At 40.6% G+C, this 144,179-nt stretch overlaps 2 protein-coding genes across 5 annotated transcripts; both read right to left on the reverse strand.

The window, feature by feature from the left end:
• Window positions 1–27,938: 27,938 nt before the first annotated feature.
• LOC127231293 (zinc finger protein 426) lies at window positions 27,939–48,448 on the reverse strand. Its single transcript, XM_051196817.1, has 7 exons — window positions 48,434–48,448; window positions 48,172–48,241; window positions 35,830–35,912; window positions 34,225–34,351; window positions 33,561–33,641; window positions 32,041–32,123; window positions 27,939–30,670 (listed from the first exon to the last, which is right to left on the reverse strand). Exons 1-7 carry the CDS (start codon window positions 48,446–48,448, stop codon window positions 29,408–29,410), a joined length of 1,722 nt encoding a protein of 573 aa, XP_051052774.1. The 3' UTR covers window positions 27,939–29,407.
• Window positions 48,449–51,013: 2,565 nt separating this feature from the next.
• On the reverse strand, window positions 51,014–78,536 carry LOC127231247 (zinc finger protein OZF). 4 transcript variants are annotated; one of them, XM_051196732.1, is made up of 9 exons: window positions 78,485–78,536; window positions 78,140–78,235; window positions 63,856–64,015; window positions 62,404–62,561; window positions 61,669–61,757; window positions 60,724–60,850; window positions 57,499–57,579; window positions 56,125–56,204; window positions 51,014–55,710 (listed from the first exon to the last, which is right to left on the reverse strand). In XM_051196732.1, exons 4-9 carry the CDS (start codon window positions 62,426–62,428, stop codon window positions 54,298–54,300), a joined length of 1,815 nt encoding a protein of 604 aa, XP_051052689.1. In that variant the 5' UTR covers window positions 62,429–62,561; window positions 63,856–64,015; window positions 78,140–78,235; window positions 78,485–78,536; the 3' UTR covers window positions 51,014–54,297. The 4 variants fall into 4 exon arrangements, with proteins under 4 accessions (XP_051052689.1, XP_051052691.1, XP_051052690.1 ...); XM_051196734.1 differs by having other exon boundaries at window positions 78,136–78,235; window positions 78,485–78,533; XM_051196733.1 differs by having other exon boundaries at window positions 78,140–78,230; window positions 78,485–78,506.
• Between the last annotated feature and the right edge of the window lie 65,643 nt (window positions 78,537–144,179).

A 144,179-nucleotide genomic window follows, 5' to 3' on the forward strand; every position in this document is an offset into this window, starting at 1 on the left:
AGTTTAAGAAAAAAAATAATAAACCTTTTCCTCCCCAAGCTGTTTTTGGTCATGGTGTTTTATCATAGTAATAGATACCTAACTAAGACAAAATGGGAATAGTTCTGCTCACTATCCCCCTAGAGATCCAGTAAGAAAATATGTTCTATGATTAAAGACAATGGGAAACTAACCACCCCAATTCAGGCTGGGGAACAAAGGGTCATCTTCAGAGATGAAGCTATGGGTCACTCTTCCAGGACAAAAACAAGACCTGCTGAGGTGCTTGCTAAGCATGGAGGCAAGTAGAAAGGAGTTTTAAATACAAGTTAAGGCCAACTACAGAAGACAACAGTAACTGACATAAGTGTTTCTGTCCTGCATTGTTAAAAACAAGTTTATATATATTAAGGCAATATTTGCATCTTCTACCCTCTATTCTTTATCAGGTACTGTAACATCGAGATAATATCAGTGGTTAAGTATTGTAAATCTATATTATCCTACTTAAAAGATTAAGCATTCTTCAAGGGACCTTGCCACCTATCCAAAATTACATAATGCATCTGTGACTGAAATTATAACTTGTTTTGTTTCTATTTGAAAATTAAGCATAATTTAAGGAGATGTAATTAGGTAAAAGGTAGACTTGTGATGCCTAATTTTTGGTTGTCAGCTTGACTACAAAAAAATCAACTAAAACCCAAGAAGTTCTGCACTCCTGTGATAGCTTACCCACCCTAAATCTATGCCACATCTTCTGGTGGATATAAGAAAGAAAATGCTTTTTGTCTGCTTGCCCTCACTCACACTGGCAAGTTCATCTATCTGTTGCTGTGGCCAGTACTGAATTCAGTTCTTCAGGATCCCAACATAGACTGACAACCAGTAATTTTCCAGGAATTCTCATGGGCTCTAGCACCAGATTGGGACTGACCAGATACATGTATAGCCTTGTAGACTGGCTGAACTACTGGATTCTCAGTCTTTCTATCACAAGACAGACATTGGTGGAATACCAAGACTACATCCTATATGCCAGCCTGTGAGTCTGCGTGTGCGCACACATGTCCATATGTGTATTCATTCTATTAGTAATATTTCTTTAGATAACCAAAACATACATGAGAACCCTGAAAAAGACAGAAAGATGTTAAGACTTATATATCATTAAAAGTAACCACTGAATGTCCCTGGTAAACAATGCTTTCAATACTATATCACATCTGTATTTTTTGAAGAAAGGAGGATAGTTAGGATGTTACAAAGGCTATGCATGGTTTAAAAAAAAAAAAAAAAAGAAGGCATTGAGGGACCCCAGAGGTAAACTGGACCCTTTTTGAGTTTCAGCCACATATTTCTGAGAAGTTCTTGAAGCAGGCAATGAATACACTGTTAGTCAATATCTATGAGCAAAGTATCTTCTAGCTGTTGACTTCATAGAATTAGTTATTCTAATGTTAACTGCTGGATATGGGGAATCTCAATGAACAGCATGAAAGCTATCACAATTCATTATAAAAATTGTTTGAGATTTAGAACAGACAACAAAGATTGGTCAAAGTGGACAACAATGAATAGTTACTATTATGCTACATTTTATGTAAAAGATTTAATTTTTAAAGGACCTGTATGGCCTCTGAATCATATTAATTTTTCTCAGTGCTGGGACAAAAACCAGGGTTTCATGGATGCTAGACAGCACTGAACAACATAACCAGCCTCATTAGTAACTACTCTGATTATGATCCAGAGTTCCATGTGCAAAGTCAAATTTAAGTAATAGGAACAAATTTTAATGTATTATTTTCTGTATTATAGCACATGTGGGGAATACGTTAAGACAATGAGTACTGATATTACAAGAAGCTCAGGAGGGGCTTACTTAAAACCTTTTCCCCTTCACGTTTTATTATATAGCCACTTGTTCTTCATCTTATTACAGAAAACACAACATACACTACATCTCCTAATCACTATTAAACCCAAAGGCCAATGGTGCACTGTAGTGGGATATTCACTTTGTCTCCTTCTATGGCACTGACCACGCCACAGGGGCGGAAGTGACCTGGGGAAGTACGTCGGAGGAGGCACAGGAGAATGCTCTCTTGGGAGAATGCTCTCTTGCAAGCCACACAGGAACAGGAGGACTTCTGGAGAAATTCTTGGAAGCAGGAACCTGCTGGTGTTCATCTGTCTATGTTGTGAGTTATTTCTCCCTGAATAAACATCTATTCGGCCTAATTGTTTATCCTGATCCTTATTAAACTGCAATAGTGCACACCTGTAAACTAGGTGTGGGGTAGGATCTTAAAGAGTTCAAGGTCAGGGCTGAAAAGATGACTGAGTGGTTAGGAGCATTTGCTCTTGCAGAAGAACCTAGGTTTGCTTCCCATCATACACATGGTAGATTACATGTCTGTCAACTTCAATTCTAGGACACTGATTCAACACCCTCTTCAGGTCTCCTAGGGCAACAGGCTTACATATACATGCAGACAAAATACTCATAAAATAATTTTTTTAAGAGTTTAAGGCAGTCTGGTGTATATAAGACCCTATCTTAAGAAGAATAAAAGAAAAATGAACAAAAATTAAAGCAATCCTAATTCTCAATCCACAACCCCAGCAAAAAAGCTTGGAAGTCAAAATGCCCATGGACCTTAATAAAAACCCAGTCTCAAAAGTTCCTTTGCTGTTGAACAGATCTTCCCATGAGCCCTTAAAGGCAAACTTACCCACTTCAAGGATCTCTAATATATAAAAATGTTCTAGCCATCTCACATATGTTGTTGTACCTCACTTGACCAGATTATCAGATTAATTTTCCAGTCTCTGGTAGGGCTAGAATTCACAGCTTTCAGAATTCAGACAGCCTACTCATCACAATAGAGGAATATACAACCTGATGCCAGGACCCTGTATGGATCCCACGAAGCACAACAAATGTATCTAGACTGTTCTTGGCTTCCCAAATGTTCCTTCTACAAGGTTAACACCAGGTGATTCTATGTCTTCCTGGATTACATCTGAGCCATGCTGCTATACACTGCTGCCTGTACTCAACTGAATGACTTGGATCAGTAAAGGACCAGGAGGTGATCTCTTTTTTTGTTGTTGTTTTGTTCAGTTGGTTGGGTTTTTTGGTTTTTCAAGACAATGTTTCTCTGTGTAACTCAGGCTGTCCTGGAACTCACTTTGTAGACCAGAGTGGCCTTGAACTCAGAGACCTGCTTTCCTCTGCCTCCAGAATAAGTGGACTAAAAGCATGCACCACCACATCTGGCCAACATGGTCATTTTTAAAATTATTCCGGGCTGACACAATTCTGGTTCTTAGGGCCTATAGCAGGTGTGACCACTCCCACTGTGACTCAGTGAATCTAGGCTTTCTCAGCTGTTCATTACCGTGTCTGTTTCTAGTAATCATACTTTGACAATTTTTCTTGTTGGGAGGATCTCATTCTCTTATAACAGCTAGACCAGATCTCACAGGCTATCTTCTTCCTCAGTCTCAGTACGTAGGACTAACCCATCAACTCTCATCAGCTGTGACTTTAATAGGATAAATCCAAAGAAAGTAGACCTTAAAGTTCAAATAGTTTAACATCTGGTTTTCTGCATAGTGGTTCATGCATGGCTAGTAATCCAACCACTAGGGAGGCTGAAGCAGGATTGCACTGGATTACACAGTGAATGCGAGGCTAGCCTGAACTACAGACCTTGTCTCAAAATATGAAAATTAAAATAATAATAATGGAGCTGGAGAAATGGCTCAGAAATTAAGAACACTGGCTGCTCTTTCAAAGGACCAGCACCAACATAGAAGCTCATGACAATCTGTAACTCCAGTTACAGAGGATGTGATACCCTCCCAATCAAATGGACCCAAGAAGCAAACAGGTATGGCTATCCTAATATCTAATATAAGTTAGACTTCAAAGCAAAATTAATCAAAAAAAATGAAGAAAGTCATTTTGTATTCAACACATGAAAAATCCATCACCGCAAAGTCTCAATTCTGAACATCTATGCCCCAAATACAAAGGCACCTGCATTCGTAAAAGAAATGCTACTAAAACTCAAAGCTCACATAAAACCTCACACACTTATAGTGGGAGACTTCAACACCCCACTCTCACCGCTAGACAGGACCACCAGTCAGAAACTTAACAAAGAAACAAAAGAACTAACAGAAGTTATGTCTCAATTGGGTTTAACAGACATCTATAGAACATTCCAACCTAATACAAAAGAATATACCTTCTCTGCTCCACATGGAACCATCTGTAAAAATTGACCACATACTCAGCAACATAACAAACCTCAACAGATACAAAAAAAATTGGAATTAGTCCCCTGTATTTTATCAGACCACCATGCTTTAAAGTTGGAATTCAACAATAACACAAATCGCAGAAACCCCACAAACTCATGGAAACTGAACAATGCACAATTGCACCATACCTGGGTCAAAGAAGAAAAAAAGAAAGAAATTAAGGACTTCCTAGAATTCAATGACAATGAGGACACAACATACCCAAACTTATGGCACACCTTGAAAGCAGTGCTACAAGGGAAGTACATTGCACTAAGTGCCCATATGAAGAAAACTGAAAAGATTAGAACAAAAAGAAGCAAACTCACCCTGGAGGAGTAGACACCAGGAAATAATTTGAGGGCTGAAATCAATGAAGTAGAAACCAGGAAAACAATTAAAAAAATAAAAAATAAAAAAAAAAATCAACAAAACAGAAAAACCTCTATCCAAACTAACCAAAAAGCAGAGAGAGAACATGCAAATTAACAAAATCAGAAATTAAAAAGAAGACATAACAACAAACACTGAGGAAATCCAGACAATTTTCAGGTTATACTTTGAAAACCTATATTCCACAAAATTTGAAACTTCAAAGGAAATGAACAAATATCTGGATAACTATCACTTACCACAATTAAATCAAGAACAGATAAGCACCTTAAATAGACCTATAGCCCCTAATTAAATAGAAGCAGTCATCAAAAGCCTCCCGACCAAAAAACGCCCAGGGCTAGATGGCTTCAGTGCAGAATTCTACCAGGAATTCAAAGAACACCTAATACCAATAATCCTCAAATTGTTCCACACAATACAAGCAGAAGGTTCATTACCAAACTCTTTTTACAAGGCCGCAATTACCTTGGTACCCAAGCCACACAAAGACACAACTAAGAAAGAAAACTACAGACCAGTATCATTCATGAACATTGATGCAAAAATACTCAATAAAATACTGGCAAATCGAATCCAAGAATGCATCCGAGAAATCATCCACCATAGCGAGTAGGCTTCATCCCTGGATTGTAAGGATGGTTGAACATATGAAAAATCTATCAATATGATCCACCATATAAACAAACTGAAACAGAAAAACCACCCTAGATGTTGAAAAAGCCTTAGACAAAATTCAATAACCTTTCATGATAAAGGTCTTGCAGAGATCAGGGATAACAAGAACATACCTAAACATAATAAAAGTAACACACAGTAAACCAACAGCCAACATCAAACTGAATGGAGAGAAGCTTAAGGTGATTCCTCTAAAATCAGGAACAAGACAAGGCTGTCCTCTCTCTCAATATCTCTTCAATATTGTACTTGAAGTTCTAGCTAAAGCTATAAGACAATAAAAGGAGATCAAGGAGATACAAATTGGAAAGGAAGAAATCAAACTGTCACCATTTGCAGATGATATGATAGTTTACATAAGTGACCCAAAAAACACTACTATGGAACTCCTACAGCCGATAAACACCTTCAGCAAACTGGCAGGATACAAGATATACACACACACACACACACACACACACACACACACAAAAATCAGTCCTACTATATACAGAGGACAAAGGGACTGAGAAAGAAATCAGAGAAACATCACCCTTTACCTTTGCCATAAATAGCATAAGGTATCTTGGGTTAACGCTTACCAAACAAGTAAAAGACCTATTTAGCAAGAACTTTGTGTCTTTAAAGAAAATTAAAGATAGTAGAAAGATCTCCCATGTTCTTGGATAGGTAGGATAAACATAGTAAAAATGGCAATCTTGCCAAAAGCAATCTACAGATTCAATGAAATCCCCATCAAAATCCCAGCATAATTCTTCACTGACCTTGAAAGGATAATAATCAACTTTATATGGAAAAACAAAAGATCCAGAATAGCCAAAACAACCCTGTACAATAAAAGAAGTTCAGTAGGCATCACCTTCCCCGACGTCAAGCTCTACTATAAAGCTATAGTCCTGAAATAGCTTGTGTTGGCACAAAAATAGACAGGTAGACCAATGGAATCGATTGAAAATCCTGATATTAACCCACACACCTACAAACACCTGATTTTTGACAAAACAGGTAAAATTATACAATGGGAGGAGGAAAGCATCTTCAACAAATGGCGCTAGCGCAATTGGATGATAGTGTATAGAAGACTGCAGATAGACCCATGTCTGTCGCCATGCACAAAACTCAAGTCCAAATGGATCAAAGACCTCAACATAAATCCAGCCACACTGAACCTCTTAGAAGAGAAAATGGAAGGTACCCTTGAACAAATTGGTATAGGAGACCACTTCCTGAACATAACTCCAGTGGCACAGACACTGAGATTAACAATTAATAAATGGGACCTCCTCAAACTGAGAAGCTTCTGTAAGGCAAAGGAAACAGTTGACAAGACCAAACAGCAGCCCACAGGCTTGGAAAAGATCTTCACCAACCCTATACCTGACAGAGGGCTGATCTCAAAAATATACAAAGAACTCAAGAAACCAGTCAAAAAAACACCAAATAACCCTATTAAAAAATGGGGTACTGAACAGAATAGAGAATTCTCAATACAAAATAGCTGAAAGACAATTAAGAAAGTGTTCAACATCCTTTAGCTATCAGGGAAATGGAAATCAAAACAACTCTGAGATACCATCTTACTCCTGCCAGAATGGCAAATTAGGAACAATGACAACTTATGCTGAAGAGGATGTGGAGAAAGAGGAACACTCCTACACTGCTGGTGGGAGTGCAAACTTGTACAGCCATTTTGGAGATCAATATTTTCCTCAGGAAAATGGGAATCAGTCTACCACAGGACCCAGCAATACCCCTCTTAGCCTTATACCGAAATGACCCACATCCACACAACAAAGACATATGTTCAACTTTGTTTGTAGCAGCAATATTTGTAATAGCAAGAACCTGGAAGCAACCTAGATGCCCCTCAAATGGATAATGGATAATGAAGATGTGGCACATCTACACAATGGAATACTAGTCTGTGGAAAAAAAAAAAAAAAAAAAAAACAATGGAATCTTGAAATTTGCAGGCAAATGGATGGAACTTGAAGAAACCATCCTTAGAATATAAGGTATATTCTAAGAGATTCATATAAAGTCCCTCACAGAACCGGGAAGGGACAAGTCACCCAGAGCATAGGGGAAGTGGGGGGGGGGGGCAGCGAATGGAGAGAGAAGTAGAAGAAAACTAGGGGGAGGAAAGGAAAACACGTGTGACCAGGAAGATTGAGCCCGGTTAGGAATTGAAGACAGGAGAGAGAGAGAGAGAGAGAGAGAGACAGAGAGAGACAGAGACAGAGACAGAGCATAAAAGAGGGAGCCAATATTGGTTTGAAGATAAAATTGAACACAAAGAAAGGTCTAGAGAACTACAAGACTGCCGCCAACTAACAATTTGAGCTTCTGTGGAAAGACTACCATAAATGCCCTTCCCGGATAGTGAGATCAACAACTCACTTATCCATGGAGCCCTCATCTAATGCCTGTTGGAAACAGGCGCAAACACCCATACATAAACACTGAGTCGAACTAGAACCCAGATGCAGATGGAGCAGACAAGACCAGGCGGCAGAAACACATAGAGACAGCTTACCTGAGCAAGGAGGAGCTAACAGGCCACCAGACTGATAGCTGGGAAGCCAGCATGGGACTGACTCAGGCCCCCCTGAATATGGGTCTCAGCCAGAAGGACTGAGCAATCTAAGGGACCTCAGACAGTGAAGCCAGGAAGTATCCCTGGTGCACAAAAGGACTTTGCGAACACATCCCCCATGGAGGGATAACTGCCTTAACCCAGAGACAGGAGAGAAGCCCTAGTCCCTACTTCACATGACCTGTCAGATCTACATGACCCCAACTGGATGGCATTCCCCTACATATGGAATTGGGATGGGGGGATGGGAGGAGAGGGTGGTTAGGGTGCATGTGGGAGGGCAGAGAGGGTAAAAGAGATGGAGGGAGGGAGAGGTAACTGAGATAGACATGTAAAATAATAAATTTAAAAAAAAATGCTCTGACTCAAAAATTTAAGTTCAAGGACAAGTTACTGGGGAAAAGGATTTCTATTTTTGTTTCCACAGAAATTGAAAAGCTGTGGATTCATTCCAGACTAATGTGGTTTGATCAATCCAGACCTCCTGAAACAGAGTACCAGGTGATCCTACATTCAAAACAGCTGGACAAAGCAGCCTTACAGACTACAGCCAGGATTTCTGCATCTTCTTAGAATCCCCCATGACAGCGCCCCTTACCAGCAGGAAGTAGTTTGGAAAGAACGACGCCCAAATTCCCAAATATTGTCTATAAATGTTTGTTTTCATTTAAATGGACTTGGTTATAAATAAATAAATAGAGTCAATAAAAAAAAGATGTGGCACATTTACACAATGGAATACTAGTCTATGGAAAAAAACAATGGAATCTTGAAATTTGCAGGCAAATGGATGGAGCTTGAAGAAACCATCCTGAATGAGGTATCTTAGTCACAAAAAGAGGAACATGGTATGTACTCACTCATATATGGATTTTAGACCTAGAGCAAAGAAAGGGTCACACCGTCAGAGAAACTAGAATACAAGGAGTCTGAGAGATTCATAAAAGGTCCCTCACAGAAGGGTAAAGGAACAAGATCTCCTGAGCATTTTGGAAGTGGGGAGGTGGGGGGAGGCAGTGAGTGGAGTTGGAGCTAGAAGAGAAGGGGAGGAGAGCAAAGCATGTGGAACTAGGAAGATTAAGTCAGGGGAGGACTAGATGAGAGAAAAAAGAGAGAGAGAGAGAGACCATAAAAGTGGGAGCCATTATAGGATTGAAGAGAAAACTGACTCCAGAGACCTACAAGACTGACCCCAACTAACAATTTGAGCACAGTGGAAAGGCTACTATAAATGTCCTTGCCTAATAATGAGATCAACTTTTCCACCATCATGGAGCCCCCTGTTGGAAATAGAAGCAAACACCCACAACTAAACACTGATCTGAACTGGAATCCAGATGCAGAGAGGAAGGATAAGAAACACATACAGAAACACATAAAGATAGCGGACCTGAACAAGGAGGAGCTAATGGGCCCCCAGACTGACATCTGGGAATCGAGCATGGGACTGACTCAGCCTCCCCTGAATATGGGTCTCAGCTAGAAGGCCTGGGCAGTCTAAGGGACCTAGGACAGTGGAACTAGGATGTATTCCTGGTGCACAAAAGGACTTTGGGAACATATCCTCCATGGAGAGATACTCCCTTAACCTAGAGACAGGAGAGAAGACCTAATAGCTACTCTAAATGGCTTGACAAATTTAGATGACCCCTCCTGGAAAGCATCACCCTACATGTGGAGGGGGTTCATGAAAGGATGGGAGCAAGGGAGGGAGGGAAGGAGGAAGGGAGTGAGGAATAGATGGAGGGAGACAGGAAAAGGGAACTGGAATCAATATGTAAAATAAGAACAAAAATAAATTTAAAAAATGGAAAAAGAACAAAATACACACTGCCTGTATGAACACATAATGAAACCCATTTTTCCCTGCAATTTAACACAACATAATCCTTTTAAGTTTTCCTGAAACATATCCCCACAGAGAAAATAAAGTTCAAATATGCTATTTTAGAGAAATAAAGCCTCATCCACTCCTTAATAGAGTTCCAGTTATTTATTCAATTATGTGTATATGTTAATGTGCACATAAGTGAAAGTGCTTGATCTTCCCATTCCCTCACAGCTGAACTTAGTGTTATGAGCTACTAACATGGGTGCTGGGAATCAAATTCAAAGCCTCTGGAAGTGCCCACATGTGAGCTGTTAACCAATTAGCCATCTCTCCCTCCCCAAATCGAAGTTTTCTATAGGCCATCCCTTCAGTGCCAAGTTCCCTGTTTTTCACTTGTGAACACTTGCTTGTTAGGATGAAGAGAAAGGTAAGAGATGATTTGTGTTCTACACAACACACGAATATGCACACCCTGAACACTTAAATTTTCCTCCTTTTTCCTAAATGTAACATGCCAAAATGATGCATGATAGGTAAAAATATAACAAAACTGAACTCATGGAATGGATGGCTCCAAAAAATTATGACGCTAAAAGCTAATCATCGATAGTGCACCGGGCTAGAGCGTCAGGGGAAAGGGGACATGAAAAACAAGCTCCTCACCCCTAGACTTTTCCACCCACTACTCACCAGTAAGCTCCAGGATCGCCAGCCAGGTCAGTGGGGCGATGGATCGCCAAGCCGGACTCCAATGGTGTGAATCCTTTTGCTTCTGGAAAATCATAAGATAACCTTAAAGGCGTTCGAGGCAGCAAGGACTGCATTCGAAGACATGGGGAGAGCAAAGCACACACATCTAAGCGAAATGGCCCCCGGCCGGGACTGGAGGACCGTTGGGCCCGTGTCTGAGAAGCGACCGGGCGAGACGCGCGCCGGGGGGACGAGCAGGATCCACACCAAGGGCACGCCCGGGCCTCAGTCCACACCACCGCCACCGCCCACCCCCTCACCCGGCCTCACCAGCCCGTCCGGACAGCCCGCCACCAGGGAGAAAAGAGGATGGGCCGCGCGAAGCCACACCGGAAAAGACCGGGAAGAGCTGCGGTTCACTTCCGCTCGCTGAGTCGGAATACTTCCTAAGTAAGAATTTCGTTTCCCTGGACCTGAGGGCGGCCAGAATCCGAAGCGGAGGTTAAAAGCCGGGTCAAAAAACGAGAATGAAGTTTGAGCAAGATTACCTGGACGAGGACGGCCTTTCCCAATGACCAAGCCCACAGCGAGGTTAAAAACAGACCAGGAAGTACGGGGTCTCAGGAGGCTCATAAACCATTCCTTTCTGCCTCCAGATCTGTGAACCGATCTACTGCCTCCACTCAATCACAACAGTCCTTAGGCTTTTATTTCTACTGTCTGGACACCATGATAAATTCTAACTATTGATGGTGAGACGGGCTAGAAAGACAGTGAAAATGAAGAGGGCATGAAAAAAGGAAAGAAACCCCTCCCCCTGGGGGATTTTCCTGATGAAAATTTTAAAGTGTGAACACAAGTGATACTACCAAAAATTGCTTATAGAGAAACTAATATGTTAAAAACAAATTTAGAAGTGAAGTATCAGAGCCAAGCATGACGGTGCACCCCTGCACAGTACTCAGAGTCAAAGGCAGGAAATCTTCCTGAGTTCAAGGCCAGCATGATCTATATACAAGTTCCAGGCTACTCAGGGCTACATAATGATAACCTGTCTCAAACGAAAATGAAAATAATATGGCAATAAAGAAATTGTGTTTAGGGTCAAAACGTCTATAATCTTGAATTTTACCATATTAGCACTCCTCTCAACCTAAATTTAGACAACCAACATCATAAAACCATCATACAATTTCATTTGCAAACAGAAATTCATTAAGAGTAAATAAACCAACTCAAATATTGTACTTAATTTTTAAATGTTAAATTTTAAGCTTTGCTTAATCTTTAAACCTCATTATAAATCACATCCTTTGCAAAATATAACTTAGTCACAAGATCATTCATATATGCACTGATCTATCTATATCCACTGAAGATGCACTTAAATGACATGCTCTGAATAAGCCCACACCTGTGTCTTGGGATTGTGTGCTATCTTCTTTTCCCTATATAACTTTCTGTCAAATATCAACTGTGAAGGACACATCTAAATTGCTACTCTCAGCTGCCTGTGATGTTTTCCATATTTTTGTTTGTTTTTTTTTTTTTTTTTTTTTTTTTTTTGTTTTTTTTTTTTTTTGCTTTCCGAACAGGGTTTCTCTGGAGTTTTGGAGACTGTCCTAGAACTCACTTAGTAGACTACACTGGCCTTGAACTCACAGAAATCCACCTGTCTTTGCCTCCAGAGTGCTGAGATTAAAGGTGTGTGCCTTTAAGCCACTGCCAGGCTGTTTCCATATTTTTTTTAATTTTAATAAATGCTACATCATTTAATCCCTTCCCTCTCCCCCCACCCCAACCCCTCCGATGCCCTTTGGTTTGGTTGGTTGGTTTTTTTGTTTTGTTTTGTTTTGTTTTTTTGAATGGGGATCTCACTATGTAGTCCTGGTTGCCCTGGAATTCTATATGCACACAGGGTAGGACTGGAACACCCCTAGAGTTCCCTGCACTGACCATACTCAGTCACATGTCCCAGTCCTCTTCTCTCAGTTTTTGTTGTTGTGTTTGTTTTCTGCCTTCTGGGGTCATGGAAATGGGGGGCCCACAGGAGACTATGGGCTATATTGCTAAGTGATAAGGTCAATGCAATTTATATCAGAATGAGAAGGTAACACCAAATCTCCACAGCCTCTACTGTAGGTTTGGTTTTGTTTTAATTTTGACACATCGTTTTACATGATATATTTCCTGATTTCTAAGGAAAAGGACTTAAATGTTTTCACAGCCATGTGCTTCCAATATATCAGAGGGAGCTGACATTGAAATGGCTGACTTGGAAATTTCATGTGACTGTGCAGCAGCACAGGGGAAATGTGGAAAAGTACCCAAAGTATCTCAAACAGCACCCAAATAATAGATTGTCTGATGCTAGACAGGCTGTTGATAGCCGGCAACTGCAACAACAAAGTAAAATCAGCCTTCTTGGGTGGGAGACTGGAGATGTGGGCTACGTTGGGTCTTAATGGCCACTCTTTCTGCCTGACATCTCCAACCCTGTTTTTTTCTGAGGTAAAGTATGCTTTACCTTCTCAACAGTCTTGTGTTCTGTTGTATGCTTCTGTTTTTCCCCCACTGAGTACTTGCGTTAGGTTTTCTTTCCAGTCACACTTAACATGGAAAGGGTAAGATAAGGGAACAGGCTGATGCCATTTCTTCCTAAATTCTGTCAGCTCTAGCACCATAGTTTTTAATAATGTATTTACTTTTATTTTATTGTATAAGTGTCTGCCTGCATGTATGTCTGTGTGAGGGTGTCAGACCTTAAAATTACAGACAATTGTAATTGTGTGCTGTCATGTGGGTGCTGGGAATTGAACCTGGGTCCTCTGGAAGAGCCACTGAGCCATCTCTCCAGCTCCAGTTTGTAAAGACTCATATTTTTGTGTATGTGTGTGTACATGTATTTTATGTGTATCATGCCTAGTGTCCTGGGAGACCAAAACAGGATGGTATTAGATTTCCTGGAACTAGAGCTATAAATGTTTCTGAGCAACCATGTGGGTGCTGGGAACTGACCCCAGGTGCTCTGCAAAAGCAGCAAGTACTCCTAACCACTGAGCAAGCTCTCCAATCCCTAACAGCATAACAGCTCCTTGCCCTTCAAGACACACTAGGTGCCAGGGAACTATGGGACATCTCTCCAAATGTCCAGTAACTATGGAGAGTCATCTGTTTACTTGCTCAGAGAGGCTATAGGAGCCCCACCTAGTGAACTCTAACCAGTATCCAGTCTAAAAGGAGCTCAACAACACAGAGGAAAATGTTCTCCACACTTCTAAGCAAAGCCATGGTCAAACAAGATCTTTGAGTTATTCTCACATTGTTGGGACAACTGGTAAAAGGCCAGAGAATGGTTCCTCTTAAGAGCAAGTGACCCCTAAGGGGGACTACATTCTCAGCTGGTCTTAACAATAAAAAAGAACATAATTAATTTTAACCACCAGCATGGTTTTAAACACCCAGCAGAAAAGTGTAAACAAAGACTAAAATTATCATTATGTTTTCTCATGATCTAAGGCAATGGCTCTCAACCTTCCTAATGTTTTGACCCTTTTGATACAGTTCCTCATGTATGGTGACCCCAAACATGAAATTATTTTCCATGCTACTTCATAACTGTAATTCTACTACCACTATGATAATAATGTAATTGTCTGATGGTCTTAGGCAACCCTTATGAAAAGGTCATTTGACAACCACCCCACAGGTAGAAAACCTCTGATATAAGGGCTCATACTCTCTAGACATTAGCCTCAAGTCCATATGAGACATCACTATCACTAATAATTTTCTTCTTAATAAGAAAAATGCTGCCCAAACACAAGACTATATATATCACTATAGTCAAGAGGGGCTAAAAATTAAATGATGGCTTTCTCTTATCTCCCTCTCTAGAAGCTGGGAGGGAACTCACACTACTTCTCACCACCCTACAGTTATTAAAGAACATAAAATCAGACTCATATTGAGAGGATGTGGAGAAATGGGAACACTCCTTCACTGCTGGTGGGAGTGCAAACTCATACGGCCATTTTGGAGATCAGTATGGCGGTTCCTCTGGAAAATGGGAATTAGTTTACCAAAGGACCCGGCAATCCCCCTCTTAGGCATATACCCAAAGGATTCACATCCATGCAACAAAGACATCTGTTCAACTATGTTCATAGCAGCACTATTTGTAATAGCAAGAACCTGGAAGCAACCTAGATGCCCCTCAACTGAAGAATGGATAATGAAGATGTGGCACATCTACACAATGGAATACTACTCTGCAGGAAAAAAAATAATGGTATCATGAAATTCGCAGGCAAGTGGATGGCACTTGAAGAAACCATCCTGAATGAGGTAACCCAGTCACTAAAAGAGGAACATAGTATGTACTCACTCATATATGGATTTTAGGCCTACATCAATGGATCACCAGCTTATAATTCACACCACCAGAGGAACTAGGATACAAGGTGTATTCTAAGAGATTCATATAAAGTCCCTCATAGAACCAGGAAGGGACAAGTCCCCCAGAGCACAGGGGAAGTGGGGGGGGGCAGCGAATGGAGAGAAGTAGGAGAAAACTAGGGGGAGGAAAGGAAAACATGTGCGACCAGGAAGATTGAGCCCGGTTAGGAATAGAAGACTGAGAGAGAGAGAGAGAGAGAGAGAGAGAGAGAGAGAGAGAGAGAGAGAGAGAACATAAAAGAGGGAGCCAATATTGGTTTGAAGATAAAATTGAACACAAAGAAACTAATTATTTGAGCTTCCGTGGAAAGACTACCATAAATGCCCTTCCCGGATAGTGAGATCAACAACTAACTTATCCATGAAGCCCTCATCTAATGCCTGTTGGAAACAGGCGCAAACACCCATACATAAACACTGAGTCGAACTAGAACCCAGATGCAGATGGAGCAGACAAGACTGATAGCTGGGAAGCCAGCATGGGACTGACTCAGGCCCCCCTGAATATGGGTCTCAGCCAGAAAGACTGAGCAGTCTAAGGGATGTCAGACAGTAGAGCCAGGATGTATCCCTGGTGCACAAAAGGACCTTGCTAACACATCCCCCATGGAGGGATAGCTGCCTTAATCTAGAGACAGGAGAGAAGCCCTAGTCCCTATTTCACATGACCTGTCAGATCTACATGACCCCAACTGGATGGCATTCCCCTACATGTGGAATTGGGGTGGGGGGATGGGAGGAGAGGGTGGTTAGGGTGCATGTGGGAGGGCAGAGAGGGTAAAAGGAAAGGAGGGAGGGAGGGAAGGAAGAAGGGAGGGAGGGAAAGGGAACTGGGATAGACATGTAAAATAATAAATTTTAAAAAAAATGCTCTGACTCAAAAATTTAAGTTCAAGGACAAGTTACTGGGGAAAAGGATTTCTATTTTTGTTTCCACAGAAATTGAAAAGCTGTGGATTCATTCCAGACTAATGTGGTTTGATCAATCCAGACCTCCTGAAACAGAGTACCAGGTGATCCTACATTCAAAACAGCTGGACAAAGCAGCCTTACAGACTACAGCCAGGATTTCTGCATCTTCTTAGAATCCCCCATGACAACACCCATTATCAGCAGGAAGTAGTTTGGAAAGAATGATGCCCAAATTCCCAAATATTGTCTATAAATATTTGTTTTCATTTGTAAGGATTTGGTTATATAAAATAAAAAAAGAACATAAAATCAGATCCTGGATTCATCACTCTGGAAACAGCCTTAGACGCCAAAGAAAAGTAAGGAGGAGTCTGATTCTCTGTGAGCCCATCTATATTTCAGTGGACTTTGATTTACATATCCCCTGTGCCTTCTCTGGGTTCCATGCCTAGGACTTGTAACACTATCCCTCCTGCTTCATTCCTCATTCACATCTCTTTCTAAGCACTAGTCAAGAGCCTCATTATCTTCATACACCTGGGTATTATACAAATGAAACTACAGATGCACTTTTGGGGTCTTTTAGATAGGCTTACTGGAGGGGCACACTGCCATACCTGGTGACCCTATCCAGCTTGAAAAAGCCAGGTAAGATTTTGCCTCCAATCTGTAACAGCAATTAGGGCTACATCTTCTTGGGAGGGCAGGGCTGATTCTTTTAACATTGTATAACAAAAGATGGGAACTATAAGAAACATTTTTTTCTTGTATAATAGTTAGTTAGCCCAGTAGCATACATTTCCTCAACCTCCCCCATCCTCTTTGCACTGATTAACCAATTATATCATGTTATGAAGTCCAACTCCCAGAAATATAATGAGATGCAGTCCATGTCAGAAATAAAAACAGGCCATTTCACCCAAATGTGCACACTAGCCTAATTTGGGTTCTGGCACACCATTTTTGCAAAAAGAAGCCATCTTGCTAAATTACTTTCACTTCATTCATGTTCCTTTGTATAACATTGACATTATTCTTTTTTCATCATTAGGAGGTTACCATAAGTTCACACTATTCACAATGTAATTATAAAATGGTCCCCTTGTTCTTCTAACTTGCTTGCCCTTGTTCTTCCTCCTTTTTTTTTTTAACTTTTATGTTTATGTTTGTAGCATGTATATGCCACAACATGTTTTCATGCATGTGGAGGTCAGAAGACAGCTTGCAGGAGCCAGTTTTCTCCTACCCAGTGCCTTTACCCACTTAGTCATCTTGTAAGCCCTCCTCCTCCTCCTCTTCTTTCCTTTTTGAAAGCACATTCACTTTTTTGTGTTTATGTATGTGGGGCTGCATTACACATATACACGTGTATGTACATATGGGTACAGGTGTCTGGAAAAAGGTATTGGATGCCTCTAAAATCAGTTGCAGGCATCTGTGAGCTACCAAACATGAGTGCTGGGAATCAAACTCACATTCTCTGTAAGAGCAGTACTCTTAAATAATGAGCCACCTTCTCAGGGAATATTGTTGAAGAGGGAGCAGAAAGATTGTAAGAGCTAGAGAACCAGGGAGTTTGGTTTGAGACTGTGCTTCCCGGTAACATCAGAGGCTACATCCATAAAAATCTCACCAACATGACTACCCGAAGGTGAGCTGAATAAGGATGACACAAATGGACATGCCAGGTTGGACAGGGAAAAGTCCACGAGGCCTCAACCCTATATAAAGAAACTTACAGGCAACTGGGCAAAGCTGGGAGTAGGAGAGGTGGCCCTCCCCAGGGAAGAACACACCAATTGGGTTGTTCAATGTGAGCTGTGAAAGCTTACATACAAGTAAAAGTGTATGGACTGAACAGGTTATATTTAGGAATATATGTGTATATACATATATGCATGGAATAACAGCAAAAAAGGAGATCATAACTTTGAGGGAGAATGAGGGGAGTGCATATGGGAGGGTTTTGAGGGAGAAATGGGAAGGAAGAAATGTTGTAATTATATTGTAATTTCAAAATTATTTTAATTGCCAAAAAGGCTGTCTTTCTAGTCCCTGATTCTTTATTGTGTTCTATAAATATGCCTGCCACACCCAATGACCCCATGCAGCTTGAGGAAGCCAGATAGGTCATTGTCTCCTCTCCATGACAACAGTTAGAGCCACCTCTTGTATAATAAAGAGTGGGGAATTGTGCATACAGACTGTACAGAGAACTCCAGGGCTGCTTTTATGAGTTGTCACCAATGTTATATGGCTTTTTCATTGTTTCAGCTGTTTCAGTCATCCTGGTCCTTGTAAGTAGCCCTCACCCACACTCTTGTAACCTCAATGATAACTCATTGGTTCAGCAAACTGGACATTGGTGCAATTGTTACTTTGCTCTGTATGGGTTCCCTTTCTGTAGTGAATAGACTTGTATGTTACATCTCCTCTGGAAAAAATCTCACTCACCAGCCATCTGTGCTACCTCCTTAAATGGATATTGTTCATTTGTGACCTGAACCTCCCTTTGGTTTCAGTCCTTAGTTTATTGGTTTATTCTGAGCTGGTTGTCAAGATGGCCTCTAATTTGTTTCAGACCATTGGTTTGCTACAGTTAAGCTCCTTTCTCCTGTCACCACTACAGTATCTGTGTCTTTTTTCTGTTTCTCATGCCCTGCTTATTGCAGTTGTACAGCCCTTTAAATTTTTATTACACTTTATTAATTTATTATACATGTGCGTATGTTGCACATGTGTGTTTTCACATGTACATGAAAGTCAGAGGTCCATTTGTGGAAGTTGATCCTCTCCTTACATCATATGGGTTTCAGGGAATGGAACTCAAGTCATCAGGCTTGGTGGCAAGTGTCCTTACCACTGAGCCATCTTAATGGCTCAGTTGTGTGATACTATTCCTGGAACAATGCAAACAAACATCTATTCACCCAGATAGGGAACCAAAAATAGGCCAAAGTAAAGATCTTACCAAAGTCCAACCTGGTGAACCCTGAATTTTATTGGGTTACTTACAGGAATATGGCTGAGGGGTTACTTACAACAGCAGAAATAGCTCTAAGACAATTGCGTCATTAAAGGCCCACCCCAGCATGATGACTCATGAAACTAGAAACCTAGAGCACACTGCGCACCTTGCAGGCAGCTCAATAGATTAGAGCAGTGGTTCTCAACCTTCCTAATGCTGTGACCCATTAATACAGTTCCTCATGTTGTAGTAACCCCCAACCACTAAATTATTTTCATTGCTAATTCATAACTGTAATTTTGCTACTGTTATGAATTGTAAATATGTGATTTGTGGGATAGTCGTATGCAACACCTGTGAAAGGGTCCTTTGATCCCCAAAGGGGTCGTGACCCACAGGTTAAGGGCCACTAGATTAGAGGGTGTCTCTTTTAGGCAGCCTGCCTGGTCTTTACTTCTTTCCCAGTATTTGTATTTGTTTTAAATTTGTCTCTCAGCATATTATATATGCTTAGAGAGGGAGGAGGGCCTAGTCAGTCTGCTCAATTTCAGGGACTTCCTGAAGCCTTCTAATTGTTTTCTTCCAGAGCTTAACAGGTTTCCCTCTAGGATGGAATTATTTTACCTCCTTTAAGAACATCTCTTAAACAACTCTTAACCTCCAAGATGGAAGGTTTTTATCCCAGAGGAAAGTGTTGCCTTTATTTAGCTTTCTTTTTAATTAAAAAAAATATTCTTTATGTATATGGGTTGTAACACGAAAAATAAAAGACACAAAGATTGATACTGGGGTTCAAACTTCAAGCTGAATACCAGAAAAGCAAAGCAGCTGGCCACTAGCTTCTTACCTGTACCTTAGGCTGAATGGGCAGATTTCACCAAGCCTCAGACTGTAAGCTTTCTTCACTGTGGCTAGAGAATTAATGCCTCTCTGAGACCATGCTTCTGTCTTGTATACTTCCCTAATGTTGGGATTAAAGGTGTGAGCTATAATTTTCTTTTAGACCGATTCACTCTGTGTAGACCTGGGTGGCCTTGAACTCTCAGAGATCTGACTGTCTGTTAATCCTGAGTCCTAGGATTAAAGGTGTGTGCCACCACCTCATAGATTCTGGCTGCTAGGATTAACGGTGTGTGCCTGGCTTCTATGGCCTGTGGCTGACTTTGCTTTCTCAATCCTTAGTCAAGCTTTAATAAATCATAAACACTTTATCACCAAATGTGTATTTTACCTGTGGGTATGTCTGTGTACTATGTGCATGCTTGAAGCCCATGAAAGTCTCCTGGAATTGGAGTTACAAAAGGCTGTGTGGGTGCTGGGAATTAAACCTGAGTCCTGTGGGAAAGCAGCCAGTGCTTTTAACAGATGAGCCATCTCTTCAGCTCTTTTGAGACAGGACATTATGATATAGCTCTAGCTGGCCATAAACCTCTTCTTTAGTTAAACAGTGCTGCCTTGAATGAGAGTCATCAGGGTTGACAGCAAGTGTCCTTACTTGCTGAGCCACTCACTGGCTCCAGGATGGCCCCTTGTCCCTTTTAAATTAGAAACTGTGTGAGCACCTGTATCATAAAGTGACAGGCATATTCTCTACAGCCAACAAGGTGGAGGTGTGGAGGAGAGGTCCCCAAGTGTGAGGGAAAACACCTCAGGGAAAAACTCCAGAGAACATACCTCATTCCTGGGATTGAGGAAACCTGATTTGCTCATCTTGGAAGGCATACTTAAAAGGTGGTCACCCAGTTCTTCACCCCCACATAATCCTGAAAACATTCAAATTTGGAGACAGTGAGAGGAACTGACCTTGGGATGAAACTCTGGGGATATAAATCTTACCCAACTACAAGTCCCACAGTCAAGCCTAAAAGGTTGGAATTTTCAGGAAAGGAGAAAAAACACTAAAATGGGAAACAACAATTCAAGGAAAAGAAAGCCTGGAGAAACGGCTCAGTGTTTAGGAAAGAACACATACTGTTTCTGAAGATGACTTAAGTGTGGTTCCCAGTACCCACCTATGGCGGCTCACAATTGCCAGTAACTGAAGATCTAGGGAATCAAATGTCCTCTTCTGGCTGCTGCAGGCACTTGCACTCATGGGGCACACACATACACACAAAATAAAAATAAAATCAATCACTTTTATTAAATAATTATTCTTATTTTTATGTGAATAAATGTTTTGCCAGTATGTACATATGTGCACCACATGCATGCCTAGTATACACAGAGGCCAGAAGAGGTGTCAGATCTCATGGAACTGGAATTACAGATGTTTTTGAGCTACCATTTTATGTGTTGGAAACAACCTGAATTCTTTGCAAGAGCAGCCAGTACTCTTAACTGCTGAGCCAAGGCACAGATTTGAGCCTTTTCATTCATACAGTTTTGTGGGGCTTGGATGGGCGGAGCAGTAAACCCTTCTCACATCTTCATGAGTGACCTCAGTCCAATTAGAACAAAAGGAAGCTCAGGCCATCTCATCAAGTAAAGGTGGCTTGCCACCAACCCTGATGACCTGAGTTCAATCCCTAAGACTCATATGATGGAAGGAAAACTAACTCCCAAAAACTATTCTCTGACCACCATGCATGGGCTGTGGCACTCAAGACAGGCCCAGCCCATAAATTAATAACTGTAAATTTTTTTAAATTAAAAAATAAATTATGCTGGAGAGACAGCTTGGTAATTAGGAATACTGAGTGCTCTTCCAGAGGACCTAATTTCAATTTGTAACTCCTACATGTGACTCCCAACTATCTGTAACCCCAACACTGTCTTCTGCCCTCTGAAGGCATTATGTGTACAAGTGCTGCTCAGCTATACATTCAGGCAAAACAACCATATATGTAAGGAGTATGGTTTTTCCTCCCGCCGCTGGTCTTGTCCCGCCGCCTTGGCAGCCCCAATTAACACACAGAGACTCTGTATTAGATATAATGCTGTTGGCCAGGTACTAGTCTCTTATCGGCTACCTCTGTTAATTATTAACCCATTTCTATTACTCTAAGTACTTCCACGTGGTCTTATCTTATCAGAGAGAAGCCGCTGGTGTTCTGCTCTCTCCGTCTTCCATCTTGACTCCTCCTTCCTACTTCCTCGAATCCTCCTTGTCTCCTAGTCCCACCTATCTTGCTTTCCTATTGGCCAACAGTGCTTTATTCATTAACCAGTATGAGAAACATATTTACAGAATGACATCTCCCATCATCTCCTCTTTTCTGTCTAAAATAAAAAGGGTTTTAACCTTAACAAAGAAAAATATATAACACAACACTTATCAAGTAAGAATCACAGTTAACAATATTTAGTCCATTAACATTTAACAAGATTTGAAGAAAATATCCCATCATCTATCCTGTCTTTGTGTGTCTAAAGTCTATGTAACTTATCTTTAATCCTAACTAAGGAAAACTATAACCATAACTATTTGTCTTCAACTCCTTCAAAGACCACAGAAGGATAGTATATAAACTCCAGAAATGACAGAGACAACTCACTACCTGGTCAGTCACACTAAGTTCTTCTGTAATCTTCCATCTTCAGCCCATAGGCCATAGTGTGTCTGGCAGAATCCTCAGCAAAGCAGGAAACTTTAAACTGTCCACTTGTATTGCAAGTTTGTCAGTCACTTTTCTCTGTGTCCTGCAGAATGTCTGGCAGACTCTTCCATGAAGCAGGAACTCTGTAGCAGTGTCCATTTTGAATCAGCAGACACTTTTCTGTGGGTCCTGCATGTCCAGTTTATACAGCATAAAGTCAACCAGTCCAGACAAGAGCAGTATCTTGTCCAAATGGCTAGTATTGCCATATTGGAAGTAAACTTCATAACGTGTTTCTTCAATGTCCATCTTCCTTTCTGATGCAGGTGGTGTTGCCAGGAGCATTTATGTCTCACTGTCAAGAAAAACCCTAAACCATTTTAAATGCCATATTCTGTAGGTCTTTGAAAGGTTTGAAGAATGCCTATCTATCTTGAAAACCTAACTAACTTAACTCTAAGCTTTGACTATCATAGGCAATTATCTATAATCTGTACTACATTATACATTACATTTCTAAATGAGCTATATAAACACAATACCTAAACAAAAGGAGAAATATACATATCACAAAACTGACCTTACATTGTATCAATAAATGAAAATCCATTCCAAAACAAATTATTCATATCTATACCATAATCTCCTTTTTACCTTTAACAAGATTGGTTGTGGTCATTAACCATTTATAACCTACCCCATTTAAATGAAAACAAGCATTTATAAATATCATTTGGGAATTTGGGTGTTGTTCTTTCCAAACTGCTTCCTGCTGGTAGGGGGCGCTGTCATGGGAGTCCTTAGAAGATGAAGAAATCCTGGCTGTAGTCTGCAAGGCTTGTTTAAGCTGTTTTGAATGTAGGATCACCTGGTACTCTGTTTCAGGCGGTCTGGCTTGATCAAACCACATTAGTCTGGAATGAATCCACAGCTTTTCATTTTCTGTGGAAACAAAAATAGAAATCCTTTTCCCCCAGTAACTTGTCCTTAGACTTAAATTTTGGAGTCAAAGTTTAAAATATATAAATTGAATTAATCCTGCAGTATTGTTTTTATCAGTTGTTATTTCCTCAGCAGTCAATCAATTTAAAGACAACAGAATAGCATATAGTATCCACAGTTTTTCTGTGCTTTCTACCTTGTGGCTTTTTTTATTACTCAGTTTCTTTTAGTTTTTATTGTTTCATTTTTTGAGACAGGGTTTCTTTGTGTAACTTTTATCTGTCCTGGAATTTATTCTGTATACCAGATTTACTTTACAATCACAGAGATCTGCTTGCCTCTGTCTCCCAAGTGCTGGGATTAAAGGCGTGTGCCACCACACCAAGCTCCTTGCTGTATTTTTTAAACCATTTTATTCCTTTTCTCTCCCAAGCCTACATATATTTTAAAACATACTGTAAACCTTAGGCGCTTTTTCTCAATGTGAATCTGTCTTTACTATAAATTTTTATCTTTTTTGGCTACAAGTCTTTATCTAGTAAACAACAACATTGCTAAAATGAAAGTCATAGCTGTGTTAGCCGTGGTCTTATCCAAGATGGCGGCGGGTACTTTTACCACCAGAACTGAGAGCTGTGTTCACTGCCTCGGTCTACGCTGCCATCCAGCAGCATGCTGCTGGCTTGGAGATGTGGTTACTGCCATTGCCAGCCCTCGTACACACCAATGAATTGTTAGCAGCACTTCTTAAAAGCCGTGCAGTTTTTTTTTTGCCGCTTATGCTGAGTCAGGAAACCTCCCTTAAAAGAGTCACACAAATATCTGCTTGTCTCTCGCAAAACAGAGTCCAACCGAGAAAAATGCTGCTACCAAGAAACCTTGCTTGTCTCTGTTCTTTTGTTTCTAAAACCCTTTTTTAAGCTTTTGTGTAATTTAAGTGTAATTTTAAGTGTAAATTCTTATTAGACACGCGGGTGTCATATGTAAGGAGTAGTTTTTTTCTGCCGCCGGCCCCACCGCCATGCCAGCCCCAATTAACACACAGAGACTCTGTATTTGATATAATGCTGTTGGCCAGGTACTAGTTTCTTATCGGCTAGCTCTGTCTTAATTATTAACCCATTTCTATTACTCTAAGTATTTCCACGTGGTTTCATCTTACCAGGGAGTGTGGCCATCATCTCATCTCCCCAGTCTCTCCATGTTGACTCCTCCTTACTACTTCCTTTTTCCTCCTAGTCTCCTAGTCCCACCTATCTTGCTTTCCTATTGGCCAACAGTGCTTTATTCATTAGCCAGTATGAGAAACATATTTACAGATTTACAGAATGACATCTCCCATCACATATACATCTTTTTTTTTTTTTTTTTTTGGTTTTTCAAGACAGGATTTATCTGTATTCTTTTGAACCTGTCCTGGAACTTGCTCTGTAGACCAGACTGACCTCAACTTCACAGAATCCGCCAGCCTCTTCCTCCCAAGTGCTGGGATTAAAGGCGTGCACTACTAAAATTTTAAAACAACAGAAAGGAAGCTCAAAATAAAGCAGTATAATAATGGCAATCCAAGCACCTGTTTCAAATATTTTTTTATTTAAAGTGTGTGTGTGTGTGTGTGTGTGTGTGTGTGTAGAAGAGCTTTACATCTTCATATTGTTTGCTCCTGGAATAAGAGTAGCCATGCAGTTCTGGCGTGTGCCGTGACTTAAGCCTGCCTGACACCACCTTTAATTTTTGGCAACCAGATATCATGAGATTAGTTTTGAATGTCTTGTCTGAGTTGTGGTTATGAGCTGGCCTTGAATGCTGTCCTGATGGTCTGAAATAAGGTCTGTGAGTCCTTGCAGAATTTGCCCAAATTGGAACATTTGTGAGTCACAGCTGGAATCTGTATCATTCACAAGTAACACCCCATTATCACAGTCCAGAGGTTGCTCACCCCAGCAGCTGATTTCAGGTAGTAAATATGCAAAAATGTAACTGATCTTGTTCAATGAATTATACTAGAAACCTTGTTAAACACTTTTTCACTTCTATTGCATTTCTGTTTTGTGTATGCATGCATTCATTTGCTTTGGTGTGCTATGGGGGGTCAGAGGACAACTTACAGGCATGATTATCTCCTTTCACTAGGTCGGGCTCAAGAATCCAAATCAGATCATTAAGCTTGGCAGCAAGCATCCTAGCCTATTGATCTATCTCACTGGCCCCATTACTAAACATACTTAAAAGTGTTAGGATTTTATGTATTCTTTTTCAGGGGCAGTGTTGAGACAAGGTCTCTGTATTATGTAGCTCTGTCTGTCCTGGAACTCACTGTGGAAACAAAGCTGACCTCAAACTCACAGAAATTCACCTTTCTCTGCCTCCCCAGTTTGTTTTTTTGGTTGGTTGTTTTTGACATAAGGTGTCTATGTAGAACAGGCTGACCTTTGGAACACACAGAGATCTGCCTCCCTTTATCTCCTTAATGCTAGGAAACTAAAGCATGGGCTTCCCAGTGGTATGGCCAACCAGTTTCCACATGACACTACCCACATAGGGGAATGGGTGTCAGAGCTCAGGTTTTACTTATGCTTCTGTAGGATCTTAGACCCAGCACACTATGTTTATCTCTGGTTACCAGTCTACATTAATTATTGAGTTGGGAAATACTCATGTATAAACCCCTAAAAACACATTAAGAACTGTGATGGTTCATAAAAGTGAACCCATGTTTAAAGCCAGGTCTCACATGACTACAGAAAAGCTAACACATAACTCCCATATCTAAGGAAAGATGTGGACAGCCACACACAAGAGACTTATATAACCCTGAGAGAGATGAGCAGGAAGTCTTTCCTCAGGCTGGCCAAGATGGCTCAGCTTTAGAGAAGCTTTCTACCAAGTCTAGCAACCTGAGTTCAATCTCTGGGACACCCATGATAGGAAGAGAGAACCGACTTACAGTTTGTCCTCTGACTGCGACATGCACACTACAATAGGCTGTTTGGAAAACAGCTCAGTAGTTAAGACAGCATAATACTTTTGCAGAGGATCTAAATTTAGTTCCCAGCAACCATTATCTGGCAACTCACAACCACCTGTAACTACAACACCAGGGGACTAAACACCATCTTCTGGCCTTCACAGTCAACCAAACTCATGTGTACATGCCCACACAGAAACAAAAATCATTCTTAAAAAACAGTTGGGCATGGTGGTGTATACTTTTTATCCCAGTGCTCGGCAAGCAGAGACACACAAATCAAAAGTAAGTTCCAGGACAGCCAGAGCAACCTACAGAGACCTTATCTCAAAACAAATGAAAAAAAAAAAAAAAAAAAAAAAAAAAAAAAAAAAACAGTATCAAGGGAAAATGTGACTTGAATCATTTATTATTCTCCTTAAATTCATGGGGCTTCCTACAACTTGAATATCTTCATGTAGTTGAATTGAAATAAGTGAAAGGCTTTTCCACATAGGTTAGATGTTTTTCTCAACTGTTTCACATGTAAACATTAAGGCTTTAGAGTATATAAATCTTTCCTCCATTCCATATATGACTTACACATATAAAAATATATGTATATGTCATAAAGTTTATTTGTGGGCTACAGAAATGGCTTAGCAGTTATGCAGTTTCCCATTACCACAAATTAAACAGTCAAGTTTCCCATATTTTGGGGAAATGCAGGGGTCAAAACATTTTAGAGTACAACAAATAGGCCATGCCCTGTGAAAACCACTTTTATGATTTTCTGTCAGATACTACGTTTTTGAGACAGTATCTTAGTTACTATTCTATTGCTGTGACATCATGACCAAGGCAACTCTTATTTTATAGTTTTGGTTGTGAGCCTAGCCTTTAATGGCTGAGCCATCTCTCCAGCCTGGCAACTCTTATTTTTAAAAGCAGCAGCAGCATTTATTGGAGGCCTCCTTACAGTTTTAGAGGGTCAGACCATTATTTATTTTTGGTAGATAGGTATGATGCTGGTGCAGTAGCTAAGAGCTTATCTGCAGGCAGTGGACAGCAAGATATATTGGGCCTGGTATGGACTTTTGAAACCTCAAAATCCACCTCCAGTGACACCTCCTCCAATAAGGCCACACCTCCTAATCCTTCTCAAATAGTTACACTAATTAGGAACCAAGCACTCAAATATTAGCCTTTCTCATTCAAACCATCACAAATGGGATCTCAACCCAGACTCAAATTTACCACGTCAAGAGTAACTTTGAACTCCTAGTCCCCCTGAGTACTAGGATGCGAGGCATGTACAACAGTTTTGTTTCTTTTTGGAGATGGGTTCTCATGGCACCCAAGATGACCTCAAACTCACTATGTAAGCAAAACTGGCCTTGAATTCCTGATCATTCTGGCTCATATCCTCAAGCGTTAGGACTAGGTTAGTGTGACACTGTTTTCACACTATTTGTCTTTTTCAAATTGATTCAGCAGGGTGGTGGTGGCGCATGCCTCTAATCCCAGCACTGGGAGGCAGAGACAGGTAGATCTCTTAGAGTTCATGGCCAGCTTGGCCAGCCTGATCTATAGATCAAGTTCCAGGACAGTCAGGGCTACAGGGCTACATGGAGAAACTTTTGTTAAAAAAGGAAAAAAAAAAAAAAAAAAGGAAGGAAGGAAGACAAACAAAAGAGATTTATAGATTTATTCATTATTTTAGGGCATGAGTGTTTTACCTACATGTATGTGTAACTATCATTTTAGTCTCACCCCTTGATTTGATGTTTAAAGATTGGATATTGAAGAAAAATGTCTAACAAAAAGAAACAAAAGCAAGCACAGGTTTTAAACTCAATCATATTTCCGCCTCCCAAATTTTAGGGTTGTACAAATGGGCCACTGCACTCAGACCTGCATGTAAGTAAAGCTTTTGGATAGTCTAAAGGTTTACTTTATTTATTTTTATATATATGAGCTTATGAAACTAAGTAACAGACCAGGTACCTTGGAGACTGGAAATCAAAGATCAGCATAACTCAGCTAGTTTCCTCTGGAGGCCATAGTATTTCTTCTTGTGGTAGCCATTTTTCTCTATTTGTAGGCCATTTGAAGACTTCCTATGGTCTTCTCTGTATGCATCCTGCTGCACCTTAACCTTCTGAGGACATCAGTCACTCTTCCCTAATGGACTTACTGCAACTTCCTTTCCCCTTTCCTTGTTACCATCTTTATGTGTGTAAGTATTTTTGCCTATACATGTGCACTCTATGTACACTGAGTGCTCAGAAACCAAAAGAGGGTATCAGATTCCCTGCAACTAGAGTTATGTGAAGGCTGGGAATTGAACCATGTCCTCTGCAAGAGGAACAGGTGCTTGTAACTGTCTGGGCCATCTCCAAGAGTCCCTCGTTTTAGTTTTTAAAATGTGTTATTATTGGGGGCTGGAATGAGGGCATGTGTGCCCCAGCATTCATGTGGAGGTCACAGGACAGCTTGTAAGTGCCAATTCTCTCCTTACCCTGTGGAGACCTAGGGAAAGAATGCAGGCTGTCAGTATTGTATGGAGAATGTTTTTTTCTGCTGAGCCATCTCAACAACTAACATTTTAATCCTTTAAGATTTTATTTATTCTACAGCATATGTGGGAAAGTGAACTAACATATGGAGGCCAGAGGACAAATTTAATGCATTGGTTCTTCTACCTTGTTGAGGCAGGGCAGAGCCTTTCTTGTTTTTTCAGCCATGCTGCATACTCCAGGCTAGCTGGCCTATAAGCCTCCAGGTGATTCTCCTTCCTCTGTCTCCTATCTTGTAGGACTGCTGAGAATACAGATGCATGACACTGTATCTGTCTACTTTACTTAGATGTGGATCAAATTCAAGTTGTAAGACATTCACAGCAAGTACTTTTATCCACTGAGCCTTCTTGTCAGCATTCATTTTAATTTTTTTGATATAGAGTATTTTTGTTACCCAATATGGCTTTAAATTTATCCCCCATCTTCAGCCTCCTGAGGAGCTGTCACACAGTACTGCTCCAAGCTATGGATATAATTATAATAGTCTCTCTCAAGTGTGAGTACCATCATGTCTTCAAAGTAAACTAAAGCAAATAATTGCTTTCTCACATAGCTAACATCAATTAGGCTTCTCACTAGTGAGTTCTTTCATGCCTTCGAAGTGAACGAGGATGGCTATAGGCTTTTCCACATTGCTGACACTTATATGGTTTTTCTTCTGTGTGAGTATGACTTATTTCATGAATTCTGAAGGAGCTGGGACAGATGAAAGCTTTCCCACACTCCCTACATTCATAGGGCTTCTCTCCAGTGTGGGTTCTTTCATGTATCTGAAATGAAGTGGAATGACTGAAGGCTTTTCCACACTGCTTACACTCATAGGGTTTTTCTCCAGTGTGGATTCGCATGTGAATTTTAAGGTGAGTGGAATAGTTAAAGGCCTTCCCACACTCCTTACATGTGTATGATTTTTTGGTACTGTGAGTTCTCATGTGATTATTAAGACATGAAGGATATCCAAATGCTTTCCCGCAAATCTTGCACTCACATGTCTTCTCTTCGGTATGCATTTTCAAATGCCCATTAAGATTTGAAGAGATAGCAAAGGCTTTCCCACATTTGACACACACAAAAGGCTTTTCTCCTGTGTGAGTTCTTGTATGTTGAATAAGTCGTGAGGATGTAAGAAAGGCTTTCCCACATTCCTTACATTCATAGGGCTTATCACCATTGTGAGATCTTACATGTATACTAAGACCTGAGTACTGAGTGAAAGCTTTCCCACACTGATTACATACATAGGGTTTCTCTCCAGTGTGAGTTCGTCCATGTATCTGAAATGAATTGGAATAATTGAAGGCTTTCCCACACTCTTTACATTCATAAGGCTTCTCACCAGTGTGAGTCCGCATGTGAATATTTAAATATGCAGGGTATCTATAGCCTTTCCCACATTCCTTGCATCTGTAAGGTTTCTTTGCATTGAGAGTTTCTATAAGCACAGCAAGTCTTGAGTTTATAAAACTTCTCCCATATTCATTCCAATCATAAAGTTTGTCTCCATTGTGAGTTCTTCTTCTATGTGTCTGAAGGTGTGACTGATTAATGAAAGACTTCCCACAGTCACTGCACTCCAAATATTTCTCTTGTGTAGCAATTTTCTGATTAATCTTAACTGGGATCATATAGGTTTCTTCACTCTGATTGAACTCAGAAAGTTTCTTACCAGCACAGTTTTTCTTCTGAACCATTAGAAAATCTTTTCTATCCTGACTACAATCATAATTATCCTGTGTAGTTTGAGTTTTCGTATGTGTTTTAAGGGATGAGAGATCACTGACGAATTCTCCAGATTTTGTCCAGTTATAGAGCTCCCTTCCACTCTGGCTTCCTGTCTGCTGATAAGAGCGAAGAACAACATTTTTTTTTTTTTTTGCAGTCAATTGATAAAGTTATAGCCATTAGATAACAAAACAACAAAACAAAAAATTATGATTATTTTTTGCTACATGTGAAATGTGGACTATATAGTTCGTACTTTGTTAACTGCTCAAAAGTGGTGTGATTACATCCCCCATGGAGGGATAACTGCCTTAATCTAGAGACAGGAGAGAAGCCCTAGTCCCTACTTCACATGACCTGTCAGATCTACATGACCCCAACTGGATGGCATTCCCCAACATATGAAATTGGGGTGGGGGGGATGGGAGGGTGGTTAGAGTGCATGTGAGAGGGCAGAGAGGGTAAAAGGGAGGGAAGGAGGAAGAGAGGAAGGGAGGGAAGGAAGGAGGGAAGGAGGGAGGGAGGGAGGGAGGGGGAACTGGGATCGACATGTAAAATAATAAACTAAATTTAAAAAAAAAAATGCTTTGACTCCAAAATTTAAGTTCAAGGGCAGTTACTGGGGAAAAGGATTTTTATTTTTGTTTCCACAGAAAATGAAAAGATGTGGATTCCTTCCGGACTAATGTGGTTTGATCAAGCCAGACCACCTGAAACAGAGTACCAGGTGATCCTACATTCAAAACAGCTGGACAAAGCAGCCTTACAGACTACAGCCAGGATTTCTGAATCTTCTTTGAATCCACCATGACAGCACCCCTTACCAGCAGGAAGTAGTTTGGAAAGAACAACACCCAAATTCCCAAATATTGTCTATAAATGTTTGTTTTCATTTAAATGGACTTAGTTATATTAAATAAATAGATAAATAGATAAATAAATAAATAAATAAATAAATAAATAAAAGAACTAGATGGAGGGATGCTCCCTTAACCTAGTCCTTACTCCAAATGACTTAACAGATTTTGTTGACCTCTCCTGGAAGATACCACCCTCCCTGTGGAGTTGTGGGGGAAATGGGATCAGAGGGAGGTCGTGGGGCATGGGAGGGAGGGAGAAATGGAGGGAAGGAGAGAGAGGGAACTGGAATCGATATGTAAAATAAGAAAAAAATAAATGAATCAATAAAAAAAAGAGTGGTGTGATTAAACACTCCACTGTGTCATCTGGTCTAATCTTTAAAAAATTTCTATACCATTCCAAAAAAAAAAAAAAAAAAAAAAAAAGATGTAATTTGTATGAGTTCTGAAGCAGTAAGTTTCATTACAAACCAGGGGCACAATTTCATATTATTTCTTCAGACATTTGCTCTTGGGTATTATCTGCTTCTCTCAAATCTCCTTTAATGAAATTGCTAGTTTTCTCCCTCAAAGGGCTTCAAGCCTCTAATTTTCTTTAAGAATAAAATAATTTTTTTTATTCTTACCATTTGCATCCCATTGGATATGTTACCCTTCAAAAATTCCTGCTGGAATGTTGAACATTTGGTTTCAAGCTGCATTTTCCACTCTGAAGTAAAATAGAAAAATAAATGTAAGAGTTTGGAGAAAGAAATGGAAAATGGGAATTAAAAAATAAGGCTCGAGCTAGAGAGATGGATCAGTGGTTAAGAGCACTGACTACTCTTCCAGACCATCCAGGTTCAATTCCCAGCATCCACATGGTAGCTAACAACTGTCTATACCTCTAAGATCTGACACCCTCACACAGACATCTGTGCAGGCTAATACCAATAAAATAAAATAAAAATAAATTATGTTTTTAAAAATAAGGTTCATTTATTTTTATTTTGAATTTTAAAAGGTATAAGAAAGTAGAAACAGATGAGGATATTTTTCTATTCTATTCATGAGACTGAGCATCCAAGCCTTGAACTCACTACACAGTCCACACTGTGCTGACTTCATAACCATTCTGCCTCAGCTTCCTGAGAATTATAGGACTGTGCCATCATGCCAGGCAAAGATAATGACACTGAATCAAATTTTTATATAGTATTAAAAGTTGATTCTATAAAAATTAAAACCGATGGTAAACAGAAAGAAATCAGGGAAAGGGAGTAGAAAATTCTAGAAAAAGAGCATCTCTCAAAGCAGTAAGTTTAAGTAAACTAAAAGAATATTGGAAGTTGAAGATTTTCCTTCTTGCTTCAGAGTTCTAAGACAAATTTTATCTTGAACAACTTTATTATAAGAGCTGGACTATTTAAACAGATAAAGTATTTATTGTATGTAAGGCTGAGCCTGATAGCATGTGTCTGTAATGCCAGTACATTTATGACAAGATGGGAGATGGAAGAAGGAAAATCATGAAGGCTGCTGGCCTAGCACATAGTAAACAAAGACACTGGCAAATGAAGTAGAAAGTGAGAACAGACATGAAAGGTTGCTCTCTGACTCGAAAATACATACTGTGGCAACCAACCAACACACACACACACACACACACACACACACACACACCATACACAAATATACAAGGATTTTTAGAGTTTTTAAAAATATTTGTTATCCATTCATTCACTTACTGAATGTGTGTGTGTGTGTACATATATAAGTGTGTCATTGCATGTATGTAGAGGTCAGCAGACTCTGGGGAGTTGGTTTTCTCTTTCCACCAAGTGGATTCCAGGGATTGAACTTAAATTATCAGGCATGGCTGCATATGCCTTTACCTACTGAGCCATCTCTCCAGTCCAACACAAGGGTTTTGTTTTTATTTTAAGTTTATTTCAGTTGTAAACATACCAGACTTTCATTAAATAGAATTTGCAAGCCCAGAGATGGTGGTACAAGCCTTTAATCCCAGCACTCGAAGCAGAGGCAGGTGGATCTCTGTGAGTTCAAGGCCAGCCTGGTCTACAGAGTAAGTTCCAGGACAGCCAGGACTGTTACACAGAGAAACCCTATCTCATGGGGGGAAAAAAGAATTTCCATGAATACTGACCTGGGAAAACTATCTTCTGACCTGTACTAAACTCTTCTTGTTCCAACCAAGAGACCAGACTTGGTTTGATGAGCTCATATCCTGTTCACAAGGTAAGACACATTGGTGAGAAGGCTCAGACAGAAAAATGACGGAACTTCCCAGGGTCCAAGATTAGAATTTTTGCTTTTTTTTCCCCCTTGTTTTGAGACCAGTGGGCTTCAAGCTCAAAGAAATATTCATTCAGCCTCTCAGTGCTTGAATTGTGCCACCAAACTTGGCTGGGGACTAGAGTTGTAACGATAACAGAGAAATTATTTTTAAGTGGCTAGTAATAAAAGTACCACCTGTCTATGCCTCAGAAGTTAGTTTGTTCTGGAGCATGAGACCCCAATTAATTTAGTCATCTATACATTTACAAAGCACTGGAGTTTTCTTTCTATAGTACTTTGGATTTGCACCCATGGCCCTGCAAATGATAGGTAGATACTCAACCACTGAGTCATATCTCAACCCAGGAGTTTACTTTTAATCAAACAGGAAGTAAGAACTGCAACAGCCAGGATCCCAGTACATTAAAACATATTTAGAGTGGGATACACCTTTAATTCCAGCATTCAGAAGGCAGAGGCAAAGGTTTTATCTGTGAGTTTGAGGTCAGCTTATTTTACCTACTGTAGCCTACCTACTGTGGCCAGGTTCTGGTAGTTCTCCAACATCACGTCTTTGTAGAGGTATCTCTGGGCTGGGTTCAGGGAGGTCCATTCCTCTTGAGTAAAATGCACAGTCACATCATTAAAGCTCACTAACTCCTGAAATATTGCAGACATGCTGGTTTTAGCCAAATAAGATCTTTGTTAATGAACATGAGGATGAGGAAATGGGACCTACACCTACAGAAAACTCCCTAGCCTCCACTTATGTGTTAAGATGTTTTCCCCAATTAATTCTTCACCTTATTTTCTGACAGAGTTTTTCATTAAACCTAGAAATTGCTGTTTCAGCTAGACTGGTTAACCAGTGAGTCCTGGAATCTATCTGTCTTCACCCCTAACCCTTAAATTATATCCATGCACAGCCATGCAAGTTTTACATGGGTGCTGGGGATCAAAACTCAGGTTCCTGTATTTGCACAAGCCCTTTACCCACTGAGTCATCTCATTAGGACCCTACCCACCTTTTTGCTTTGTTAGGGATTGAACCCAGAAACCAGGCTGAGCATGCTAGGCAAGAACTCTACCACTGAGCTCTATCCTCAGCCCTAATTTCCTCAAGTTATAGGGCACTACTGAATAGGAACAGGTACCAGCAATACATAGAAAATATTGAGGTATTTTTCTATAAGGACAGTGGCCAGCATTTCCTAAAGACATGATGAGCATGTGACATGAATAATGTCTGTAGAAAAGGAGACTGTCACCTACCTTATCATGTGCCAGAGAAGTCAACAATGGAAGAAACATTCAGTTGACCAGGAACCAGCAAGATGGCTCAGTGGGTAAACTCACTTGCCATCAAGCCTAATGACATGAGTGTGATCCTCAGACACACATGATGCAAGGAGAGAACTGACTTCTGCAAGTCCACACTGTGGACTCACATAAACATTTGCATCTATACATGTGCATTTGCATGCCCAGCCATACACATATGTAATAAAAAAAAAAAAACTAAAGATAAAGCCAGGTTATTACTAAAAAGTCAGGACTGCCTGTAAGCTTCCAACTCACTTAACAGGAAAAGTTTTGTTGTAACTCACTATCAACTTGACACAAACCTAGATGTATCTGGGAATAGGGAGTCTTGATTGAGGAACTACCTTCATCAGAGTGGCCTGTGGGGCATTTTCTTGATTTCTCATTGAAGAAGGAAAGTCCAGCCCATTGTAGGTGGTACCATTCCTTGGTAGGTAGATCTGGGATATGTAAGAAAGGTAGCTGAGCAAGCCAGGTGCATGCACCAGTAAACAGATCACATTACTGGTCTCTACGTCAGTTCCTGCCACAAGTTCCAGCCTTGGCTTGCCTCAGTGCTAGGTTATGATCTGAGAATTGTAAACTGAAATGAACCCATTTTCCCTACAAGCTGCTTTTGGTCCTGGTGTTTATCATGGCAACAGAAGGTAAACTACGACAGGCTCCATCTCTCAGGAAACTATAACAGAGAACTAAATCCTTAGGTGAGGTTCTATTTGCTTTAAATAGCTCTAGAGATAGATTTGTCCAGAGGAAATTGTCTAAAGGTGGAGCATTTTCAATGTGTGTGTATGTGTGTATTTTTTTTTTTTTACCTGAGAATTTGTCAGGCAGTTAGTCAACATCCTTTCTGCTGATACCTTTTCTTTTTGAAGGCAGACTGAGTCCCCTGAAAGATCTTATGGAAAAAGAAGCAGGTATGAATACTCAGTTGTCCATAATTTCATTCTTAGCCACAGAAGTCATTCCACCCTACTACAAAAGCCTTAAGTAGTCAATCTAACTACATACTGATGTCTCCCTCCCTCCTATCCTCCATCTTTCTTGTTCTATGTCTCTCAATGTCTTCCTCCCTCTCTCCCTCACTTGCTACCCACCACACACACACACACACACACACACACACACACACACACACACACACACAAACGTTCTTCCTCACCTGTATGTGCCACAGAATGCTAGAGCAGTCCTGTCCCATCTACAAAGAAGGATGGCAAGGAATGCTTCTTATTAGGATAACTCCATTAATAACAGCCTCATTTCACAAGTATGGAGGCTTTATGCCCTGAAAATGCTACTTTATCAGGGCTGGAGCTAGAGTTCAGTCAGTATAGTAATTGCCTAGTATGTATGAAGCACCAGGTTCCATCTTAGCATAAAAATGGACATGATGGTGCATACCTGTCATCCCAGCTCAAGAGGTGGAAGCAATAGGATCAGAAATTCAAGACCATTATCAGTTACCTAGCAAATTAAATGTCATATGGACTTCATGGTGCCCTATCTCAAAAAAGAAAAATGCTGGGGGATGAAGAGATGGTTCAATGGCTAAGATCACTGGCATCTCTTCTAGAGGACCTAGGTTCAATTCCCAGTATCCACATGTCAACTCAAAACTGTATAGTTCCAGGAGATCTGACACCCTCTTCTGGCCTCCATGGGAACTACACACACAATGCATAGACAAATACTAGACATACATATAAAAATAAAATCTAAAACAAAAAAATGGTACTTTGTCATGGTTATAAAACTTATAATGAAGACAGCACATTTTCCTTATAACACACTCCAGAGACATTACAAATATCCCTGTGGGTCAGCAAGTGAGTAAAAATCTTGCTACTAAATCTGTCAACCTGAGTTCATTTCCAAAGACCCACATGATAGGAGAGCACTGACTTGTAAAGGTTGTACACACACACACACACACACAAAACAAAGAAAGATCCCTTTTTTAAAAAAAAGTATTGTAGCTAATGACTGAGGAAAACACCCAATGTGGACCTTTGATCTCCACATGCGCACATTAGTGTGCACACACACATGAACATGTATACACACACACACACACAAAGAAAAAAAAAAATCCAAAAAAATAGAGACAAAATCCTTGGAGCATATTTCAAGTACTAGATCCTCAGTTGAAAACACTCAAATCATATAATTTTGCCCTTTCCTCTTCACTGGCAAACTCAGACTCTGCACAGCTGTTACCTACCCAGTATCTTCTCAAAGCACTACCTTTTTGTTCTCAAAGCAAAACCACATGAGTATTGGTGTTTTGTCTGCACATATGTCTATGTACCAAGTATGTACCTAATGTCTGCAAAGGTCAGAAGAAGGCATTTGATTCCCTGGAACTGGAGTGAGACAGTTGTGAGCCACAACTTGGGTATTGGCTGCCCTTTTGCAAGAGCAACAAGTTGAACCATCTCTGCAGTCCTGAAAATTCCCAGGGGAAACTTAGGAATTCTTCTGAAAAACAAAATCAGCAGACCTTACCATGGGATTAATCAGTTGCTGCCATCCTGTAACAGGGAAGTGGGTCTGAACAGTCCTTTCACTGGGGCTATCATCACTTTAGTGCAGCTAGTAAGTTTCAGTGCACAGTGGAACTCTCCACTACCTGTTGTATACAACCATTAGCATTCCTGTAATATGAGCCACTAATTAACATGAATTACTTAGTCATTATCTGTCAATTGTCATACATTAGCTGTATACAAAATGTACACATGAAGATCACTAAATATAGTACTCTCTGAAATATGAATTCCAGAGATACTAGTAGCTGCCATTTACTGAGTGTGCAAGAAGTATGTATGTATGTCGATTAATCATTATAATCACCCTTCCCAGTAAATATAATTGCCCTAAAAAGATCTACATTCAAAGCCAAGTATATATGGTGGTGCACAATGTAATGCCAGTGCTGTGGAACAATCTTTTTGTACACTATGAATATTTGTCGCTCTCATTGGCCTAATAAAGGGCTAAATGGCCAATATCTAGGCAGGGTAGGTGGGACTTGTGGATAAAAAGAGAGTACAGGGATGAAGAAGGGTGAAATTGCCATTCAGAAGCAGAAGTAGATGAACATGCCGTTTAAAAAAAAAAAAAAAAGTACCAACATGTGGTATACCACAAGAAATATGGGTTAGTTGAAAGACCTAGTTAGTAACATTTATAATTAATAAGTCTCTGTATGGCTGGCAGGACAGAAAATTCCACCTACATGCCAGCCCCTGGGAGGCTGAGTCAGGGGAATTGCTGTGAGTTCAAAGCTAGCCCAGGATACAAAACAAAACTTGACTCAAAAAGACATGGAGCTGGCAAAATGGCACATCATACATTACATATACACACAGAGAGAAAATAATCATAAAATTTAAAAGAAAACAAAACAGAAAAAAATCTATATTCAGAGAGCATTAGTGATTGCTCATTTATCATCCAGTTTAGAAATGATGATGCAGGACTTGAAGACTGGTATTCTTTCGTTAGTATGCAAACTTGTTCTCATCTTTAACAAGTGGTAAAATACAATGAGCAGATGGTTATTTTTTTAATTTTATTTTTTTAACTTGTGTGCATGTGTTCTGTATATGTAGAAGCCAAAAGGTGTCTTCCCTATCTTTATCCACCCATTCATTTAAGGTGGGGTCTCTCCTGAACCTGGAGCTCACAGTTTCTCAGCTATGCTGAAAGCCAGCAAGCTCCAGTGAACCTCTCTCCATTCTCCTTAGGACTGAAGTTAAAGATGTTAACTGGACACCTCGTTTGATACATGTGTGTGCTCAGATCCACAGCAAATGTTCTTAAACACTGAGCCACTTTATGGACCCAAAGTAATTCTTTTGCTTTCAAGTAAATTTTTGTTGGTGGTATTTGATTCTGTTTTGCAGATGTGGGAGATGGAACTCGGGATCTCATGCTGGGTACACAAGAGTTCTATCCCTGACATATATTACAGTATTAAATGTAAGAATATTTGAAAAGAGGGAACCTCAAAACATAAATTTAATGGTAAGCAACCTCAGCAAGTCTTGGTAGGAAAGACTGAACTCAAAAGCCATGCCTTCTCCTCCTAGTACAAAGAAGGCTAGAGCAAAATCAGTTCTGTTCAACACCTATTTTAGGGGTCTTTTTAGAAAACCATCTTTTAGCAATTTTTCATTTTAGGATTTGTTTGCTGGGCTGAAACAAGGTCTCACTATATAGCCTAGGCTAGCCTCCAACTCACAGCTATCTGCCCACTCAGTCTCTCAAATTCTAAGATTATAAGCAAGTACCACCAGCATTATTCCTTCCTTAGGTAATAAGGTAGGAATAGTATTTCATAGTGCTTAATTTTTTTCCACTGGAGTTTGCTTTTACTTCCTTCTCAGTTCCCCTCCCCCCCCCTTCCTGAGAATGGTTTCTGTGTAGCCCTCGCTAAGCTAGAACTTGTTCTGTAAATCAGACTGGCCTTGAACTTACGGATCCACCTGTCCCTACCCTGCCCCCCCCCCAGGTTGTTTAAAAAAAAAAACCAAAAAAAAATAAATAAATAAAACAAGATCTCGAGTCCTAGGCTAGCCTCAAACTCACTATGTAGCCAAAGTTGGCCTTGAGCTTCTACTCCTCTTGCATCCATCTCTTAAGTGCTAGAGTTAACATAGATGTGTGCCACCATGCCCACTTTATGTGGTAATTCTGATCAAACTCAAGAGTTTTGTGCATGCTAGGCAAGCACTCTACCAATTGAGTTACACCCTCAGCCCTCCTTTTGTTTTATCATTAAACATTATGTAATTAAAAACCAATTATGTGGACTGGAGAAATGGCTCAGCTGTTAAATCCTAGGCTCACAACCAAAAATACATATTTAAAAAAAAACATTTTCATTAAAATCTAATGGCAATCATTGATGAATCAAACCCATAACAGCAGTCCAACTGTAGTATAAGTTACACAGTTCATTTGGTTATCTATAAAACAAATTCACTCACAGAAACCTTACATGGGCCCTATTCCACAGATCAGACTAAAATATTGACTCTAAGATATTAGAACTCAAACACATGCATCTTTGGGGGAAGGGGGGGAAGCATGTGTCATGTGCATAAAGCCTAGAAGACATTGGATGGCCTGCTCTACCACTTCCCACCATATTCCAGAGACAGCATCTCTACTAAACCTTCAGCAGGTAAGCCCTGGCAATCCTCCTTTCTCTGCCTGTTATACTACTGAGCCTACAAGTACACAAAGGACTATGCCATGGATATTGAACTGCTTCTCATGCTTGTACAGCAAGTGTTCTTAATCACTGAGCCATATACACACATCTTAACTATGCCCTGGAGTTTTGACAATGGCTTATGTTGCAACACATGCCTAAACAAGGTTTAAAAAATACAAAACAAAACAACAATAACAACAAAAAATCTCTACAGAAAGCCTACAGTCCTCCCTTCCCAGTCCTTTCTTGAACTTGTGATATTCATGTTTCAGCCTTGAATTACAAGTACTTGAATTACAGGTATGTATCACAATGTCTGGCTCCCAGACAAACATTTCTATTTTCTTTTCTCTACTAGATATAATAAATCTGTAAATGAAATTGGGACAAGTTGTTCATTTTTTTTCTAAATGTTGATTGTGGAGGCAAAAAGACAAAAATAAAAAACAAAATTCCTCACTCTTGCTCCAGTGACTTGTGATTTTTTATCCAATGAGACCTTAACTCTTATTAAGTCCAAATGGCCAATATTTCCCCCCTTTTATTAACAATTAGTTTTCTAGTACAATACACCCCGATTACACCAATCTTAAGAGGACAAATGCTTATAAAGCTTACTATCTAACAGGATACTAAATTATCTTCTTTTATCCCAATGACCCCACACAAATGGCCCAGGACACAAGGCAGGTTAATGTCTATCAGCTGCTACAGAAAGGTACCCATTCTCTTTCAGAGGCAGCAAGGCCCTGAGAATTTCTTTGCTGTGTTTGTCAATAATGTATTGTAGTATTAGCAGTAGGTGTGTGTGTGTGTGTGTGTGTGTGTGTGTGTGTGAGTCAGAGGCCAACTTTCCAGAGTTGTTCACCTTTCACCATTATGTGTTACAGGACCACATTCAGGTTGCCAGCCTGTTGAGCCACTCTCTGGTCCCATAATGCACCCACATGGCAGCATAACACCTGTCTGTAACTCCAGTTGCAGGGGATCTAGTACCCTCACATAGACATACATGCAGGTAAAACACCAATGCACATAAAAATAAAGTACATCTTAAAAAAAAAAAAAAAAAAAAAAAAAAAACACCTGAGCCAGATAGTGGTAGCACATGCCTTTCATCCCAGCACTTGGAGTGTAAACTAATACAGCCACTTTGGAGATTAGTATGGCAGGTTCTCAGGAAAATGGGAATCAGTCTACCTCAAGATCCAGCAATTCCACTCTTAGCCATATACTCAAAGAACATACACGGACATACAACAGGGACATCTATTCAACTATGTTCATGGTAGCATTATCTGTAATAGCCAGAACCTGGAAGCAACCTAGATGCCCCTCAACTGAAGAATGAATAAAGAAAATGTGGTACATTTACACAATGGAGTACAACTTACTGGAAAACAAAAACAAACACAAACACATTGAAATCTTGAAATTTGCAGGCAAATAAATGGATGGAACTAGAAGAAGCCATCCTGAGTGAGGTAACTCAGTCACAGAAAGACAAACATGTTATGTAACCACTCACATATGGATATTAGACATAGAGCAAAAGATTAACAGTCTACAACCCACACCGACAGAGAAGCTAGGAAACAAGGAGGGCCCTAAGAGAGACATACATGGTCCCCCAGAGAAGGGGAAAGGGACAAGAGCTCCTGAACAAATTGGGACGGGGGGGGGGGAGGGTAGACGGGGGTAGAAGAGCAGGGAGTAGGAGAAAGATGAGGGGAGAAGAGGAGGGGGGAGCAGAATATGAGGGATCAGAATATTGAGTCAGGAAATGAATAGAGGAGAGCAAGAAAAGAGACACATCAATAGAGGGAGCCATTATAGCTTCAAAGAGAAAGCTGGCACTAGGGAATTGTACAGAGATCCACAAGGATGATTCTAACTAGGAATCTAAGCAATAGTGGAGAGGCTACCTTAAATGCCACCCTAGAGCCTTCATCTAGCAGCTGATTGAAACAGAAGCAGAGATCCACAGCTAACCACTGAGCCTGGAATCCAGTTGCAGAGAGAGGAGTGATGAACAAAGGGGTCAAGACCAGGCAGGAGAAACACACAGAAACAGCTGAACTGTCTGACCACTGAGGAACCAACATAGGACAGGGCCAGCCCCCCTGAACATGGGGAATCTAGGAGGCCTGGGCAATCTATAGGGCCTCTGGCTGTGGAACCAGTATTTATCCCTAGTGCACGAACACAATTCGGGAGCCCATTCCCTATGGAGGAGATACTCTCTCTCAGCCTAGTTAAATGGGGGAGGGCCGAGGTCCTGCCCCAAATGACTTGAAAGACTTTGATGATCCCTCATGGAAGGCCTCATCCTCCCTGGGAAGTGGATGGGGGAGCCAGTGGGATGGGAGATGGAACTGTGTAAAATAAGGTAGTTTCTAATTCAAATAGTATTTATTAAAAAAGAAAATCCTAGCACTTGGGAGGCAGAGGCAAGCAGATCTCTGTGAGTTTGAGACCAGCCTGGCCTACAAAAGCTAGTTCCAGGACAGGCTTCAAAGCTACACAGGGAAACCCTGTCCTGAAAAACAAAAGGACAAAACAAACAAAAAAACCACCTGAGAGAAATATATTAATATCATTTTCTGGAATTATATACTTGCCTTGAAATATTTGCTATATACATTTTGTATAATTATGAGTTGGGCATACATTTTGAATTTTAGTATTTCTTGAAAAGCAAAATCTCATACCATCTTTTTTAAATGCTTACAAGCTGGGTATAGTAATTTCAGTACTCTTGGAGGCAGAGGCAGGTGGATCTCTGAGTTTCAGGCTAGCCTGAGACCCTGTCTCAAAACAAAAAAAAAAAAAAAAAAAAAAAAAAAAAAAAAAAAGAGAGAGAGAGAGAAACCTGTACCTCCAATTAAAAAAAAGGTACAGTGACTTCAAGCCTATCTCTGGGATCCTAAGATGAACTTCAGATTTAAATAGAGGGCAAGAGACATGCATTAGTAAGCAGTTCTGGTTAATGTATGGTCCCCCTCATCATGATTCCCCAGGCTCCAGTCCCTCCTGTAACATAATCAGACCTCTTTCCAAGGGACAAACCCCTCCCCTATTTTGCCCCACCTACACACTGGTTCCCAGACTTTTACCTCTCCCAACACAAGAATCTTGTAAAAATACCAATTGAAGTGAGTCTACACTTTCAATAGTCTGATTTCCAAATGCAAGGCAGTCTCTCTTTAGAATTAACCTTTATTCCCACCAGGACAGTTAGAGATCCATCTGAAATTGTACAACTGAGTATTAACTAGATTTAACTAAATGACTGTTCATAACACAAATTTAAGTTTCCAGGAAATATGTTACATTAGGAGTGTTAACAACACCTGTTTTGTGTACTCACCCACTAGCCACAGCTTGATTGCACACACCAGCATCCAATGTGATTTAATTATTTTGTTGTTGTTTAGTTTTTCAAGACAGGGTTTCTCTGTGTAGCCCTGGCTGAACTTGCTCTGTAGTCCAGGCTGACCTCCAGCTCAGAAATTCACCTGCTTGTTTCCTGAGTGCTGGTATTAAAGGTGTAAGCCACCACCACCAAGCTATGAATTCTAATATTTTTTCAAGTGTATGTATGTGCACTATGTGCATGCCTGGTGCCCAAGGAAATCAGAAATCAAGTTCCAAGTCCTGCATGACAAGCACTTCTGAACACTGAGCCACCCACTGGTCCTGAAGTAAACAATCTTACCAAAAGCAACTTAAGGGATGATGGGTTTATGGGGCTTTCAATTAGAGACTATAGTCTATCACCAAGGGTGGATCTAGGCATGAATTGAAGCAGCTATTCACATGACATTGACAATCAAGAACAAAGCAATGAATGAATCCTTGCTTGCTTGCTCCTCTGTCTTATACATATAGCTCAAAGCCCAAAACCAGGGAATGGTGGCATTCTTAACAGTCTGGGGCTTCCTATAGGAATTAACAAACAAGGCACTGTCCTCACAGACATACCCACAGGCCAATCTGATTTACATAGTTCCTTACTGAGACTCTTTCCAGATGATGCCAGGTGGATAAGTTGACAATTAAAAGCTAACAGTCACATCATAAAGGAGAAAAATTAATAATCCAACAGGATGGGCTAAATGTAGTAGGGATAGGAGCGCAAAATAGAAGAAGTATGGGGAAAGACAACATTAAAAGCCTTTGGAAAACATTGTATAGAAGCCTACCTTCCTAAAATATATACTAACATAAAAATAGTCTAAATAGCATTGCCTTGTAATCAGGCCAGCAATGGATTACTTCTGTTGGTAGTGTTGCACAGGCCTCCAAACATTACAAACCATTACCACTACTCTTGGTTACCCTTCAGAACTTGAGAATAAGACCCTATTGCTGAAGACACCACATACTTGAGCCACAGAACATGAAGAAATAAAGTTGTTCTTAACCTGGGAACCTCATCCCTACTCACTAGCTTTCATAGTGCTAAGTGCTATGCATGCTATTAGGGAGAGGAGGGAATCACCAATCTTTTTTTTTTTTTAATATACATTTTTATTTTATGCTCATTGTTTTGCCTGTATGTATGTCTGTAAGGATGTCATGTCAAGGGCTGGAGAGATGGCTCAGCCGTTAAAGGCTAGGCTCACAACCAAAAACATAAGGATGTCATGTCAAAACCCTAGAACTGGAATTACAGATAGGTGTAACCTGCCATGTGGGTACTGGGAATTTGTCAATAATATTTTAAAATAAAGGATACATTCCCATCAGAAAAAAAAAAAAAAAAAAAAAAAAAAGGCACTGCAAGCAAGATAGCTCAGTAGAAAAAGGTGCTCACCATCAATCCCTGAGACTTACAGGTTGCAAGGGGGAACCAACTCTCCCAAGTTGCCCCCTAATCAACAACCCCCACCCCGCATGCAAATAAAGGAAAGGATGAGTGAGTAAAAGGTGTTGTATTTTTGTGTGACATTAATAGTGTGCCATGGCCAGTAAAATGGTTCAGTGGATAAAGCCAGAAAAGTTGAGTTCGATCCCTTGGTTTTAACAGACAACCTATTTCCATAAATGCTGTGGCACTCCTGTGCACGCGCATGCACACACGCGCGCACACACACACACACACACACACACACACACACACACACACAAATAAATGTGATAACAAGATATGCTAAATGAAAATCCTGGAAGATACTAGCAATGTCATACATGTGGTCCTAGAGAAAGTGTACACATCACAGATGTTATCTGAATGGCCTATGTTTGATGACAAAATTGCTGCAATACCTCGAAGGCAACCTGGAAAAGTATACTGTGTTCATGCTGGAAGAATGAGGCATACTACAGATAACAAGCTGTTGAAATAGATGCAGAGGAACTGGTGAGATGGTTCAATGAGTACAGTGCTTATTATGCAAGCCTGCTGACCCAAGTTCAATCTCTGGAATCCACATCAAGTGGAAGGGCGGGGAGAGAAGCAACTCTACAAAGTTGTCCTCTCACCTCCGTGCACACATACCCACAATAATAAATTAAATAAAAGGGGAGCTGGAGAGATGGCTCAGTGGTTAAGAGTACTAACTATTCTTCCAGAGGATTCAGGTTCAACTCCCAGTACCTACACAACAGCTCATAACTGTCTGTAACTCCAAGATCTGATGCACCATACATGCAGGCAAAACATCAACACACATAAAATAATTTTTTAAAAAGTTAAACAAAAAGAAACAGGCACTAAGAAATGTTTACAAGTTGTTAAATGAACAGAATTATTCAATATTGTAGACAGGAACTTTAATTACGGACCCATAACATTGAGACTGCAGTAATATAAGGTACTGTCTACATATCTGTCTGATTCATGAAAATTAATCATACAAATTTTGGATTTTGAGTTAGATAAGAAAATAGAACTTATTACTTACTTACACATGACAAAATTTACCACACATTCATTTTATATTATTCACATTAAAATACAGACATATAGAAATACATAAATCACAGTAATCATGAACCAGGAGAACAAGGAAACATGGATTATATAGTGAGTTCCAGGTCATCTAGGCTATACAGCAGGAATCTATCTCAAAAACCATAAATGAAAATGTAAAGACTGATGTAACCCACTAAATTACATTTTATTTTAAGCTCTTGAATAGGGCTCATTTTAAAATCATTAACTCAAGGTGGACACACTTATACTCACAACTCTGGGGAGTCTGAGGTAGAAGGCTAACCAGCCCACACAACATAGCAAGACCAAACAACAAACAAACAAATAAATAAATGCCCAAACTTGGAAGTTTCAAGGTTCCTTTATTTTACTCACTTGAGTTCACAGCCAGCAAAAATGGTGGTTGGGGAATGAGATGTGGGGGACAGGTAAAGGGGGGAGGAGGGCACAAAGGAGAAAGAACCATTCAGCAGAACAAAATTACAAAGCAAAAATTAAAAACACTTAGGAAATGTCATCCCAAAACAATATAAATCCAGACAGACTTTTACTATGTAATGCTGATGGCCTCATCTTGTGATTCTCTACCTCTGTTTCCCAAGTCCTCGTATTACAGGTATGTATCACTCGTTGATTTTTTGTTTGTTTGTTCCCTCAGCTCCCCAAGCACTAGCATTACAGCTCCTGGGAATATAGCCGAGTGCTATTACTCACTTGAAATGGACAAGTGAGCCCCCTTTTCAAAAAAAAAAAAAAAAAAGCCTTGAAGTTACAACTAAAAATCTGTTTATTTTCCCCAAAACAAGTTTTAAATGAGGCTAAAAAAAGATTGATTCAAAAATTGCTACCTAGAGAAAAGACCTGGAAAAGGGGTCTTTTCTAATGAATGTCAAAATAAAACGTATGTATGTCCTCTGACCTAGAACACATGACCTTAAAAGCTCACTCTGGCAATACACCTCCTTATATAAATACAGGTAAGGGGGAATAAGAAGACTGGCAAATTGGCTAAAGGCACTTGCAGCATAAGCCTGTGTACCTGAGTTGGGTCACCAGAAACCACATAAAAGAATCAACTCCAAAAAGTTGTCCTCTGACCACAACCATGTCACCATCATTCAGGTACAAGCATGCACACATACTAATTAAACAAAAATTAAATTTAAATTTAAAATTAAAAACAAAAAGGCAGGGACATGTACTCACTGCAGGTAACTAATGAATGTTTCAAAAAATTAAGTGGGATGGGAGCTAGGGTACAAGACATTCCTCCTGTCAAACTATCAGCCTACAAATTTCTTTTATTTAAAAGAAAAGAAAATCTGTAAAAAAAAATGTTGGGGTTATGGCTTGGTGCAGAGTGAAATGGGGGGGGTTGTGGGAGAGAAAACACTAATTTACCAATCTTAACATTTAATTCTATGATTTTTGCTAAGAAAGCTTCCCACATTTCTTTGTTGAGGTCCACATTTTTAAGCAGTTTGGTGATGAACAGGCCTAAGAGGAAACGCGTGTAGCATATGCAAGGCCATGGATTTGGTCACTAGTACAGTCTATAAAGGGTGGAGGCACAAACACAGGCCTGGGAACTTTAGGTGTACAGAACAGCTCCCTATTGTTTATTGAGTTTTTGTTTTGTTTTTAAATGCAGTGTTTCACTATGTAGCAGTGGCTAGCCTGGAACTCATTATGTAGACCAGGATAGCCTGGAATTCATAGAAATCCTCTTGACTCGAGTGCTGAGATTTAAGGCATGCACAGTCATACTGGGCTGGGGTTTCTTGTGTGGACTTGACATTTATATTCTCACAAGAAAAGACGTACATTCTAAGTAACTAAGTATGTCTTTGTATCTGAAGCTAATTGTCAAAATTAAATACAAAAATACAACGCAACAATATGAGTCAAGCTCTCACCCGAAACATTCGTTACAATTTTTTTTAAAGGAATTCGGCATTTTCCAAAAGCCACCTTTCACGAAATGCTCACCTAAGGCGCTGAAATCACAAGGTTTATGAGGCCGATCACTCCAACTACTCCAGCGAAAATTCGTTCCCTTCTGAGAGAAAAAGAGAAAAAGAGAAAGAGAGAAAGAGAGAGAGAGAGAGAGAGAGAGAGAGAGAGAGAGAGAGAGAGAGAGAGAGAGAGAGAGAGAGAGAGAGATGCCCTGGCCGCTTTTGAAGAGCGGGAGATGCAGCCACTACAGTGCCACCCCGGTGACTCAGAGCCCGAGTGGCTCAGACTAGGCCACGTCCGGAAACGCCATGGCGTGTGAAGCAGAGCTCAGCACCCTCGTCCTTTATCTTCCCCATCAACCTCAGGCAGCCCCTTTACCACGGAACTCACAAAGGGTGCAGCTCCCCTACGGAGCTATTGAGTGCAGATATGGCCCGGAAAAGAAGGTCGCTGTCTTTACGTCACTTCCGCCCGCGCTTGGTTTGCTAGGTTTTGAATACCTTAGTTTAGTCCCTTTGTCAGAATTCTGGTTTCTTCGCAGTGAGGGCGGAGGCGCTGTCGTGGCTTCACAGCGGGAACTGGAGACCAATAGTGGTTTCGTGGACAACACAGATTTACAACCTAGGATGTGGGTCAGGCTAGAGGTGGGAGCGGAAGTCTTAGGTAACGCCCAGACCCTGTCATGTAAGCCCTCCCACAAGGTTTCCTGCGGGTACTGCCACCACAGGAAGCTCATCAGAAACTTTTCAGCCTGTCTCTGCCGCGTTAAAACTCAAGCTTTTAAAACCCTTGCTTTCCATAGCTCCCTAATTCAGCAAGGAACAAAGGCAGTCTCACTTCCGCAATCCTTTCAAGGTGTTGGGATTGCTTTTGGTAGGTTGCAACCATCAACAGATCAACCCTACCTCAACTCATTCCACCAGGCTCAGGAGCCAATAAGTTTTTGACTGGGAATCCTTAATTACTGTGTGAGTCTTAGCTTTCTCCTAACCCTATCTGCATGTTTCCCAAGTCCCCAGTTCTGTTGAATCCCCTGGATCATCTCAGGTCACAGGAAAAATGATCAAACAATTCTACACTGTTAGATGCTGACACTCCCTTGATATATGAATGAAGAGCCAGCTTAACAACCTCACAATTAGTATTAGAAGTCCTTTTTTTTTTTTTAATGTATTGTGTAGTGTTCTGTCCAAATGTAACCCCTGCAGGCCAGAAGAGGGCACCAGATCTCATTACAGATAGTTGTGAGCCATCATGTGGTTGCTGAGAATTGAACTCAGGACCACTGGGAGACCAACTAGGGTCCCTAACCACTGAGCCATCTCTCCAGATCCTATTAGAAGTTTTTAAAAGCAATTTTCAGAACTGAATTCTGCTGACTTCTATTGGTCACATTAAATTAAGACCAGCTCACATAAAAGGGGAAAGTAGCTGTTACTCCACCTTCTGATGAACTTCGAATTTATGGCTATGAATTATCTCAGGATGCATGGATTTGTTCAGTCATGGATTGTTCTGCCATGGTTTTGTTCAGTCAGGGACTTGTGCTGCCACAGAAACAATACACTAACAAGAAATAAGTGCACACTTAAACTGAAGGAAAAGCTCAGCTTTTCCAAATTAGGGATAAGACCCAAATGAGAGCTGGCCTCAAGTAGACTTCACTTATGTACTCCTTAGAGTTAAAATCATCTTTAAATCTTTTAGGCCCCAGCCCCAGGTTACAGTTTGAACATATAAACAGACAGGAGACTACAAGTCTAGCCACCTGGTCAGATGGGAGATTTACACAGCAAAAATATTGCCAAAACTATTAAGTACACCAGTGTTCTTTTCAAATAGATGTGACCCAGGGTCATATTGTCCTTCTGGCAGAATTATGCCAGGAACTAACATCCATTGTGATGCTACTGTACCTAGAGCTGCCTGTTCAAAATGCATGTTCTCTGGGGATGGGACTAATGGCTGGTCAATCCTTGTGAACAAACATTCACATCCTAACATCATGAAGGCTTGAGTAGCACACTAATTTGGGGTATTGGTGTGGGGGGGGGGACTACTTCATAAGCTCAATTCTACTTTGTGTGATTTACTGTCTCCTAAGCAAATCTATTAACAGATCCTCTACAAAATCAATTGTTACTCTGATTTTCTTCTGTGTCATTGTAATGGTGCATTCGAAACTAGGGCTCTGCAATTGTGATGCTCAGGAAGTAAATGATGGGAATTTGTGTGTAAACTGTCTAGTCTACTTGGTTAGAAAGAAACAATATGAACAGATTTTATTTTAAAACTGGATTTAATGTTTTAGAATAGCAACTAAAATAAAAGTAAGTGGAGTACATAAATTTCAAGCTTTGGGTAAAATTTCAATGAAAACATCATTACAAAGAGAAGATAACATGCAAAAAATACAGAAGAAAAAAAAACAAAAAAAAAACAAGTACCTAAACTCCAATTCTGTTACTAATTGCATTATACATAATGGTCTAAAAGAATTGTTAATCATGATTTTTCAAGTATTAAGAGTTTTAAAACTCTAACTAAAGTATGTATAAAAGACACATCTACAACTGGGTTATAACTCAGTGGTTACCTTGTGTAAAGCCCTAAGTTTGAATCCTAGCACCCCCCCCCACTTTTTTTTAAACTAAGGATACAAAAAGAAAGCTTATACATACATACATACATACGTGTGTGTGTGTGTGTATCCATGTAAGTACCTATCACAGTCAATGGAATAAAAACTATATCAGAAAGTTTCAATATTTCAAGACAGTTTTTTCCCTCCCATATCATTTACCAGGCCCCCAATTCCACCTTTGGGCGTGTTTCTTTTGTTTGTTTGTTTTTGTTTTGTTTTATTTTATTGTGATTTTTGTCTTAAGACAGTTTCTCACAAAGTAGCCCAGTCTCAGGCTACCCTTAAATCTGTGACCCTCCTGCCTTGGGTTCCAATCCCTAAGATTACAGTATGTGGCAACACACTCTGCTTTAGAGATAGACACCCTCCAAAACAATACCAGATACTTTCAAGATAAACTCAATGTAAATACAAGGAGAAATAATTGCAGAATGCAAGACAGGCCTAAAGTAAACTTAATTATACAACCAGGAAATATTGGGAATATAAGAAAAAATAAATTTTGTTTCACATGTGAAAATGAAAGCATGCCTAGAAAAATATACTCAAAAATTTTAAATGATATTGTAAATATTACGTGTTCTATAAACATAAAAGATACCAAACAGTTTAAGATGATAGAAAACAGGTACCCCAAACAGTATGCCAATTATTCTGGATCAGGATAACTGAACAGGTTAAGAATTTAGTGAAGAATACACTTCACTGTAGTATATGATACTGTTCTAATCTACAGCTAAAAACCAGTTAATTCATTTTAAAATTTTGTTTTGGTGGTACTGAGGATTGAAACCAGGGTCTTGTACACTGCTAAAGAGGCACTCTACTTATCCCCATACACCATTATTTCTTGCATAAGAAATATGCCAATTTTACTCAAGAATATCTATGAAAATCGTTATGTGAGTAAAAATAACCAACACTAAATACTAAAAATGATCCATTTGGCTCAAAATTGTAGTTCAGAGTAGAGTGCTTTTGTACTCCTGGGATTGTTTGATCCCCAGCAATCACACAAAACAAAAATGATCCTTAATGTCCAAGTTGAATATATCTATGAATTTAAGGTTAACATCAGACAACTAATATATAATCATCATTAATAAATGACTGCTTTATTTTAGCATCCTTTTACTCATTCCAGTATTTATTAGGTATTATGGACCAAGGAAGTCCTAGGTACTTGAGTCTTACCAGCAAATGAGTATGGTCATCATAGATATAAGGAAAACAATTAATGAATCTAAGAGGAATTTTACTTTATAATTAAAGAGATACTATAAAATCAATAAGCAAAATCCAGATGTTAAAAAAAAAACTATCTAATAAGCAAATCAGTATAATACCTCATTATAATTCTAAAGAAAAATATGCTTTTACTACTTTCACTGTTGTGCTAGACATCATATTCATTTCTGTAAAGAAACCACTAAAGTAGAAAAAAATAGCATCATTATCTATATTTCCGACTACCTGTCTGAGAAACCAAAAGAATCTGTATGTAAATATTGTACTGATGACCCTCTCAAATTCAGGTTAAATCTAAACCATGGCATGATTGTCCAGATAAAGTCTTTAGAATTTCATTTGATAGTCGAGGACCATAACCTCACCCAACAAGGCTGTGATTTTTATCAGAAGAGGGAAAAAAAAACCTCATTTCCAGCCTTGGTCATTTGAAAAGTCTGCTGATTTTTGTTAATGTGTGTGTATGTGCATGCTGGTATGTTCACACATTTGCTTGTGGCATGTGAAGCCAAAAGATAATGTCAAGTGTGCCCAATCAATTTCCATGAAGCAGTCAGCATCTCTTGCTGAACTCGGAGCTCATAGATTCAAGTAACCTAGTTACCCGAATCACCTGAGGATTCCCATCTTGCTTTATAATGCTTACAAGCATTGGGAATACAGGTGGGCCTCCATGCCCACCTGGCACTTAGATGGGTTCTGGGGAATCCAAATTCTGGTCCTCATGTTTGCATGGCAAAAGCTTTCCCCCTGAACCATTTAACTAGCTCCCATGCTGTCTTCCTTGTATGAGAAAATAAATTGCTGTATATTATGTGTCCAGGGCTAGAGATAAAAACTTTGCATATGCTAGGCAAGGACTATAATCACTGAGCTAAACCCACAGCCCTAAGATTTTATCCAAAATGTCATAATGGAACCTAATACTATGCTAAACTAAAATTTCATTTCTTTTAAAGTGAATTTTAAGCAACTTGGTTTATGTTGGTTTTGTGTTATATTTATTGTGTACATAAGTATGTGTTCAAGCTGTGGTATTCATGTATAAGTAGAGGACAACTTATAGCAGTCCATTCTCTCCTTTTACTTTGTACATCTCTGGAATAGAACTCAGTTCCTGATTTGATTTAAACCAGGTAAAGCACCTTTACCTTCTAAGCCATTTTGCCAGTGCTGTCTATGGTGTTTTGTGGTATGGAGCATTGCAGTTTAAAAAAAAAAAATCCAAGGAGCTTTGAAACTGAGTGATAGGTAGAGACTATTCTGATGAGGACTCACTTAGGAAGGAAAAACATGTTACTAGAACATGAAGAAAAAACTAATCGGTGATAATGTAATGGTCATGAACCTTGCAGAACTATATTCTTGCATTTTGCGTGGAAGTTAGAACTTGAAAGTGATAAAACAGGACATTTATATGAGAGCTGTAACTAAAGTGTTCACAAGGAGCAACTTGGTTCCTCCTGAGTGCCGTTAGTAAAATATGAAAGGGGAGACACTGAAACTAAGAAAGAATTGTTAATCATAAGAGAACTGTACCTTGAAAAACTCTCAGCTGATCCACACTTACAATAACTGAGAGATTTATACTAAGAGCCAGCTAGGGATATAGCTTAGTGGCAGAGTACTTACCTAGCCCTCAGTTCAATCCTCAGATCATCAATCTCAACCAAATTGAGGAATAGACATTGGATTAGTTACTGCCACTTCAATTCAAAATAGATCCAAAAGGTGGACTTTTTGAATTTGAATTTATTTATAGGACCACAGGAACATCTATAAATAGAATAGCTAGTAAGAACAGATAAGGACTGTTTCTTGGTATGCTCATCGGAATCAATGGGGTCAGAGTAGTTACCCATGTCCTATATTCATTTGGCTTGTGGTAAATTTTCATATTAACAAGACACACTGGCAGCCACTAACAAACAAAAAGATCAAATCTGTTTCATTATTTCATAACATTTAGAAATATAATGGCCTCATTTATGACCCATAAATGCTCAGATTCAAACATCCATAAAAAGGTTCCAGGGATGCAGCTCAATGATTTGAGTGCTTGCCTAGCATGTATAATGTTCTAGGTCAATCCTCAGCATTGCCCAAAAGAAGAAAAGTTTGAGGGGGCATCTAAATTATCCTATTTCATAAAATTAGGATGGTGTCTATAAGGCCAGTGTGAGATGTTATAACCCACACAAAGCAGTTAAGACTAATCTGATGATCTTTGGTGTCACTGTCAATATTTAAAGGTGGCAACAGATGGGCTAAATAGCAACACCCATACCCTCACACTGATAGGGTTTTTCTTCAGTGTGAACTCTGCTATGTTTCCTTAGACGTGAGTAAACAGCGAATGCTTTCCCACATTGCTTACATATATAGGGCTTCTCTCCAGTATGGGTTCGCATGTGAATGTTAAGAGATGTGGAATATATAAATGCTTTCCCACATATATTACACACAAAGGGCTTTTCGCCACTGTGAATTTTTAGATGTTTTGTGCGATGGGAGGAAGTTATGAAGGTTTTCCCACAATGAACACATTCAAAAGGCTTCTCTCCTGTGTGAGTTCTCACATGATGAATCAGACCAGAGGTCCTGGTAAAGGCCTTCCCACATTCCTTACATTCAAAAGGCTTCTCTCCACTATGAATTCGTACATGTGTGGCAAGACCTGAGTACTGAGTGAAGGCTTTCCCACACTCCTTACATTCATAAGGTTTGATTCCAGTGTGTGTTCTTATATGTTCAGTAAGCTGAGTAGATCTAGAAAAGGTTTTTCCACATTCCTTACATTCGTAAGGCTTTTCCCCAGTGTGAACTCTAATGTGTTCAGTAAGGCCTGACCATCGAAGGAAGGCTTTCCCACATTCCATACATTTGTATGATTTTATTCCAGTGTGAATTCTAACATGATCATTAAGGTATGAAACATTTTTAAAGGCCTTTCCACACTCCTTGCATACAAAGGGCTTTTCTTCATTATGAGTTTTTACATGTGCAGAAAGTCGAGAAAAATTAGCAAAGGACTTCCCACATATCTTACACACTTTGGATTTTTCTTCAGTATGAATTGATACATATTGTGTTAGGTGTGAGGAAACCGTGAAGGCTTTCCAACATTCCTTGCAGTCACAAAATTTTTCTCCAGTGCACATTCCCATGGGATTATTAAGGCATGCAAAATACTGAAAGTCCTTTCCACATTCCTCAAATTTATAGGGGCTTCTTGCATTGAGAATTGGAAGATGCATAGCAAAGCTAGTGGGATGAATAAAACCATTTCCATATTTATTCCAGTCATAGGGTTCTCCTCCATTGTGAGGCCTCATATCTGTCTGAAAGTATGACTGATTAAAAAAGACCGTCTCATAGTCTGTGCATTCAAAGGGTTTCTCATTTGTGCTAGTGCTTGGGTACATGATGTTTGGAGTCAGACTGAAGATTTTTCCACACTGATTAAGTTCAGAAACATTCTGTCCAGTAGAGGTTTCCTTGAGCAAAGAAAGAATGTCTTTTCCATACCAATTACACTCAGAACTGTATCCTTGGCTTTGCATGCTCACCTCTGTGTTAAGGCATAATTGTTCACCCAACACTTCTCCACCTGGCTTAGAGTCACAAAGGTCCTCTTCATTGTGGTTTCCTGACTGTTGAGGAAGGGATGAATCACCCACCTGAAGACAAAAACATTTTTATGTTCATTATGAATTTTATATTTTCTTTTCCATGTAATTATTTCCTGACCTCTATTTTTGCCAAACTGAATGGCAGATCCCTTTGCCAAAATCTGGATGTTTGGCTAATTATATGCATTAAAAAAAAAAAGTATATAGTTTCATAAAATTGCTTAAAACTTCCACGTCTAATTGCATAATGAAAAATACACGCTAGTAGGGGGGAAAAAAATGAGACATAATCTTTATGGTATATTTGGGGATTTTCCCAAGTCATGGTATTCCAAATAGTTCTCCAAAAGCATCAATTCCTTTTGAGTGCAGACTATTCATCTCTATTAGTTCTTTACAAAAGAACTCCCTCCTCTTTTTTTTTATTTGAGTAGGAAACAGAAAACACTCTGCTGATCTTACCATTTCTAGTTCACTGGAACTTTGCATCTTAAAATAATTCTGAAGCTCTGAATCATCAATTCTAGGTTGTAATTCCAATTCTGAAGTTAAATAAAAAGAGAAATGTAAGAAGTTCAGAAAATAAATGGTACGTAAAAGTGGTAAGGGTCATTGGTCTTTCTTTTCCTATTAAGCATATTAACAAAATAAAAGTGAAGGCTGGAAAGATGGCTCAGACATAAATGGCTAAAGCTCAAAACCAAAGAGATGAGAAAATAGTGACAGATGTAATAGAGTATGATTGTGACGCCTAAGAGGCTCAAGCCAGAGATTCTTTTTCTTTCTTTCTTTCTGGGGGGTGGGGACCTTGTTGTCCAGACAGGGTTTCTTTGTTTAACAGCTCTACTCGTCCTGGAACTAGCTCTGTAGACGAGGCTGGCCTCAAACTCACAGAGATCCACCTGCCTCTGCCTCCCAAGTGCTGGGATTAAAGGTGTATGCCACCACCGCCTGTCTAGAGAATCTTAAATTCAAAAGCAGCCTAGCCTGTGACACTCTATTTCAAAATTAGTAACAGAAAAACAAGGAAAAGGGGCAGGTGAGACAGCTAGTTGGTAAATCACGAAGACCTGAGTTTGAATCCTATAACCCACTTTGAAATGCCACATATAGTGACACATGCTAATAATTCCAGCACTGGAGAGGCAGACAGGCACATCCCTGAGGCTTACTGTTCAACCAGACTAGCCTGGTCAGTAAATCCCAGATCTTAATGAGAGACCTGGTCTCAAATTGTAAGGTGGACACGACCTTGTCACCAAACTTGATAATCTGAGTTTCAGCCTTGGAAATGACATGGTAGAAAGAGAAAACTCACTCCAAATTTGTTCTCTGACCTCCATAGGTGTGCTGTGATGTGTACACACACTTTCTCCTACATGTGAAAGAAAATAACTGCACAGATTTAAGAATTTTGTTATGCTAAAAATTCAGTAATAGGACTGCACAGTGGGTAAAATGGTTGCCTCACAAGCCCAGGCCCTGGGCTCAATTCCTAGCACCTTCAAAACAAGAACAAAAAAAGCTGTAATAAAATAATAATAAAAAATAGAGTCAATATTTTATGTATTACACACTGATCCTGTGGCAATTACAGAAACAGGGAGTCATAAAGTCTGAAAAAACAGTTAACGAACTAGGAAATGAAACACATAGTATTGTGTAAGACCACAGGTATGCACAAATAGATAGAAACAATAGATTATGTAAAATGGAAGATCCCAAACTTTGAGAAAAATGGCTCTAATCTTTGAGGCCAGTACATTGTAAAAATACTTGATTATAGTTGTAAAACAATACTGAACTCATCAAATAGATTTCTTCATGCATACTCACGTTGAGGAACTGTGCTTTCCATCGTCTCCAACTCTTCTTGTTTTAACCAGGGTGTCAGACTAGGAATGAAGAACTGACATCCTACATATGCAGAAACATATATGAATGGAAGAAGTTCAAACAAGAGACGACAAACTTTTATATGGCTAAGGAAATCATAGTTCAAATGAAAGAAAGGTAATTCTTTCAAAATGAGTAAAAATGCAAATACAGAGGAGGGGATGAAGAATTGTAGTTAGTGGTAGAGTGCCTGGTTAACATGACTAAGGCTCTAAGTATAACCTCTAGCACCATAGAAGAAAAGATAATATTCCTAGTTCTGTGTCCCCAAAAGGAGTCCCTGAGCCAAATGCAAGTTAATTAATGTACACTTTCAAGAGAAGCTATACATCCTCAAGGGTAGAACATTTTCCTAGCATGTGTACTGCCCTGGGGTTTCATCTCTAGCATGTTCATCTCTCTCTCTCTCTCTCTCTCTCTCTCTCTCTCTCTCTCTCTCTCTCTCTCTGTCTCTGTCTCTGTCTCTCTGCCTCTTCTTCTTTCTCTCCCTCTCCCCCTCTTTATCTCTAAAAACAAGTCTTCTATGCCAGGCACTGTGGCATATGAAACTTAAATCTCCTAACTTGGGAGGATAAGGACAGAGGATTCCAAGTTTGAGGCCAGCCTGGACTATACACAGAAGATTTTATTGCCAAAAAAATAGGTGAGGATCACAATGAGGGTAAAGGAAAGAGAAGGGGATGGGATAAAAACAAAACAAACAAACAAAAACAGCGAAGAAGAAAAAGGAAAAATGAAAGTGTAAAGGAAAAAATGGAGAAGGAAGATGGATGTGGTGGCCACACCTTTAATCCCAGCAGTTGAGAGGCAGAGGCAGGCAGAGATCAGTCTGATCTACACGGGGAGTTCCAAAGACAGACAAAACTAAGTGCCTCCCCACCCCCACCAAAAGAAAGAAAACAAAACAAACAAAAACAACAAAATTAGAGTTCTCAAAAAAGAAAAAGTGGCTAAGAAATATCCTTTTTAGATGTCCATTGTTAGAAAGATCTGGGAAGAGGTAGGGATGGGGGAAAATATGATCAATATGCATTACATGAAAAAAATTTTCTTTAAATGTTCAGCATCCTTAGCACTGAAGGAATGCAAATCCAAACAATTCTGATATTTCACCTTAGACTAGTCAAAATGACAAAGATCAACAAATGACCAGTAACAAATGCTGAAGGGGATGAGAGGAAAGGGGAACTCTCATCCACTGTTCATAGGACTGCAAATTAACATAGGCATTATGGAAACAGTGTAGAGAAATTCTCAAAAAGCTAAAGATAAATCTACCATATGACCCAGCTATATCATTCCTTGGCATATGTCCAAGGACTTACAATGCTATTCCAGATACTTGCTCAGCCATGTTCATTGTTGATCAATTCTAAAAAGTAGAAACAACCTAAATAAATGTCCCCCAACCAACAAATGGATAATGAAAATGTGGCATCTATAACTTATAGTAAAGAAAAAGTGAAATCTTGGACTCTGCAGGTAAATGGATGGGACTACAAAAGATCACAGTGAGTGAGGTATAAGACCCAGACAGACGTCACATGTTCTTTTTCATTGAGGCTCCTAGCTCTAAATCTTCAGATGTGAATATATAACCTAAAGTAGCTGTGGAAACCAGGAAACAGAAAGGACCATTGCTGGAGTCAGGAGAGTGAGGTAGTAATAGAGAACAGCAGAGTATAAGTGATCTGAAATGGAAAGTAGGAAAAATGGTGGTGGTGGGGCCTTTGGTTAGGAAGGAAAGGGGGTAAAATAACAGGAAGGATGTCTGAAAAAGTTATAAGGAATCATAGTTGAACAGGATTGTACAAGAGACTCCAAAAACACTACAGGTTATTGCTGCTGCCCTTGGTTGCCCACCAGAGGTAAGAAGGTTAGGTCCCAATTGCTAAAGATATCATTCACTTCAGACAAGACCCAAGGGACCCTGACATGAATGTTTCCTCCCTGAGGACTAGCTCAAGTAGCTTAGTGGGGCCACAAAAGCTTCCAAAACAGGGAAGCAAGAAAAGTCCAACCCAACTATGATACCTCTGAACCACAACAAAAACCAGCATGACAGGATAACCATAAGGATACAAAAATGACATAAATAGCCTTAAGACTTACTCAATGAGAGCCTTAAGACTTACTCAATGAGAGGGAAATCATGCCTTATATTGGAAACCATAGCTCTTGGAGAACCTATACCCACCACTTTACTAAACCAGCATAACCCAACTACGTTCTAACTATTTGTCTTCATACCCACAGATGAGTGTAGTCTTCACCCCTCATCCAAGAAACTTCTCTTTGGAACAGATAGAGAGACCATTACAGAAAACCACAACCAATCAAAATGATGAATTATGGAGCCCAGTCACAATGGATACAGCTACAAAACAACTCCTGCACCTAAGGTTCAGGAAACATTTTGGAAGAGGTGGAACAATAAAAGCCAGAAAACTCTCTGATCTTCTGGCTTTTATCTCTTAATAATGTCAGAGGCTATACCCATGAAGTATCAACATGACTGCCTAAATATAAGCTGAACAAGGAAGACACCAATATATATACATGCTCATGTGGAAGAAGGGAGCTCATTGATTCTCATGAGGCCTCAACCCTACACAAACAACTACATACAACTAAGGTATGCTAAGAGGGAGAAGAAACAGTCTTTCCCTGGGGAAGACTACACCAACTGATTTTCAGGTCAACCCTGAAAAATATACATACAAGAAAAACTATGCACATTATAGATTGTATTATATATTTAGGGATACACACACCACATGCATGCACACACGTACACATGCATACAAACAGAAGAATTAGAAAAGATATTTTGGGGGGGGTTATTTTTTGGTTTGTTTTTGTTGTTGTTGTTTTGATTTTTTCTTGAGACAGGCTTTCATTATGTAGCCATGGATGACCTGGCCTGGAATGTGTTATATAGATCATGACCTTGAACTCAGAAATAAACTTGCCTCCGCTTCTGCCTCTAAAGTGCTGGGATCAAAGGTGTAAGCCCCTTGACCCCATACAAAAACAGTGTCATTTTTAAATTGCACCTGTCATTCCATTATATTCATAATTAACAAGCTCAATCTCCAACACATTAAGAACCATGTAATATGCATCTGTTTCATAAAAGGTAATAAGTAATGCTGGCAATCTTACCTACTGAGGTCAAATTTTCGTAGTTCTCCAGCATCACCTCTCTGTATAGGTTTCTCTGAGTCAGGTCCAGTAAAGTCCACTCATCTGGGGTAAACTCCACAGTCACATCATCGAAGGTCACCAAATCCTAAACAGTTTCACACATGTTGATTTGAGCCAATTAATAGTCTTGCTAGTATGTACTCAATGGAAAATTAGGAAGGTGGACCTAATACCTATACATGGCTCTCAGATCAGCCTCAATCCAGCTGCAGGATTCAATGGCCCCAGGAATTCTCTCTAAACTCACTCTCTGTTGACCTACTGTCACATGACTTTAGCAGAATTTCATAAGCACGATTTCTACCAGCACAGCCAGGCTAGAAGTTCTTCTCGTCCTACTGTCTCATTGTAGCATATTCCTAAGCAAACTGCAGCTATCTAATAAGTAGATCATCTGACAAAAGAGTGCTCTCACCTGCCTTATCATCTGTCAGAGCACTTAACAAAAACAAAACAAAACAAAACATGCAGTTATCATATGAGGTTCAAGATTAGTGGAGGCTGTAATCCTCACAGGGGAGGAAAGTTAAGATCAGCCAGGACTACATAGTGAGTTAAAGATTAGACTATATAGCTGGACCCTATATAAAACAAACAAAAAGATCACCTAGTGGGAGTGGGGGATATCTCAATGGTAAAGCCTAGCATGAATAAAAAGGCTCTGGTTCAATCCCCAGCCAAGCAAACGGTAATCAGCAATTACGAAAATGATTTGCAAGATCACCAATATAAGGTTCTGTTCCCCAGGGAAATTCAACCAGACATTCTTCCCTTCCTAGGGAAAATGCATTCCCTTTAAAGTCCTGGAGGTTAAGTCTGTCTAGATTCTAGACTCTATATGGAAATGCATCTAGATCATGGATGAAAAAGTTATTTGGTAGAATGATATCCTTTCTTTTTTACCTGGTAACAATTTGCCTGGTTGTCAGTCACTGTCCCTTCTACTTCTGTGTTTTCTTCATAGATGTAAATAGGCTCTCTAGAAAGAAGGCCTGACAGGAAAGAAAGAGGGCATCAAATCCCAGAGCCACCATGTCATTTCACTCTAGTGTGACATTCCTGTCACCTTTATACTCAAACAACATAAACATATGTTCCTACCAAGAAATGCCACAGCACTTATGTCTCCCCTAAAGCCAAGGGGACAGGGTAGGAACCATGCTGCCTACTGAGAAAGGGGGTGTCCTTACTTTATAGATGAAGAAACTTAAGGTGTGAAAAATGCTGACTCTGGGGTTGATTAGACGATGCCATCAGGTTAATTTGAATACTGAAACCTGATACCCAAAGTTTGATCCCAGGATTCCACAATGAAGGAGAAAACTGACTCCCAAAAATTCCTCTGACTTCCACATGTACCCTCACTCACACAAATACACACACACAATAATAGTAGTAATAAGATAAAATAAAAATTAAAAACATGGCTCTACATTGCCCCTGGTGACAGAACTCATGACAATTATACAGCACCTCTTCTGAAAGCATACACACCAGGGCCCTAAATCACAAAACACCATTCATTATGTGGTCCATTTCAACTCTTTGTAAATGAACACACAAGCCCTTCCCACTGGACTTTGCTGGGCAGGAGAGACCTAAAACAGTCTTAAAAAAAGAGCTTCAACAAGGACTTACCATGGGACAAATCAATGGCTGCCATCCCGTGATGCTGATGGTGAGTGAATGTGCCTGAACACTCCCTTCCCTGATGCCAAGATCACTTCGGGACAGCTTATGAATCTAAGTGGACAGAGGCAATCTCCATTCCTCTTAATACAGGGTTATATGGAGTCCTGTTCACATCAATCATTAATCAACAACATCGAACGTCAGTCAGCAAACATCACACAGTAGTGCTCACTCTCTGCAGATAATATATGTGAAACCCACCAGCAAACATCTACTCACTAACAATAGCCATATGCATACCAATTAACATTTACTAGTTTTGTCAGAAGTTGTACTAGCATCTTTACATATATAAGCTCACATTATCATAACCATACTACATAGTAGATATCATTACCCACACTAAAAAACCCACATCCAGGCAGCACTAGTAATCAGTCTAGTATGACCCTGTTTGGAAATGAACTGAGACTTGATTAAGCTGAATTTGCCCAGAAAGCTTGATTTTCTATGACTGCTACTGCTCCCTAATGTGACAAAACATGGATTCCATAGCACTAATTCCAAATATTATGACTTAATTTAAAAAAAAAAATTGAAATAGTTTTTAAAATCAACATGACTGTTATTTGACAACTCTTAAGTATGTTTGGCACAAGGCACAATGCCACATGCTTAACTTAATGCTAGCACTTAAAAGGCCAAGGCAGGAAGCCTCAATCACATAAAGTCCCCCAGTTTTAACAAACAAACAAACAAAAAAAAAAAATCACATGGTGGCACATGCCCTTAATCTCAGCACTTAGGAGGCAGAGGCAGGTAGATCTCCCAGTTTAAGGCCAGCCTGATTTATAAAGAAGAGTTCCTGGGCAGCAGAGCTACACAGAGAAACCCTGTCTCAAAAAAACAAAATATAAGTCACCCTCCCCCCCACCAAAAACAAAAAATCAAACAAACAAACAAACAAAAAAAAAAAACCAAATATCTTGACTATTTGAATACATTTTACTTTTTTCTTTTCTCTCTTTTTTATAAAGGACTGGATCTTACACATTGTGTTATGAGGGCTGGACATGTAACTGAGGATGACTTTGAACTTCTGATCCTTTTACTTCACAACGACTAGGATTGCAGATGTGTTCCACCATGCCTGGCTTATGTGGTTCTGGGTTAGAACTCAGGGCCTTGTGTACACTGGCCAAGCACTCTGCCATGGGGATACACCCCCCAGCCCTGTGTCTGTGAACTATATCCAGGGCCTCATGTAAGCTAAATACACACTCTACCACTAATCTACACCTCCAAGTTCTGAATTTTTTAAAACTACTAATCTCATTTATTATAAACATAAATCAAATATGTCTGGAAAAGAACATAAGCATCTGAATTTTTTTATTATGTACTAGCATGGTACTTTCAATATACGTGTTAAAATAAAAGCATTACAAATAATCTTACCTCTTCTATTTCATTTACTGTAGGTACTGGAAGTTTATTTCAGGTCAGCCTTATTCTTTAATTCTCTCAGCAAGTTATTAGAAGTCCTATTCCTGTGGTAGGCATGAGCAGAGCAGGGAAGGACACAGAAAATATCCTGTTCTGTAAAGATGTAGAAGTCCTATGGGGAAATACAATCATAACAAAAGAACTGATATATTACTTCATAAGTGCTACAGGGAAAATCAAGCAGGTAAGAAGATTCCTGCATATGCACACACCGGAAACACAAAATTGCAAACTCTCTTGGGACAAGATGGCAACAGAAAAGAAAACTAACACTGGCTATACTGACAGGGATTTTTTTTTTTTTTTTTTTAAAGGAACTGAGGGCAAGAGATACAGTTTAGTGTCTTAAGAGCACTGGCTGCTCTTCTAGAAGACATGGGTTCAATTCCCAGCACCCACATGGCAGCTCATACTGTCTGTTACTCACGTTCCAGGAAATCTAACACCCTCTGAGGACACCAGAAATAAATGTAGTGCACATATACACAGGCAAAACACCCATTCATATAAAATAATTTTAAATTTTCTTAAAAACAAAACAAACATAAAACTGGGGAGATAATTCAGTCAGTAAAGTGCTTGTCATGCAAGCATGAGGACCTAGGTTCTATCATCAGTATCCATGGAAAAAAATCTGGGCATGTAATACCAGTGTTAGGGAGGCAAAGTTAGGAAGATCCCCGCAGCTCACTATCTAGACTCATCAAAATACAGTTCTGGATTCAACAAGAGATCCTGCCTCAAAATATAAGGTGGACAGTGGATGGAAAGATGGCTGAGTTATAAGAGCAATTGCTGCTTTTGTAGAGGACCTGAGTTCAATTCCCAGCATCTACATCCAGCAGCTCACACTGCGTGTTAACTTCAGCTCCGGGGACTCCAATGGCCTCTTCTGGCCTCCAAGTGTACCCACACACATAACAGGGGAGAAAAAAAAACACAATAAGTAATAATAAAACTAAATCTCTGAAAAATAAGGTAAAGAGTGATTGCAGAACACACCCAACATTTGCCTCTATACACACACCCACAAACTCAAAGAACATTTCAAGTACTAAGGTCTTAGTTGGAAACATTAGAATCAAAAATAAATTCCCTTTCCTCTTCACACTGGCACAGGGTCAAGAATTGGTCAGAATCTGCCCAGGGCTTTAGTATGGAATACCTTTTTAAATAAAGAGTACCAGGTGTTTTAAAACAAAAACTATTCAAGTTTCTTTGTCTTTTTCTTCTCTTTTTATCTAACCCAGATCCTAGCAGGAAGACGTGGTTGACCTTGAATTCACAGTCCTGCCTCTACCTTCTAATTGTTGGCATGTACTGTCAACGTTCTTTTCATAATGCAGGGGACAGAACCCAGAGTCTTGAGCATAACAGGCAAATGCTAAACTACTGAAGCTATATCCACAGCCAGAGAGGTTGACTTTTCTGTTTTCATTTCTTCAACAATTGCCTTCATTTTTCTTTTATTGTTAACTTGCAATAAATAGTTTACAGATTGCATATATATATATATTAATTAAACCTGGTTTTCATATATATATATATGAAAACCAGGTATAATGGGGAGGCTTTGTAAACCCAACACTTTCAAGACAGAAGCAAGCAAACTTAAAAGGCAGCCTGGGCAAAATAGCAATAATTATCTTAAAAGCAAGCAAGAACACAAACAGAACAAACTTGTAATCCCAGCTACTGGGGCAGCTGAAGCAAAATGATGAATCAAAAGCTCAAAGCTAACTTGAGCTATAGAATGAATTCAAGGCCAGCCTGGGCAAGTTAGTGGGATCCTATCTCAAAAAGAAAAAATGGGCTAAGGATGTAGCTCAGTGACAGTACACATGCCTAGGGTATGTCACACCCTAGGTTCAGTTCCCAGTATCCAACCCCACCACAAACATAAATAAGGCCCAATGAGATGGCTGCAGGCAAAGGATCTTACTGCTGAGCCTGATGACTTGAGTCCTAGCTATCCCCATGTCCCATATGGTAGAATGAGGCACCTGACTCCTGCAAGTTGTCCTCTGACCAAAACATGCACACTGTGACATATATTCTATCCTCACAAATAAGATTTCATAAATCCAATAGAATACTAACCTAACTAGTTAGTGCTCTACACACGTAAACGTCCCATAGCTCAACAAAATTCACCCTCACAAATTCCCTATGCTGCTTACTCTACAGATGATGAATCCCAAATGCTGTACTAAATAAAGCCCTAAAAATCATATTTAGACTCCAAGGACAAAATAGAGCCCACTAAGATTATCCCTAGGATCTTGTCCTTCTGGTTCCTTGCAAACCCACACTAGGGCCTCTCATGTAGCGATCCTTACAGTGGGACAGACATTCAGTAAAATCACATGAATCACAATGTTATCTGTGGGTGACTGTCTTGGGAGGTCAAACAGATGCTGCTTTAACTGCCAGCAGCAGTTACTTGTTTATTGTCTAGCCAATGCTGGGATAGAACTTAAGGGCTCACTCATTGTAGCCCTTTCCTAGACTATCTCCAATCATGATGGTATCTTTTGTTAAGATAGTCTCACTCCATAGCCCAAGCTGGTCTCAAACTTACAACAATTCTCCTGTCTCAGCTTTCCAATGGAGTGTGTTTAAAAAAAAAAAAAAAAAAAAAATTGTAAAAGGGCTCACTGGGTAAAGGTAGTTGCCATCAAGTTTGACAACCTAAGCTTGATTCCCAGATCCTACATGATAAAGAAAAGATAGCCAACTTCTCCAAACTGTCCTCTGGCCATAGCATGAGCATACCCCACTACACACACAAAATAAATAAATGGAAAAAAATAATTTTGTAAGTCTTCACAAAGTTTTTTTTTTTAAAAGGCACTTTTATTTACCCATGATGTAGCTGTACTCACCTGTGCAGGCAGATGTGGAAGCCAGAGATTGATGTTTGGTGTCTTCCACAATGGCTCTTATTTTTTGAGATAGTATCTCTTACTAAATTTGGGGATTTCTGTTTAGATAAGACTGGCAAGTCAGTTGGCTCCAGGAACCAACACTCTCTATATCCCTCTAGTACTAGAGTTACAGGCCCACACCACCTCATGCATTTAGTGAAGAATAAGAGTGTGAAAGGTGAGATGGAGGGAATCTCTTTGGACTCAAATGAAAGCCACACTCTTAAGCTTCCATCACACTTAGCTTCCTTGACCAAGGAAACATTATGTCCACTGGTTGCTCAGAAGACAATCTTTGACCTACTTGAAAACCCTCACTCTGGGGAAATAGATACCTGGAAAACAGGGAGCTTATTTTTCTAATGAACTTTCAAAAGCACTTGCTGCTGTCACTAGACTCACAACTATTACAAAATCCAGGGTCAATCTACTATACAACACAAAGACCAATACCCCATACAATAGAACTGTAAGATAGAAATGCAGGTCTTGAAGCACAATGTCATACAACACATCTACTGAACACACTAACCACAACTAGCAAATAGATACGATAGCCAGTGAAGGGTGTGGGTATGAATATGTGAATGTGACTATATATAAATGCATGTGAACATGCTGAGGCCAGACTGAAAAGATGGCCTTTGACACAAATATACATGCATACCCACAAAATAAGGAAGTCACCCTTAGCTAATGAGTTCTAGGAAGCCTAGGATATGAGACCCTGCCTCCAAAAAATTAATTTTTGTATTCTTAATAAATCCTTTATTATTTTCCCCAGGTACAAATTACCTAACAACAAATTAAAAAGAATTACTGGGCCAGCAATATGGCTCAGCAAATAAGACAGACAACCTAAGTAAATCCCTGGACCTGAAGTAGGAGAAAACCAAAAGTAGCATGCATATGCCCACTGTCAGAGAGAGGAACACTCACACAACTTTGGGAGTTGGAGTTTAAGATAGGGTCTCACTATGTAGCCTTGGCTAGCCTGATACTCACTACATAAACCAGGTTGGCTTTGAACTCATATATCTACCTGCCTCTGTTTCCCATCCCCTAGTGCTTGGATTAAAGGCCATCATGCCTGGCATAAATTAATATTTTTTGAAAAAAGATTTATTGGTCAGTTTCTGACCAAAGTGCTTGGTGCATGTGCTTGGGCAGAGCATCACTGTGGCAGGAGCTTCTGGCAAAGTTCTTCATAAGTGGCAGGCAGGAAGCAGAGTAACACAGTAACAAGAAACTAAAGTAAGACACCAACCCCCAAGAACATGCTCATTAACTTTATTTAGTCAATCCCATCATATTCCAATAGTTTATGCAAACTTTGAATCCATCAATGGATCAAATCATTAAGCTAAAGCCCTCATAAACTAATCCTTTCCAGAACCACCCTCACAGAAATACCCAGACATTGCTCAATTCTACAAAGTCAACAGTCTCCCTTCAGTTTTTCCTATATACATAGCAGCTAGTAAGGGATTTATGCTTGACTTTCTTTCCCTTAATACGACGTCCACCATTTTTACTCATATTGCCACAAATAACAGAATTTTCTTCACTTTAAACCAGTCTCCATTCACTTATAAGAATTCCAGTTTTAGACAGGTGGTAGTGGTGCATGCCTTTAATCCCAGCACTCAGCAGGCAGCAGAGGCAGGCAAATCTGATTTGAGGCCAGCTGGTTCTACAGATCGAGTTCCAGGACAGCCAGGACTCCACAAACAAACCCTATCATGGGGGGGGGGGGGGAATCCAGTTTTAAATGTGACCAAGGCAAGAAAGAGTTCAGGCTGTACTATAAGCTTTTCCAGCACTTCTGTTAAATGACCTTACAGATCAAGGGAAGCAGGGTACTGTTAACAGTCCCTGACAAGGACCATGAGGAGACTCAACGTACAGTTTTCACGTAACTTGAACCAAACCTGTAACATTTCCTGGATGAAGCTATTCTCAAAAGGAGCAATATCTTAGCCCTGGCATATGATAAAGGCTGAACAACTACAAGATATCAATATACAAAATGGCTGGAATTTCCTAAAGTTGAGTCACCTGACTCACCAAGCCGTATGTTCGGGCATGCAACAACAAACTGCCATCAAACAGAAACAATACAGAAAACACTGCACTAAAACTGGGTGTGGTAGTGGTGTGCATCTATAATCCCAGCACTCACGAGGCTGAGACATGAGAATCAACACTAGCCCAATGATTATACCAAGACAAAGGAGAAACTGAATGAGCTACTGGTGTGATTCAATGGGTAGCATGCTTGGCCAGCATACATGAAGCCTTGTGCTCCTTCCCTAGCACTACATAAAACAAGGATTAGGAGCACATGTCTATAGACTCAACACTATGAAGGTAGAAACAGGGGCTGACAGTCAACTTTAGTGTTCAAGGCTGGCCTTGGCTACATAAGACCCAATCTCCCCCAAAAAAGAAAGAAGAAAAATTACAAAATCCTAAGGTCTGTCAACTCCAGTGAGCACAAGTAAACTTGTGGCAAGACCTTGTGATGGACTAGTTCAATGCTGGCTTCAGTTGCATTGCTCTCAAACACAGGAAAAGACCTACTTCACACATGAGCCTGCATGACATACAGCACCACCTGAAAGGAGAGCAAAAAGATAAAGTTCTATAGTACGACTGAACTCTGAAGATTTGTATTTATGGGAAATCATCATCAAAGCATTTACCACCCAAGCATGAAGACCTCAGTTCAAATCCCCAGAAATCATGTGAAAACCAGAAGCAGCAGAAGCATGGATGTCTGTAATCCAGCATGCCTATGGGAAGGTAGAAAGTAGAGGCAAAAGCAGCCCAGAAACAGCAGGAAGCCTGTTGGACATAGCGGAAAAACAGACTCAATACAAGGTAGATGGCAAGGATCCATATCTGAGGTTGCCCTGATTCCACAATCATACATATACATACATACATATATACACACAGAATTTTTTAAAAAAAATAAATGAATGAATAAAATGTGTAGTTTAAAAAAAAATCATCTCTGTAAAGAACCTCAAACAGTGTGTTTGCTGTTTGCCTTGCCAGGATGCCTATGCACTAGTTCAAGAGGAGTAGCCAAACATTTGTCTAGACAGTCCATGGTATACAAAGGCAGTGAAAGAACATCTGTAAGGGCATGGGGGAATACACTTGTAACCCCAACACTTGGAGGGCCCTCTTACACACACACACACACACACACACACACACACACACACACACACCTCTCTCTCTCTCACCAGACTGCCTTGTCTCAAAGAATACAAGGTATCAAGGCATTTGTGCCTCCCTAAATCCCATCACAGGTGATCTAAAAGAATACAATCACTAAGCCAGGTGTTGGTGGTGCACACCTTTAAACTCCACACTTGGGAGACAGAGGCAGGCAGATCTTTGTGAGTTAACAATACAGAGAAACTCTGTCTCAAAAAACAAAAACAAAAAGAATACAATCACTGGACCAGGAATGCACTCTGTGGTAAAGAGTGTTCATCTAGAATGTTCAAGGCTCAAGTGACCCTCAGCATAGGGTTAATAAGGAGAATTATCTGAGTTGTTTGCAGTACATCTTGGAATTCTTTCTTCTATTCAAACTAGCCCTTCACCTCCCTGAAGGAGTATCCAAAGTTATTCAGCTCCTGGGACTCAACACTGACACACCCAGGGGCCTGGAATTACTCCAAAGATAACAGCCAGAAATTTCCTCTGCCAAAATGAACTGCCAGAGGGATCTGATGGAACCAGGCAGCTTGAAAATGTCCTTATCATCTTCTGTATATCCTATCCAAGGGATCCCAAAGAGCTAGCTATCTCAAAGAGTTCTGGGCCAGTGAGGTGTATCAACAGGCAAAGGTCCTTGCTATAAAGCCTAATAATCTCTCTGGGACCCACACAGAGAAAAGAGAGAAATAAATCCTTAAAAATTGTCCTCTAGCCTCCACAGGTAAACTGAGGCATATCATCCCTACCAAAAAAAATTTTAAGAACCTAATTTTAAAAAAATAATAAGAGTTTTTGATACTAAGCCAATCAGGACATGCATTTATTGCTGACTGAGTAAGTTATGGGGGAAACACCTTCAAAAACTACTGGCAGCATCCATGAGATTCCTGTGTCCACACACTGTAAAAGGTATGTTCCTGTGCATAAAATGGAAGCAAATGTCTTTCTTACCAGTACAACCTGCAGTTCTAAACTGGAAAAAAAGAAAAAACAAAAGAAAGAATAGAATAGATGCACTGTGGTTAAACACTGAAATTCTCGGCAGTAAACAAAAAGGCTGGACAAGAATATACATCAACATATACACACACAAATACATTTGTTTCTTATTTTTCATATGTATGTCTCTATGGTTTGCATATGTATATCCATGTTCACTGTATCAGTCAGGGTTCTCTAGATTAAAGGTATCTTCCACCTCAAAAGAGGGTCTTCCTAACTTCAAGTGATTTAATTAAGAAACATATCCCTTGGGGCTGGAGTTTCTGTGGTTAAGAGCACTGGCTCTAGATTTAATTCCCAGCACCCACATGGCAGCTCACAACTGTCTGTAACTCCAGGGGATCTAACATCCTCACATAGACAATATGCAGGCAAAATACCAATGAACATAAAATAAAATAAATAATTATTTTTTAAGAAGGAAAGAAGGAAGGAAGGAAAGGAAAAGAAAATTCCCCACAAGCATAACAAGAAGCTTGGGTTTTCATCAATTCCAGATGTAATTGACAACCAAGAGCTGCCATCACAGGCACACATGTGATGCAGGTGTGTATGCTAATGAGGAAACCTGAATTTGATTATAATCAGTCTTCCTCAGACACTCTCCATTTTACTGAGAGCTTGCCAATTCAGCTAGTCTAACTAGCCAGCTTACTCAACAGATCCTTAATCTCTGCTTCCTGAGTGCTAAAATTATAGACCGGCTACCACAGCCACCCAACATTTATGTATTTATGTGGGCTCCATTCTCCATAACCCAGAAAGGGCTTCCCCCCCAGCCCAAGATTCTGTGTTCCAATACACAGTAGATGTCCCTGGGTGAATGGTTCCAGGTGCCATGCAGATCCCCAAATATGAAAACTATTAAATCCCTTATGTAAGAATCACATAGTATGTCGCCAGGCGTTGGTTGGCTCAACCTTTAATCCCAGCACTTCCAGAGGCAGAGGCAGGCGGATCTCTTTGAGTTCAAGGCCAGCCTAGGACAGATTCTAGGCTCCAAAGCAATATAGAGAAACTTTGTCTCAAAACCCCCGCCCCCCCCCCAAGAAGAATCACATAGTATTTGTGTATTACTTATGTACTATATGATATCACCAGATTACTCACAGTATGTAGCTCTGATGGCAGAGTACTTGCCTAGCCTGCATGAGGCCCTTGGTTCAATCCCTGGCACAGCACAGCACATGCCTGTAATCTCAGCATTAGGAGGTGTAGACAGAAGATTAGGAATTGAAGATTTCCATGAATATTGAATTCAAGGCAAGCATGGGTAAAATGAGAACCTAACTAAAAAAAAAAAAAAAAAGCCCTAATATAATAATATGCATGCTGTGTGGTTGTTATGCTGTATTGTTAAGAAAATAATGGTAAAAAGTCTATACATGTACAATATTGATGCAAGTGTTGAGTCAGATAAAGACAGGATGCAGCTGCAATATCAGCATTCAGGAGGTTGAGGCGGGAGGTGTGCAAGTACAATGCTAGCCTAAACTACCGTGCATTCCAGGACAGCCTCAGCTACTTGGTGAGACTATTTCCACCCCCACACACCTGTACCCCCACCCCACCCCCAAAAAAATACCAAATGGGAGAGTGATGTATGTGTGTATGCCAGCAGGTAGAAAGAGGACAGTGAATTTGAGGCTATTCTGAGCTGTACAACAAAACTCCCACTCAAAAAGATGCAACAAATGCCTACATAATAGATATCAGAACAATGTAACACTTTCTTCTAACACAGAAGGCTGAATCAGGACTTTACAGGGTCCCCACACACAGTCTGAGTGGGAGAAAAGATGAATATTCATGAAATTGGCTCCACCCAAAGAATGTTTGACTTCAGTTCCATTTTAAACTCAAGGGAAGGCATTTCTCAAAAGACACTGGAAATGAGACTGTCAACATGGTCATTTGAGCTCTGTCTAGCACAAAATATCTAATCAAAAGGCAAAGGGGCACTAACCCACTAGTTACAACAGCTGTTCCCAACTACCAAAGAGAAAGCAGGATACAAGGGCAAAAAAGGAAGTTTGGAGTCTCATCTTCTTCCATGATAGTTAGCAGAAAGTTACAACTAAAAATAACACAAAGGAAAAGGACTACATAGACAGTTCAGTGACTAGGAGTGTGCACTGCCCGCATAGATACTCAGTTCAATTCCCAGCACCCATCTTGGCAGCTCAAAACTGCCACAGTAATTCCAACATCAGGGAAATCCAAGTCCTCTGGATTTTGCAAACACACATATACACACCTAAAAATCCATTAAAAGGAGAGAGAAAGGAAGAGAATGAAGGGCATTCTTTCAGATATATAACCCAGAACAATATTCTTGCTGAAGGAAATATAGGAACAATACCTGAAAAAGCAACCTCAGTGGGAGGTGGGAAAGGTAAAAGCCAGTGGCACACATCTATAGTCCTAATAATTGAGAATCTGAGGCAGGAGGATAGGGAATTCAAGGCCAGCCTTAGCTACATATGTAGAGCTACAGTCCTTTTCCAGTGGATTATAATAATTGTGTCCAAGCATTCAATCTTTTGTCCCCTTTTCTTTGAAATCACTGGAGATTAAATTTGTTTTATTCTTCTTCTTTTGAAATAGTCCCCACTGACCTTACACTCACAACCCTACCACTACCAGGTCCAGCTCCTAATTCAGCTCCCACTACCCTTTCTGGTACTGGGAATCTAAAGCCTCACATATGCTACCACTGAGATAGCCAACCTTTTTTTTACTTATTTTGAAACAAGGGCTCACTAAGTTGACTAGGCTGTCGTTGAACTCACTTTATGATGGGCGCTGGATGGAGGGAAGTAGGGGAGAGTGGGAGAGGAGGGAAAGGGAACTGTGTTTGGTATATAAAACACATAAAAAAATTTAAAGAAAAAAAAATAACCCTTAATGGCCTTGAATTTTCAATCTTCTTACCTACTTCCAGTAGCTGGGATTACAGGTCTGAGCAGCCAGTCCTAGCTCTAATTTAATCTTTGGTTAACAAAGAATGTTATTTACTCAGAATGTATCTAAACATGAAGATTAATGAATATGGTTTTGATAGTGATATCTTGTCTATGTGGGACTGTTTCTTCTCACTCTGGGGAAGAGTTACAGCTTCCTTTGTATTTTCTTAGCTAGAATATAGACTTTTTATTACTATTATAAGTGTCAAAACACATGAAAGAGCTAAAAAACCATACTGTGGACTGTTGCAGTGTCTCAAGCTACACTTCAACACATGCTACATAATACAACACCAGTTCTTTCCCCTCCACCTCTGCTACTTGCTATGTAGTTCAGGCTGGTCCGAGCTGCACCTACCTATCTTCCAAGTGCATCAACATAGTCATGTGACATTTTAAGACAATAAATGTGTTAAAACTTGTTAAGCACTAATTAATAAGTATACACAAGTTCTCTTTCTATTTTGAAACTCAGGCTGGTCCTGAGTTTCACCTGCCTATCTTCTCTTCTAAGTCCATCAACATAGTCATGTGACAATTTAAGACAGTAAATGTGTAAAAACTTGCTAAGCACTAATTATTAATAAGTATACACTTTATTTTTCTATTTTTTTAAACAAGTGTTTTCTAATGAAGTCAATTGCTTAAGAGGGGCATGCATCCTTGTGTGGAGAACAGAAATGTAGCTTAGTGGTACAGCACTTGTTTAGCACTCACATGGCCCCGATTCCAAGGGTAGGAAAAGGAGAAGATGTCAAAGAAATTCATCTGTATGTGGTACTATCATTGATTTATCCCTCCAATTTACTGCAAGATGAGTCTCCTGTCTGCACCTACTGAGTCCAGAATTACAGGACTTTACACTATAGTCAAGTATATGCAGAACTAGAGATGGAACCCAGGATTCCCTCCACGCCAACTGAACCACATCCCCAGCCCTCACAGTTGTTTCTAACATAATACAATTTTAGATAATTGTGAATACTTTTAATAGTATTCATACTTGTTTATTTTTTTCTTATTTACATATAGATCCCAGTTGTCCCTCCCTCCCATGTCCCCAACCACCCTCCCACCCTCCCCAATAGTATTCATATTTAAATAATAGTTTTGACTTTTCTACTAATACTATAATTTCAGAACATTCACATTCAAATATTTAACAGATACTATTACTAGTTCAAATTATTTCTTCACTAAATTCTGCCACAAGCATTGTATGTACAACCTTACCAACTACCAATTCCTCATTAAAATTTTTTATTTGTTTGTTTGGCTGAGTTTTCTGAGACGAGGTCTCATGTAGCTTAGGTTTACCTGGAACTCAGTATACTGTCACTCAGGTTGACCTAGAACTCAATATCTTCCTGCTTCAACTTCAAAATATTGGGATTACAGGTATTTACTACCATGTCTAGCTTTCCCTCATCTTCTTTTTTTAACTCCTCTGACACCATCAATTTTTAATCTATGTTCCTTAAAAGGCAAATATAGAAGATGGCATGGATATTGTCAAGCCAAAGTACCCCTTGATATTCTCAGCTATACCACACTGCAGGGGAGTCTTCCAGTCATTTACCCCTGGAGTGGTTCCAATTTGTGTCAGTATTTGTAAGTAGTCACATAGGACTGGTTCCTCCTGTAAGTAGAACTAGAACATTCCCCCAGGGAAACTGAGTCCTAGTTTAGATAGGGGAAACCCAAAGCAGTCTAAAAACCATTCATAGAGGCCCTGACTGTTCAGGATCAAAAAACACTTCCTAAGATTAATAAATAACATAGATGAATTTTATTTTATAGGTATGTCTGCATGTATGTCTATGCACCACTTGTATGCCTGGTGCCCATGAAGGTCAGAGAGAGCACTGGATTCCCCTGAAACTGGACTTACAGATGATGTGAGCTGCCATGTGAGTGCTGGAAATCAAACCCAGGTCCTCTGCAAGAGAAACCAGTATTCTTAACCACTGACACCCCCTTGTTTATTTAGGGTCTTTGCTATATAGCCTTGACTAACTTAAAAACTTAGCAGCAATCCTCTGTCTCCACCACCCAATTTCTGGGATAAGAGTTTGTGTACCACCAAAGAAAATGAATAAAATTACTGTCAAGCCCTAACTCAAGGCTCTCCTCTTGCAATGTACAAATATAATTAGTCACTGCTTACCATCCTCTCTTTACCTCCTACGTCCTTCTCTTTCAACATGGTTATTCCTACACCCTGTCATTTAGTCTCAACTTAGAACTCACTTCTTTTGGAAGTGAATATGATCAAAATACATTATATGAATATATTAAAATGTCATATTGAAACCCATTATTTTGTTCAATGAATATATTCAAGTAAAAAGGTATATGGAACCATTATGCTGAGGGAAGAGGAATGAGAAGAGAAGGAAGGAGCAGGAAAAGAAGCACTAAGCCCAAAGAGACAGCTGAATGTGTAAAGGCATTTGCCACCAAGACCAAAGCTCACTGAGTTCAATTCCCAGTACCCACATGATAGAAGGAAAGAATGGACTCCAGTAGGTTGTTCTCTTACACACAACACAGCATATACATGCACTCATGTGGACAAAATAAAATGTAGTTTAAGAAGTTAAGTAAAAAGACAGGGTATGTAACTCAGTGACAGAGCACACACCATGTCCAAGGCTTTAGGTTCAGCATCCCCCAGGCTTTCTGTCTCTCTCTCTCACACACACACACACAATTTTATTTCCTTCATGTACCCTCATATACCAATAGAATATATTAACTCAATAACTCAATAGAGAATATATTAACTTCGAAAACTGATCATTTTGTAATACATTTATTCTGTTTTTAAGAACAAGCTTAGCTGCAATTCTTTCGATACTGGTCCCTTCCTTTGTAATGCTGAGGATGAAACCCAAGGCCTCAAATATTTTAGGCACTTTACCACTTCACTCTCTCAGCCATCAAAGCATCAATCAGTCTACAGAAAAAAAATTGGAGAAAAATTTTTAAATGGGCAAAAATTCCAACAAAAACAAACCATCAAAATATACACAGAAACAAGGAGAAATATACATCTCCTGACAAAGTATAACAGCAACATGACTGCTCTGGGTTCAAAGAACCTAAAAGACATCTGAAATTTTCTTTAAGAACCTTAGAGGGGACTGGAGAGATAAATGGCTTATCAGTTAAGAGTACATACTGCTATTCTAGAACCTGAGGTCTGGTTCCCAACACCATACCAGGTGGCTCACAACCTCCTGTAACTAGCTCCAGGGACCCCATGCCCTTTCCTGACATCCAAGGGCGGTGCACTCAAAGGCATAAACCCACACCCCATACATAAATATCTAATTATAAAAAATAATTAAAATTTAAATATATTAAATAAACAACAAAACTGCCTTAAGGAGATCTGGGTTCATAGTTCAGTGGTAGAGAGCTTACCCAACATGCACAAAGCCCTAAACTCAATTGCCACTGCCACAAAAGCAAAACAAAGAAACTTTGAAGAGATCTGTGATACAAAAACACCCAATTTTATAACAATGAAGAATTCTGATTTCACACAAAGAAGATATTAAATAACGTTATTTTTAATTATCTTGGTTGAAACATTACTATGGTCTCCGTAAAAGTACCGTGTCTGAAATTCTCAACTTATTTCAAATAGTACACTGTAAAATGTTATTTTATTTTTCCCTGGAAAAAGCTAATCAGTACTAACTCAACAAAGCCTCCATTTTTTTAAAGTCTGCAAGGAGGCACAGGCCTACAACGTTCAGACAATAGCTAACTATTTGGGCTAGGGTGTACCTCAGCAGGAGTGCTTAGCATCATGAAGTCACAAGTTGCACCCCCAGCATCAATGAGAGTAACTTGTTATCCTTACTTTTCTTCGACACAAAGAGATCCGTGTATGATCTATGTACGTTTATATTTACATACAGATAAATGCATCCTGCGTAAGTGTATAACAAAGTTACCTTTTTTAAAAAAATAAAATGGAATGTGTCTCAGGTAAACAGCTGTCCCACAAAAGCTAAATTTTCGGATAAAACATTCCTTTCACACACACACACACAAAGAAGAAACGAAGAAAGGGCTGTGTTTACCCACCTTTCGGCCAAAGCTCGGTTGCAGCAGACAGAATCGCCCGGTCCGAGAATGAAAGATGCAGCGTCTCAATGTGATGCCAATGGCGGAAAGTCTATTCTTTCGGGGGGGGAGGGGGATAAGAACAATTCCACAAAGGTTACTTTACACAGGATTTAGAAGAAAGGTGGATGCAAGCAGCTCAGCGCTGAGTCGTGATGCGCACTCGGGCCGTGGCACCTTGGAAGGGCTGTAGAACCCGAAGGACGCGCGGCCCCGTGAGCAGAGCTCGGCTCGCCTCCCCACCGAGGCCTAGCTAGTCCTCTCCCTCCCGGTGCCAGCCCCCGCATCCCCTCACCGAATACTCACCGACCGGAGTGGAGAGCCCGCGGACAACCGCCGAGAAGGACCCAGAACCCCGAGAAAGGGGTATGACGTCACTTCCGCTTCCGGCTCCGAGCTATCGGCCACGTTGGATCCCTTCAGGCCAGAGAGAAAAGCTTGTTTGTTCCCGCGTCTGGGCAATTGCTCCTTTCTTTGGGTGGGCTAATAAGGGGAGGAGAGCCTGGAAAAGAGCCGGGAGGTCGAGGTCAGAAGCGAGGCCTTGAAGGGCAAGCGTCGCGGGGGCGGGGCGAGGGGTGGGACCAGGCCCGGGTGCGCGGTGGTTGATGGCCGACCGGTGGGGCGAGGATGGGGGTGGGGACGCCCAGATGGAGATGCTGCTGACAAAAGCTTTTCTGTCGAGCCTCTCCCTCACGCTCGCGATGCCCGTAGCCATGTTTCATAATCTCCCACCCCAGGAAAAATGATCCGTCTGGTCCATTCGGTCACTGCTGTCTCCAGACACCTTTTTATCTACTTGTCTTTGTGTGCCTCTGGACACCGTGCTAGCATCTCCGCCTTTGATTTGTTGTGTTTTCCAGATAAAGGTACACCATCTAGAGTTCAATTTGTAAAGCCCCTGCCTAGCATGCAGGAAGCCCTGGAATCTATCTCCAGCACGGTGAGCATATGCTCGCCTGTGGTCCCAGTACTTGTGAGCTGAAGAGGTTCAAAGCCAGCCTCCGCTAAGTAGTAAATTAGAAGACAGTCTGGGATACATGAACACCTGTCTCCAAAATCATAAATAAAAGTGGTCTTTTTGTAAATTCTGAGTCTTTTGAATTTTCTTTAAGGTTTTTTACCCCTCCATCTGATGTGCCTTGTTTTGGGTTTGGGGCGCGGTGTGAATCAGCGCTGTGTGTGTGTGTGGTGTGTGTGTGTGTGTGTGTGTGTGTGTGTGTGTGTGTGTGTGTGTGTGTGTGTGTGTTTTCCAATGAGGGCCTTGGGGCGCGGTGTGAATCTGCGCTGTGTGTGTGTGTGTGTGTGTGTGTGTGTTTTCCAATGAATCAGCGCATTTTGTAGGCCAGAATCCTTTGTAGCCTAGGCCGGCCTCAAAAGCTTTAGGCTGTCAAGGATTAATAACCCTGAACTTCAAAGTCTGTGGCCACCTCCAGTGAAGTAGTGGGATAACAGACTTGCCCATGTTGGAGGTTTGTAGGGTATGGGTACTGTGTATGTTATTAAGAAATCTACCAACCGAGGTTCACCCCATCCCCACCCCAAGTGTAAAGTTTTTCTATCTCTTGGAATTTACCAAATGAACCAGTCCTTCCTACTTTACAAAATAATGCTGATAACATACATTCTAAAGTTGTTGTACCTCAAAGCTTTTTTTCCCTGGGTACCTGAGTTTTCATTGGATGGCCTGTGGGCAGTTATTGTGAACACTGATTTTACTGGCACTTTTTTTTCAATAATTATTCATGAGGGCTGAGAATACAGTTTGGTAGTCAAGTATTTGCCTAGGACACTCAAGTTTCTAAGTTCAATCTCCACTGCTGCACTTTTTGTTTGTTTAAGTTTTCAGATGCTGAAGAGGCCTCACCCATTAAGGGCACTTGCTGCTTGATATTACTCAAAGTGCCTGTAACTCCAGGAGATTTGGTGTCTTCTTCTGGTCTCTGCAGACACTCACACTCATATGCACATATACACAAATAATTAATAAAAAAAAATCTTAAGAAATTACTCATAGACATCCCTGCAATTCCAACAAACACCAGAGACTGAAGCAGGAGGATCAAGAGTTGAAGGATGCATAGTAAGTTAAGACCAGCCTAAACTACTGGATTATATTTCTCTACATACAAACTGGCTGTACTAATTTGTATCACCAGCATCTCAGAGCACAATATATGCCTCATTCCTTGAATGAATAAATAAAGATAGGCCACTTAGAAGAAACCCAGGACTACTCTTGAATTCAGAGGAAATGCCTCAAGTAAAACTGTGCTTGAAAACTGTTGTATTAAATCACAGCTCTTGGAGGCCAGCCTAAGCTACATAGTGAATCCCTGTCTGCAAATGAATAATAAAATTGTATATGTATGTTACCAAATTTATTTTACAAATATGTTGAATTGGTAACTGTTTTTGCTGTTCTCTTCCATCTGTTCTGTATACAATGATGGATTTGTAGGAAGAAGTCTATATTTGTAAAGAATATTTAGTTTTCATGAAATTTTAAATAACATGAGGTCCTAATATTTTTTTCTAACTTTTGGTGGTGATAGTACTATGTGTGTGTTTGTGTGCATATGCATGTGTGTTACAGGAAGAGCAGGTATGTGCATAGCAATATAGAAGTCAGAGGGCCACTTTCAGGAGTCAGTTCTCTTACCATGTGTTTCAGAAACAGAAGTCAGCTTCTCTTTCACCCACTGAGCCAAAATAGCTTATGTTTTTAGAGGCAATTTAGCAACTAGTGTATTTTCTATTTGGGGAGTAATTCAGAGTACAACTAGCCCAGACATGGTAGTACACACCTTTAATACAGCACTCAGGAGGCAGACACAGGTGGATCTCTGTGAGTTCAAAGCCAACCAGGGATAGAGTTAGACCATTTCAAAACAAAAAGTTAAACTACTATTTCATATGTAGATCCTAGATTTTAGTGTGTGTGTGTGTGTGTGTGTCATGACTGAGTATAAGTCATGAACCTAGAAAGGGGACCAAGAGACTTTAAAGAAGTGGCAGTTGGGCTGGAGAGATGATTCAGTGGTTAAGAGCCCTTGTTGCTCTTCCAAAGAACCCTGGTTTAATTCCCAGTAAACACACGGGTAGCCCACAACTGTCTGTAACTCTAGTTCCAGGGGTACTTGACACCTTATGGACATCAGACATGCAAATAATACCCAGACATACATGCTGGAAAACCACCCATACATACATACATAATTTTTTTTTTTAATTAAGATGTAGGAGTAGGGGCATTAAATTGGAAGCAGGTAGGAGGGTACATTTTGGGGAGATGGGAATTGCAGAAATAAAAGAAAGAGGATGGTCAACCAAAAAAGGTATGTATGAAAATGCCATAATGAAACCTATTACTTTGCTGACTAAAAAACACATGAAAGGAACTAGAGAGATAGTTCAGCAGTTAAGAGTATTTGCAGCTCTTCCTGAGGATATGAATTTGTATCCCAGGATCCATATCAGGCAATTCACAACTCATAACTGCAGCTGCAGGGGATCTGATACTCTCTTCTGACATCTGCAGCCACCCACACAAATACACCCATACACATAAATAAAAAAATTTTTCAGGAGAGTTCAAGGCCAGCCTGATCTACAGAGCTAGTTCCAGGACAGCCAGGGATATATAGAGAAACCCTGTCTTGAAAAAATTTTTGAAAGATTGATGATTACTTATTGATGATAGTGGTACATTATATTTCTCACACTGGATTTTTATTTGTTAGCCTATGGTGTCTAGTAGGGTCATTATCAACCCATTATAGGGTAATTCCATTAAAAATTTTAAAATATGTATATATTTTAGGAAGATTCTGCAGTGGTTTTTCATGACTCTTTTTAAAGGTCTTTCATGTTATATCTCTCCTTGTATTCCTTTCTCTACCTTGCCCTCCCATGCTCCACTCCATTTAACCATTTCTGTTCCATTTTCTGACCCCCCCCCTTATATCACTGCATTGTGTCCTCCTTTCCTTGAGCCCCTATTTCTATAGCCCTTTACTAAGTGCTTGACCTCTATGGGTGTGACAATTGAAACAAGCACACACGTCTCTAAAGATTCTAAACTAACATCTGCAACATGTTTGTCTTTCTGAATTTGTGTTACCTCACTCAGATGGTTATTGCCAACTCTGTCCATTTACCTGAGAATTTCATTTTTCTTGACAGTGAGATAATAAATAATCCACAATGTGCCATATTTTCTTTTGTTTATCAGTTGATAGACATCTAAGCTATTCCCATTTCCTGGCTATTGTGACTAGAGCATCAGTGAACATGGATGAGCAAGTATCTCTGTAATAGGATATGGAGCCCTTTGGGTATATGCCCAAGAACAATATAGCTGGATCATGTTATAGATCTATTTCTAGATTTTTAAGGAACCTCCACACTAATTTCCATAGTAGCTATAACAGTTTAGGCTCCCACCAGCAGTAAGTGTTCCCCCTTGTCCCACATTCACATCTTCTATTGTGATTTTTTTTTTAAAAAAAAAATCTTATCCATTATGACTAGGGGGAATATGAAATCTATTGTCATTGCACTTGATTGCCTTCCAGAACTTAAGAATAGTAAGAACCTATTGCTGAAGACACCACATATTTGAGTCATAGAACATGGAAAACTCAAGCTGGTGCTAATGAGGCTTCATGTCTATTGGCCAGCTTTGATAGTGCTGAATCATCATTCTCATCCAACTGTGAATACTGAGCTTTATAATGACCAGCCCAACAAGATATGGCCACTGGTGCAGTACTTGCATGAACGTTAGGGGAGTAACCAGTTACTTTCTGATTTATGGCCCTCTCTAGCCATACCTGGCACCATTATCAAGGCCAAGAACCTATGGCTAGAACAGGTCATAGGCACTATGGGAAAACTACTACTATTACTCTGCTAAATGGACATAGTATTAAACCAACTCCTAAAGACTTATTATTGTACAGCAAATTAGTACATCCCTCAATCAGAGAAGTTTCTTTTTGCAGTAGATGACTGAATTGTAAAAGTTCTTTACATACTATGTACCAAGTGCCCTCAAGCATGCTACACAAAGGTTCGTTCTATCACTAAACTACATCCTAAGTTTCATTTTCACTTTTTTTCTTTAAGACTGAGACTATGCAACCCAGGATGGCAGATGGCCTTGAACTCCTGATCCTCCTACTGCACTTCTGAAATATTGGAATTACAGGTGTGTCACACCATGACAGGCTTTTCATTTCTTGTGGGAAAAGGGAGCTTGTGGAGCAGGAACACATGAGAAAGGAGAGAGGGAAAGAGGGGAGCCCAGTGAGGTGGCTCAGCTAGTAATGACGTTTCCTGTGCTGGCCTCGCTGCCTGAGTTTGACCCCACAAGGATAGAGAATAGACTCTGAAAAGTTATCCTCTGAATTCTGCATATGCTAAGTGGCATGTGTGTAACACTTTGGCAGTGTTTTCTTATTTTATTCATTTTTCAGGGTTGGAGATTAAACATGAGGCAAATTTCACCACTGAGCTTCAGCTCCTCCAACCACCAGATTTTCCTGCAGAGACAGAAGTTTCACAAGATCATAAGCAAGCCAACAGAAGATTTGGAAAAAAAAAGGAAAAATATATGTTTGGGATTCATTTTTTTTTCCTTTATAAAATCAATCCATGGAACATGTGAAGTGTGGATTTTATTGTAAAGGGGATCACCTACTTAGTAATGAGTTCTTGGCTTAGTCATGTGCTGTAATATAATTGCATGCCAGAACTGTGTCATTTTGGAACCCGCTGGAGTTGATATATAACTTTGTTTTTTAATTTTTTTATTACATTTATTTGTATGTGGGCAAATGAGTGTCATGGGAAGAAGTGAGAGACTACCTTGCTGTGGAGTTGGTGCTCTTCTTCCATCTTGTGGGTACCAAGGATTGAACTCAGATCATTAGGCTTGGTGGCAAGCACATTTACCCACTGAGCTGTCTCAAGGCCCAATACCAGGCACAGTATCAAACCAGACAAGCTAGTAGTATTGAGATCAACAGGCAACTGAGTGTTTTGCAGCTTTCCCTAATCAGCTGACTGATGTCCTTGGGCCTATTCATATAGAAATAGAGATCAAGGGCTACCAAGATGCCCCAGTGAGTAAAGGTGCCTGCTACCAAGCCTAATGAACCTGAGATTGACCCTCAGGATACACATGTTTCTGAAAGGAGAGAACCAACTTCCTCAGGTTGTTCTCAGACCTTCACATGTATATCCCAACCCACATAGAAAATAAATAAAATGTAGATAGAATGGTGAGGCAAGCTGGACATGGTAGTACATACCTTGAATTGCAGAACTTGGGAGGCAGAAAAAGAGGAACAAGAGTCCAATGCAACTCTTGGCTAGATAGATACTCCAAAGGTAGGAGAAGGGTCTAACAGCATCATTCAGGGAGTCAGATTGCCCCAGCCTCCCACATTTTTAATTTATGTATTGGAAAAATAAAAAATTAAGGTAGTACTTACAATAAAGTCCTGTGGGGCCAGCAGGATAGCTCAGTGGATAAGGTAACTTGCCTTGAAGCTTGATAACCTGAGTTTAATTCCCAGAACCCAAATGAGATGGCTCAGTAAATTAAGAGCACTGGCTGCTCTTCCAGAGGATGTAGGTTCAATTTCTCCCTTTCTTTCTTTTCCTTTCTTTCTTCCTTTCTTTCTTTCTTCCTTCCTTCCTTTCTCTTTTATTTCAAGACAGGGTTTCTCTATGAAGCCTTGGCTATCCTGGAACTCACTCTATAGACCAGACTAACCTTGAACTCACAGAGATCTGCCCACCTCTGCCTTTCTGAGTGCTGGGATTAAAGGGGATCCAAAGCCCTCTTTTGGCTTCCATGGACATGAAACACATACATTGTGCATAGACTTACATGTGGATGAAACAAAATTTTTTTAACTATTTATTTAATATTATATACTTATATATCCAATATTATATAATATAGTATATAATGTATTTGCTATTATATAATATACGATATGCTTAATATTGTATAGTAATTGTGTATTTAATATTGCATAACATGATATATTTGCTATTAATATATATGGGCTAGGAAGATGGCTCACAGGCTGCTCCTCCAGGGGACCCAGGTTTGACTTCTAGCACCCACATGATTGATTACAGCTGTCTATAACTCCATTTCCAGGGGACCCTTCACGGCACCAGTAAAGATGAAGTTGCATAGCTACAACTGCAGGCAAAACACTCACACTCAGAATAAAATAATGAAATGTAACATGTGTATGTGAAGGCCTATCAATGTTGTTGATTGGTTACTTTTTTTGTTGCTATGATAAAACACATGCCAAAACCAACTTACAAAAGGATGAGTTTATTTGGGCTTGATTTCCATGGGATATGAGTTCATCATGGCAAAAAAAAATAAAAAAATAAAAAATCATAGTAGCAGGCAGACATGGCAGCTGAAGCAGGAAACTGAAAGATCACACCTCAACCACAAGCTAGAAGCAAGAGAGTGAACTAGAGGTGGGTGAGGCTTTAAACTTTCAAAGCCCACCCTCAGTGACATCCTTCCTCCAGCCATGGCCTCACCAACTGGGGACCATGTGTTCAAACCCCTGAGTCTATGGAAGACATTTGTCTTTCAAACCCCTAAAATTGTTAACTAATTTTTTTCTACTTTTTTGAGACAAGGTCTTATGTAGCCAAGATGGCCTCAGACTCCCTAAGTAGACATAATTAAGAGCCCTAACTGAAAAAACAAAAACAAAACAATTGGGGGCAGGGTGGTAGTGGCACATACCTTTAATTCCAGCAAAGGCAGAGGCAGGTGGATCTCTGTGAGTTCCAGGCCAGCCTGGTCTACAGAGAGTTCAATTCCACCCAAGTAAAGGTAGAAGGTGAGATGTGACCATACAAAGTTGCTTTCTGACTTCCACTAGAGCACCACAATAATTGAGTACCCACATATCATACACACAGATAATTAAAAAAGAAAAATTAAAGGTTTCTAAAGCCAGGCAATCAGGAGGCAGAGATAGTAGAACCTCTGTGAGTCTGAGGCCAGCCTGATCTACATAGAGAGTTCCAGGCTAGCCAGAGATACATAGTGAAACCATCTTTTAAAAAGTTGCTTTTTGTTTGTTTGTTGTTTTATTTCATTTTGTTTAAATAAGGGGCAGGACTGAAGCCATGACTTTGTTGTTAAGAGCACTTGCTGATCTTCCAGAGGATACAAGTTTGATTCCCAGCAACCACATCTAACAATTCACAACCAACTGTAACTCCAGTTCCAGGGAATCCTACACTCTCTTCATATGCATACCATATACACAAAAATCAATCTTTTTTTAAAAGTGAAGAGCTGAACATCTGGAGCACTTACCCAGCATGCAAAAGGCTCTGGATTTGTTCCTCGGTCCCCATACAAAAGTGGAGGCAGAGTGTATCAGGGTTCTCCCTAAAGAAATAGAACTTAGAAGCAAGTATAGATGATAGATAGATAGATAGATAGATAGATAGATAGATAGATAGATAGAGGTCACTGAGGACACTCTAAGACAAACATACTTGGGTCTGAAGTGGAGGACTGATCCCACTTCCAGAGCCAGCATCTCAGCAATCTTAAATCGCATGTGGCGTGTGGCAGTGTACTACATCTAGTTTTAAAATTGTTCTTGTATAGTTACAGGATATTAAGGAACTACAATGAATGAGTGACAGTAACAACATAGTCATGATGCCATCAATAAAAGTCCAGTCATTAGTGATATTATCATTATGTCACATTCATGTTTCTCAGCCTGCAGCCCATCCCAAGAATCCTGTAGAATGAGTTATTTTTACTAATTTTGTTTGTAAATCTGAGATCAATACAGAAATATTTTGATAATCATCATTAAGATCAAAACAACACTGAAAATGTTGTTTTGCACTCCAGATGGTGTAATAATAATAAACAGCTGCTTAAATATACCTTTGTACATATTGATTAATTCAATTCAATTTATTTTTCTTGTATAAAACCCTTATGTGTTGGCCACAGATGGAGCCTGGGTCTTCTGAAAGGAGACTCCAGTGAGGGTTTTCATAAGATAGTCAGTCAGTTCCTAATAAGGAGACTTGGTGAATGTAGTCTCTTTCCAGGGGTCAGGGGTCAGGTAGCTGTAGGTCTTGGAAATGGCATGAAAGGTGGCCTTGGCAAAGTTGCCCAGGGTGGCAGTACAGCCCCTGGCTGATGTGCAGCAGTCATCAATACCAGCCATCATCAGTAGCTTCTTGGATTAGAGATGATGCTAGAGTCCTTGGAGACAAGGATGAGATGAATCAGCATAAGCACAGCAGCCTGTCACTTTGCATAGAACAGTATGGGGCTTGCCAATCTTGTTCTTCCTGTAGCCTCTCCACACTGGCATGCTCTTTAGAACCCAGGAAAAAGTCAGTTTTTTTTTTGTTTGTTTTGTTTTGTTTCTGTTTTTGTTTTTTTGGACTGACTTAATCTTGGATTCCTTAGTGGGCAGGGACTCCCAGGGACTTGATCTTCCTGTCCTTGACCAGGCTGCCCAGCTTGGTGACAGGAATCCAGTCTTTGTCTTCCACTAACCTCCAGGAGCCCTGGGATCTGAGGCCACGCCTAAAACTGCTGCAGCCAAATCCTCCTCAGAGTTGCTAATCTTGGGCCCCAGAGTTTTCCCTGGTGTGTGTGTGTGGGGGGGGGGGGAGTTCATCAGCCATTTGGTGTTTTCCCCAAAGAAGAAAAAGTTTGATTAAGGCAAATGCACCATTGTTCACTACTTTAGTGGTGAAGCTTCTAACTGAAATTTGATTTTGCAACCCAGTAGTAAGACCTGGAATGGCTAGCAAAAATGTAGCTGCTGCAATAGTAGTCAAAGCAGATCCAAGGATGATGTTATCCCTCACAAGATGCAGAAAGAATGTGCCTGATGAAAAAAGTGGAGTTCTTTATAATAAGAAGTCTTATTATAAAGAAGTATATAAAGAAGTATAGTCCTATCACACAGCCCATATATCTCACTAGTATATGATCAGAAGATATGTTAAAGTAAATCAGACACCATTCAAAAATTAGAGGCGGCTTGTATAGAAATGATATTGTCAGTAGAATTACACTTAGAGTGAAACAGTAACACAAAGACAGTATTGGTTAATAGTATCAGTATTGACAAAGTGTGTAGGTGTCTAGTGGATTAGCATTAAGGTCTACCCTGTAGCATTTACAAATGTCGCCACAGATAACACTCATCTCTATCAAGTTACTTTGTAGCAACTTTAAGAACATTTTTTAAATATTTGTTTTATTTTTAATTATATGTATGTGTGCATATGAGTAAAGATGCTCACAGGGATCAGAAGACGACATCAGATACCACTTAGAACTGGAGTTACAGGCGCTTGTGAGCTTCCTCCCATGGGTGCTGGGAACTGAACACAGGTCTTCTGCTAGAGCACTATAAACTCTTAACTTTTAACTATTGAACAATCTCCCTAGCCCCCTCAATTTTTTTTATTTTTAAATTACATTTATTCATTTATTTTTGTGGGTGGACCTGTTGGGGACTGAGTGGTCAGATGAAAATTTACAGGAGTCAATTCTCTCCTTCCTTCATGTAGGCCCCAGGGACTTGAACTCACATTACTAGGTTTGGTGGCAAATACCCTTACCAGCTCAGCCATTCCACTGGTGCTATTAGCAGTTTTCTAGGACTATAACTATCATGAACACCAAAAGTGAACAGATTAACATGAAATTTGGTTTTCTTATTGTTGTTTTGTTTTTCAAGACAAGGACTCTGTGTAGCTCTGGCTACCCTGAAACTCACTCTTTTTAGACCAAGCTGACCTTGAACTAGTAGAGATTCTCTGCCTCCTGAGTGCTGGATTAAAGATGAGTGCCACTATGCCCAGTTTATTAATTTGTTTTTATTTTGTGTGTGTGTGTGTGTGTGTGTGTGTGTGTGTGTGCCTGAGTTTTCAAAAGTATACCATATACATGCAGGAATCCATAGAGGTCAGAAGAGGGTATCCAATCCCCTGACATTACAGATGGTCATAAGCCACTTTGTGGGTGCTAAGAACCAAGCCCAGGGCCTTTGCAAGTGCAGTAAGTGCTCTTAATTGCTGAACCATCTCTCCAGTCCCTACAGTTATTTTAATAATTACATTCATGTATTTCCATGAGAAAGGGATGGGTGTACACATGCCATAGCATCCTTATGGAGGCAGGAACAATTTGTCAGAGTGTGTTCTCTCCTGCCACATGGATTCCTGGGTTCAAACTCAGTCCTCATGCTTGGTGGCAAGCCACTGAGATAGCTCAATGGCTGCTTTTTATATTTGATGAAGATAAAGTCCCTATTATCCACTGAGTTGCTCTAGGGAGACACATGGTGAAATCACAGTTGTTTTTTCTGGGGTGATCAGTAATGTCCTTGAATTAAGAGATATTTCTGTTGGCCTGGAAAAATACCTCAGTTGTCTCCCTCTCATAAACTACTAGTCTGACAGGACTGGTGCAGTTGGTTCAGAAACAAAGAATTAGCATAGCTCCCAGAAGAAGAATGTTGAATTGATCAGTATCAATCAAGCAACCTTCAGTAACATGCTAAGACATTATCTATAACAAATATAAAGTCCAGAATTCAGCCAGGCATGATGGAGCACTAATGGGAGATGTCATTCTATAAATATGTTTCTTGTATTGGTTAATGAATAAAACACTGTTGGCCAATAGGAAAGCAAGATAGACAGAACTAGGACACAAGGAGGAGTCAGGGAGAGGTAGGAGGAGATTCAAAATGTAGAACCGAGAGAGCAAAACTCTGGGCCCTCTCTCCAGTAAGATAAGACCATGTGGAAATACTTAGATTAATAGAAATAGGTTAATATTTAAGACACAGCTAGCTAATAAAAAATGCTAGTAATAAACCAACAGCATTATATCTAATACAGCATCTCTGTGTGATATTTGTGGCTGGCACAGCTGTGGGGCCAGGCCTTTGGGAAACCTGCTCATAACAGAGCACATCTTTAATCCCAACACTCAGGAAGCAGAGGTAAGTGAATCTCTGATTTTGAGATCAAGTTCCAAGAGAACCAGAACTACATAGTGAAACCCTATCTCAAGAAAAATAAATCAATAAAAAACAAAAACAAACAAACAAACAAATACAGGGTTTGCCAAACCCATCATGGGCAGATGCTAAATTTGTCCCACAATTTTCATAGCATGTGGGGTGCTTTCAGGGGGTTCTTTATTTCCAACCTTCATAAAGTATTGATTAATCCAAAGCCTTTGGCTCCTTGTACTGTTGGCAGTGTCAAAGGGTTCCCTTGTTTTACTTTAGCTTCACCAAATGGAAGGAACACTAATTGAGCTACTTTGACATGTCTTTGTATGGGCAGCTCTTTGGCTCCAACAGTATGTCACCTTAATCTCCCTTTGATAGTCTGGGTGGGTCACTCTGCTTAGTATTTGAAGTCCCAGGTGGCCAGACTTGACCTTCCCAAGATTAACCCAAACAATCTAGGAGGAAGTGCACACTGCCAGTAAGTATAACAAACAGCATGGACTCTGACTGACACTCCATGAGGAAGTACTCATCCAGTTTCACTGAATCAGAAGTCATCCCAAGAGGCACCTGAGCACCAGCCTTAGTCTCCCAAGACATTAGCATTATTGCCTCATCTTTTGTCTCTAACTACAGTTTGGAGATTTTGAGTCATCGTTCATACTAACTGTGTTTCATTTTGTGCTATTGACCTATTATTTAAGTCTGTACTGTTTCTAGTAAATGATCTTTCCATTAATGGAATGAGCCTTGCCCTAACTTTTAATTGTTGTCTTGTCAACTTGACTAAATTTGTAATTAACTAAAGCCAAATGGTTGGACACACCTGTCAGGGATTGGTTTCTTAATTAAATCATTTGAAGTGGGAAGACCAACTTTTAATCCAGATCTTGAGGTAGGAAGATCCACCTTTAATCTAGGCCACACCTTCTGGTGGCAGCCTCTATAAAGGATGTAAAAGAAGGAAACACTTTTATCTGTTTGCTCTTGCTCTTAATAACAACATCATTCCTTCTCTGGCATTAGAGCCTACTTCTTTGGGATTCCTGCACATACTGAAGATCAGCTGAGACATTCAGCCTCATGAACTGAACAACTACTGGTTTCCTGGTCCTTCCGTTGGTAGACAGCCATTGCTGGATTATCTGGACCACAGCCTGTAAGCCATTCTAATAAATCCCCATATATTATATAAACATATCTACTTATAAATATATTCATACGTTAGATAGATTTATTCTGTAAGTTCTGTTACTCATTTATGTTTTTCTACCAAACCCTCAGCTTTTATATGATAGAGAATGTGGTAAACCTATTTTATACCTTGCATCTTAGTAATTCCTATATTAACTTACATTTGAAGTGTCTTCTATAACACTCTGGGTTTGTATGGGTGTATCAAGTTTAGTATTATAGTTTAAAGCCCATATAACATTCATTTGGGTAACATGGGCATATGGACATACAACCAAATATCCAGAAGTTGGTATTCACTACCACAGAGATGGACTGACAGTTTTGAGATCAGGTCAAAGTTCCCACATTATTGATCTTCCAGATTTGTCTTGGTGATTTTACCTGATGAATATGATCTTTCCAATGATGTAGGATATCCCAATTCTGCATATGCATCTCTTTGGAGATATTCTTCTTTATGATATCCTGAGTACTAGGCATTCCATAGTCTGTGCCCACCTGTAAGCAGCACACTCTCCAAGATGTCTGGATTTGTTATAAACCAATTTGTGCTTCTCAGAGGGAGCTTACACACTCAATGGAATCTGAGCTGAAGAGTCTGGGCTGAATGCTTGTTCTATGGAGGTAAGTGAGCACACTGTGAGCATCACCACTAAGTACAGTGCCACTGAATAATAGCTGCTGAAAATTCTCCCATGCAGGTTTTCTCCATACCTCTATGTCATTTGTGTTCTATTCATGTTTTTGCTATCAGGCCATCCAAATGTCCATTTCATTTGCTGCAGTTGATGTACACATGGCATTGTCCTGAGTCAGTTTGAATAACTTTTAGACAGTATATAACTCATACCAAAGGCTGAAGAGACAATTAGTCGAAAGACTTTACCCAACCTGATTGGAGACTTTGTTGTAACATCCAAATTGAGGAAGCAGTCAGATTCTGCTAGGACAGTTGTACTGATTTCTTCACATAGCCATGACTCCACCAGGCTCTCTTTTGCTTGCTCTTCCACTCAATGACCCTAGCCTCCGGTGCATGCCCTGTTTTATGAGTAGAAGATGGGCTTTGATGCATATCCATGTTATAATTGAAGTGTGTAGTCTCATCAGTGTAGTGAGATATCCACCCCACCTATACCTGTTGCTCTGACCATGCCCATTGAGGCATGAAAACAGGTGCAGACATGACCTGTGGGGTCTAGGTCTGGGGTCCCGGACCCCAGTGATTGGTTCAGTTTCAATCAAAGCCCAGAAAAAGCTAGTAACTGTTTCTCTAAAGGGGCACACTCTTCACTGGAAGAAGATGGATTTTTATTCCGAAAGCCTGAAGGCACCCTCTGTTTTTTTCAGTTCGGCCACAAACTCCAGTTGGCATACATCCTATCAGCTGTTCCTTGTGATTCAGTGGGGACCTGTGATTCAGTTCTGACCTCTAGTGCCACGTATTGTCCAGTTTGCATGTTCAAATGCTTGCTCCTGCATAGGTCCCATGTAAACTAACATTTCTTTCTAGTTATTTTATATAAGAGGTTCAAAACTGTTCTAGATGAGGGGTGGTGGTGCCAGAAACCAATCAGACCAATGGACTTTGGGTTGCTTTTCATCCTGTACAATGGGCAATTACAATTTCTTCTGTCTGGGTTTAGTTAATATTTACTTCTGCCTTGATTCCAAAATACTTTCTCCAAATTAAACAGTAGTTTCCATTTCTTGAATTTTCACAGGGTTAATTTCCCATCCAAATTAAGCCACTAACGCTAAAGCTTCTGGCGTTGCTTTTTTCTCCATCCTCTGAAGCATGGTGCTATCAATGTAATGTATTATTTGAATGGAGACAGGCAATTTTACACTCCACAAATGCTCTGCTACGTGGTGATGGCATGTGGTAGGACTATGAATATACTCATGGGTAGGCACGCTAATGCCCTTTCCAGGTAAAGGCAAACTGCTCGCACTGATCGTGACGGGTATATATATCAAGGAAAGCATTAGCCAGATCTGAGCCAGGTGCCTGAATGGCACTGTCCTTCTCTAATAAGGTGACAGCAGCAGTGAGAGGAGTAGCTATTTCTTTAAGTCCCAACAGTCTCTTGTCTTCTTCCATGATCATTTGGGTTTCTAACAGACCATATGGATTTACTCCACTAAGTAATAGTAGGCACCAAAATTTATATTTCCAGATCTGTAGTCTGTAGTCTGAGATCTTTCTTCATGGCCACCTGATGATGTTGCTTCAGTTGAATCCCTTTGGTAGTTCACAACACAGGCTCCTGTTGAGGCTCACAAGAGACAGGCCTGATCTCAAATTGATATATTCCATCATTTTAATTTATTTTTAATCCTTTTAGCATATCAGTGCTCACAATCTACTCTGGAGTGGGAGTTACATTACATTACATCATTCCCCTATTTAGGAAGCTGGCCACTTTTTGTTTGTTTGTTTTTTGTTTTTTAAAGACAGGGTTTCTTTGTGTAATAATCTTGGCTGTCCTGGAACTCACTGTGTAGACCAGGCTGGGCTGGAACTCAGAGATCTGTCTGCCTCTGCCTCATTGAGTGCTGGGATTAAAAGTGTGTGCCATCATGCCCAGCTGGAAGCTGGTCACTTTTTAAATGGAACTGTTGCTTGTTTGGCATAAATTTCTTCCCCTAATCTACTAATTTGAACAGTTTTGGATACCATAAATTAAACTGGCCTTATTTCCAATACCCACCAAAGTCAGGGTTATGTTAGTTGACCCATTTTTCCAATAGATGATGACTTTAATGTGGGGCCTTACAGTCTTTACAGGTCACCCTAACTTCTGAAGCTGGACTTCCCAGTTTTGAGAGCAAGTCAGCAAGCAAAACAGAAGGAGCCACTGTAGCAATGGGGACCACCAAAGAAGCACTAGCCAGGGGCTTTCCAGAGGGTAAGGATGCTTTCTGTAGGTGAAATCACAGTTCTTGGCTAGTCACTCCATCTATTTTATCACATGGCACTTCTAACTTAAGAAGGGCAGTGGGAGTCTCTGGGAGATGTAAGCTTTCCTTCCATGGTGCACATGGAGATGTCACCTTTCCAGAGTCCAGTCCCCACTCCACTTTTTGTGTTACCTTTAAAATCACTCAAGTCAACAAATTATCTGTATCATTTATTAGCAGAGTCCTAATAATTTGCTTATCAGCAGGAGATAGGGTTTTAACTATCTTATCAGGGCCAGAGAGATGGGTCAGGAGGCAAAGGCACTGCCAAATCTGATGATCTGGGTCTGATCCCCAAGATCCACATGGTAGAAGAAGAAAACAAACTCCCAAAAGCTGTCCTCTTACTTCCACACATACTTTGTGTCATGAGTACACCCACCACAACAAATAAATAAACAAATACATATTTTAATTGTCCTATTCCTGATTTGTGTCCTAAAGTATGATTATTAAATCATCAGCAACACTGGATGGCTCCAGGAGTCTTCTGTTGTTTGTACACAGTCCTTTAAGGAGTATCATGGGTGATAAGCTGTGGGTCACAAATCATCAGTCATGTGCAACCCTCATAGCCAGTTCCAACATGTTGGTACTGTCAATTGACCTGCCCTGTGCATCTGTGGTATAAGCCCTTATTCTTCACTCTCAGAACACATTGCACACTAGGTTCTGTGGTGACAATAACAACCTTAAGTCTCTTGCATCCACTAGCTCCTAGGTCATACAATTGCACCAGCTAAGTAATCAGGGGTTCCCCAAGCCTCTGGGTAGCTCTTGCTAATGTCTTTTATTTCTTTGCCATGTAGACTATTCTGTTACTTCCCTCCAGATCCCATAATCCTCCCATTGTTCTAAGCATCTGTGCATGGGAGTACAGCTTTCACTAAGGTGGAATTCTCTCTCCTCATTACTCCATTCCTCATCAGGCTACTCTTCAACCCATACATCACTACCACAGGTTAGTGTTAGGATTAGTTAGTGTTAGGATTCCAATCTGGCCACAGCATTTGCCAGATGACCATTCCTGGCATTAGTCCCCCACTTCCTCTCCTGCACTTGTTCACTAAGAATATATGTCTGCCATTGCAACATCATCAATAGGTCTGCAAATCTGCCACCTCCTTTTCCTATTGAACATTTTTCTGTCTTACCCCCCTCCACGCTCAATAGTTTTCCAGTAGGTCACTGACAAACACCAGCCTCATCTGGTTCTCCCAGTAACCATTTTTGAAGCCTAAGCTACATGGTGTAACTTCAAAGCATTCGTTCAACTTGCTCTTTACAAAGACCAGCCTGATTAATTCACAATCAAGCCAATGCATAAAAAAGAAGTTCTTCAGAGCCAGGAATTTGCTCAACAACTTTAGAATATTTTCTCCTTTAGAACAGAAATGTACCTCATGGAAGGATCCATGCTAGCCATGCTTATTGTTTTGAAAGAATAAAGCATGCAGCAGAAAAAAAGTAGAGCATGAATCTAGGCACTTACACCACCAAATAGAAACTGACTAGGGAAGCTCCAGACACCAAAACAGTCAGTTGGTATGTCTGACAACCAGAGAATCCAAGGCAGAACATGTTCTCCTGGGTGAGACTTCCCATTGGCAGTTCATACCACAAACATCTTTTCATCATGGAATTAAACAATAGCTGAGTCTTTAGTTTTGAAAGCTGCCTGGTAATGCTTATCTCACCGTGTGTTCAAGGACAGGACACAGTATTTTACTCCTTCTGATAGTCTTGTTGATTTTATTGGACTGTTTTGCTGTTCTGTCTCTTCACAGGGCCAGAGGGAGCCAGCCCATTCCCAGGCAAGAGTTCTTATCAGACAGACACTTTAAGATAGCATGCTTGGGTCTGAAGTTGGTTAGGGAGCAACCTTATCTTAGAAGCCAGGTTCTCAGTGATCTCAAATAGCATGACAATTTACTAATATAATATATATAACATGTACATAACATATACATATATGCCCCAAAGATAAAGGGGCTGGGGGAATGATTCAATGGATAAAAACATGCCAAGAAAGTGTGAAGATTGGAGTTTGCACCCTCTGGATCCACATGAAAACCATGAGCAGATATGTAGAAACCTATAAGTCCTGCACTGGAGACAAAGACAGGATCCTTTGGACAAACTAGCTAGCTAGAGTAGCTAGAATCCCCAGGCTCAGGCTCAGAGATAAACTCTACCTCAATAAATAAAGTGGAGCAGGACCAAGGAAGATTGCTGACATCAACTTCTGGCCTACACAGACACAGACACACACACACCTATACACATACCTACACACATACCTACATACACACACATACAAACTCACACACATGCACATTTCTAGACACTGGTGAATGCATACACATGTGCATATACACTACACAGGAACAAGAAACAAAGATTAAAGCACATTTCTTGTGTTCCACACCCTGCTGCTTTGATAGTCATTTTCCTTCTAGTAAATTAGCTCATTTTTTAAAAAATTACCCTGTGTGTTTCCCCAAGGTTATTTCCCAAAATCCTCTAAAGGGGGCCCACAATGTATTTACAGATGGCTCTTCAGATGGTTGTGCAATAGTTGTTTCTTTCCCATTATTAAATGTTCTATACTTAAAGTCTACATAATTTGTGGAACTAGCTGCAGTGCAATTAGTCCTTCAACACTTTTCTGATAAGCCATTTAACTTATACAGAGACAATAAATATATGTATCATATATTGGTTCCCTTAGAAACTTCTGCTTATATAGCTCCAGTCTCTCATGTTCAAGAACATTTACTAGCCATACAAAGCCTACTATGGAGGAACTCTCATCCAATTTTTGTAGGACATCTTCGAGCGCATTCTGATTTGCCCAGCCCTTTAAATGAAGGAAATGCCATTGCTGATTTTAATACTAAAACAAATAGTGCCATCATGAAGATGAGAGAGTCTGGTTATGAAGCAGCCTGCAAAGCTCATACAACCTTCCACTTAAATTCCATTTTAAAATTATTAGAGACCAAGCTATTAATATAGTTAAAAATTGTCCCCTATATGCAGAGTTCTTACCTGTTCCACACCTTGGAGTTAACCCCCACGGTTTCACACCTAATGATATTTGGCAGATGGATGTTACTCATGTTCCTTCCTTTGGTCGACTACAATTTGTTCATGTATCTGTGGATACCCATTCTCATCTCATATTTGCCTCTGCTCATACAGGAGAAAGGCTTAAGGATGTTAAGAGCCATTGTTTACAAGCTTTTGCTTACATGGGAATGCCCAGACAATTAAAAACTGATAATGGCCCTGCTTATACTAGTCAGGGTTTTAATTCTTTTTGCAAAATTTTTTTTATCTCACATAAGACTGGTATCCCTTATAATCCTCAGGGTCAGGCCATGGTAAAATGTGCACATCACACAATTAAAGCCTATCTTCATAAAACAAAAAAGGGGGAGTTTACAGGATCTCCTCATAATCACCTTTCTCTTGTCCTTTATATTTTAAATTTTTAAACTATTGATGGTGCTGCTCGATCTGCAGCTGGCCGGCATGGGCACCCTCAGTCATCTGACTATGGCTCAGTTATATGGAAGAATGTCAAGTCACTACTGGAAAATGGTGTGGCCCCGACCCAGTTCTAGTATGGTCCCGAGGGTCAGTTTGTGTCTTTCCACAAGACACAGATAACCCTGTTTGGGTGTGTGAGCCATATGTGAAGGGACGGTGATTGTAACAGCCAGAAAGAAGGGCCAATGGGTCTTCAAGAATCTACCCATCCTGATGCCTGTGGGTCTGTAAATACTGCAAGCACAGTGGATCAACTATCAGGTGATTTGGCATAAGCCTTAGCCACCCAAAGCACACTTGATTATCTAGTACAAATTGACATTTTTAAACTACATTTACAAACTAACCTCCTATAGGAACACTTGAATTTTTGTGAGAAGCTCATATGGCTTCTTGTTCTGTCTTTCACACATATCTGTGTTAATGCATCATTTTTCTCCAGAAATCCTGGAGTGATCAGTTTTTAAGTTATACACATGTTTTAGCCATACAGATCATTAACATCTATGAAACCTGAGTGCCACTTGCCAATGCAAAAGGCCTTTTACAAGGACTTCAACTTGTGGGCAGTACATTGGGTTTGTAGCCCTTGCACTTGGTGCTACTTTGCCACAGCATTAGACAGGCCCAGGCCAACTTTCTAACAAGACAGATACTATCTTTGGCTCAAGAGAAAATGCCTCTGCCCAGGTATGGCTGACAAACTATTCACCAATGATGTGTGAGGCAGAGGGGGCAAATATCCAACCTAAGACAGGAAGGTTCTGGGCCTGGGTGACCTCTCCAATGGTGGGTAAGGAATTATGCTGACATCCTCTGCCATCTAAGGCAGGTGTTAGTTTATATTAAAAGAAAGGGGGACTTGTAGGGCCCTGCATGGACCCCTGAGGAGCCTTGAGCTAGCCTGAAGCTGTTGGCCAGAACTCTTTGCCCCAAGGCTTTTGTTGGTAATCTTCCCGTTTTGATGACACACATCTCGTGACACACATCCCGTGACAACACACATCTCCTGACAACACACACCTCGTAGGGAGGAGCTAAGCCTAAAAATTCCTGTAATTTTCCACTGTGCTATAAGTCAGTATTTAAGCCCATTCGTGCCCCTCAATAAACAGCATTTGGCATTCCAACATCGCCATAGAGCAAATGACCCGCTGTCTTGTCTTTATTTCAATCTCTAGGCCTTCCCCCGATTTGTGGAACAGATGGTAGCGCAGGCGCTACACCTGTCTGGTACCCAAGGGGTCCAGAAAAAGCCGTTGAATCTCCTGGACCTGGAATTATAGTTGTAAGACAGCATGTGGGTGCTGGGAATCAAATGGATCCTCTTGAAGAGCAGCCAGTGCTCCTAACTGCTGAAATGTATTTCACCCCCCTCTCCTTTTCCTGTTTTTGTTTTGTCTTATTTCATTGTGTGTGTGTGTTGGGAGGGGGGAAACAGGGTCTCATTCTGTAGCCTAGGCTGGCTGGGAACCCTCTTGCCTTGGCAACCTGAATACAAAGATTATAGGTAAGAATGGTTCTGTTCATCTTTTTTTTTTCCTTTTTCCAAAACCTTAGTGAAAATGTGGTGTGTGTGTGTGTGTGTGTGTGTGTGTATGTGTGTGTGTGTTCCTACACATGAGTACAGCTTTGCATGTGACATGGAGGTCAGAGGACAACCTCAGGCATTGGTCCTCACCTCCCACTTTGAGACAGGGTCTTAATGTTTACTGTTTTCCAACTCAAATTGCCAGACTACAAGTTTCTGGAGTCTTCTGTCTCCGCCTCGCATTTCATGGTAACCCTGGGATGACAGACCCTCCTCTGAACACTGTTTTACATGGGTTCTGGGAACTCAGCTCAGGTCCTCACCCCTGTGCTACAAGCTCTTTACCCTCTGAGTTGTCTGCCCAGTTTTCATGCTTTTAATTAATTTTTTTTCCTGGGTTTGTTTAAGATTTTGACTTTCCCTTAGACAGCCTTTCTAGTGTTTGCTTTGTAGATTCCCGGAAATAGCTGACCTGTGCATTCTGTGAAAGCTTTCCTTAAAACAGATGGAAAATTATACTTACTGTTTTCCTCAATCAGAAAACATTCTTTTTTTTTTTTTCATTTACACACCAACCCCAATTCCCTCTCTCTCCCCTTCTTCTGTTCCCCCCCTCTCTGCCTATCCCATCCTCATCCCCACCCATCCACTTCTCAGAGGGGTAAGGCTCTCCTTGGAGAATCAACAAAGTCTGGCTTACCAAGTTGAGGCAGGACCAAGCCCCTCCTGCTGTATCAAGGCTGGACAAGGTATTCCACCAAAGTGAATGGGTTCCAAAAAACCAGTTCATGCACTTGCAGTTCTCCAAAAGGTCAAGTCACATAACTGTCACCCACATTCAGATGGTCTAGTTCGGTCCCATACAGGTTCCCCAGCCATCAGCCCATAGTCTGTGAGCTCCCACTAGCTCTGGTCAGCTGTCTCTGGTTTCCCCATCATGGTCTTGACCTCCTTTGATCATATAATCCCTCCTCCCACTCCTCAACTGAACTCAAAGAGCTCAGCCCAGTGCTTGGCTGTGGGTCAGTTACTGGATGTAAATTCTAAGATGACAGGGCAGTCACTAATCTGATTAAAGGGGAAGGCCCATTCAGGCACTCTCACCACTATTGCTAGAGTCTTAGCTAGGGTCATTCTTTTGGATTCCTGAAATTTCTCTAGCACCCAGTTTCTCCCTAACCCCATAATGGCTCCCTCTATCAAGATACCTTTCATTGCTCTCCCTCTCTATTCCTCCCCCACTCAGCCTTAAAAGCCACATAACTCATTCTCAGGAAGGAAAATTCTATATTTTAGATTTCTTTTTTAAAAAATTATGTTTATGTGTGTGAGGTTATATGTGCTGAGTTCAGTGCCCTTGCATGAGAGAGGCGTCATAACCCCTGGAACTGCAGTGACAGGCCGTTGTAAGTTGTTTAATATGGGTGCAGAAGCACTCTTAACCACAGAGCCATCTCCAGTCCCCAGAACCATTTTTGCCTAGTTTATAAAAAAAGAAGAAAAATCATTAGCTGACCAGCTGGCTGTGCCGGACACCATCCTGAGCAACCCAAGTTCCAGCCTCCTTGAGCTAGCCACCAAGGAAGCCTCTCCAGGCACTGACCACAGGGGACAGGTCACAGCCATCATCCTTAGCACCATCACAAGGGTCCTTGTTCCTGGGGCTGCCAGTGCTCCTGCAGCTGCAGTGCATCAGACAGTCCAAGGAGGACTTGTGAGTGACGACAAAATGATGGTGACCTGCCTGCTTGTGCAGGACTCTCGTTAGAAAAATGACTGCCCAAGTCCCAGAAGAGCACTGTTGAGCTGGTCTGCGAAGACCCTGGACTCTTTTACACCCAACTCAGAGGCAACAGGAGAAGAGAAGCAGACATATTGCTGTGGAAAAGTTTGACACTTGCTGGTATGGCCTCCTCCCTTAGTCATCACTTACAATAACTCCAGCCTGCTGTCATGCCCTTACTATTCACCCCCTGGTGGGGCTGTCTTCTGCAGGCAGGCCTGACCTCACTAGGGCTGGTGGCCACATGGAGCTTTTGTTGCTTGAGCCTGTTTTAGATGAAGCTACTATTGTAATGTGTGAAGTAACCAATATGTGAACTATAAATAGGCACCAGAAGAACATGGGAAAAAATCTGTTACATTATTTATATGTATGCATGTGTATGTGAATATATACCATAGCTTGTATGTGGAGTCAGAGGACAACTTGAGGGAGTCACTCCTCTCTTCCCATTATATTGGTCCTGGGGCCCAAACTCAGGCCACCAGGCTTGATGGCAAGCTCCTTTCCTGTAGAGTCTTCTCAGCAGCCCTTACCCAAGGTTTTAAAATGAACACAAAAAAGACATATAATTTGGGCATGATGGCATGCACCTATGGTCACTGCTACTCAGGAAGCTCAGGCAGATGATCCATTTGAAGCCAGCCTTCACAATGTAGTGAAACCCCCATCTCAAAATAATCATAGTAATTCACTGACCCACTCCCTGGAAATCAGGCTAGACCTCTTGCTCCTAGAAGTAGCTCCTCTCCCCTCAGTTTCTGAATCCCAGCTCTGCTGAGCTCTCCTGGGTCTGGACCAGAGTCTGGGAAGGTTGACATCTGAGATCCAGATGACATCCAGGAACTAGAGAATTGGCTCAGCAGTCAAGAGCACTTGTAGGTCTTTCAGAGGATCTGAGTTTAATTCCCAGTGCCTTCACAGTAGCTCATAACTATCTGTAATTCTAGTTCTAGAGGAAACAATGCCCTTTTCTGACCCCCACAGGCATGAAGCACACACATGGTGTATACATATGCATGCAGGCAGAACATTCATACACATAATAAAATTAAAGAAAAATTAACTGGGGTGCCAGACACCTTTAATACCAACATTGGGAAGACAGAGGCAGGGAGAGCTTTGTGAGTTTGAGATCAGCCTGGTCTACATAGTGAGTTCAAGGACAGCCAAAGCTACATAGTGATGCCCTGTCTCAAAAAACAAACAAAACCACAAACCTAACAAAACAGATCATGATTCCAAGAATGAGGCCCTCTGAGGCCCTGCCCAAGATATCTATCGGCTCCAGCAAGTCCTTCTCCTAACCCCTTTCCCTTACAGTGGAGCTGCCCCTCCCACAAGAGTACAGATGTTTCCAACAAAACAGCACCAAGCATTAGAGGGCCTTGTCTAGAGACAAAACAGGAATCTTGACTTTACATAATGCTAACAGCTCCCTTGCTGGCCCCATCCTGTCAGAGGTGGCTACTGCCTTGTGGAGGCAAGAGGCTGGAGACCACTTCTTCCCAAGAATTTATTTATTTATTTATTTATTTATTGGTTATCCTGGAAATCACTCTGTAGACCAGGCTGGCCTCAAACTCACAGAGATCCGCCTGCCTCTGCCTTCTGAGTGCTGGAATTAAAGTTGTACACTACCACCACCTGGCTTTTTCCCAAGAATTTTAAAATATATTTTATTTTAAATTATGTATATGTCTGTATGTGGGTGTGTACATGTGAATGCAGAGCCAGTGGAGGCCAGAGGATCTCTCTAGAGCGGGAGCTACAGTTTTGATCTGCTCTACATGGGGCTGAGAACTGAACTTAAGACCTCTGCAAGAGTTCTTAACTCTGAGCTGTCTCTACAACCCCATTCAAAATTTTTGAATTAAATTTATTTACTTATGAAGGCGGACATGTGTGGAGGTCATAGGCAAACTTTTAGAAGTTGGTTTTCTCCCTCCACCATGCAAGGGGATCCAACTCAAGCTGTCAGGTTTGATGGCAAGCACTGAACAACCTTGTCGGTGTAGGAAGTTTTAATACTTTTAGTTCTTTGCAAAAAATCCTTGGGCTACTCCACCCTCTTTTCCTCCACTCTGCCCAAAGTTAAGTCACTGACGGTTTGGGGTCAGTGGGCCTAAGGTATTCCACAATTCAGCTATTCTAGAAGGTTGAAGCTTGGAAACGGGCTATAAGCCCAGTCTCAGCCTTCCCTACACTGGTTCCCAGGAGCAGGACTAGCTGCTGGGAGTTCACAATTGTGCTTAGCTCTTACCTTCTGCTCCTCCACCCTATATTGCCTTTGAGACTGGACTCTAGACTCTCAGAAATTCTGGACCCAGTGCTGTCTGATTATGTCCTTCTAGGCCCTCTCAACCTATGCTTCCTCACCCTTCCCCTCAGTTGAGAGACAGTGCTCTCAATCCAGTGAAGCTAGTGAAGATTCTCACTGGCCTCCCAAGGGTCCTGGGTGAGCCTGCCTGCTGGAGTCCCTATTTTCTCAACCACAGGGCCTTGGACTTGTTGTTAGAGGTGAAAAGGGTGGGTGCTCATCTGGAGGCATTCAAGAAATGAACAAATGTTGCGCCCAACCTCGTCCACAAGGAAGACGCAACTCAGGGGAGATCTTCTTCTAGCAGTTTAATCAGGATCCTTGAACAAGCTTCTTCTTCTGACCCCAGGGAAATGCCCGCACAGGCTTAAATCCCCTTGTGCTGACCAACCCTAGTGAGCCACGTGGCCCCTGTAGATAGGCTGCTCTTATAGGGAAGCAAGCAAGCTGAACAGGCTTAGCCAAATAAGGACTTGTTTATGACAGAGAGCGCTCACCTTTGGGAAGGTGGAAGGTGGAAGCCAGCACCATCTTTAAGGTGCAGCACTTCGCAGCTCTCTACAAACAAAACTTCCAGGAACTATCCCTGAACTGGTAACCGTGAGATCTCTGGGAAATGTGAATACTTTCTGGCTCTATTTTTATTTTGTGTGTTATGTTTTTCCTGCATGTATGTTTATGCACTACCTGGGTGCCTGTTGCCACTGGAAGTCAGAAGAGGATGTCAGATCCCCTGGAACAGGAGTTATGGATGGTTTTGAGCCACCATGTGGGTGCTGTGAATCAAACCTGGGTTATCTATAAGGGTAGTAAGTGTTCTTAACCACTGAGATATCTTTCAGGAAGGAAAACACATATTTCTATGACACTGAGGCTACTATGAGGGCATCCTTTACTGTTTAAACCCCAAGAAGAGATTGTAGTGTACATATTTGTCCCAGAGCACTTACCTAGCATGCAAGAGGTCAAAGGTTAGCTCCAAAAAACAGAAAAGACAATGAGACAGAGGAAGGAAGAATGTGAGTAAAAAAGAGAGAATGAACTGGAGGAAAGGATGCTGAGGGGAATGAGAAGAAAGGAGGGAGAAAGTAACCTGGCCAATACTTGACTTTAGTCTGCTCTAACCCTGAAGCACACCCGCAGCTCAACTGATTTTAACTAAGTTTGTGGTAACCATACAAAGCTACTACAATCTGCAAGCTACTGTTTTCAAAAGTCTTTTGCTCAACAAGGTTAACATAATTTAATTTTTTCTTTTTTTTTTTTTTGGTTGTTGAAGGAATTTGGACTTTTCCCACAAGCTTCTATTTCCTCTTACTAGTTTTCTTTGGTGTTTGGGATGGAGTCTAGGGCCACTCCATCATACATACAAGTGCCACTCTGCCACATCCTAGCTGCACTCTCTCTCTCTTTCTCTCTCTCATGAAGCTCAGAGTTTGGTCTCAAAACTGCTATGTAGTGGAAGATGGCCTTGAATTCTTGATTCTGCTGCCTCTCCCTCCAGAGTGCTAGTATTACCAGCATGCACCGTGAATGTTCTGCTCCCATGCTTCACGATGATCATGAATGTTATACTTTAAGCTGTACACATACCCAAATTCTGGGAAAATAATAAACCAAATCGTTTTTTCAAACTAGTTTAAAGAACAAGATACGCACAACGGTCTCTGCTGCCAAGCCCTGTGACCTGAGTTTAATTCCTGGGGTCTGCATGGTAAGAGGAGAGAACTATCTCCTGAAAGATGTCCTCCCTCATCCTACACACACACATACACACACACACACACACACACACACACACACACACACACACACACACACACACCTCAGAGGAATAAAAAAAACACAAGTCACTGGGACATGTTGACAGTTCTCACTGGAATGCAACAAGTGGGCTAGGATGGCTGGTTAGTAAGTCCCTTGGATTCCTCCTCTTACATCTCTCCTCCAGCACTGAGGTTACAAATGTTTACCACACCTGGCATTTTGTTTTACATAGGTCCTAAGGATCCATCTCAGGTCCTTGGGTCCAAGATGGCCCTGAGTTCGGTCTCCATCACCAACCTCAGTGGGATTTCACAGCAAGTCCTAGGGCTTTTTAAAGTTGGTTTTGTTGCTGTTTGTTTGTTCCTCTCTTGCTGTGTTGTGGTTAGAATCCCGGACTTGGTACACGGGGTCTCAACAAAGGAGCCACACCCTGGATACTAGGATTACAATGTTCTAGACAGAGGTCAGTCCTGTTCAGCTCGCCTGTCCTCAGCTTCTGAGTTTTAGTGCATCTAGCCCTGGAATTCCCAGTACATGACTCGAGACGGACCAGCCTGTATAGGCTGGGTTGCTGCTCTACTGGAGAATAGCGAGACCAAGGCTTTCCTGAGCATCTGGCGGGGCATGTCCCCACAAGAAACCTTGCTCTTCAGGTCCAACCCGCTGTGCAAACCACAAACCCGACCCTGCCCCCACTCCAGACCAAACTTGGGTGTGTAGGCTCCCGGTTGGGTAGCGGACCCGCCCCAGAGTGGGATTCCGGGCCTCTGGATAGATCAGTACTAGCAGCCTCACCCCTAACCGAAGGACCTGCAACACGTAGCCCGGATCGTGGCTCCGCCCCCACAAGTGACAACCCAGCCCCCGCGTAGGAGGTCCCTCGCGAGGAATGCTGCCCTGGAATAAGAGGCCCCGCCCCCCACCGCTCTGGCTTATTCTTAATGTCGATGCACCACGTGGGTGAGTTTGGCAGCCGCAGCCTGGAGCTGTATGCTATTCCCTCCTGCTTCACTGCCGCTGAGCCTGACCGAGGTTGCGCACCAAGCTGGAGGTTGTCCCGGAAGTGACACCACACGCAACCTTCTCTTCCACCACTGTCCCCGTTTGTCAAAGCTTTGGCCCTGGTTTGGTCCTACCTAGAGAGGGTCTAGTGACGTGGAGGGTCCGGGTGTGGCTGGAGGCCCGGCAGCCAGTGCACCCGCTCCCGTCTGGGCCGGCGGGAAGTGTCTTTACACGGCGTCCCCAGTGCGCTTTTTGCGTTCTTTTTCTTTTCAGAACATTTTGGCGACAATGTCTCACTATCTAGTCCTGAGTGGTTTCGAACTCCTATCCTCCTGACCCAACTAACTGTCTTCGTGTTTTCTCTTCAAAAGCCCCAAGGGAACCTTTCTGATTTCTTTTCCAGAAGAGAAAAAATTTACCTGCCAGCATACGTTTTGAGTCTCGCCTTAAGTGTTGCAGCTACAAAGATATGGCGATTCGGATGCTCTCAGTTGAGCACTGGGTAGAAAGTTCATTTCGGGGAGTCCGGCCATCCTATTTATTTTTCTTTTTTGAAGCAGAGTCTTTGATAGCCCAAGCTAGCCTCGATTCATGTTCCCTGTGTCTCAATCTTGCTATCGCTGATTTTAAAGGAGTATTACCAGCGTACCTGCTTTAGTGTGGTGATTTCGAGGGCATCTGACACATAATTGGTCACAAGCAGAAAAACAGTGATCATCAAAACAGGCATAGAACTGCTACCTTGGGGTAACAGTCCATGGAGAGAAGTGGTTTTAAATGGATACTGGCCAGTTTGTTCTTTGAACATAACAGTAAGAGAGGAAGAGCCTGAGAAGGTTTTTTGGTTTTTTTTTTTTTTTTTTTTTTTTTTTAAATTCACATTGAGTACAAAGCATTGAGTGTATTTGTTATTTTCTCCTTGTTCTGACAAAGTGCCTGAAAGGACCAACTTAAGATGGGGAAGGCTGGCTCACATTTAGTCGCCAGGCAGTGGTGCCTCACCCCTTTAATCCCAGCACTTGGGAGGCAGAGGCAGGCATATCTCTGAGTTTGAGGTCAACCTAGTAAGTCTACTTATCAAGTTGGGAGAGAAAAGAAAAAGGATGAAGTCCTTAAAAAAAGAAATAAAATAGTGGGGTGTGGTGGCACATGCCTTTGATCCCAGCACTCGGGAGGCAGAGGTAGGCAGATCTCTGTGAGTTCAAGCCCAGCCTGGTTTACAGACTGAATTCTAGGACAGGAAAAAATAGAGAAACCTTGTCTCAAAAAACAGAAAAAGTAAAAAATAAAAGTAAAAGAAGTAGAGTAATCATAACAACAACAACAATAATAGTAAAAGCCACATGAAGAACCTGGCTAGCTCAGAGACTCTTAATCTCAGGGCCATGGGTTTGAGCCTCACATTGGGTGCCATTCTGTGGTTGGAGTTTCTTTTCCGCCTGGTCCCACACTGTTTAGTCCCAAACAAACACACAAAAACTTATATTAATTAGAAACTGGTCGATGGCTCAGGCTTTTTATTAGCTAGCTTAATTATTAACTCATTTCTACTAAACTATTTATTGCCAAAAGGCTGTGGTTTAACCATAATGCTTCAGCATGTTACTCCTTTTGGCCTCTACATGGCTGTCTCTCTCACAACCTCTCTTTTTCCTCTCTCCAGAATTGTCCTTGTCTTGTAGCTCCGCCTATACTTCCTACCTGGCTACTGGCCAATCAGTGTTTTATTCATCAACCAATATGAGAAACATATATACAAAAGGATATCCCCCATCACCCTGTCCCAAAAACAAAAACAAAAAACAACAAAAAAGCCAACAAACTAAACAAAGATTAGATTTACAAATAGCTATTCATAGTAAGTTACTACAGTCTTAATGTTATGGTTCTATCCATTAGGCCCTATGATTATGGTCTCCATACCCAATACTCAACTTTATTAAAATACAGATTCACCTGTAGCTATTTTGCTGACATAAGTCAGCTGCTGACTGGAACATTCAGTTCAGTGTCTTTCTTGGTAGCTTCTCAGCCACAGTTTGTCTTTATCTCTAGGGAAGTACAACATACTTTTTCCAAACCGCTGTGAATACCTCAGCTTGCATCTTGTTGCAGATAATCTTGCAAACAGAAATTTCACTTCATCCAGTTTTGTCTAGGAACACAAGTTGATGACATCCTTTTCTAAAGACATGCATTGAACATTCTCTATGTCATACATAGGCAGGGCTAATGGGATGTCTCAGCCTGAGTTTAATCTTTGGACTCACATGATAGAAGGATAGAACCAAATCTTTCAAACAGTTTTTTGCTCTCCACACGTAGGATCACAACACACACTCCCATTAAGTCCTTAAGAGACTCCATCACAGTATTAGCTTCAGTAGTATCATGTATCTTGGAGCCTCAACATCACCATTCTAGCTTGTGTCTACTAGAATGCTTTTGATGGAAGAAATAGCACCCTCTTTTGAGACAGTGTCTCAGATATGCCAAGCTGCCTTCAAACTGTATGGCCAAGGATCATGATCCTCCTGCCTCCACCTCCTGAGTCCTGGAATTATATGCATGCATCAGCGTTCCTGGTTTTATTCAGTGCTAGGGATGGAAGCCAGGGCCTAGTGCTTGCTAGCCAAGAGCTCTACCAAGTGGGCCAAATCCACAGCTCCACACCCTCTCAGCCTCATGCCATGTACCTTAAAATCACAAATTTCTGGCTATATACTGGATGTTTAGGAAATAGTCTTTCAAAGACCCTTCTAATTTTACTTAGCCTTATGAAAACCCCATCAATATGGGCAAGATGCTCCTAAAAACTACAGTCTCCAGACTGGGTCCATAGAATGCTAGCCTAGCATGTGTCAGGAGGCCTTGGATCTATATTTAGCACTGTAGAAACAAAACCAAGCAGGATGTGCTGACTCATGCCTTACTCTCCCCACTTAGAAGCTGAGACAAGAGGATTGCTTCAAATTTGAGGATAGCCTATGATACATAGTAAGTTCTAGGCTAGCCCAGGCTATTAAGACCCTGGCTAACAGGTGTCCCCATGTTACAACAAGCTGTTGGCTACTGCCTAAAAATTGTTCCATTCAGAATGAATGCTGGGTATCTCTTGATTCATACTAACCAAAAGAGGCATCAATGTCACATTTAAGGCTGGAGACATAGCTTAGCTGTAGAATGCATGCTTAATATGTATGAGGCCTGTGTTAGAATCCTAGCACCTAACAAAGAGCATCACACATCTATATTTCTGCTGAGGGCAGAGTAGAGTATAGTGTTTGTGACCTGGCATATCTTTTTTTATTATTATTATTTATCGTGTGTGTGTGTTTATGTATGCATATAGCACAGCAGTTGTGTGGAGGTCAGAGGATAATTTTTCAAGAGTTAGTTTTTCCCTTCCCCATGTAGGTTCTGGGGATTGAGCTCACATTGTCAGGCTTGATGGCAAGCACCTTTTACCTGCTGATCCACCTCATCTACCCAGACATTTCTTATTGTTTTTGGGGTTTAAGGTATTGGAAAGGGAATTCTGGCACATACTTCACTTTTCCAAATGTGTAACGGAGAAGGTAGCCAATGAGACTTTTATTTCCTCGTAAGTTCAACATAGCCAATGCTAAAAGGTACAACAGACTTTTCAAGCAACTTAAAATTCCAGCCCAGGAGCTGGGGCTGGGCTCAGTTGGTTAGAGTGCTTACTTCCCATGCAAAGTCCTGGATCCCATCCCCAGTACTGTGTACTAGGTATGGTGATGCATGACAGGAATCCCAGCACTTGGGAGATGAAGGCAGAAGGATCAGGTGTTTCAATGTCATCCATAGCTACACAGCAAGTTTGAGGACAGCCTGGGTTACATGATCCTGTCTTAAAATAAGATTCCAATCCAACAAATGGACCTCTAGGTTTCGATGTTGCTCCAAGTCTTCAAGCTTTAGCCTTTCTTTTAAGTTTTCCATTGTTCCTCCATCTCATGGGGTATAGGACAGGTTTCCTGCCCCACTTTCCAGAAATTGTTCACTGGATTAGGTGACTGTTTTTTGGCATGGGGTCTGTTTGATCTTATACTTTCATTAAAAAAACAAACAACCCCCCCCCAAAAAAAAACCCTGTTGGGTGGAGTTAGGCTTTCTGTTGGTGATTTCATTAGTTTACAGGGTGGAGACCGACATTTGCACATAAGCCATTATTTCTCCCAAGCATGGTAGAAGTAGACACCCATCTCCACCCACGTGGAATATCAACTGGAAAGGGTACCCCACTCCCACATTCCACTCACATCAACCTGGCCTGGAAGCTCCCTACTGCTGCTGATGTCACTTAAAATCACTCCACTCCCCACTGTCTCACATATGGTGACCCCATATCAGAGCTGACGTCACTATTTGACTAGGACTTATATCTTGAGGTCATCCATGGACTGCCTCTCAAGGCACAGATTGGACACAGACTTTTGCAAGCATCTTGACCTGAGTTCAAATCTCCAGTGCCCACACAGAAAGCAAAGTGTGGCTGTGCATATGTCTAACCCCAGAGCTGTGCAGGAGCTCAAGCCAGAGGATCTGTGGATTTTTGCTGACTATAGGCCTAGCTCCAATTTTGTTGAAAGACCTTGTCTCAAGAGATAAAGCAGGAAGCAATAGAGAAGGACACCAATGTCCTCCTTTGGCCTCTGGACACAAGATCATGTACACACCACAGACACCAAGATCAAAACAAGCTTTTTTTTTGTCAAGTAGGCACTTGCACAGCTGTGTGTAGTAGGTAGCACATGCCTATAATTTCAGAACCCATGTAAGAAACCACATCTGGGTGCATGAGCACCTGTAATCTGGGATCTGGAGAGTTGGAGCTAGGAGGATCTCAGAAGTGACGTGGTCAAACAGTCTAATCAGTAGGTTTAGTGAGAGCTCTTGTCTTGAAAACCCTAAGTTAGACAGAGATAGAGAGGTTGTTCATTGTTTAAGAGCAGGTCATCCTCTTGCAGAAGACCTGGGTTCAGTTCCCAGCACCTAAATTGGTGGCTCACAACCACCTGTAGCTCCAACAGCTTCAGGGAATCCAGTGCCCTCTGGTCTTCACTGGCATCCACACACAAACACATAATGTAAAATAATAGTCTTTAAGAGGTATAGAATGACTAAGGAAGACACTTGAAATTAACCTCTAGCCTCTACATGTATGCACACACATGAACACATGCACAAGACAACATGACTATGGTTATCTACACTTGAATCAAACATGTCATCAGGCTTGGGAGCATGCTCCCTTTACCCATTGAGCCATCTCACCAACTCTTCATGGGTGCTGGGGATTTGAACTCAAATCTTCTGGCTTAGTGGCAAGTATCTCTACCCATGAAACAGTCTTACCAAACCAGATAGAGTGTTTTGTGAGTGCTACATTCATGATTTCTACTGCTCTAATGACTCCTGTTTAAACCGAGGGGCTCAGTTCCTGTTTAAATTGGATATCTCAATGCTGATTTTTATTGCTCTCATAGCTTGGATATAATCAAGTTTAACAGGGCTTACTAGTCAAGCACACTTCTTAGCTACATCCTTAGCGCACCATAGAACTTTGTAAAGGTGGGGGGAGGGTCTTTTACTAACCTGTTTTTTACCAACCTCATGAGAAGATATTTTATAAGCCTTCCATATAGATTGAAGGAAGAGGGCTATATAAATTAAACAGAAATTCAGCTGAAGGTTCCTATGTAGGAACCTAGTTACTATGATTAAATGTCCTCACAAAACAACCTCAAACAGGAAGAGTTCATTCAGTTCACAGTTCAGAGGTATATTCCATCATGGTAAAGTCATGGTGGCAGAAGGTAATTAAGCCCATTATAGCCACTGTCAAGAAGCAGAGGGGTCAGCACACAGGCTCAGCTGGGGAAGAGACTTGCCACTAAGCCTGATGACCTCAGCTTGAGCCTCATAACCACATGGTAGAATGGGAGAACCAAATTCCTTGTGTTGTTTTTTGATCTTCACCCACATATACACTGTGGTTTGCATAATTTGCCCCCAAATAAATAAAGAGTTTTTAATGAAGATTAAAGGGACAAATGTAAGTGCTCAGCAACCTTTTCAGTGGCTCAGTGGTTAAGAGCACTAGCTGTTGTTCTTCCAAAGGACCAGTGTTTAATTCCCAGCATCCACATGGTGACTCACAACTGTCATAACTCCAATTTCAGGGATCCAACATCCTCTTCTGGCCCCTGAGGTCACCAGGCACACAAGTGGTGCCCAGACCTATACATGCAGGTAATACACCCTTATACATTAAAAAATATTTTAAGGAATGATGTGAAACTTGAGTGATGTCTGGATGGTTAAGAGAATGCATTGCAGATATGGGTGGTTATGCATGCCTTTAATCCCAGCACTCAGGAGACAGAGGAAGGCAGATCTCTGTGAGTTCTAGGACAGCTAGGACTACACAGTGAAACCAAGTCTCAAAAAACCAAACCAAACTATTATTACTGAATAAATCAGTAAATAAATGAGAATACATTGCTCTTCCATAGGACCTAGGGTTGATTTCCAACTCCATGTAGTGGCTCACAACTGCCTCTAACTCCAGGTTCAAGGCATTCAATGCTCTCTTCTGGCATCCATAGGCAACAGCACATATGATAAACACATGTACATGTACATCAAAGAGTACAAATTGCTTCCCAAAGAAGGGATAATATTGCTTATATTTAGTGTGTTTCTGCCTCAATTAATCTAATTGAGAAAATCACTCACAGCCTTGCCCAGCGGGTCCTTTCCTAGGTGATTCTAGGTCCCATCCAGTGACTACATAAGCTGTCAACCCAGAGAAAAAAGCTCACTTCATTAAGATCAAGTTGAGTTCAGGCTTGCCACCTGACTAATCAGGTGTCAGAACCAGGTGTGTGAGTATCTCTATACATGTCTTACACCCATGATATTGGCATCTAATATTACTGTCCACTCTTCTGGGTTTAATGATTTTAGCATCTGCCCTGTACTTGTTTCCTGCTTTTCTTCTGAGACATATTTCCACAATAGGAATGGTTTAATTGAGTGTGAGTGTTTTCTCTTGATTCTGATGTACACATGGCTGTCTAGGGTTTTACTTATTCTAATTTCAGGGACAACAGCAGGAGGTAATGATGAGTCTTGTGAACAATACATTCTTCCAACATACAAGAGCAGTCGAGAAGCCCAGAGCAATGTACATGACTTGTGATCCCAGCACTGGGGAGGCTGAGGCAGAAAGATTGCTAAGAGTTCAAAATTAGTTCAAAGTTAACCTAGGCTCCATAGTGAATACACACTCAGACAGAGCCACAAAGCAAGAGGCTGTCTCAACCGAAGCAAAACTAGTGTGGTAGCTCACACCTGTAATCCCAACACTCAGGAGGCAGAGGCAGGTGAATCTACATAGTGAGACCTTGTCTCAAAACAAACAAACAAACTATGGGTCTGGAGAGGTGTCTCAGTGGTGAACAAACTATGGGACTAAAGAGGTGGTGAAGCTCACTGGCTGCTGTTCTAGAGGACCCAGATTCAATTCCCAGCACTAGTCCCAGGGATCTAATACTGTCTTCTGGCCTCTGCAGCCACTGCATGCACATAGTACACAGACACAATTACAGGCAAAACACATACATTCTAAAAAATAAGGGTTAAAAATATTTAGTCTATGAACACAAATATGTGTGAAAGTGCCATAGCATGCAAGTGTCATCACTATCCAGCTTGTTTGAGACAGGGTCTCATCCTTCACAGCTGTGTGTGCTGAACTAGAAGGCCCGGGAGTTTCCAGAAATTCTCAAGTACCCTAGGAATACAGATTCATTTGGCTTTTACATAGGTTTTGAGAAGACAAGCTCAGGTCTTCAGGCTTGAATACCCAGTACTTTATCACCACCGAGTCATCGTCTGAGCCCAACTCACCAGCTTCTTGGGTACAGAGAACCTTACTCCAGGACTGAGTCCCTAGTTGGTTTACCCAGAGAGCAAAGTCCTCAGGTTAGAGAGGGCTGTTTTAAACATTGCTCTAATTATCCAGTATTTCCTGACTGACCCTCCTACATGAGACCCTGACTCAAATAAATTATATAAGGAAATGAACCAGGTTTGGTGGCACAGGTTTGTCATCTCAGCTACTTAGATTGTAGCACTTTGTTTCATAGTAAAAATAATATCTGGACGTGCCGGCACACATCTTCAATTCTAGCTCTTGGGAGAGACAGAGATATTTGTCTGTCTGTAGGTAGATGTCTGTAAGTTCCATGCCAGTCGGGGCTACAAATGGAGACCCTGTATCAAAAATAAGCAAGCAAAACCAAAATACAAAGACCACTCCAGTGAGAGGCTCAGTAAAGTCACTTGCCACCAAGCCTGACAGCTAGAATTTGATCTCTGAAAGCCATATATTGAAAGAAAAGAACTCCCTCAAGTTGTTCTCTGACCTCCACATACTCAGAGTGCATGCATGCACCCACATGCAAACACACACATGCAAAAATAAATGTAATAAAATGTTGTAAATGAAAGAAAGAGCTAGAATGTAGCCCAGTGTTAGAGAACTTGCCTAGTATGTGTGACACTCTAGATTCCCTTCCCATACTATGGGGTGGGGAGACTAGGATGAAAGGAGTTCCTAGTCTGGTTACTCTGAAATCCTCTCATATGTCACTAAGGTCATGGATGCCTTCAGTTGAGAGTGACTGTGTGACTATAAGGAAGATCTAGGACTAGCCACGCCCTCAAAACCCAGTATAGGTTTTGTCCTCATTTCTCTCCAGAGAACATTATGGAGACATGCCTTTTGTCATGTGTTATTCACCTGGCATATATGATTTAGGACCTTTGATGATGTGGCTGTGGACTTCACCAAAGAGAAGTGGGTTGTAATGGATCAAACTCAGAGAGACCTCTACAGAGAGGTGATGCTAGAGAACTATCAGAACCTGTTCTCAGCAGGTAAGACTGCCATCACCCTACTGGTGCCTTAGGAAGGAGAGGAGTACTGTGTATCAACTATTTCAGCATCACTTAAGTCAGTTCTGAGTCTAGTGAGAAATAACAGAAGCCTAGTCCAAGCACAATGAATTGTAATCTATACTGTGGTTGCTCTTAAAATGTGATCCCAGAGTGCTGGCAAGATGGCTCAGAAGGAAAACGCACTTGTGAGCAAGTCTGTTGACTTGATTGCAGTCCCTGGCACCCACATGATAGAAAGAGAGAACTGACTCTTGCAAGGTGTTCTTTGCCCTCCACACAGGAGGGCACATGTGTACAAACACGCACACACACTATAAATAAATAATTTCTTAATGTGGTCCAAGTATAGATGTGGCAATACACATCTGTAATTTCAGCACTTTACAGATGGTGGCAGGAGGGTCAGGAGTTCAAAGGCAACCTCAGCTTCTGAGGCCAGCCTAAGATACATAAGATGCTGGAGAGAGAGAGAGAGAGAGAGAGAGAGAGAGAGAGAGAGAGAGAGAGAGAGAGAGAGAGAGAGAGAGAAGAAAGAGTGATGAGGAGAAGTAGTCTTGGTTTAACTCAAGTTTCCTGAATGAGAGTGCTATGGGCTCCAGGGTTCAGAGATAATCTTTTAGAGACAGAGAAAGGTCATTTTCAGCAGTTTTAGCCAAAGTTCTATTGTTGTGAAGAGACTCCATGACCACAGTAACTCTTATAAAGGAAAACATTTATTGGGCTGGCTTACAGTTCAGAGAATTAGTCCATTATCATCATGGTGAGAAGCACAGCAGTGCACACACAGGCAGACACACAGGCAGACGTGGTGCTAGAGAAGAAGCTGAGAGTTTTACATCCAGATCTACAGGCAACAGGAAGAGAGCTAAGCTTGACTTGGCTTGGGCCTTTGAAACCTCAAAGCCCACCCGCAGTGACACACTTCTTCCAACAAAGCCACATCTACTCTGACAAGGCCACACCTCCTAATAGTGCCAATCCCTATGAGCCTTTGGGGGCTATTTTCTTTCAAATCATGTCATCCTTTCTTAAAGAATTTCATGGGTGTAATGAGTAGCAACATTCCTAGATTACCTGGAGGTACCCGCTGCTTCCATGAGTCTGTTCTGTCATACATCATTCCCAGTATGCAGGTTGCATACTGCTCAAACCCAACTAGATCTCTCAGAAGAAGATGTGGGAACATTGCAGAGAAGAGACTGCTACAGTAAGTATGAAAAAACAAAACAAAACAAAACAAAAAAAACAAGAACTGGTTAGGATATTGTTGATCTTAAAAGAATGGATTTATGTATCTGAGAAAAATAGGGTGTCTTCAGCTTTGCATCCTCATTCACCTTTTGTCCATGAAGACATTTATATCTTTCTTTCAAAACAAGGTCTCACTGAATAGTTCAGACTGGCCAGAAACTCTCTATGTAGATCAGACAGGCCTCTAACTCAAAGAAATCTGTCTGCCTCTGGTTTTCAAATGCTGGAATTAAAGGGGGTGCACCACCAGGCCTCCTGGCTTCTACTATATATTTTATTCCTCCTCCTTTTTTGTTTTGTATTATATTTTTTTGAGACAAGGTTATTCTGTGTATTCCTGACTGCCCTGCAACTCGATCTTTAGACCAGGCTAGTCTTGAACTCACAGAGATCCCCCTCCTTCTACCTCCCAAGTACAGGGATTAAACGCATGTGCCAACACAGCCTGGCCTTTTTAAAATAAAGACTTGTTTTACTGTTTTTTTAATATTTACTTATTTTTACTTTATTTGTATACATATTTTGCCTGAATGTATATAAAGTGCATCACATACATGACTAGTGCCCACAGAACCAGAAGAGGGCATCAGAGCCCTTGGAACTGAAGTTACAGACAGTGCTACCTGCCCTATAGGTGCTGGGAACTGAACCTAGGTCCTTTTCGAGAACAGCAAGTGCTGTTAACTACTGAGCCATCTCTCCAACCCCCTTTACTATTTTTAAAATCATGTATGTCTACATCTATCTGCATATGAGTATGAGTGCTCATGGAGGCCAGAGATATCAGATCCCCTGTAGCTGTATTACAGATAGTTGTGTGTAAGGATACTAGGAACCCAATTTATATTCTCTGAAAAGCAGCAAGTACTCTTAACCACTGAGCTATGGCACCAGTCCCTGTTCTATTTCTTCTGGAATGTCATATATTTGGATGTATGCTCTTTGTACAGATATTTTGATACTTACCAATCCTGATTACATTTATCTTGCTGCTGGGTGGTATAACTCAAGTAGTATTGTCTAATATTCACAGGCTCTGGACTTCATCCCAAGCACCACTGAAATGAATATGTATGTGAATGGATGTGTTTATGTGTGTATTTGGCTTTTATTTTTTAAGAAATCAGTTTATTTAAACTATCTAAAGTTATGATTCATGTATTTAACTGTCTACCTGACACCACCTAGAATTATCTGGGAAAAGATTCTCAACTAATAAATTGCATTGCTCAGATTGACCTGTGGGCATGTCTGTAGGGACTGTCTTATTTGTAATTAACGTGGAAGAGTCCAGCACACTGTGGGTGGCACCATCCCCTACATAGGTAGTCCAGAACTATATAAGAAAGGTGTTGAAAGCTGGGTGTTGTGTCCCACACCTGTAACCCCAGAACTCAGGGGGCAGAGACAGGCAGATATCTAAGTTTGAGGCCAACCTTGTCTATATTCCAGGCCAGCCAGGGCTACCCAGTGAAAACTTGTCTCAAAAACAAAAACAATAAACAAAAAGAAAGGTAGCTGAGCATATAAGCTGCCAGGCAGCAAGCTGTGTTTATTGTGCTTCTTCTTCTTTTTTTTTTTTAACAAAAAATTGTATTTACTTAGAAGCATTCAGAATGTCAACAGAACAGCTGCATTTTTTTTTTCTGCAATTACAGAGTGGTATTCTGTTAACAGAACAATTATCTTCATATAAGCAGCGTCAGAGACAACTGAAGATGAAAAAAAAAAAAAAAAACAAAATAAACAAATAAAAAATACCGTCCCCATATATAACTAATTTGTGCTGTGCACCAACAAGTACCTGCTTTAAATTTCCATGCCAATTTACAACCCCCAGACTGTACCAGGCAAGGTTAGTGGTATTGAAAATACCACCAGGACAGGGCTATCTAAAGACACATTTAGTAGTGTGTTAACTATACAAAAAAAGACTCTGTACAGTTTAAAAACAAATCTTACATAGCCTTACATTTCAAAATTTTTTTCTTTAAAAGGAGTGGGTTGTGTATAGGGGGTTAAATGCTTTATAGACAAAAAAAGAACAAAAACAAAAAACAAACAAAAAAAACTACGCTAGAACCAACTTATTCATCATCTTCTTTATCTTCGTCTTCTTCCTCTTCCTCGTCCTCTTCATCCTCCTCCTCATCTTCCTCTTCCTTCTTTTTCTTGCTCTTTTCCGCCTTGACCACCCCTTTTTTCTCTGCATCGGGTTTCCCTTTAGCTCTGTAAGCAGCAATATCCTTTCCGTACTTCTCCTTCAGCTTGGCAGCCTTCTTTTCGTAAGGTTGCTTGTCATCTGCGGCAGTGTGTTCCACATCTCTCCCAGTTTCTTTGCAGCATCACCAATGGACAAGCCTGGATGTTCTCCTTTGATTTTTTTGGGCGACACTAAGAACAGAACAAGAAAGCGGAAGGAGGCCTCTTGGGTGCATTGGGGTCCTTGAACTTCTTTTTGGTCTCCCCTTTGGGGAGGTTTTCATTTCTCTTTCATAGCAAGCCTTGTCCGCCTTTGCCATGTCTTCAAATTTCCCCTTTTCTTTAGCCGACATGGTCTTCCACCTTTCTGAGCATTTCTTGGAAAACTTTGAGAAGTTGACAGAAGCATCCAGGTGCTTCTTCTTGTGTTCCTCCCGGCAAGTCTTCACAAAGAATGCATATGAAGACATTTTGCCTTTCGGCTTCTTAGGATCTTCTTTGCCCATATTTAGTTGATTTTCATCCGCGAGGCACAGAGTCGCCCAGCGCCCGTCCGGCTCGCACTTGCTGTAGCAAGCAGACCCATCTTTAAGTCCCCGCCTTGAATTCCTGCCCCTGACTTCCCTTAATGATCAGACTCTGACCTGGGATTGTAATCCAAATAAACTCTTCCTTGCCCAGAGTTTTTTTAGTCACACTATTTATAACAGCAACAAAAATGAAACCCAGACAGTGGCATTTTCTTTCCTTTCCTTTTTTTTTCTTCCTTCCTTCCTTCCTTCCCTTCCTTCCTTCCTTCCTTTCTTTCTTTCTGTCTTTTTCTTTCATTCCCTCCCTCCCTTCCTTTCTAGCTACTCTGGAGATCCTGTGCACACTAAACAAGCACTTGATCACTAACCTGCTCTGTCTGTTCCACCTCCCCTTTCTGAGACATGGCTTCACTCTGTGCCCAGGCTGATCTTGAACTTGCATTCTTACTGCCTCAGCCTCCCACACTCTGGCAATACAGCTGAACACCACCCCATCTGACTTCTAAATCATTTTACCTTTTTTTTTTTTTTTTTAAAGCAGAGTGGGCATAGATTTATTAAAGAAAAGGAAAAATGTTGTTGTTGTTTTTTTGTTTTGTTTTGTTTTTTGCCTGCAAGTATCAGTGTACCACATGTGTACGGTATCCTTGGAGACCAGAAAAGGGTGTCATCTGGAACTAGAGTTAACTGATGGTTGTGAGCCACTATATGGGTTCTCAGAAACAAATCCAGGTCATCTGCAAGAAAAAGTGCTTTGACTTACTGAGCGTTCTCTCTAGTCCCCTAAGTCCGCCCTCCCCCTTTTTCATTTCTTCATTTGTCTCAGATTTTATTTTCTTAGGAATTTTTAAAATTATTTTTTATATTCCAATCCCAGTTCCCCCTCCCTCCTCTTCTCCTGCTCCCCCCACTCCTCTCCACCTCACATCTGTTCCTCCAAGAGGGTAAGGCCTCCCCTAGGAAGTCTACTAAATCTGTCCCATCATCTTGTTGAGGCAGGATCAAGGCACCTCTCCACCCACACACCCCTGTGTCTAGGCTGGGCAAGGTATCTCTCCATATAGAATTGGCTCCACTAAGTCAGTTTGTGCATTAGTGTTAGATCCTGGACCCACTGCTAGTGGCCTCATATATTGTCCCAATCACACCATTGTTATCTATATTAAGGGAGTCTAGTTTGGAATTATGCCCCATTTGTCAGACCTGAGTCAGTGATCTCTCACTAGCTCAGGTCAGCTGTTTCTCTGGGTTTCCCCATCATGGTCTTGACTCCTTTGTTCATATTATCACTCCTCTCTCACTTTGATTGTCTCCAGGAGTTTGGTCCATCAGTTAGTTGTGGATTTCTGCATATGCTTCCATCTGTTTCTGGGAGAAGGTTATAGCTTCTCTGGGGTTGTGGATTGCAAGCTAGGTATCTTTTGCTTTATATCTGGTATCCACTTATGAGTGAATACATGCTATATTTGTCTTTCTGGTTTTGGGTTACCTAATTCAGGATGGTTTTTTCTAGTTCTGTCCATTCGCCTATGAATTTTAGGATGTCATTGTTTCTTACTACTATAGTACTCCACATTTTCTTTATCCATTCTTCAGTTGAGGGGAATCTAGGTTGTTTCCAAGATCTGGCTATTACAAATAATGTTGCTATGAGCATAGTTGAACAAATGTCCTTGTGGTATGAATGTACCTCCTTCAGGTATATGTCCAACAGTGATATTTCAGGGTCTTGAGGTAGGTTGATCCCTAATTTTCTGAGAAATCATTTTACTGATTTCCACGGCTAGCTCCCTCTTCTTTAAAAAATTATATGTGAAAGGAAGGAGTGTGTGTGTGTGTGTGTGTGTGTGTGTGCACGTGTATTTATGTGCAGGTACCTGCGGAGGCCAGAGGCATTGATTCTCCTGGAGCTGGAGTTACAGGCAGTTTAAAGCCACCCAGGTACTCTGGAAAAGCAGTCAGTGCTCTTAACATTGAGCCATCTCTCCAGCCCCCTCCTTTTTTGTTTTTCAAGACAGAGTCTCTCTGTGTAACAGCCCTGACTGTCCTGGAACTCACCAGGCTGGCCTCTAATTCAGAGAGATCTGCCTGCCTCTGCCTCCTGAGTGCTGGGATTAAAGGTGTGCACCACCACTGCCCAGCTGTTTGTCCATTTTTTGAGACAAGGTCTTTCTACGTGGCCTTGGCTGTCTTGGAATTCACTATGTAGACAAATTGGCCTTGAAATCAGACACCCTTTGATGGAGGTGGTGTTATCAGGAGCAGTTACGTCTCACTGTCAAAAAAAACCCTAAACCATTTTAAATGCCATATTCTGTAGGTCTTTGAAAGGTTTGAAGAATGTCTATCCATCTTAAATACATCTCTGTATATCTAGAAATCCTAACTAAAGTTTTGACTATCATAGGTAATTATAATCTGTAATGAATTATACATTACATTTCTAAATGAGCTATAAAAACACAATAACTAAATAAGAGAAATATACATATCACAAAATTGACCTTAAATTGTATCAATAAATGAAAATCCATTTTTAAAACAAAGTATTTACTTCTATACCATAATTTCCTTTTTTACCTTTAAAAAGAGATTGGTTGTGGTCATTAACCATTTATAACCAACCTCATTTAAATGAAAACAAACATTTATAAACAATATTTGGGAATTTGGGTGTCGTTCTTTCTAAACAGCTTCCTGCTGATAGGGGGCGCTGTAATGGGGATCATAAGAAGACAGAAATCCTGACTGTAGTGTTCTGTAAGGCTGCCTTGTCCCAGCTGTTTTGAACGTTAGATCACCTGGGGGTCTTGCTTGATTAAACCATGTTAGTTTGGAAGGTATCCAAAACTTTTTATTTTCTGTGGAAACAAAAATGGAAACCCTTTTCCCCAGTAACCTATCCTTGAACTTAAATTTTGAAGTCAAAACATTTTTAAAATATATAAATTGAATTAATCCAGCAGTATTTTTCTAACAGTTAATGTTATTTCCTCAGAAGTTAAACAATTTAAAGACAATACAATAGCATACAGTATCCAGACTCTTTTTATGTTTTTCGTCTTTACATGGCTTCTTTTATTATTCTATTTTTTTAACTTTTATTTTTTTATTTTTTGAGACAGGGTTTCTCTGTGTAACTTTTACCTGCCTTGGAATTAACTCTGTATACCAGGTTTACTTTGAAATCACAGAGATCTGCTTGCCTCTGTCTCTCGAGTGCTGGAATTAAAGGCATGTGTCACCACACCCAGCTTACTCTCTGTCTTTTTATTATTCTTTTAAAAACCATTTTATCATGTTTCTTTTTCTCTTTCAAGCCTACATATATTTTAAAACACACTGTAAACCTTTAGAGGTTTTTCTTAATCTGAATCTGTCTTTACTGTAAAATTTTATCTTTTTGTGGCCATGAGTCTTTTATCTACTAAACAACAACATTGCTAAAATGAAAGCCACAGCTGTATTAGCCGCGGTCTATCCAAGATGGCGGTGGGTACCTTTACCGCCAGAACTGAGAGCTGTGCTTGCTGCCATCCAGCAGCTTGTTGCCAGCTTGGAGATGTGGTCATTGCCATTGCGAGCTCTTGTACACACCATTCAGTTGTTAGCAGAGCTCTTTAAAAGCCTTCTGGTTTTTTGCTACTTGTGCTGAGTCAGGAAACTCCCTCAAAGGAGCTGTGCAAATTTCTGCTTGTCTCTAGCAAAACAGAGTCCAACTGAGAAAAATGCTGTTACCAAGAAGCCTTGCTTGTCTCTGTTCTTTTGTTTCTAAAACCCTTTCTTAATCTTTTGTTAAGTTTTAAGTGGAAGTTCTTCACCCCACATTGGGCGCCATTTTGTAATGAGTATGTTTCCCCTGCCGATCTGGTCCCACCACTGCACCAGCCCCAAGTAACACACAGAGATGCTGTTACTAGCATTTCTTATTGGCTAGCTCTGTCTTAAATATTAAACCATTTCTATTAATCTAAGTATTTCCACATGGTCTCATCTTACCAGAAAGAGTGGCTGGAATTCTGCTCTCTCCATCCTCCATGTTGAATCTCCTTACTTCTTCCTTTCTCCTCCTAGTCTTCTAGTCCCGCCTATCTTGGTTTCCTATTTTCCTATATTTTCAGTATAGGGGCAAAAAAACGCACGGCTTTAAAAAAACACTGCTAACAATTTATTGGCGTGTATGAGAGATGGCGATGGCAGTGACCACATCTCCAAGCTGGCAGCATGCCTGCTAGATGGCAGCGTTGACCAGGGCAGTGACCACAGCTTTCATTGCTGGCGGTAAAAGTACCAGCCACCATCTTTGATAACCGCGGCAGAAACAAAGACTTTCATTTTAACAATGTTGTTTATTTAACAGATAAAGACTCATGGCCAGAAAAAGATAAAAATTTACAGTAAAGACAGATTCACATTAAGAAAAGGTGATAAAAGTTTACAGTGTGTTTTAAAAAAAATACATAGGCTTGGAAAAAAAAAAAGATAAAAAGCTCAGAGAGAATCTGGTTACTGTATGCTATTGTGTTGTCTCTGCATTGTTTGACTGCTGAGAAAATAACAACAACTGATAAAGGAAATGCTCCTGGATTAATTCAATTTATATATTTTAAAAATGCTTTGACGCCCTAGTCCCTACTTCACAGGACCTGTCAGATCTACATGACCCCAACTGGATGGGATTCCCCTACATATTGTATTGTGGTGGGGGGTTGGGAGGGGAGGGTGTTTAGAGTGCATGGGAGAGGGTAGAGAGGGCAAAAGGGAGGGAAGGAGGGAAGGAGGGCTTGGGGGGAGGGAGGGAGGGAGGGAGAGGGAACTGGGATCGACATGTAAAATAATAATAATAAAAAAAAAAAAAAAAAAAAAAAAAAACGTTTTGACTCCAAAATTTAAGTTGAAGAACAAGTTACTGGGGAAAAGTATTTCTATTTTTGTTTCCACAGAAAATGAAAAGATGTGGATTCCTTCCAGACTAATGTGGTTTGATCACACCAGACCGCCTGAAACAGAGTGCAAGCTGATCCTACATTCCAAACAGCTGGACAAAACAGCCCTACAGACTACAGCTAGGATATCTGAATCTTCTTCGAATCCCCCAAGACAGCGCCCCTTACCAGCAGGAAGTAGTTTGGAAAGAACGACGCCCAAATTCCCAAATATTGTGTATAAATGTTTGTTTTCATTTAATTGGACTTTGTTATATAAAATTAAATAAAAAATACTCTATATGCATAAAAAAAAATAAAAATGCTTTGACTCCAACATTTAAGTTCAAGGACAAGTTACTGGGGAAAAGGATTTCTATTTTTGTTTCCACAGAAAATAAAAAGCTGTGGATTCCTTTCAGACTAATGTGGTTTGAGCAAGCCAGACCCCCTATGTTCCTGGTGATCCAACATTCAAATCAGCTTAAACAAACCAGCCTTACAGACTACAGCCAGGATTTCTACATCTTCTTAGAATCCCCCATAATAGCGCCCCCTATCAGCAGGAAATAGTTTGGAAAGAACGACGCCCAAATTCCCAAATATTGTTTATAAATGTTTGTTTTCATTTAAATGGACTTGATTATAAATGGTTAATGATCACAGCCAATTCTTTTTAAAGTTAAAAAGGGGATTATGGTATAGGTATGAATACTTTGTTTTGGAATGGATTTTCATTTATTGATACAATTTAATGTCAATTTTGTGAGATGTGTATTTCTCCTCTTGTTTAGGTATTGTGTTTATATAGAAATATAATGTAGTACAGATTATAGATAATTACCTATGATAGTCAAAGCTTAGAGTTAAGTTCGTTAGGTTTTTCAACATAAACAGAGATGTATTTGAGATAGATAGACATTCTTCAAGCCTTTCAAAGACCTACAGAATATGGCATTTAAAATGGTTTAGGGTTTTTCTCGACAATGAGACATAAATGCTCCTGGCAACACCACCTGAGTCAGAAAGGAAGATGAAGATAAACATTGAAGAAACTCGTTATGGAGTTTACTTCCAATATGGCAAGACTAGCCATTTGGACAAGATACTGCTCTTGTCTGGACTGTTTGACTTTATGCTATATAAACTGGACATGCAGGACCCACAGAAAAGTGACTGGTGATTCAAGATGGACATTGCTACAGAGATCCTACTTCATGAAAGAGTCTGCGAGACAGTATGCAGGACACAGAGAAAAGTGACTGACAAACTGCCAATACAAGAAGACAGTTTAAAGTTTCCTACTTTGCTGAAGACTCAGCTAGACACACTATGGCCTATGGGCTAAAGATGGAATATTACAGAAGAACTTCAGGTGACTGACAAGGCGAGATGTCTCTGTCATTTCTAGAGTTTATATACTATCCTTCTGTGGTCTTTGATGGAATTGAAGATAGATAGTTATGGTTATAGTTTTCCTTAGTTAAACTTAAAAACATATAGGACTTTAACTCACAAAGATAAAATAGATGATGGAATATTTTCTTCAAATCTTACTAAATGTTAACGAACTAAATAGTGTTAACTGTGATTCTTATTTGATAACTGTTATGTAATATATTTTGCTATGTTAAGGTTAAAACCCTTCTTTTTATTTAAACAGAAAAGAGGAGATGATGGGAGATGCCATTATGTATATATGTTTCTCATACTGGTTAATAATAAAGCACTGTTGGCCAATAGGAAAGGAAGATAAGAGGGACTAGGAGACAAGGAGGAAATAGGAAGTAGTAAGGAGGAGTCAAGAGGGAGAGTCTGGAGAAAGCAATATGCCGCCGGCTCCCCGGTAAGAGAAATACATAGATCAACAGAAATGGGTTAATAATTAAGGCAGAGCTAGCCGATAAGAAACAAGTAACCCGGCCAACAGCATTGTATCAAATACAGAGTCTCTGTGTACTATTTGGGGCTGGCGCGGCGGCAGGACAAGACCAGCGGCGGCAGGCGGAAAAACCGTACTCCTTACACCTATTGGCCAACAGTGCTTTATTCATAAAAGAAACATATTTACAGAATGACATCTCCCACCACCCTTCGGCCTCTGCCTCTGGAGTGCTGGTATATGTGTCATCACATGCAGCTATTTTCAGCTGGGTTTAATTAAAAAGAAATATGCTAGTCCAGGTCATTTCATCCCAGAAATCAGGGTACAGAGGGAACAAGTTCAGCAAGGACTAAAGAATAAAATAAAAGAAAACAACTACAAATAAATTCTATCATTTGGAAATTTGTGTGTGTGCGTGTGTGCGCGTGTAGGTTATTTTCCACCTTATTCTATAAAGCATACTCTCACTGAATTTAGAACTCGACATTTCAGCCAAGCTGGTTATATTGCTTGGGTTAGACATATGCAGCTTTTACATAGATGCTGAGTATCCAAACTCAGGTCGTTATGCTTGCAGAGCCAACACACTTTATCCATCAAACCATCTCCCAAGGCCTCCTGCCATTTTTTTTTTTTTTCATTTTCTGATGCCTTTGGGCTAAAGACATGACTCAGTGGTTTCTGCTCTTCCAGAAGACCCAAATTTGATTTCCAAATTTGGTTCACAAGTGCCTGTAACACCATTCCTAGGGTATCTGATGCCCTCTTCTGGTATCTGTGGGAATCACGGATACAAGGCATACATCTATACAAACACATTTACAAGCACACTAATAAAAATACAATCTTAAAAAACAAAACAAACAAGAAACAAAACCTGAATCCAAACATGTCTTCCTTCAAACCCTCTTTTTCCCCTTCAGAATATGAAATGCAACTTTTTAGTGGTAAGTTTACATTTCAACAAGAGTTGTTGAAGGAACAAACCTACAGTGGGATACATGTGCTAACGTTAATAAATAAAATCCTTTTTTCTATGTCCAGAAAAGTTTGAGCATCTACCCAGAAGGGAGCAATATCTAGAGAGATGCTGTGAATATGGTATCTGAGGGGATGTCCAAAGTGTCTCATAAAAAGTGTGACTTTATCAAACTTGGGCCAAAGCAAACCTTTTCTTCTTTTAAAAAAATATGTGTACAAATGTTTTGCCTGCATGAATGTATGTGTATTACATGTATCTCTGTTGGACCCTCTGGAACTAGGGTTACAGATGGTTGTGAGCTACAATATAAGTGCTGGGAATTGAACCTAGGCCCTCTGCAATAGCAATACGTGCTCTTAATTGCTGAGCCATCCCTCTACTTTCTCCCCCTTTCTTTTTAAACACACACACACAGACAGAGAGAGAGAGAGAGAGAGAGAGAGAGAGAGAGAGAGAGAGAGAGAGAGGATTAAGGAGATATTTCAATGGAAAAAAGTTCTTACCATACAAACTTGAGGACCTGAGTTCAAATACTCAGAACCCACATAAAATTCTGCTTCAAGAAACAAAAGCATCTGTGATCCCATCACTCCTATAGGGAGACAGGAAGCAGAGACAGGAAGATCCCCAGGAGCTTGCAGACTATCCAGCTTGGTGAATGCAGCAGGAAAACAAAGAGACACTCACATAAGGTGAAAATCAAGGCCTGACATTCAAGGTTGTCTTCTGAACTGCACATACACATTGTGGCATGTGCATAGCCAAACTCTCTCTCTCTCCCTCTCTCTCCTTCTCTCTCTCTCTCTCTCTCTCTCTCTCTCACACACACACACACACACACAAATACATACAGACACACTAATACACACACACACACACACACATGCAACAAAGTCTATAAGCAACCACAAAATGCTATTTTCCTTAGAGTTTCCACAAGTGCACATTCTTTACATATACAATTAGAAAATGACACAGGAACTTATCAGTATTGTTCCGTCACCCAATTAGGACGAAGTATACAAATGTAACCCAATTTATGAAAATTCTCATTACTCACAAACAGTGAACTTTACTCATTCCATTCATCCACAGAGAAAAATTAGTGATATCTATGAACTCTGTGACATTACCCAATATGATTAATTCTCTCTCAAACACTAGGATGTTAAGGCACACAAGAAAAATCAAGATACAGAGAGCAATTATGAATGTTTTCAGCATGGAAAACACTTACTTACTCTGAACTGGAATAATTCTATTGGAAAGAAACTTACTGTACTTAATGAGCCTCAGCCTGACTCCTAATGATATGTGTACAAGATAACATGCTTGCAAGAGAATCCTTTTGACTGCAGTGACTGTGGGCAAGCCTTTGTTAACCAATCAAATCTTCAAGCCCTTCTGGAAACCCACAATGAAAAAAAACAACTATAAATGGAATGAGTATGGGAGCAGCTTTACTCTTTCCACAGATCTTGGAAATCTCAGTGTAGAAATTCCCTATAGATTGAAAGAATGTGAAAAAAGTGCCCAGCTTACCTCAGTAAGCACATTAGAACCCACACTGGAGAGAAGCCCTATAAATATACAGAATGTGGGAAAGCTTTTCCTAAGTTTTGCAGCCTTTCTCAACATATACGAATTCACAGTAAAGAGAAAACTAATGGCTGGGCAGTGTACCACACGCCTTTAATCCCAGCACTTGGGAGGCAGAGGCAGGCAGATCTCAGTGAGTTTGAGGTCAGGCTGGTCTGCAAAGTGAGTCCCAGGAAAGCCAGAGCTGCTACACAGAGAAACCCTGCTTCGAAAGAGAGAGAGAAAGTGGGGGGGGGGCACAACCTATGAATGTATGGAACATGGGAAAGCCTTCAATGTTTCTTTCTACTTAACTAAACATGTAATTATACATACTGGAAAAAACCCTTATGAATGTAAGAAATGTAGAAAAGCCTTTGGAAATTCCTCATGTCTTAAGAAGCATATTCAAACTCACACTGGATTAGAGCCCTATAAATGCAATGAATGTGGGAAAGCCTTCACTCAGCCATCAGGATTTACTAAACATGTATGTCCTTACAGTGGAGAGAAGTCCTATGAATGTAAGGAATGTGGAAAAGCCTTCACTACATCCATGTGCCTTGTCTCACACATAAGAACACATACTGGAGAAAAGCTTTTTGTTTGTAAAGAATGTGGGAAAGCCTTTGCTAGCTCTTTCTGTCTTGTTGAACATTTAAGAACTCATGCTAGAGTGAAACCCTATAAATATGAAGAATGTGGAAAATCATATACTGCTTCTTCAGACCTAAACTGACACTTGCAAATCCACACTGGAGAAAATCCCTATAAATGTAAAGAATGTGGGAAATCTTTTGCTCATTATTCAAACCTTTCTGTACATCAGAGGGCCCACACTGGAGAGAAGCCTTATTATTGTAAGATGTGTGGGAAAGTATTTTCATACTCCTCAAGTAACAACAATCACATAAAAACACACAAAGCTTAATAACTATAGACATTTAAAAGTCAGATGTGGTGCACACTTGTAATCCCAGCCCTCAGGAGACTGGAGAAGGAAGGTTGCAATTTAAGGCCCATCCTGGGCTTCACAGTAAGACCCAGTATCAACCAAAAGAAATGGCACTTAAGGAATTGAGGATGTTTTTCTTCTTAGTAATCCCACACTGGTAGGAAAATGAAACAATTTCTTTCAAGTACATGAAATGTGTCACACTAGAATAAAACCCAATAAATATTAGGAGTACAGTAAAGTCACTTTATGATGCATTCAAAACCCACTTTGTCTTTTTGAGACAGAATTTCAGTAACTCTGGTTGGCCTCAAACTAGGTATATGGCCAGGGATGACCTTCAACCTGCCACCACCTCAAAAATACTGTGATCACAGGTGTATACCAACAACATCTTGTTTCTGTAGGTCTGTGGATTGATTCCAGGGCTTTATGCAAGCTAGGCAAGAACTCTACAAACTAAGCCCCAGCTCTTATTAAAAATATCTTATAGATTATATTATTACAGTTATATTTAATCAGGAATACATATACTTTTTGAGACATGACCTCATTATGTACCCCAAACTGTCCTTGAAGTTAGATTCTCCTGTTTATATAATGCTGATATTAAATAAATGTGCTATGATGTCTAGCCTAAGATATCTATTTAAGTTGTCCTTTTGTTAGTGATGCTACATTTAATACTTGCTTAGAGTATTGAGCAACAGAATACTCTAAATACTTTTCTTTTTAATAAGACAATGATTTGTAAGTTGACATTTTAATGGTCAAAACACCTTGTCCCCCAATAACTACTATTTGAGTATCCATGAATAACTTTAAGTGAATAAAACTATATTTCAAACATTTGCATAAATTTATTTTCAAGATATATGTTTGAGTAAAAGTGTATATACTTTTAACTTTGCTATTTGTGTAATTTTTTGACTTCTAGTGGTACCATTTATCAGTCATTCTTCTTTCTTTCAACTCTCTTTCTACAGAGCCCAGGCCTTGAACTCATGATCCCCCTGCTGCATCCTCTCAAATTCTGAGATGACAGGCCTGTGCTACTATAATTGGTTTTTTAAAAACATATTTTAAAAATTATTTTGTATTTGTGTACATGTGTGGGGTGTACATTGCATGATGCATGTAGAAATCAGAGGACAACTCACAGGATTCATTTCAACCCTTTCACAGATATGTCTATGTTCCTTTTTCTACAACTGATTTCTACAACTGGAAAAAACAACTCCACCCCCTTTTAGCACAGACCTGGGCTCCTTAATTTCTCTGACTCTGTCTTCTTTTACCACCTCCTACCTGGGAATATTGCTAACAAATCTCATGTGCCCTCTTCACTATGGAGGAAAGGGAATGGATTCTGACTGAGTCAGCTAAGGTATTCCATGGGATGGATTCATTGACCAGTGAAGAGGACAAACACAATGACAGTGTCCTGCCTAGGCAGAGGCCTGTCTGGAACTCTATGACTGAAGAAGGTGGGAAGTAACTCAGTGAATACCACCAAGCTCTATTGGAAGGACTGAAATGGGCAGCCCAGAAGTCCACCAAGGTATGTAAGGTATCAGACAAAAAACAAGGCCCAGTCAAATCACCTCCAGTTTTTCTTTAAAAAAAAAAATAATTATTTATTTTGTATACAGTATTCTATCTGCATGTATCCCTGAGGGCAGCAGATCTCATTACCATGTGGTTGCTGGAAATTGAACTCAGGACCTCTGGAAGAGTAGACAGTGCTCTTAACCTCTGAGCCATCTCTCCAGCCCTCACCTCCAGTTTATCTTGAGTGACTCTTTGAGGCTTATTGTCTATATATGTCCATTGATCCAGAAGATCCAGCAAAGCTCCAGGTGATTAATTTGGTTGGCCTTTGTTGCTCAGTCAGCCCCCCAGATTATATAAAAAAAAATACAAAGAATAGGTGGATTTGCAGAAAAGAATAGGTCAGAACAGCTAGAGAGAGCTAAGTATTTGACAATCAAGATAGCAAAGAACAGATGTTGATTAAAAAGATGAACTGAACTACAGTGACCATCCTACAAGCCCCTGGCCCCTTCAATCCTATCCACATACTCCGTGATATGAAGAGGAAGAACCTGCAAAGGGATCAATGTGCATACTACAAGGAATTGAGACACCAGACTAATGAAAGCCCTCAACAGAAGCAGGTAGTTCCTCCCCAGCTAAAGCCAATTTTGGCTCTGGGGGAGAATAGTGGGGCTAAAGCTTTTTCAAACTGAGCTCCAGAAGCCTATGCCAACCTCCTCAATTGGGGACCAACACATAAAATTCCTAGTACAAATGGATGCTTTTACATTTGGTATTTCAGAAGCCTTTGTGGAGCCCTCATTAATCAAACAATGGTGGTGCAGGTAGCAACAGAAGATGTGTGTGTGTGTACCACAGAATGAAGTGTTAATTTGGGAGACAGGGCAGTAACTCATTCTTTCATCATTATCCCCAGTGCCCCTTCACCTTGCTGGGAAGAAACCTGAATAAACTCCCAGCAACTATCTCATTCTCAGGAGATAGTCCAATGTTAAGAGTAGGTTTTTCCCTGCTGGCATGGTCCCACTGCCACACCAGCCCCAAATAACACACAGAAAGATGCTGTATTAGATATAATTCTGTTGGCCAGTTACTAGTTTCTTATTGGCTAGCTCTGTCTTAAATATTAATCTAAGTGTTTTGACATGGTCTCATCTTACCGAAGAGAGGCCCCAGCATTCCTCTCTCTCTGTCCTCCATCTTGAATCTCCTCCTTACTCCTTCCTCTCCTCCTAGTCTCCTAGTCCCTCCTAACTTGCTTTATTGGCCAAAAGTGCTTTATTCATTAACCAATAGAAGAAACATATTTACAGAATGACATCTTCCATCATTTCCTCTTTTCTGTCTAAAATAAAAAGAAGGGTTTTAACCTTAACATAGTAAAATATATAACAAAATAGTTATCAAGTAAGACCCACAGTTAACAATATTTAGTTCAATAACATTTATCAAGATTTAAAGAAAATATTTCATCATCTATCCTATCTTAGTGAGTCTAAAGTCTTATATGTAATTTATCTTTAATTATAACTAAGGAAAACTATAACCTTAACTATCAGTCTTCAACTCCATCAAAGACCACAGAAGGATAATATACAAGCTCTAGAAAAGACAGAGACAACTCACTGTCTGGTCAGTCACCCAAAGTTCTTCTGTAATGTTCCATCTTCAGCCTATAGGCCATAGTGTGTCTGACAGACTCCTCAGCACAGCAGGAAACTAAACTGTCCACCTGTATTGGCAGTTTGTCAGTCACTTTTCTCTGTGTCCTGCAGAATGTCGGGCAGACTCTTCTTCCATGAAGTAGAAACCCTGTAGCAATGTCCATCTTGTATCAGTAGTCACTTCCTGTGGGTCCTGCACATCCAGTTTATACAGCATAAAGTCATACAGTCCAGGCAAGAGCAGTATCTATCTTGTCCAAATGGCTAGTCTTGCCATATTGGAAGCAAACTCCATAATGACTTTCTTTGATGTCCATCTTCCTTTCTGATGCAAGTGGTGTTTCCAGGAGCAGTTGTGCCTCATTGTCAAGAAAAACCCTAAGCTATTTTAAATGCCATATTCTGTAGATCTTTGAAAGGCATGAAGAATGCCTATTCATCTCAAATACATATCTGTATATCTAGAAATCCTAACTAACTTAACTCCAAGTTTTGACAACCATAGGTAACTATAATCTGTACTAATTTATATATTACATTTCTAAATGAGCTATATAAACACAACACCTAAAGAAGAGAAATACACTTACTACAAAATTTACCTTAAATTGTATCAATAAGTGAAAACTCATTACAAAACAAAGTATTTATTTCTATAACATAATCCCCTTTTAACTTTAAAAAGAGGTTGTGATCATTAACCATTTATAACCAACCCCATTTAAATGAAAACAAACATTTATAAACAATATTTGGGAATTTGGGTATCGTGCTCAAACTGCTTCTTGCTAATAGGGGTGCTGTCATGGGGATCTTAGAAGACAGAGAAATTCTGGCTGTAGTCTGTAAGGCTGCCTTGTCCCAACTGTTTTGAATGTTGGATCACCTGGGATGCTGTTTCAGGGGGTCTGGCTTGATTAAACCATGTTAGTCTGGAAGGAATCCATAGCTTTTTATTTTCTGTAGAAACAAAAATAATACTGGGTTTCCCCAGTAACCTGTCCTTAGACCTAAATTTTGAAGTCAAAGCATTTAAAAAATATAGAAATTGGATTAATCCAGCAGCATTTATTTTAACAGTTGTTATTTCCTCAGCAAATGATACAAAGACAATATAATACCCTACAGTATCCAGATTTTCTCTGTGCTTTCCATTTTTATGTGGCTTTTTTATTATTCTATTTCTTCTACTTCTATTTTTTCATTTTTTGAGACAGGGTTTCTCTGTGTAACTTTTACCTGCCTTGGAATTAACTCTGTATACCAGGTTTACTTTGAAATCACAGAGATCAGCTTGCATCTTTCTCCTGAGTGCTGGAATTACTACCACACCCAGCTTACTCTCTGTCTTTTTATTATTCTTTTTTAAACCATTTTATCATGTTTCCTTTTCTCTTTCAAGCCTACATATATGTTAAAACACGCTGTAAACCTTTAGAGGTTTTTCTTAATCTGAATCTGTCTTTACTGTAAATCTTTATTATTTTGTAGCCATGACTTTTATCTACTAAACAACAACATTGCTAAAATGAAAGCCATAGCTGCATTAGCTTCAGTCTACCAAAGATGGTGGTGGGTACTTTTACTGCCAGAACTGAGAGCTCTGTTCACTGCCTTGGTCTACCCTGCCATCCAGCAGCATGTTGCCAGATTGGAGACATGGTCAATGCCATTGCAAGCTCTTGTACACACCATTCAGTTGTTAGCAGAGCTCTTTAAAAGCCTTTTGGTTTTTTGCCACTTATGCTGAGACAGGAAACCTCCCTTAAAGGAGCCGTGTAAGTCTTTGTTTGTCTTTAGCAAAACAGAGTCCAACTGAGGAAAATGCTATTACCAAGAAGCCTTGCTTGTCTCTGTTCTTTTGTTTCTAAAACACCTTTTTAAGCTTTTGTTAAGTTTTAAGTGAAAGTTCTTTGGTCCACGTTGGACGCCATTTTGTTATGAGTAGGTTTTTCTGCCAGCCTGGTCCCACTGCTGTGCCAGCTTAAATAATACACAGAGACACTGTATTAGATATAAAGCTGTTGGCCTGTTTCTAATGTTTCTTATTGGCTAGCTCTGTCTTAAATATTAACCTATTTCTATTAATCTTAGTTATTTCCACGTGGTCTTACTGGAGAAAGGGCCCAGACCTCTGTTCTCTCAAGTCTCTACATGTTGACTCCTCCCTACTACTTCCTCTCTCTGTCTAGTCTCCTAGTCCCACCTATCTTGCTTTCCTATTGGCCAACAATGCTTTATTCATTAACCAATAAGAGAAACAAATTTACAGAATGACATCTCCCATCAGTTCAAGGCTAAATATTGGGAGCCCAGCAAAGTGCTGATCATCACCTATCCTTTGAGTAAGGATACCTCCTACTTCTGGGCCCAACTCAGAACCCTGAAGGGAAATTGAAAAAGCAAGTGATCAGGATGTTCCAATCATATGAGCTGAAAACAGTTCTCCTGATTTGGCTGCACATGTGCCACTAGTTGTATACAAATTACCTCTGGGGCTATGCATATCCAAGTCAAAGAGTACCCCATCAGTTCAGAAACTAGAGAGGATCAAGGTCCATATCAAATACCTCCTCAAGGCAGGCATACTCACTCTATACTAATCAGTCTGGAGCACTCCCTTATTATCTGTTCAAGAGCCTGAAACCCAGGACTGTAGACCAGTCAATATTTAAGGGAAGTTAACAAAAGGGTGGAAATAAACTCAATTGTGCCTAATCCTTATACACTGCTCAGCATGTTACTGCCTGGACATAAGGTTTATATTGTACTGGATTTAAAGGATCCCCCCCCATCTCTTTGTCAAGACTAAGTCAGCCTATCTTTGCATTCCAACAGACCAGTACTGAACTGGGAATATCAGGGCAACTAACCTGTGATCCTATTACCCCATAGATTTAAGAATTCCCCTACCATCTTTGATGAAGCTCTCAACTAGGAATTAAGTCATTTTTGCAATGTGTATCCAAGAATTTACCTTACTTCAATATGTGGATGATTTACTGTTGGAAGCCAAGGACAAGGAGAGCTGTTTAAAAGCTACTTGGGGTCTCTCAGAAACTCTGGCTCACTTAGGCTACCAAGTCTCCAAAAATAAAGCTCAAGTTTGTGCACCCCAGGTCCCATATTTGGAATATGAAGTAAAAGAAGGAAATAATTCTTTTTTGTTGTTTTTTATAATTTATTTACATATTGATCCCAGTTCCCTCTCCCTTCCTCCCTCTTTTCCTCTCTCCCATCCTCTTATGGGAGCCCATTAGCTCTTCCTTGTTCAGGTCAGCTGTCTCTATGTGTTTCTGCAGCGTGGTCTTGTCCTCCCTTTCTGTATCTGGATTCCAGTTCAGCTCAGTGTTTAGTTGTGGGTGTTTGCTTCTGTTTCCATCAGCTACTAGATGAGGGCTCTATGATGATGGATAAGTTAGTCGTCAGTCTTATTATCAGGCATTTACGGTAGCCTTTCCACTGTTGCTCAAATTGTTAGTTGGGGTCAGTCTTGTAGGTCTCTGGACATTTCTCTAGGTTCAGTTTTCTCTTCAAACCTATAATGGCTCCCTCTTTCATGGTCTCTCTCTCCCTTTGTCTTTTCTCTTGTCTAAAGAAGGAAAGACTATTGTCAAGAGACTGCATAGAAGCCATGATAAAAATCCCTACTCCAACCCCTAAAAGGCAGGTTAGGGAATTATTGGGTGCTGTTGAGTGTTGTCACCTCTAGAGACCTGGATTCACTGAAATTGCCAAGCCCTTTTACTTGGATATGGCAGGGGACAACACCCCTTGGAATGTACTGAGGACCATGAGCAGGCTAAGAATTTGAAAGAGGGGCCCCTGCCTTAACTCTCCCTGATGTCACCAAGCCCTTCCATCTTTATGTCCATGAAAGAATAAATGGGGGCAGTTATGGAGAAATAGGTAGATATGAACACGTCTCATTGTACACAAAACTAAAAAATTCTCAATTTTTGAAAAATAAATTCAGGGTCTTGAGAGATGGCTCAGCAGTTAAAAGCATGAACTGCTCTTGTAGAGGACCAGAGTTCCATTCTCAGTGTGATGGGTGGCTCACAACTCCAGTTCCAGAGCACTCTGACACTACTGGCCTCGTAGGGCAACTTCACATGTGTGCACATGCATACAAAATCACACACAGACACAAAAGTTTTTAAGTAGAATTTTCATCATGTAAAATATTTATCTTTTAAAGATTTGTTTGCTTATTCTGTACATTGTGTTCTGCCTGCATGCATCCCTGCAGGCCAGAAGAGGGCACCAGATCTTATTATGGATAGTTGTGAGTCACAATAAGGTTGCTGGGAATTGAATTCATGATCTCTGGAAGAGTAAGCAGTGCTCTTAACCTCTGAGCCATCTTTCCAGACCAAAATAATTATTTTTTATTCCATTTTATGTGTATGTTATTTTAAAGCCTGCATGTATGTCCGTGTACCACATGTATGCCTGGTTCCTGCAGAGGCCAGAAGGAAATATTGGGTTCCCTGGAACTATAGCTACAGATAGTTGTGAACTGCCTTGTGGGTTCTGGGATTTTAATCCTGGTCCTCTGGAAGAGCAGCCGGGTCTCTTAACTCCTGAGCCATCTCTCCAGCCCCCATGATTGTTGTTGTTGTTATTACTATTAGTATTATTTCTATTATTCCCTTAGTTTATTATTTATGTGTAACTGCTCCTGTGTGTATGTGTGTGTGTATGTGTGCATGTGTGCCTGTGTGTGTGTGTATGTGTGTGTATGTGTGCATGTGTGCCTGTGTATGTGTGCCTGTGTGTGTATGTGTGCATGTGTGCCTATGAGTGTGTGTATGTGTGTATGTGTGTAGTTGTGCCTGTGTGTATATGTGTATTGTGTATGTGTGTTTGTGTGCATGTGTGTGTGCACATGTACATGAACATGATGTGTATTATGCATGTGCCATAGCACACATATGAAGACTAGAATATAACTGTGTAGAGTCAGCTCTCTCCTTCTATCTTTATGTGACTTCCAGGGATGTTGTATGACCCAATTCCTGGGGAGAAGTGAGCAAATGTCTACTTATACCAGATGAAGAACAGACAAGGAGTTCAAGGCCAGCCTGGTCTACATAGTTCCAGAACAGCCAGGGAATATAGAAAGACCCCATCTCAAAACAAAAACAACTGGAAAAGGAAGAAAGAAAGGTTGGTAGAACAAAGTAGGGATACCACCAAAGTCTAATTTAGTGGACCAATAAATTTTATTGCATTTACTTACAGGAATATGAGTGACAGTTTAGTTACAGGAGCATAAACGACTCAAAGGCAGTGCATCACCAAAATCCTACCTGAGCATGGGTGGAAGCACATGAAAGATAAAAACCTGGAATGCACTGGATAACCTGTAGGCAGCTTGACAGTTTGTCCTTTCCGGGCAGCTTAGTTGAGCTGATCCTCTTTCAGAGTTCTCAGCTAGTGTTAGTGTCTCTCATCAATTCCTACTGCTTATATAAGCTTGAGGAGGCAGAGGTTGTGTCATTTGAATGAAAATGCCCCCAATAGGGGTGGGCTTTGAGATTTCAAAAGCCTGTGTTATTCCCAGTTTGCTTTTTTCTCTTCCTAGTGCTTGTGAATTAAAATGTAAGCTTTTGGCTACTGCTCTGTTACTATACTTTCATGCTTGCCTGCCTAAGGTCATTTCCTACCATGACTCTAGAGGACTCTAAGCCTCTAGAATCATGAGCCCCAATTTAAATTCTTTCTTTTACAAGACATGGTGTTTTTATCATAGAATAGAAAAGTAAATAAGTTATAGGCTTAGTGAAAAGGGCCAGTTTTAGGAACTTCCTAAAGGTATTGAATTGTTTACTGCCTGAGTTTTATAGAGCTTCTCTATAAGATGGAATGTTGTATCTTAGGGAAAGCACCTGTCCACACTAAACCATCCTGTAGGCCTTAAATTATTCATTTTTTAAGATAAAAAATTAGGAGGTGGAGAGATAACTCAATGATTAAAAACATTGACTGCTTTTGCAGAGGATCAGTGTTTAGTTCTCAGTACCCACATGACAGCTCAATCATTCCAGGGGATCCAATGTCTTCTGACCTTCTTGGGAACTGCACACACACATATTGCACAAACATACATACAGGCAAAACTATCCATACACATAACATAAAAATCTTTTTTTGTCCATGTAGGCTTCTTATTTATGTGTTTTACATCTCTAGAAAAAGAATTCCAGGATTTCCCTCCTGTATATTTTCGTCTTGCTTCTTCATGGTCCATGATGTCAGCTGAGGCTGTCAGTACCATGAAGCCAAACTGATGGGATGGGAACAGATTGTTCTGCCTTTTTCTAGGTCTTTGAGATGCACATCAAATCTATAGCTGATCACTCCACACTTGTTCAACCTGTGAGGTTCACAACAATTTTCCCAGCTCTGTGGTCATCCATGATTTCAAACTCACCAATGTAACCATGCTTCATCATCACAGTTAGGAACCAAATGATGACTTTAGAGCAGGGTCTGATGAGGACCTGGCATTTGCCTCTCTTCTCAACATTGTTGATGCTCTTCAGAGCATCACCCAGGACATTCATGCATACCATGGTGATGGCACGGAAAAGATGGCAGAAACAGCAAAAGCAGTATATGATCTTAACTACCAATCCATCCAACACTCTACTCCCATTAAATTACTTCTTCATTCTGTCATTAGTACTATATCTTATGTGAATATATGTACAAATTGGCCAAACTAACACCTCTGCTATTCTAAATTTCTTGTTCAGCTGCAGCTATAGAGTCACACCTTCCAAAGTCCAACTGTCAACTTCTCAGGACACCTACTTGGGACTAACCATTACCCCAACCCACAAGGCCATTGCTTTAGATAGAAAAAAGCTTAATCCAGTCTGTTGTAGTCCCCTCTACTAAAGTGGAAATTTTATTGTTCATAGGAATAGCTGGCTTCTTACACTCCTGGATTCCCTCTTTCTCCATCCTTGCTTGCCCCTTATATGAGGCAGCTTTGGGCTCCCCACATGAACATCTACTCAGTCCCATTACCAAGCCTTTTCAGAGGTCCCAATAGGCTCTCCTCAAGACTCCAGCCCTTCATCTCCTAAACCTAACTTATCCTTTCTCCCTCTATGTAGCAGAAAAAGAGGGATATGCCTTTGGGGTACTAGGCCACCATTTGGGACCTTCCTTTGCACCTGTAGCATGCCTTTTAAAAATTAGATCTTACTACCCAGAGATGGGCACCCTGCATATGTGCTTTAGCAACTGCTGAGCTCCTCATTTATCAATCAAAAAAACCTAACCATTGGATCACCCACCACTATCTTCTCCCCCCACAGCCTGTCCCCTCCTCTTGGTTTTTTGAGACAGGGTTTCTTTGTATTGCTTTGGAGCCTGTCCTGGAACTAGCTCTGTAGACGAGGCTGGACTTGAACTCACAGAGATCCACTTGTCTTTGCCTCCCCAGTACTGGGATTAAAGGTGTGTGCCACCAATGCCTGGTCTATCTCTTAACTTATAAAGGCTTAGAAACCCTCCTTCCTGGGTTCTTTCTCTTCAAGTGACACTAGTAGGAGATGCCACACTTAGATTTCAATCTTCCCCACCCCTCAACATCTCAAATCTCTTTCCTAGACTAAACACTAACCGCTCATTCTTACATTGAACCCCTAGAAGAACTACTGCCCCATCCCTCACACATACAGGAGGGCACATGGCCTCAGGCCACCTCTACCTGGTACACAGATGGCTTCTCTTTTTTACATTAAGGGGACCTGAAAAGCAGGCTATATAATAGTGTCAGATACTGGGGTGATTGAAGCAAGGTACTCCCTGCCCACACTACTAACCAACATTTGACCTAATAACTCTCACCTATGCTTTCCAATTAGCATGAAGACAACCCCTAAATGTTTACAGACTCCAAATAAGCTTTTCATATCCTTCTGTCTCGTGCTGCCATCTGGAAAGAACATGGGCTACTTACAACAAAAGGAGGATCCATAACTAACTCAGGTCAAATTAAGGTCATGTTAAAGACCTCCCGTCTCCCCAAGGCTATAGGAATTATTCACTGCTGGCCTCATCAAACCATCAATTCCATCATCTCTAGGGGAGATACCCCCACTGTCACCTCCTAACACCCAAAAAATTCTGTCCTATCTACACCAGCTTTTTAATCTTAATAGCCAAGCTCTGTCTCACTTTGTCAAAGCCCACCTGCAGCCCACCCCTGAGGACTTGCATTTCTTAAGATCTATCACAGCCATATATCACTATGTAATCCATGTGCATGCTCTGCTTGACTGAATAAGCCTTTGTACCCCTTTAAAGCTCTACCCTTTCCCCCATTTCTCTTCCCCCAACTTCCCTTTCCGTGCCATGCTTCTGTGATCCCCTTTTGCACACCCTATCAATAAAACTTCCAACATGAGCTTTGTTGTCCGTTGTGGTCACATGACACTAAACAATAATAGTTATGAAGGATATAATGATTTTGTGATATGGGCAAGGGAACACCCAACATTGGTATTTCTCAACACTTTCAGATGGGAAATGAGAAGATGTAAATGAGCCTTACCTTAAACCTTTTGTTACTTTTTGTTCCTGGTCTTTTGACTCTTGATGATTCAGAAGTTGAAAAGTTGTATATGTTTCCATCATTTTTAAAATTTATGTTACATACCAATCACAGTTTCACTTCCCTACTTTCCTCCATCTCCCTCCTCCCCTCCCCCACTTCTCCTCTATCCCTCCATCCAGTCCTCCTCCCTCTCCACTTAGATGGGCTAAGGCCTCCCTATGAGAATCAGCAAAGCATGGCATATCAAGTTGAGGCAGGACCAAGCCCCCCCCCCCATCAAGGCTGATAAGGCATCCTACCATAGGGAATAGGTTCCAAAGAGCCAGCTCATGCATCAGGACAGATCCTGGTTCCACTGCTAGGGGCCCCACAAAAAGACTATTACTCAGCAGTAGAAAAAAAAAAAAAAAAAACAATGACATCTTGAAATTTGCAGGCAAATGGATGGAACTAGAAAAAAAAAAATCACTGAGTGGGGTTACCCAGACCCAGAAAGACAAATACAGTATGTACTCACTACTAAGTGGATATTAGATGTAAAGCAAAGGATAGCCAGGCTACAGTCCTCAGCCCCAGAGAAGCTAGGTAACAAGGAGGACCCTAAGAGGGACACATGGATCTCCCAGGAAAGAAGAAGTAGATGGGATGTTCTAGGTAAACTGGGGGCATGGGGGAGTAGAGGGGAGGTGTTGGGGGATGGGAACATCAGTAATCAGGACAGTTGAGATGTGGGCAGGATGAAGGGGGAGAATGATGGGAGATATCTTAAAAGAGAGAACCATTGTGAGGTTAGGGAGGCTCCCAGGAACCCACAGGGATGATTCCAGCTAAGACTTCAAGCAATAGTGGAGATGGTCCCTGAAGTGGCCTTCCTCTGTAATCATACTGGTGACTGCCCTAGTTGTCATAGAACCTTCACCCAGTAATGATGGAAGCAGATGCAGAGATCCACAGCCAAGTACTGGGCTGAGCTCCGGGAATCCAGTTGAAGCAAGGGTAGGGGGAGGTTTAAGATCATGATGAGGAAACCAGGAGACAGCTGGCCTGAGCTAGGGGGAGCTCATGGACTCTGGAAGAACAGCTAGGGAGCTGCTGGCATGGGACCAACCTAGGCCTTGTGCATGTGGGTGTCAATTGTGTAGCTTGGTCTTTTGTGAGAAGTTGTTTATTAACCTTCTCTGTTTCTGTAAAAATTGGTGTTTCTGCATTAGTTCGAGGGACTTAGTTCTAAAAGAGGGGGACCTTGAGGCAATCATTACCTCACCTCTTTGTAGCCCAGTGCCTTTCTAAGCCTTTTTACCCAGAGTTGATGATAACTTCCTGTAGGAAAGAGGGAAATACATGCTGAACACGAGCCTACTCCTACAAGATACTTAGAGATTTTAAACAAGCCATCTCCTCTTACAGAGTTAATTCTCCCTATGCTATGGCACTGTTGAGAGGGCTAGCTGAGACAGTGTCTCATATCCTGGAACAAGATGACGAGAACCTGTTAAAACCCTGCTGAATTCCTTCTATTTGTAAACTGGTTACATGAAGAAACTGAGATCAATCTGATCTCAGAGAGGTGTTATTAAAAACATTAGGTTTTGACAATGCTATCAGAGAATGTAGATGGGGTCTACACCCAATTTGAGCAAGAAATGACAATTTATATTACATAAGAGCCTACAATGATAATCAGTTCTCCAAGCTCACTTCCTTTAAGATAGGATATTCTTTCTGTTCTCGGTACTGCCTTGCCCTGTGATGTGGTATGCCTTTGTTTCTGCCCAACCAAGACTGGATAATCTTGGTTTTGTATCTACTTTTCAGGTATAAACAGACACAGATGCTACTACTTAGATGTTTGACTCAAATGCATTTTGAGCATGGATAATATTGAAAATACATAATCACATGATGTTTAGCTCCCTGAAAAGCTGGCTCTGGATCTGTGTTTTGACCTGCCCACTTCAGGCCTAAACAAGTTTGTTTTGAAGTTTCTCCCAGAGCCGCAGTCCTGAATCAGACTGTTCCCTCAACTCTATGACAAGCAAAAGAGACAAATGAAACTACTTTAAAAAGGCACTGTGTGGTTAATAACAATTAATATGTAAACTATTTCTAGTAGGGACTACTATTACTTATCTAGTGATATGTGTATATAATAAAATCAGCTAATAGCATGCTTATACATAAAAAGGTTAAAAGTGATCCTCTTTCTAAAACTTCTCATAGTAACTCTTGCGGACCTGGCTTAAAATAATCACAGCTGGGCTTGTTAAGTGTTAATAATCCTTCAAAGAAGGAGATACACAAGGGTAAGGGCCTTTACCTAGTATCCAGGCACTCCTCTCAGCTACTTGTATGGAATTGGGCCTTAATCGCATTAGACCTCAAGGTTTTCTGGAGAAATTACAGGTGTTGGGAAATATTATTTTAAGGTGTGTGACTTTTGTTTATGCTGCTTTTGTTTAACTCTGTGAAGCTGTGTTACTCTGCTTTGTCTAAAATACCTGGCAGTCCTAATAAAAGAGCTGAATTGCCAATAGCGGGACAGGAGCATGGATAGGTGGGGCTGGCAGGCAGAGTATAAATAGAAGGAGAAACAAGCAAGGCAGGGAGCAAGAGAATGAGGAGAGGAGTAGTCAGGGGTCAGCCATCCAGCTACACATCAATCCACAGAGTAAGAGTAAGATTTACCAAAGTAAGAGAACAG

Source organism: Phodopus roborovskii, unplaced genomic scaffold, assembly GCF_943737965.1.
Source record: "Phodopus roborovskii unplaced genomic scaffold, PHOROB, whole genome shotgun sequence".
Lineage (NCBI taxonomy): Eukaryota > Metazoa > Chordata > Mammalia > Rodentia > Cricetidae > Phodopus > Phodopus roborovskii.

Excerpts from the sequence above, each read along its gene's own strand:
- LOC127231293 (XM_051196817.1), bottom strand. Across the intron at positions 32,124-33,560 it reads TCAGAAGATAGTTTTCCCAG|AGTGGAAAATGCAGCTTGAA; the intron begins GTCAGTATTCAT and ends ATTTTACTTCAG. Across the intron at positions 30,671-32,040 it reads TATCCAATGGGATGCAAATG|CAGACAGGAAGCCAGAGTGG; the intron begins GTAAGAATAAAA and ends CGCTCTTATCAG.
- LOC127231247 (XM_051196732.1), bottom strand. The coding sequence starts at position 62,428 with ATGGCAGCCATTGATTTGTCCCATG. Across the intron at positions 60,851-61,668 it reads ACCAGGCAAATTGTTACCAG|GATTTGGTGACCTTCGATGA; the intron begins GTAAAAAAGAAA and ends GAAACTGTTTAG. Across the intron at positions 55,711-56,124 it reads GTTCCAGTGAACTAGAAATG|GTGGGTGATTCATCCCTTCC; the intron begins GTAAGATCAGCA and ends TTTTGTCTTCAG.